Raw genomic sequence first — 132,723 nt, 5'->3', positions numbered from 1 at the left:
TTTTTATATTTTTTTAGTCTTCCTAATACAGGTATATTTCGATTTTATTTTTTCATTAGCTGTTTCATCAAAATGCTATAAATTAAGAAACATGTTGTTAGTAATTTGTCTACCATAGCTTTGCCTTTATATATTTTATTGTTACCATAACTTAAAATATAATTAACATAGTATAAATATGTGTAAATTTTAATACTTTTATCTGTAATCTGCCTACACGGTGATAGTCTATTTATTTTAAAATGATTTTAGTCTTAATATACTTTATTTTTGTCCAGATCTTAAAATGGGTTTAGTAGTTCTTCTGTTTATAGTATATTTAACCAACATATAACAAATATATTTAGCTGCTTAATAAGTTTAATGGTTTTAAAGTAAGCTTAAATTTCATATATAGTAAATACTTGGTTGAAATTATGTTTTAAACTTCATTAAATAAGTACATTGAATTAGTATATATTATAACATTTAAATGTTTTAGATTTAAATTTGGTCAATTTTGTAGATTTTAGAGATTTTATGTTTTATTAGTAAAATTAGACATATTATTTTATGTTTTACATTAATTATGTTGTAGCTCTGTGTTTTCATATATCTTTAGTTCTTATTTTCACAAAAGTAGTTTATCTGGTTGACATTTATGATAACAAATTCTATGGCTTAGAACTTTTTGTGTTTGACATAACAAATATATTAATGTTAGCACATTGTAACATTATTTTGAATTTAGATTTATTAGATTAACGAAATATATATTACATTTTACTTTATTTTTATACCTATATTTTCCTAGTATGTATGTTTTAGGTTCGTTTTCTAACTGTGCATTAGATTTTATTTTTATACATATATTCCTTAGTATGGATATTTTAGGTTCGTTTTCTAACTGTGCATTAGATTTAGTATAAATTTTAATCAAACACAACGCTAATATTATATTATATATATGTCGTATTGGAATCTCTTGATTTTAAATCCTTAACCGAGAGCGATTTAAAAAATTTTTAAGTTCGATTTAACCGGAAATGTATTCTAGCATGGGTAGAGTACCCAAACTGTAAATTTCAAACAATTTTGCCATGAACTTTAGAACCACTTCTAATTTATATTAATTTTTATATGGATTTTACATATAAATTAAAAAATACCAAAATGTCCATCGCTGAAATTTGCTGAAATTTATAGGGTAAATACTCTGCACATTCTGGAATACAATTCCTGTGAAATCAGATGTTTAAAATCCAAAAATCGCCCTTAGTAAATGATTTAAAATTGAGAGATTCCGAATCCCCACGAATTCCGAAACCCCATACGACATATATATTATTTTATATATATATATTTTACGTATTTTATAACGCTTAATTTTTATTTCCCTTTTCTCTCACTCGCTAATATTTTTAGAACTCCCTCCCAAATAGATTTTTATTTTACTTATTCTGTCTATTTATTAATTTTATTTATGTTTTCTTGTAATTTCAAACGACTATTAAAATTTTAATCTAAATACTCATATTTTTAACTTCTAGGCGCCACTGTTATATTAATTCTTTTGTTTTCTCTCAAAATAAAAGTTTTTCTAATATTAGGCGTCATCGATCTCTCTTTTCTTAACATTTAAATTTTTCTCTTTCTTGCTTTTTGGAAAAAGGTTATACAACTTGTTATTAATATTTGTATAATTTATTTAGAGATAGTAAAATTCATAATTTTCGTTATTGTAAAGTGATTAGGTTATCCCACCCTGAATTTTTCCCCCTTATTATTGTTTTACTTATTTATTTATTAATCATTTCCTTTTCCATAGTCTTCTGTTATACAAAAATTTTGTAAAGTTTTACTTTTATTTTTTATATGCTAAGTTGAATTTTATTTCCCTTCAAATTTTAAATCTTCTTCTATTATAATGTCTATGTCAACTCGATTTCCAAATGTGCACAGAGATATGGAGGTATATTTTTCTTTATACAGTCTTAAATGTAATTTCGTTTTTCTTTATTAAAGATTTTTATTTTTTCTCTCCCATCTTAGGGTAGTCTTGCTTGTTTCGATGTTGTCGTTATTTCTCATTTTATTTTTTATACTTTAGCAAATGCATTCTTCAAACTTTTAATTTTAAATAGTTGTTAGCTCGAACGTTTTCACTATATAAATCTAAATTACTACGTTAACTATAGTTTTTAAAAAAATTTTTTCCTTCATGTCAATTTTTAATTTCTCGGTTTCAAACTAAAATACCGATATGGTGGTAAATCTTTTCCTATTATAGAGAGATACCTTTCAAAAATCTCTTTTGTCATCTTTTTTCATAGACATTTCTAATAGGCAGATTTTCCCTAAATGTTATTTTTCGATTTTTTTTTTTTGTTTTTTTCAATTTATTTTGATCTTTCTTTAATTGACTATACGTAGTTTCTTAATCTTTACATAAGCTATTACTGGTGTTTCGATAAATTAAAATTTAGGTAAATTAGGGGTAGAGAAAGCGAAAGAATTTAAAATTTTATCTATATCTATTTGTTTAAATAAAGTTTTTCCATGGATAAAATAAATTATTGAGAAAATGTAACTTTTGTAATAATACGAAGCCTTGCTTTAATAAATTGTATTTTACTCATTACTCTTTCAATTTTAATTTTACTTATTACTCTTTCAGCAGTACATGTGGTAGTAGGAATGATTAAATAATATTTATATAAAATTATTAGGAAAGCAGAAAAATTTAAAAATAGACGATAGGGTAAATAAACGAATAGTTTTCCAATCTGTATCTTATTTCCCTGAATTATTATTATCATCTGAAGGAAAAATTTTTAACTTTCAACTTAATACATATTAATACACTTGTATCATTACCTTTAATGGTATTAAGCGACTTACATTATCATGTCTGTATTAGTATAATCATTTTTCCTGATGGTTTATATATTTATCTATTTATATATTATACATATCATCAGATATGACTCTTTAGATCTTTCAGTTATAAGAATCTTTACGTTCCCCTAAAATAAGGTACAACTTTACCATAAGTAGTGAATTAATGTTAAATTTTATTCTTACTTACCAAAGCTGGTACCTTACTAGGTATCTAGAACTGTTTTGGTGAATCTTCATTTCCAATGGTCTGATCTTTTCATTATAGCATCACTATCCTAAATTTTACGATAGTTAATTTCTTAATGACCTAGTTTCTTATGCTTAAATACTTTGTTTAGAATAAATTTACAGGCAAGATTCAAATAGCATCTTTTAACATTAATGGATTGATGAATAAACTGGCAGTTCTTTTAAGGATGTTAGTGGCGGAGAAAATTGACATTTTGGGCATCCAGGAAACCCACTACCCTGGAGATATTACGGCTAATTTTAATGACTATAAAATGTTTTGCTCGGGTACTACCTCCAATAGTTGGTCAGGGATCGCTTTCCTCATTAATAAAAGAATGCAGAAATATGTCATGAAATTTGTACCCATCTCGGAAAGGTGTGGGCTCCTATAATACGAATTTCAAGCCTACAATAATCGTAAATTTCTATGTCCCACCTAAAAGGAATGAGCGATCAGCCTTTATAGATATAATGATTAACATAATACACTCCTTACCAGAGAGATATAACATCATAATATTAGGAGATCTAAATATGGATATAGGCAGAGAAGTGGAATATATGAATAGAAATGTCACTGGGCACGCTACCTTAATACAGAGTAATAGCGAATACAGTAAGAAATTACTTGACTTCTGTTGTAATAAAGGTTTTAAAATTGAAAACACTTTTTTTAGTCATAGTGATAGGAGTACGTATACCTTTGTAAGAGCTCACCAGCAATCACAAATTGACTTCTTCATCTCGAATATTCATCGTTGGTTCGTGGATGTTAAAGCGATAACTAATATGAACTTGTCAGATCATAGACTGCTTAGAGCAATTATTATAGATAAAAATTTATGGGGGTATCATAATGGAAACAGACAATCTTCTACTAGATCTAGCGCTACTCCCTTGTGTAATGGAATAACTCGTAAACTGAGTAAAATAAGAACATTAGATGATGCAAGATATTTTGATCAGATATTAAGTGGGAAAGAAGCCAGCTACTTGAATACAATTAGGCTTGCAAGTGTTGAGAAAAGTTGGAATCTTTTTAAAGTTGTTCTTGTTGATACATATAAAGTACTGCCAGATGTAAGTCTTATCCATAGGAAGGAGTGGATGGTGAATGATACCCTGGAGAAAATAAACCAGTTAAGAACAGCGAATAGCTCTAATAAGGATCTTTGGAAGATGATACAGAGATTACTGCGGAGAGATAGACTGGTTTATAGTGCGAAGAAAGCGTTTGATATTGATAAAGATGTAAGAGAAAATAGACTATATGATGCATATAAGAAATTAAAATATTTTTGTAAACCTTACAGTTTTCAGAAGTTACCCTCTATAGTATTAAATAATGGTAAAGTAATAATTGATCAAGATGAACAGATGGCGCTGTGGCTCGATTATTATATTACGGTTTTTGATGGACGTAAAGTAACTAGATCAACTAGTGTAAATATAAATATTGCTTCACCCCAGTCTGGGTTCCCTGTAATGGAAATTATGAATGTAATAAAGAAATTACGTAACAATAAAGCTCCAGGGCTTGACAACATTACGGCGGAACATCTGAAGATAGCACCTAGAACGACATCTTCTTTCCTACTAGCGCTATTCAATAAAATATGGGAAAGCGGAAGTACCCCTACAGAATGGAACAAGTCCCTTTTATGCAATTTTCCCAAAACTGCAAATCCTCAAAAATTTACTGATTATCGTGCGTGTGCTCTAACATCTTGCGTGTCAAAGATATTTATGGTACTTATAAAGAATAAGATTGTTCATTCGACGCCTAATCTTTTTTCTAAATATATTTGTGCTTACAGGCCAAATAAAAATATACTAGAACCTATATTATCTCTGAAGATAATAATGCAAAAGTGTTATAAATATAGGATTCCGTCATTTTACACATTTATTGATTTCAGTAGAGCATTCGATAATGTTAATTATGAAGCGTTGTGGGAAACGCTTGTAGAATGTGGTATTGAAACCCAGATAATTCGTATCTTAAAAAATCACTATTCGAATTTATTTGCTTGTTTCAAAATAAATAATAAAATCTCTCCCTTTTTCAGGATTAAAAAAGGGGTAAAACAAGGCTGTACCCTCTCACCTCTCCTGTTTAACATAATCATCAATAAAATAATAAGAAGTACTGGGAGCTGCAGATCTAGTAGACATAGGATCTAATGAGAAGATTTTTTTTATTAATAGGATAACATCCTATGCAGATGATATTGTAGTGATTTCGAAAAGTATTGAAGAGACCAAAAATCTACTTTATCTAATTGAGACAGTAAGCTATAAAGTTGGACTTAGGATCAACTTTAACAAAACGGTTATTCTTCCCTCCCCAAACGCGCCTTCAATTCAAAATTTTACAGTTGGAGTGAATACAGTGAAAATAGTAGAGAATGTAAAATACTTAGGGGTAATCTTAGATAACAAAGGAAGTTGTAAAGATGAGATGAAGATGAGAATACAGAAAGCTAGAGGTGCGTTCTACAGATATATGAAAATATGGAAAGCTAGTGAAATTTCAGTGTTTACTAGATTGAGGATATTCAACTCGTTGATTGTTCCAATTGCATTATATGGTGGAGATATCTGGGAGGCAAATAAAACAGAGATTAGGCGTCTTCAATCTTTTATAAATAATTGTCTTCGCACGATACACGGGATTTTCTATCCAAGAGTTATCTCTAACTCAAATCTTTGGAGGAAGTCTACTCACACACCAGTAAATATTACTCTTAAGGAAAGACGGATTCAGTTCTTAGGCCACGTAATAAGAAACTCAGATAATAATTTAGTCCACGATGCCATAACATGGCTGTACTCATATAATGGTAAACAATACACAAAATACAAAACATTATGGTATTATAAAACTATAAAAGATATAATGGACCTAAACGTGAACATGAAACAATTCATTAAACTGAATAACAATAAAAGATCCATTAAAAATCTGTTTCGCATCAAGAAAAGTTACCTCTAATAAGTATAAAAATACATCTCAGAATGTATGTTTCACTATCATTACCCATTAATACCTATCTCATATTTCCCATCGTAATAAATTTCAAAAATTTAAACTCATCATTATCAAACATTTCCAATACCATCAAACATTCAAATCCTCTTATAAATTTTTGTATTTCCTTATTGAAAATTGTTTTAATATAGTAAAGATTTTTAATGTTAAATTGTCCTCAACCCACCATAACGTAATTAACTTTCACTGTAGTTATTGGGTATAGGCTCTTTTTTTGTCCCATTCTCTTTTGAATAAGCCTATAGAGGTTTAAGTAATATTTTTCGAAATGTTGCGCCTACAAGTACGTGCGGCTTGCCCACAAACGTGTGGAGGGCTCCTCATATTTTAACTTTTATACCCAAATTAAATTGTTCCAATAAGATGGAAACGAGGAAAACCTAGCGTAGCTCTGTTGCATTTCAACACTAGAGGGCATAAGCGTTATATATCACGTATCACGTTTGTTGGAGATTTGGAGTTTATATATTGGATTAATTGGAGAAGATGTCAGCTGGGAAGAACTAAGAATGGAGAAGATTCAACTATTTTTATAAATATGAAATCTTCTGATAAATATAATTATGAATAAATATGGATCTTCGTTAATGGTCAATGGTATTTATTTAATATTATTAGAAAGAATTATTTTGAATTGTTAAGTTATATAATTGAGAGTAAAAGGCATTTTTATTATATCTAATTTAACTTATAAAACCGAGTGCATGGACATCGACAGTGGTCGATTCTTACGGAATTTAAAACAAATTCTTTCTTTTCTTTTTTTATGTTATTTTCAGTATCTACTGAAATTTTATCAAAACAATATTACCCACAGATATCCTTAATTTCGTAGAACTGGTCCCTTCCGTTTTTGCAACCCCCCCCCCCCCCATCTTTTTACGATTATTTACTTGCAATTCTGACATTATATGTCACTGCCTTAATATTCCCTTATTTCTTTCATTCTTTTTCCAAATCACTTTTAAATTTAATATCAATTTTATTTGCCCTTAAATTCGATACTGAATAGGTATTTCATTTTAATGTTAGAAATATTTTCTGACATCTTTATAATTCCCTCTATTTTATATCTATCTAATTTCGTCATCGAAATTTTAGGCCGGGACTCGTCATCTCTTTTCTACTTTTTTGAAATTTTTTTAGTAACTTTACTATCTTTATGGTAGACATTATTACCCTTTTCTAGAATTTCAATCCATTGGCCATCAATTTTATTTTTATGAAATAAATTTCCATAAAAATAGTTCTTTCAATAAATTAAATTTCCACTGGAATTTACTTAACATTATTCCAATTCCCCCTTGGAATCTTTAATATTTATATTATCAATCAAATTAAATTTATTATTAATTATTGGTCCTACCTCTATATGATCATTTCTAAGATCATGTAGTCAAAATTTATGACAATTTGAGGCAATATACCCTAACTCTAGACACCGAAAACGCTTACATTTCGCATCGGCATTAACTACCATTTCTACACCCTCCTTTGTTGCACTAGGTAAATTAATGTGCCTCCGAACTGCTGGAGGAATTTATTTTCAAAGTGGAAACCCCAGGCAAAAATTTCTTCATGAACGAAACAATTTCTTTCAATACTCCATCTATAAGAACAATGGTTACAAATAATAGTGTCAAATTTATTCTTTGAGTCAACCCTCTTTATAATTTTTTCTTGTATCCTCTTTAATTCTCTTATTCCACTTAATATGAGCCTAGTACTTTTATCTTCAATGGCTTCACACCTTTGAATTTCGTCTAAAATCACCTTTAAACAACTATCCAAATCCTTGAATATATATGGCCTTATCTGTATTTACAGAATCTTTTTCCAACATATTTTTATCCTCACAATTTATTAGTAATTTTTCAATATTTTTTTTATGATTCAATTCCTTTAAAATTAAGTTTACATCATTCCTTATATTAAAAAGTTTATTTGTATCTGTGTTCACCTGGGATCTATCTGGTACAATTTATACTTGGTCCATCCTAATGGACTATCTTCCAACTAAATTTATGATCTGTAATTCCACTTAAAATCAGGTTCAATTTATTTTCTATTTCCTTTGAAAAATCAGGACATCTTCTCATGCAAATTATTTTCCTTGTTGGTAGGCCTAACCGAAATTCTACTATTTATTCTCTTCTTTTATTTCTTTGAATTAGACACTTGATAAATGTTAATGAAATATATAAAATAAAAAAATATACAGCTACCATGATTACCAGTTACATTAAATCAACATTCTTTTTACTAAAAATTTTTTAAAAAAATCTCTTATATTATGCCCAATATTATAATTCCTACTGAATACCATTTCATAATTTATAATTAACAATTTTATTTCGACAAATCAATCCTTTATTTTACTAGTTTACACTGAGTTGTGAAAGTTTAAAAATAAGATTTTTTATCCTTAAAGACCAAATTGGAATATATCGTTTATATCGAATTGGGAACTTAAATGTCCCAGAATTTTAGACGATCACAAAATATAGAATATTCCAAAAAATCCTTGGTCATGGTCAATAAAACGCTCAATGTTTTATTGATTCCTTTGTTAGGGGAGACTGGGGCTAGTTGAACCGATTTTTGCAAGATCGTCGATATCTCCTGTGTTTTATTAGATATAATAAAGAACAATATATGAATCGTTACCTATAACTATGTTCTATAAAGGTGACTTAAAAAATTTAAGAATATAATTATATTTTTGAAATTTTATTTTTTGAAAAGTGGAAATTTTGACTAACAAGTCCCAATAGCGGGATAGAGCAAACCACTTCAAGGGGCTGCCTAAACCCTTGGTTTTTTAGGCTATAATGAATTGAAATGCATTTTTATTTATTAATAAAGATACGCATAGAATAAATTTATTGTAGCGATGTGTGGATTTCTAATTTGTAATACAATAATTCATGTAATAGAAAGGGATTAACTCCCACCGCATTATTTTTGATTTATTAAAACCGAAAGGAAATATTGATTGAGCTTCGGATCATAAATTCAAAGGAATTAACATTGGTAATCGCCCAAATAGTGTGGGTGCAAATATTATATAATAAGTATAAATGGGAAAAGGTAACGTATTGGACAACATAGGTACGAAGTTCCGCTTAAAAATGAAAACGCTTGAAGTGATCCGTCATCAAATTGTTTTATGGGAATTCAACCTTATACAATGATAGTGTAATCCTGTTTAAGATATATCAAAACCAAAGAGGGGAAAAATTAATATTTATAAATTATATATATATGTTGTAAACACAAAAGAAAACATTATTGAAATCAAGTTTTAAAACTACATCTGGGAAAGCTATATGCAATAGTTATACGACAGATAAACGGAAATTTCTGCGCCTCCAGGAACACCATATACTAATTGTAGTGGCTACAGGAATGAGGAAAAGATTTGCTTGATATGTGAAGCAATGAATTTTGAATGGGCTATTCGAAAGAAAGAACTAACGCTTTTTCTTTTGGGATGGTTTAAACCCAATTTATTAATTTGAAAATTTTTCAGAATCATAAAACATAAATTAATTATTTCTGGATGATATTTATAAGTGGGGTAATCATGATTGGCCATAGAATAGTTGGTCCTATTAATTATTGCATATTTTTTTTTTATTTTGATTAAAACAAATGGAAATAATTTTTAATGAATTTTATCAATCTAAAATATTATTTTTAATATAATATACTTAAATAATATTTTATATTAATTTTTTTCTATGAAAATTCAAATATATCATAAAATATCTAAATTCTAGTGCTGTAAACGTTACCACAAAAAAGGCACGCGTTACCGTTACTCGTTACCTTTTCAAAAAAGGAACGCGCGTCCGAATTTTTAAAAAAGTAACGGACTACTCGTTACTTAAAAAAATTAAATATATTCAATCTGACAATATATATAATAAAATAAAATTATACAAAAAGAATATATAAGATCGTTTTATAAAAAAAATATTTATATTATTTAATTAAAATATAAATAAAATTATACAAAAGATAACATCTTTATGTAACAATATTTTATTTATTTTTAGCAACAATTGATTTCAAAATTTTGATCAGAAAGATATAAAAAACTCAATATAATACTTTGAACCAAAACCATATTTTGTTAATCTTGGGTTTTTAATGTTGGCTCCCAGCCCAATACTGTAGTATAATTTAATTGCTTATATTTAAGGCTGCGCCAATCCACATATTTTTCACCGATCCGATCCGATATTGCTTCAAACCCGATCCGATATTTATATTGATTTTTCACCACCCCCCTTTGAACCAAATGTAATTATGAAATAAATATTTTTTTATGCAAAAAATCATTATGCATTTAATTTAATTTTTTTATTTCTACAATTAAGACTATAATTTAAAAAACATATATTTGATCATATATCCATTATAAGTTAGTATGAATTATAAAATTGTATTTAATATATAAAATTATAATATATTAGATTTTTTTTAATAAATACGAGAGCCTCTAGATTTTCTGGTAATAAGTTTCTACGATATGGAGTATCTATAGCCCCTGACGTACTGAAGGTAAACTCACATAATTCCGCAATAACGCATTTTGCAAAATTATCTTTGTCTTTTGTAAAATATTTCCATAATTCAGATACCATATTTTAAAATATTCTTTTATTTAAAGTAAAAATAATAAAATTGACGTTATTATTTAAAAAGATTTAAAATAATTAAAACTTTGGGTGTTCCTTTCTATTTTAATAAAAAAAACTTTTAATATACTATAAATCTAATTTAAAAAAGAATAAAATTTAGAAGGTGTTGTGCATTTGCATTATTTAAAAAAAAATTATTTAGAAAATATTATAATAATGTAAAATAAATATACATAACATAAAATAAAATAACAAAAAAAGAAAAGTAAAAAGATCGGATCGGGGTTTTACAGGTATCGGCCCTTTTTGGAAAACGCTAAATATCGGTGTTGATCCGACCAGATATTTAATATCGATACAGCCCTACTTATATTTTAATTCCATGATTAAGCTTTCCAAAATATTATGAAAGAATATTTTTCTATTATTAAAGTAATGTTTAAAATAATGATATATTAATTTATCTTTTTACCTAAAATGCTTTTTTAAGTTGCTGGACATTGAGGTTGAAATATTTGTGTTGGAATATAATTTACATTTACAAAGTGTAGACTTGATTAGGGCCAGGGAAGGGTTAAATCATCTTCATCTGAAGAAATAAGTACTATGAACATAATATTCTTAAAATAAATTATAAGAATAATAATATCATTATTAATATTTACTTTGAATTTTGATTGAATATTAATTTCGACAGAAAATTTAACAACGAGAATTTAAAATAAAAATGGGGGAAGTGGTTGATGTGAATTGATATGAATTAAAACTCGGCCTAAATTATTTATAATAAGAATTAAAAAATAAAATAATACAATAAAATATGTTTTTCTTTTTGTTAATATTTTTTAAGAAAAAATATAAAGTAATGAGTAACATTTTGCGTTACCGTTACTCAAAAAAAGAAACGCGTTATCGTAAGAGGTAACGAATAGGGATGTAAATTTCCCGGGAAACTATATTTCGGGGAAATTTCCCGGGAAATATGGGGAAAAAACGGGAAACTATCTTTTTTATAATACTTTACAGGTCAATATTGATTTTTTTTATGTTTTATTGAAAATATATAGATTATAAACATTATAATTAAACAAATATAAATTATTTTCAACTAATTTGCAATTACTTTACATGTTTTATTTGAAATATTATATATAGACTAAATAATATTTAAACAATTAATTTTGAATAGTTAATTATCTTCGTTTGAAGATGAAAATGATTCCAGATCAGAGCTTGAAATTCTGGAATCCAGCAATTTGTCATTTTCAGAAATTTCCTTTCCCATAAAATGTAGATTGGCTCTTATATAAACTAATTTTTTTATTCTATTTCTAGATTTAGAATGAATATTTCCAAAGGAGGACCATATTCTTTCGGATGCTGCCTAGGGTCGATATGTATTGATTGCAACATAGACCTAATAAAATATTGAATAACACAATTTTAAGATTAGAAAAAGAGTTAAGTTATTGTTTACAGAAATATAAAAGTATTTAACCTTTCCACCAACTCACTGGATCTGTAAATGATGCGCCTTGCCAAAGACTTGCTAAATTAAAAAAATCTTCCCTTGGACGATATTTGGATAGGTTTCCTATTACTCTTGCAATATAAAATCTAGATATCCAGAAAATCGGTTAATAATATCCAACCCCTTTGCAACTTCATTGTCTCTTAAATTAAATCCGCAAAACCTTGGGTCAAATATATGAGCAGCATAATGAATATCCCGACAACAAAAATTTTTTCGGCTTTCGATAAACTGCTCTATTTCTAAAATCTAGCTCTGCCATATATTTGATATTGTTTTATAAGCGTTAAATGTCTCCCTGATATGAATAAACGCTTGAGGGACATCAGATAATTAACATAACTTAAAATTTCATATATTATTTATAAATTTCATTGGTATTTATTTATAATATAAATATACTTTTCAGACTAGCTATTTAATTTTAACAAGTATCTTCTAAAATTTTGCAAATGTAAATAGGGAAATTGACATAATTCAAAAACAAAACACAATTATAATTTATGATATGAACCACGAGGAAAAAATGATTTTATAAAATCTAATAAAAATCGTATTTATTTTATCATAAGATCATTTTCAAAATTGGGAAACTGTTAATATTATAAAAATCATGTTGATTTAGGCAAAAAACCCTATTATAAAAATTGGGGAAACTATAAAATTCCCGAGAAATATGGGAAATTTCCTCTGTCTTACATCCCTAGTAACGAATGGCGTTCCTTTTCTTCAAAAAAAGTAACGGCGTTAGTAACGACGTTACTTTTGACGTTACTTCACAGCACTACTAAATTCTATTTAATTTACTTAATTATTGCGCTTTATGATATTATCAATAATGAATATATATATAAAGCCTTTAGTATTATATGAATATCAAAAATAAAGTTCATATAATATCTCACAAAACATTATTCATTACAAAATCAATAATAATCAATATATCAATAATATTATTTATACGATCACTAATCAAAAAACAAAATGAACATGTTAACACTATTAAATCAACAAAATAATTATTATATAAAAAAAAACTCTTTATGATATTTATCGCAATTAAATAAGCATATAAAATTTAATGACATTTATGTTTGTTGAACAAAGGCTCTTAATTTATATAACTACACTTTCTAACATGGGATATTTATGTATAGCTAAAAGGATTGCGGCATTTCTAAGACACAGAATTGGTTGATAATAAGGACTAACACACCTAATCGATAAAAAAAACCTATAAAAAGATTTTGTTTGTGGATAAGGATTTTTTTTACCTCCCCTTATTTTATGACAAACTTAATTATTTAAATGATTATTCTTTTGTATTAACTTTATTTTTGTATAGTAACGTGCTATACTATAACTTACATTTGAAAATGAAGTAAAGATTCTCTACTGATATGAGTCGTATGCTGTGTGTTTAAATTCTCTACCACAACAGTCCTAAGGCTCATCTATCCCCGGATCACTCTAAAATAAAAGATAGATTCCATATTGACATATGTCGCCTCGTTTATTTTTAGGTGCTGCATTACTTAATGATTACTCCATCCATTGAAAATGGTAAAAATTACCTTCTAATCCTAACCTAGAGCTAGCCGGTGCACCTTATGACTTACCTCGCCCCCTCTATGTCCCATACGCTAATTAATGATATGACCTTAAATGTGACACTTTCAATATTAAAAAACGATAACACATTATCCCTTTGTTCTGTTACAAATATCCTGAATATACATCACGCAAATCACAGCTATTCAAATCAAACTTTTTTCAAATATAATAATAATATAATCAAATCTCAAGAGTGCATACAATAAGGAGACCACTTAGGACCCGCCTTTATTTGCTTTGGTATCCACAAAATAATTGAGGAAATTTAATCTACTTCTAACCTTACCTTAAATTCCTGTGTTGAGGGCATCTTTGCTGGCAACCTTTCCACAATCTTTTCTATCCCATCCATAATCGAGAAATTTTACATATTGCAGGTCTTTCACTCAATCCCCTTAAGTGTAAGTTTCCTAAATCCTACATCCATTTCATTAGACATATATACCACGTCATCAACAAGGATGAGATGAAACATTTCTAAGCACCTATCGGGTGAGTAAAAGCCATGGCATGTTTTAACATAGCCCTCAGAAATTTGTCTTATGTCAATCCTTTATTTTAAATTAAAAACTATTATCTTCCAGCCTCTAGCATTAAAAAAAACTAGGGTGCTTCTTTGATTGCTCGTTCTGACGAATATCTTATTTCGAACAGCCGCTTCGAGGAAACCCTACTTAACATAATACTACATGCAGACTTATATAAATGGGTGGAACCTATCCGCAGTTCTAATCACGGCCTTCTTATGACTCTTGAATACTACGCTTATCCATAGATTATTCTATTACAGATAATAATGTTGAAATAAAAGTATCATAATATTATGTTTTCTTTTCCTAATTATTTTGAATATAACAATAAAAAAATCGAAACCACAACTATTCATTTATATTACTTCATTATTAAATATATCCAAATAATTTAATTTTAATGATACTCATTTATTTTTATGAGATAAGAAAGAGTTAAATAAATAAAGTATATAAATAATTTATACAGTTTATCTAAAAATTTGCAGTTTAGTCAAATTGAAAAGAATTTAGGGAAAATATTTTACATAAAATATAATTACCTGATATTTATTTGCCCTTAAATCAAAGAGGTTTAGGAGAAAATATTGCAGTTTAGGGCAAAATGTTAGAAAGATTATGGTTCGTTTACGGGTTATAAAATATTACAAAGTTCAGTCTAGGTTTTATGAGAAAACATTTAAAACCTAAAATGAACCTAAAATATAATAAAAAAATGATCTTATTAAAAATATTAAGAGTATGAATTTCCAAGAAATTGATAATAAATCAAAAGATATCTTAAAAGAAAACGATTTAAAACTAGTTCAATAAATTATAAAAATTTCCTATTTTTGCGTACCCCTATCTAATTTGCGGGAGATAGCCTGCCCTTTCCGCCAATTTTTGGTGTAACTAATTACTTTTGATATGTAACTAGTATTTATAACTAGATACTTTTTAATGATCTAACTGTTCGCAATTCAAAAGCAATATTAATATGATTAAATTTTGAATATTTAATGGCTAATATGTTATTACGATATAAAAATAAAGTGAGCCCATACCACCTAAGTCTACCATTAACTTTATCTTAATGGGCACTACCTTTAAACTACTTAGTATTCTTGTACTGCGCACTTTGTCCTTTCTTGTTACCCCAGCAATCATCCTCAGCATTCTCATCTCCATAGTTTGTAGACTTCTCTCGTTTGATTCCTTGGTTGGCCATGTTTCCGAACTATATAGAATAGTCGGTTGTACTATGGAACTGTAAATTTTTCCCTTTAATTTGTGTGGGATCTTTTTGTCAAATAGCACTCCAGATAAAGATCTCCACTTTAACCAACCTTGATTTATTTTACTCTTTATCTCTTTTTCTATTGTGCCGTTTGTTTATATAGTGGAGCCCAAATATTTGCAGCTTTCAATTGCTGATATCTGCCATTCATTTATATCAATACTCTCTGTTTAATTTCCTCCTATCACCATATACTCCGTCTTTTCTCTATTTACTTTTAGTCCGTGCTTTTCTAGGATATTTATCCAACTCACCAATCTTACTTTCATTTCATCCTTGGATTCGGCAAGTATCACAATATCATCTGCAAATATCATATTCCACGAGACTGTTTGAGGTATAGACTAATACATCTATTACTGTAATGAAGAGAAGTAAGCTGAGAGCCGACCCTTTATGAACTCCTTCGGCTATGAAGCCAGCTGAAGTACCTGTTGTGCTACGGACCATTGTTGTATGGCCCATATACATATCCTGTATTATTCTTATATATTTTTCGGGAACCTTTTTTGGGGGTAGCGCCTACCAGATAAGTTTTTTGGGGATTCTATCGAAGGCCTTTTCTAGATCGAGAAAGACCATGTATAGTGTTCTTTTCCCTGTATTTTTCACTCATTTGCCTAATTGCGTGGATAGCATCAGTTGTTGATCTTCCAGGCATAAAGCCAAACTGAGTCTCTCCTATTTCGATTATGTCTCTTAATCTCTTTTCTATTATTTTTTCGTATAGTTTTAGACAGTGTGACATTTTATGCCCCTGTAATTTTGACAATTGTGTGGATCCCCTTTATTTTTGAAGATAGGAACTAGATAGCTCTGCCTCCATTTTTGAGGGATCTTTTCATTTCCCAGTATTTTATTGTACAGATTTGTGAGGAGGTGTATTCCCTCATCTCCTAGTGCTTTAGGGTTTTCTATTGGAATATCGTTTGTTGTTTTTCATATGCTTGAGGCATGTGATTATTTCTTGTTCTGGTAAAGGTTGTACAAGGTTTTGACATGGGGAGTGTTCGTCTAGATGTAGTATGTGGGAATTAAAGTTGAGAAGCTCCTGAAAATATTTTTCCATCTATTCATTATTTCTTTTTCCTTTATTATCAATTTCCCATCTTTATTTTTGATTACATTCGGAGCTCCGTTTATATCCCTAGAACTCTTTTCTCGCTGTTTGGCTAATCTGTATATTTTATTTTGCCCTTCTTTGGTATGTAGTTCTTCATACATGTCATTGTATGCCATAGATTTGGCCATAGCCGCCGCCTTTTGTGGCTAATCTCTTGAATTTTTTGTATCTTGTCTTGTCATCTTGGTTTTTGGATTTGTACTAGAGATCTGCAAAGTAAGACCCGGCCCGAACGGGCTTCGGGCCGGGCTCTGGCCTAATTCTATTTAAAATAATTGAATTCGGTCCGGGCCGGGCCTAATATTTTTAAAAAAGAATCGGGCCGGGTCTGGTCGGACATTAAATTTTTTTTAAATATATCTAAATTTATCAAGTTTATATTAAATTTTTTATATAAATAAAAATATTTGATTTTATTTATTGAAACTAAACGACATATAACATATGTCTTTTATTTTGAGTAATTATAAAAATTAATCTCTATATTTAAATAAATTCGGGCCGGGTCGGGCCGGGCCGGCAAAACTTTTTTAAAAAAAATTTCGAGCCGGGCCGGACTTGAAAAATTAGGCCCGATGCAGATCACTAATTTGTACCTATTTTATAAAGGGCTTTTTTCTCCTGTATAATTATTGTACCTCTTCATTCCACCACCATAGTTCTTTGTATGATTTGTTACCTCCCCTTGTCAAGCCTAGTGTCGATTTGGCAGTGTCTATTAATCTGGATGAAAGGTCTGTCCACATTTTTTCACTGACTTGTGAGGAATCTATTGTTTCAATGTTTGCATTGATTGCAGAGGCATCTGTCATTGTTTTTAATTTACCCCATTTGATGCATGGTTCCAGTTTTATCTTATTTTGAATGGATTTATTTGAGATGTGTAAATCCATGACTAGTAGTTTGTGTTGCCCAGCAATATCTTCTCCTGGGATGACTTTGCAGTCTATTACATCTTTTAATCTTCTGCGAGAGATTAGCATGTAATCTATCTGTGTTTTCCTTGTAACACTTTCATATTTTATTAGATGACTGTCTCTTTTCCTATAGTAGGTGTTGGTTAAGGCAAGGTCGAAGGCTTGCGGAAATTTCAGTACATGCTCTCCTTCATCATTTCTTTCTCCTTATACAAAACCACCATGATGCCTTTTGTAGCTATCTCTTGCTTTCCCTACATGCGCATTTAGTCACCACCTATTATGACTAAGTCATCTTTAGGGATTTCCATTACAGCTTCATCAAGGATAGCTCTAAAGTCATCTTTCTCTTCTCCTTGCAACCCGTTTGAGGAGAATATACTGAAAGGATGTGTAGTATTGATTGACCAATGCAGAGTTTTATCTTCATTAGTCTATCAGAGATCCTGTTGACTTCTCTACTGAGGAGTTTAGATCTTGACTGAGAATAATGCCGACACCATTCCTATTGTTAACAATTCCATTTTAGTACAATTTATACCCATTTCCAATTATCAAAGTCTTCTGTCCTTTCCATTTTGTCTCTTGTATGCACGCTATATCAACTTTTCTCTTGTTCAACATTGATGCCAATTCTCTAGTCTTACCTTTAAGTGTATCAATATTCAAACTTGCTAATCTTGTCTTCTATGCTTTGACCTTTATTTTACTTTTCACAGGATGGAGGCTACACCCTGCGCGTTGCTCCCTAGCTTTCATATTCATATTTTCATTTGCTGGACAAGTATCTTTAGCACCCGGCTGTCCAGGCCTGGCGGTGACCGGGGTGACATTTCTAAGCTCCGAAATTCATCTTATCATATGTCTTTACACATCAGTCATCGAAGAAAAACCTGAAAGTTTTTTATGCTCCTTACCAGGATTGAACCTGCGTCTTATGCGTCCTTCCAATCCAATCATACATCTAACCCATTAGGCCACCCCGGCGATATAGCCAGACTCAATAAAGAATAAAAATTTTGGTGGCATTTAACACATCATCGATAAGGTCAGAGTGGCTACAATTTCCAAAGAGATCAGAGATAGGTGCTCCATGACCTTAAAAGGCATATATAATTTAGGTCTAGAGTTAGATATTAGGGAGCCAAATGATATTAAAGGCATGGTGAAAATATACATTCGGATGAATCATCTGGAATACAAGAGGAGATAAATACATGGGCAGAACTAAAAATAGCCATGAAACCGTGAAACCCAAACAGGACTCTAATGCACATCGTAAATCTATTGTAAAATATGATGCTTTCACCAAGCAACCTCAGCTCCTATACGACAACTGCCGCGACAAACGTTTTGATAAACGTTACGATATACGCTACGACAACTGCTGCGACAAATGTTTCAATGAAAGCTACGATATTCGTCACGACAACAGTTTCGATCAAAGCTACGATAATCGTCGTGACAACCTAAACTGTTTTGACAGCCACGACGATCGATACGACAATCTCAGGTACAACTACTATGACAACCGCCTTGTGACCATAGTCAAAGTCATGATCAACGTGATGATTAATATAGAGGCGACAATCAAAACAATTACCCACGTAGAGGTTATCATAGACATAACCCTCAAAACAGCAATGGTTTTCCTAAATATTCGACTAAGCTCAACCATTACGACAATGATAACTATACCAATAGTAGATCCTATGATCATAAAAATCGTGACTTTCAATCGAACACCAACTATACTATGAACATCGAAGAAATCGATGATGAAGATGTCACAAACACCGGAGTGAAAGAGTACAATCTTCAGAATCTGGAGATAAACAATCTGGGTCAATGACACCAGAGATAATGCGTACAACATCACGGTATACATTAACGATATACCCTCGTTGATGCAAGTGGACACCGGCACCAGGTACACGATATTAACGTGGCATACAGCTAAAACTGTAGGTACAACCATGACGCAAGACCAATATTAGGCTAACAAGGTACGACGGCAGCGCTATCAAAATCATAGGCTTAGCTAATGTTAACGTGAAGTTTGATGGAAACACAAACGCTGGAGTCCAGTGGCGTATCCAGGATTTTCTTATAGGGGGGGGTGGGAAATTTTTTGGGGGCTTCGCCCCCAAACCTTTTTTAGGCCGGGTCTTATTTAGCTATTCTATAAAATTATTGATAATTTAATAATAATTATATTTCTATTTTTAACTATTATTTACTAATTCGTGCTTATGGATAGGATATTACAAGCCTCTTTTTTATTATTTCAAGTTAGGTATATTATATTTAATAAAGTTTTTTTAAATGTAAAGTTGAAATAAAGTGTAATGTCATTTTTTTTATAAAATTTGCTTTAAAAACTAGCCTCAGCTTAAATTCTCATACAATATGAGTAGAATATAATTTTTTTATTGAAAATACTAATAGTAGTTTGTTTAAAATATTGACTAGAAAATAATTAAATTAACAAGTTTTTTTAACTTTTTATCAAATACAAGATTTTTAATTATTTCGTTTGTCGTTGGAACCAAATCTCTGTGTATATTTAACAGAGCTAATCCATTTAGCCGCGATTCACTCAAGTTGGAAATCCTTTCATTCGTACATGTTGTAATAGGCAAACATGCAAGAATATAAAACAACTTCGAAATATTAGGAAATTGAGCTAAGGTTTCTTTACACCGATTGAGCGCATCAATAGCAAAAATAGCTAAACGTATAAATATTTATACCACAATTCGAATTCACTGATTAAATTTATTTCAGTATCAATCTCATAGGAATAAAATTTTCTAAATATTTAATTATACCAATAGTGCCATTAGAAAATGAAGAAGGATCTTTGGGTAATAAAACTTGAAGATTGCTAAAGACTTATTTTTTATCTAAAACCCGTACTTTTGTTTGCGATGAAAAAGTATCTAAGAATGGGATGAAAATGAATATTTTATAATATTCTTCAGTTGAGCCAATATTTATTTACATCTCAATAATGGCCTAGGTGCTAGACGAGGTTTAATTAGAGTTATATCATAAAATTTAGCCTTCGATTCAACGTCTAGATAAATATTATGAAAATATTTATCTACATTCATTCTTATTGTATCTACCTGTTCATGTATATTTTCCGCCAAATCAATAACCTGAACCAAATCTAAATTTGGTTTTTGTAAATTTCTACAAAGTAGTGAGCTAAAATAATTTATTGATGCAACTAGCAGCAATGATAAACTCTGATTGATCAATTGAATTCAATAATGATATCGCTGCTGACGACACATTACTTTTTTTCATGCTCAGCCTTATTTATAAATTATCGTTTGATTTCAATCTCTTTGACTAAATATTTTTCCATTTTATTAATATTTTTGAATAATATGTTGGAAAATTGATATTCAAATATTTGTAAAATTTTGATTGGTAGGAAAGGGGGGGGGGGGTGGGGGTATTAGCTTAAAATGATATTTATGAAAATAGTCAAATTTGCAATGGGGGGGGGGAAATTTCCCCCTTTCCCCCCATTGGTTACGCGCCTGCATCATAGCAATTTTTAGCCAATAATAATTTCCATGCCATGTGATTTATAATATGGCGATATTCACATGGATAACTATCATCATTTGATGCTATATGGAAAACTTTAAAATACATCCAGTTCCAACTAGAGAACATTCTGAGAATGTATTAAATTTAGATTTTAATATATTTTTAAATTTCACAAGAATACTTTGAGAAATATGGATTCCCAAACTGCCTTGGCTCATTATAAAATTAAAAAGCTTTTTTACAATTATAGATACAATTGTTTGGTTTAGCTTATATAAGATGTGAAAATAAAGTAATGATGGCACTGATAAATAATTTTGGTATAGGCGACTCTACATCCAAAAAGACTAATTCAATTCAAACCAAATTAATTAATAATGTAAATGACAATATTTCTCAGAAATTGGCTAAAGTTATTGTTGATTTTATAATTTATTCAGTTCAGCCAATGTCCTTAGTTGATAATCCATCATTTACCATGATAATTAAAACTCTATCCCCTGGTACAACAATTTTATGCCGCCAGATACTAATGAATAAAATAGCAGATAACTTTAAAATGATGAAAGATGCTCTAATAGTAGAGTTATCAGAGATATCATATATATGTACCACGGGAGATAGTTGAACACATAACAGAAGGTAAAAACTTATTTATATTTATAAATTGATCTGATTAAATATTTTTGAGCTTATTTGGGAATCACAGGCCATTGGCTACACCCTAGAACTTTAAAAAGAAGATCTGTGGCATTAGCCCTCAAAATGATAATAAGATGCCAGACATACGATGTACTTGCAAATAAAATTATTAATAATCTAACTTATATTAAAAATATGTATATAAGATTAAATACGCCCTTACCCTCAAGTGCTGGTGTCGAGAGATTATTTAAAAAGGCAAAACTTATACTTTCTGATCGTCGCATAGACTTGTGGATGATAATATTGAAAAGATTTTATTATTAAAATGCAACAAATTACCATAAATATTTATTTTTATTACATAAATTTTTTTATAATCATAACTAACTATATTTTAATATTTATAAATGTTGATTTTTATATATTTACTATACAATAACATTATAAGCAAAAAATAAAAAATTTGTTTGTAAATTTTTTTTATAAAAAGTAGCTAAAGCTACTTTTAGAAAATAGTAGCTAATAGCGAGCTACTTTTTTGACAAATAGCGATAGCGGTAACGCGCTACTTTTTTTAACAAATAGCGATAGCGGTAGCGCGCTACTTTTAAAAGTAACGTTTAACAACTCTGTTCATAACCAATAATTAAGAAGATAAGCAAGTATATTCAAATATTTAAATATTCTTACCCTAACCTATTTATAATCTCCAATCCTAAAAATATCTCTTTATTTTTTTTACCTCCCTTAATGAATTTATTTATCACTAAATTTTATTATCTCATTCTTTTCTTTCTATCTTATCTATTAACCACTATTTCTCAAAATCTTATCAATTCCTTTAATTTAATTTTTATTATTTTTATAATATAATAATTTATACCTTCTTTCCCCCCCCCCTTTTTTTAATCTTATTTTTTAATTACCTTACAATTAATTAACCTTAATCTTAATAACATTACATTCATCATATTATTTTTTAACTTTTAGAATATCATAAAAGGCTTGATAAGTCCCCCAAAAAATTTTTCTGATGATAGCCAAACCTTATCAATTCCTTTAATTTAATTTTTATTATTTTTATAATATAATAATTTATACCTTCTTTTTTCCCCTCTTTTTTAATCCTATTTTTTAATTACCTTACAATTAATTAACCTTAATCTTAATAACATTACATTCATCATGTTATTTTTTAACTTTTAGAATATCATAATAGGCTTGATAAGTCCCCCAAAATTTTTTTTTGATGATAGCCCTCCAACTACTAGAAATATGCATCTAATATTGACCCATCTACCGGTTTTACATTATTTTAATGTTTGTTTAATTTCAACAATAGTTTATTTATATTTTTGCCTGATTTCTTTATTTGTCTAGGCTAACCCTAATCCCTCACATTGCTACAAAACATGATGAATCTATTATAAAAATAAGCAAAGAAAATAATGACGATTAAACAAACGCCTTACCCGTTCTAGAGTTACTGGTAGACAAAATAATAAAGAACTACGCTTGAAATGAAATCATCTAGAGGTTTATTTTGTTTTTTTTATCTTATGTTTTATATCTATGTTTATTTTATTTTCACCCAGTTCTCCAAATGATATTTCTATCACCACTACCACAATCACTATGCCTCCGCCTATTTTTTAACAAATATAAACATTTAATTCTGTACTATCATTCACTTCACTAGGAGTTAAAAATATTACTTTATCCGATTCTCTGAGAAACTTTCATGAATATTTAGAGGAATGTTCAAACTTGAATGTACAGTACGGCCAATTTTATCAACTTTATTAATGGAAAAATATGCAGTAATTCTGTCGTGGCCTTTAAAACAATACTTACGACCGTTTTATGATTGAGTTAACATTGTCGTTCATGATTCTATTTTAGAAGGGGATACCAATGCTGCATTGACAGAAATATCGTTTTGCGTGTTCAAACTTGAATGTACAGTACGCCCAATTTCATCAACTTTATTAATGGAAAAATATGCAGTAGTTCTGTCGTGGCCTTTATAACAATACTTACGACCGTTTTATGGTTTAGTTAACATTGTCGTTCATGATTCTATTTTAGAGGGGGATACCAATGCTGACATTGACATAAATATCGTTTGCGTTCATAGGCATATCATCTTTATCAGTACGTATTGTGTTTTGTACACTGCTTTGGTAATCCGTCATTACTTTCATCTACAACCCTAAATGATATAAAATTATACATTAATTATTTCCTCTCCAGACAACCGCCAAGATTTATTTTGTCACTTTTTCCATCAAAAATTAAAATGTCAATAAGGATTTGCTCTTAATTTTATCAAATACATAATAAATATTCCTCATTATTTTTTAAAAAAATTATCCTAAATTAACATGTTAATAAAAAAAAATATCTTAAAAAATATATAAATAATTTGCATATAAGTTTCATTAGTGTTTAATGGCATTTTTGTAATTTAAATAGACAGCATTTTTTTTTACTTAACATAAAAAAATAAATATCCCTTATCAAATTCTTTGACAAATAATTTCAGAAATGCAAGACATACATTAAATTTATCTGAAAAAACAACAATAACCTTATATAATAAACAACATTTTTTTAGATATAATTTTAATTGATCATATTACAAAAAAGTATAAGAGTCGGTTATTTTTATTTTATTTGTCATGATTCTCTAATAAGTGGTTTCCCAGGCCTTCCCAGTTTCCCTTAATATCGGAATTTTAATGTTTTTTTTTCCATATTTGACTAATTGGTAAATCAGATATTTCCCGTTCATGTAAAATTTAACTATCTCCAAGGCGGGAAAAAATTTTCAAAATTATTATGGGTAGGACTAGGCTTGGAACCTCAAAATTAATATTAGCTTGCACGTGACTTGCGAATATCTTTTACAAATTATTAAGGGTTGAGCTGGGCTTGATAAACTTTTTTAAAATTATAAAATCTTAGATGCTTCCTAATATTGTGAGCTTGAACCTGGCATGACATCTATCGTAAAAAATGAATAAAAATCTCATTCTCCCTCATTTTTGACTGGCTTTCTACTAGTTATAATAGATAAAGGATTGTAAAAAAGAAACGTGGAGCACAAAATATTTATGAAGCTCATTATCCATCTATTCAAATCTCACGTATATTTCAATTCAGGGGCGTCGCTAGCCTTTACAATCTAAGGGGACTCAACTAAAAAAATTTCTATGAGGCTTCGCCCCCATATTCCTAAATTTGCGTCCACTTTTGCCCGGCCTTCGGCCGGGTTTTATATTAATATATTATATTTTTTTAAATTTGCTAACTCTGAACAATTATTCTGAATTTCATATTTTGTCATTTATTATATAATGTATATAAAATAAACTCTCATATAAATAACTAAACAATATAAGACATTTCTAAAAATAATATTTTTTAATACAAAATCTATTTATTACAGTATAAAATATTTTCGATTGCTCATATCAAAAAAATTTGCGTCTAAAGAATTACAAGTGATAAAAAAGTTTAATTAATTCATACATATGCCTCAATTGGTAAAGGAAAAACCACATAATATAATATAATTATTAGCAACTTACATTGACAAAAGGTCATGGAACTAATATAACTCCTATTTTAGACAATTATTTATAGAATGGACTAATAAGGATAAGGAAATATTCATAGGCCTAACCAAATCATAAAACTATATTTTGGTTAGAGCTTCCACTTAGATGACATGTTGGAAGCTAGACAAGTAATGAGAAAATTTTTGTGAGATATTAAATTTCCCTAAGATTATCATTATCTTCCATTTTTAATGATATAAACGATTAAACAGTTGACCATTATTGCTTATCTAAAATATGCAATCATATGCTCTCAGCAGCTGTAGAAATAACCTTAACGTACATAGCCACACAAATAATAGATTCTGGTTAATTTGCAGCAATGATATATATAACTATAGATTGACGATCATGCATAAAAAAACGTCCACCTATTGAAATCAGCTGTAGCGCCATTTTGTAGCTTGTACGTTGATCAAATGCCTCAATAATGATAATAATTTTTAAAAATTTAACAATTTTACTAATAATTTTTAATGTAATTATGTAAAATAATCAAATGAATCCTAACCTCAACTGATCTTCAATTAAATTACATGGGTATTCTCTAAAATAAAAAAACTCAACATTTAATCCAATAGTAGTACATAATATCATTAAATTACTTTCACCCAGAAATTATTCAGAAACATAGATTGCTACAACATCACTGAAACAAAAATCACCAAAATTATACCCATACAAAATATTCCATACTTATATCTAATACACCCTCAAATATTCAACCAAATAAGGTCCACTGCCTATATATAATTGCCAAAAAAACTTATCACACAGATTCCTTTGACTCAGTCAAGAAAATACATCTTTCAATCATAGTTTTAAGTTAATTTATCTATTTGATTAATATTATTATAAAAATAAATTTATTTTTAAACATTCCTCAATTATTTAACCCCCAATCATTTATTAGAATATCTAATTTATTTTATACATATTAATTGCAAATATCAAAATCATTTATATTTTTATATATATTTGTTAATTTTTTTAATAAAATTAGTTTTTATAATTTTATCAAATTCACTTGATGTTTCATTAAAAATCTTATTATCCACTTATTGTTCATTTATGGAATCCTTATTATTAAATATAATAATATTTTATGATTCATATCTTATTAATAAATAAAAATGATGTACTTATTATTATTGTAGTTGCTGGTACTTTTAATTTTAGGTAAGTAATTTATACCTTAAAATAATAATCAAAATTTATACAAAAAAAGAGATCTGTATAGATATAATTAAATAAAATCTACAATACTCTAAAAGTAGATGAGGATTAATTAATTATGTTAAGAAAATAAGATTTTATAAAAAAATATCCTGTCAATTAAAAATTATTTTGGATTATGTGTTCTAGATGAAATAAGTTAAACTATCTTAAAAGATGGGTTGAGAGCTCATCTTACTTAATTTTTATTGTAATAATCATTTATAATTTTTTTTGTTTTAATTATTTCATCTTAATTATAAATGACAAATGAAAACATCTTTTATTTTTTTTTCAATAAAAACATAGTGTAATAATAACATTTTTTGCATGAGTTTAAATTATTATATAAATCATTTAAATAAGGTTTATACAATAAATATATAAAAATATAGAGTACACTTTAATAAACAAAATGTATTTTTAACAATGTGATGATTCACATTCATATTATCTTTGATTATAAACATTCATCCTTTTTGATTCTATCATCACCTATAAAAAATAAAATATATTTACATTAGCATAGATTATATATAATATCATAATTTTTATAATATGTCTTATATAAGGCCTGTTCTTTATACAATATAATTTTTAAAAAATAAAAGAAGATATAAATATTAATTTACATGACTTATTGATTATTAAATTGTATTGCTTTTGTAAGATTTTGCCTCATACCAGTTCTCAATTCCTGGTTTCTCAAGTCAGCAAAATGAAAAAATCTAATATTTAAATATCTTTAAAAAAATAGTATAAAACTAATAAATGATTACCTTTGAACAATTAATTTTACAAGAATTTGAAAATGGCTGTAACCAATCTCATGTTCATTAATATGTTCAGTAAGATCAATAAAAATATTTGTACCAATTATTGTGGAAAAAACCAACACTTCCATTTTTTTAATAATATTTTTACGTTTAATATCATTTTGATAAGTTCTAAATGAACTTTCACAAATTCGGCATAATATAGACATACTAGATGAAGGAATCACTAACCCCCCATTATTTTTAAAATTTATGAGCATATTATTATCAATATATGAATCACTGACCATTGCATTAATGCAAACATCACATCGTACCTTTTTTTCTTTAATAAGTTGTTGTACTATATATCCCGAAATATAAGTTGTTACATTATCTAAATATAATGATAATTTTGGGATATGAGGATTTGTTTGGCTAAAATAATAAGATAATGCCTGGGGTATTATTGGATTTGAAATAGTTTTGATAGAATTAAAATCATCGTCATGATTATTTTGAAAATTTGAACATATTAATTGAGTATTATCTAAGGAAATGCAATTTCCTGTAATTGTAGCATCCAATTTTGCCATTAAGGAAATGCGAACAGCAGATCGAACCTGATATGCTGATGGATTATCATTAAATCCACCTCTGCTACGAATACTACAAAAATATAATTCTAGGTGGTCTTGAGAGGTTTTATATGTTAAAAAGAACCTTAAAAAATTGTTATATTATAGCTTTATGAATAACTCTTGTTATAAATTAAATATAATACTTCATTTTTGGGGTTTCCCCAGTTAATAATTCCTTCCCCATTTCCAGGATGCTTTTCATAGAAAGAATTAACCCTTCTACACATGTTTTCTTATTAGACTTATAGACATAAGTTCCATTTGTTAACTTGAGTGATTTTAAAGTTTTAATGCACTTGTCAAAATGATTTTCATAATCTGCAATTGTATTATTATATAAAGGGGCTTTATATCCTTTACCAAGACAATTTCTTGTATTAAGATAATCAAACATTCTATAAGTTATTCATAAATTTATATCATAATTTTTATTTTACTGATCTATCATCAATATAAAATTAATTGTACCATCATAATTTTCAAATCCAGGAATCTCCTGATGCTGGGCAAAAAGAAGGCTATTTGCAACAGATGCACTAAAAACTTGAACAGCAAGTTTTACCTTAAAAAATATTTAATAATTATATATTTATTATCAAACTTTCATTTTTTGTTTTTGGAAAGCAATATGTGCTTTGCACAATTTATTTGCAGCACGTAAACCTTCGCACTCCTGCAATTTGTGTAAATTTTGTATATGCTTCCAATCTATTAACTATAAATACAAAATAAATATTTAACCAAATTTAGCTAGCTACCTCTCCATTTGATTCATTTATTAAAATTTCCTCCTCCGCTAATAGATTTCTAAGTAATTTGAGCATATGACAAACATCTAGTAACATGTATATTTTTTCTGATTCATAAAATTCCAGCTCAATATATGGAATGATATTATCAGGATCCATACTAACACCAAGCAGTTTGCTCATTTTTTTATTAACAGCACAACCATCACATACTATGGCCTTACAGATAACTCCTGTTTCATTTATATTGAACAATGCAACTCTCACTAAATTAGCTAGGATATCTGAATTCATTTGTGAAACTAGAAAATAGGCTATTGGCATTTTCCAGCTGCTATTAAGACATGTAGCCATAAGAAACAGTGCCTTTGTTGCTTCTGGACAAGATTTATCTTCCTTTGTTGATTTTGTCCCATCACCTAAATCAACATAACCATGATATTCTGCTTTGTGGGGGTCATAATCTATTTGTGTTTTAATATGCATTTCATCAAGGCTAAGTACACAATATAACTGCTTTTCTGATTTTTTTTGGTAGCTTTTAATTTGGGTAAATGAAATAGAAAGGAAACCTTTATTTAATTTAATTTATTTTTTTTTAAATTATTATAATAAACCTGGCATGATTTCAATCTTGCTACTCCATGCCCTTAATGTGGATTCCGAAGGCATACAAAAGTGTGATTTGAGATATCTGTAAGCCTTAGGTGAATAAAAATGCATAGTCAATGCAAATTGACGGAATTCACTTGTATATATTTTTTTTTGTGGGTTTGAGATGCCTCCACTGTGTATATGTGTTTTAAGGAATATAGCAGATGTCCCTGTAAAGTGCCTGTCTATAATATTTTCGACATCATCTGATAACAAATTTTCATCTTTTAGTGAAGTGATTATTGTTTGTAAATTGATTATTTTATTTTTTCCTCTTTTTGAGCTCCTATAATAAGCATGTGCTCTTTTTTTTAAGCGTTTAATTATAGTCTCTTGGTAAATAATTTTTCTTTTTAATGTTTCATATGTCGCGGAATAATTATGATCATTTGTTATATGTATAATTGGATCTTTTTCATATAATATATCACTTTTTAATGGTGTTTGTATATTTGAATAAACATTCGTTATCTAAAAAGTATATATTTTAAAATATTGTTTTAACTATGTAATGATATTGTTAACATACATCATGAAGTGGCTTAGATATACTAAATATCGATGGAATAGAATCTTCCTTCAATAAAATCTTTCCAGATATAGTTTGAATGAAACAAGTATTTTTAAAATGCCTTCCACAAATAATACTATATTTATTAGGCATAAAATTTTTTCTATTTATAGCATGTAACCATTTTTCCAATAATTCTTTGGATTTTAATGGAAATCTATATTTAAAAATAGGTGAATAATAATGAGTAAAATATAAGATATATTTATGACATTGATACAAAGATAGATAGTATATAACAATCAATATTAATATCAGATCAGTTATTAGTAATATAGTATTGAATCAGTGAAAATTTGTTGATTGGCAGAGCCTCTATTAATATATATATGGTTTACATTTCTTACAAATATTTAAAAATGAAACTGTATCATAGTAAATATGTATTTTAAAAATGGCTAACTTAATATTTTATCCAGAAAAATATTTAGGCAAAGTTCAAAATAGAAATCTTATCAACTCAAGAGGAAGAAGCATTATTTGTCCTAGCAGTAAAAATGAGAAAACTTTATATTTTTACTAAATAAGGATTTTTTTTCAATATTTGTAGCTTATTAATGCTTTATGTAATAAATATGTTGCATATAAAAAATAATATATATACTTATGATAGAAATATGTGTATTAGATTCCATTTTATTTGTTTTATTACAATTATGAACACAGCACACTCCCATTATCTAAATAAAATAATAAATGATAGTGATATTAAAAGATCTGTTTTGCATGTATCCTAAAATGCATTAACATAAGATTTATAAATCCGTGCAGAATTAAGTTAAACTATATTTTAAAAAATTAAAAGGTGGGTTAGTCTTAGATTCATTTTTTAAATATAATCACCTAGTCCACATTCATAAAAAAAGTCTTATGAAAATTTAAGAATAAAAGATACTATAAAATATTATATCATAAATCGAAACCTTTAAAACTAAATTATCGTAGTAGACTTGTTTTCTATATATTAATATTTCTTGCTGACAAATAATGGATAACCAAACTACAAAATGGCGCTACAGCTGATTACAATGTGTGGACACTTTTATAATGCATTGAATGAATGAATCGTCAATCTATAGTTATATATATCATTGATTTGCAGTCATAGCTATGACACTCACGATGTTAACTCATATCAGAATTTATTATGTTAAATACATTAAAAATTAAAACACTAAAAATCTTTAGAAGAAATTATGCAAATAATATGAAGCCTTAAGTTATTTACACAGCAATTATGCCATATTATAGATGAAACATTTTGTAACTATAAAATAAGAACCAGAATGATATGATAAAACAATTAAGATTTTATATATTGTAGCACCACCTTGGTTAATGATGCTTGGTACCTTAAGGTACCATCTATCAAATTTGAATTTTGTTCATTTTTCATTTGGATAGGCACTACCGAATATATTTATAATATATATTTGAAAAATCGTGATTTTTGGAAAGCCTCTATGGCCTAGTAGGCAAGAGCTTGGTTTACTTATCCCATGCTCCCGGGTTCGAATCCCAGGAATGATCATGTTTTTTTTCTTATTCTAACTTGGTGGTTCCATCCTTGGGGGGATAATATATAGGAGGCCGGACTCGACCACGTGATTCCGTATTAATATATTAAATAATAGGGATCTTATTACATTTTAATAAATTTTGGTCGGTATTTAGCAAATTAGGTTGGTATTTAGAATATTTCCATGCATTCACTTGGTAGTAAGCATCATAAACCCACCACCTTGGTATATTATATCTTAAAATAATAGTTATCAAAAATATACTTGTATTAAAAATTTAACTCAAAACTGTTTTTTGAAAAAGTAAAAATAGCTTTCCTAAAAACACGTAAAAAAAGAGAAGAAAAGATATCAAATTTATTACATCTATTGCAGGATGAATTATAAAATGTTTAATTTTTAAAATTATTTATAACTAAATAGATGGCGTTAAATAATTGAATGCAAATTGATTATATTTATTATCAACAAAACCATTTATTAGTAAAATTTATTATAATATTAACTGTAATATATCATATAACTGTCAAATACTTCTATAAAGTGACATATTATTTAATATTTTATAAACAACTGTATATAGTAGAGAATTAAAGAAATCTCTTATACTTATTTGGACATTGTAAATATTTTTAGAAATAGGTGTAATAATAAAATTTAAAAATAAATATAGTTGATTAGTCATTTTGAACTCGGCTAATTACAATATTAAATTTGTTAATTTTCAAACAATATATGATTGCTTTTATTTAATTAAGGTTATATAATAATTTAGATAATAAAAGTCAATTAAACTTCAACTGTTAAAGCTAAATTAATATTTAATGAGTTATTGATATTATATTTTTAATACAGAATTTGATTGCAAACTAACATAGTGAACATATAATTTATATGTATTAATCTAATCTAATAATTAAAATAGTATTCATTAAATAAAAATTTAAACAGTTTTATTAATTTCGAAATAATAAAATTAAATCTATATATTACTTAATGGATTTATAAAAGAAATCATTCAGGGGGCAATTAAAAAAATATTTTTTTAGTTCAAAAGGATATTAAGGAGCCATTAAAAAAAATTTTTTACTTCAGGGGGCTATTCAAATTTTTCAGGGTGCTCAAGCCCCTGCGCGCCTCCTCCCCCCTAGTGACCCCACTGTTTTAATTAGGATATTTATAAGATATTTTTGCAAATTAAATATAAATAATTTGTTCGGCATTGTCTATTAATAAAATCAGTATATTTTGAATGTCAGGTTGTACCTTAACCAAGAATGGGTCTTAGGCACCAAATGGGGTGTTTAATCTATATTATGATAAGATTAGTTCTATGAAGACTCTTGAGACTAATAATAATATTAGTTGAATAACATGAATTTTAAAATATGAATTATTCAATAATAATATTAGATAAATAAATTGTTATAAATAAATTAATAATTTATATAATATTTTTCTTCATAAAATTTCCTCTTAGGAAAATTTAATTAGATGAGAGAAATAATTCCAAATCCATTATTTAAAAAATTGTGAAATTGTCGATGGACTCTTCAATTAAGATAGTCCGTATGTTGGCATAGGGCATTGCCCATTGCCCTTATTCTGATTGCCTTTCCCTTTTAATCATTAGTGTATTTCTGAACCTACGAATATTTGACTAATAGTATTATCCATATAATTAATTGATTCTATATTTTATATTCTAATTATTTTCATATTGGTTCAGCTTTGGTACTTAATAAGTTAAGTTAATAATTACTAAAATTTATTTAACATATATTTTGTCTAGAAATTATTTTTGTTTGACAATGACACTCATATATTTATATATTATCTTTTTTAGAATTTCTAAGAACCTATTTTATCCATTTATATCATAAAACGATCTAGTTTACTTTTTAAAGGTTTAATAATATATAGAAATTTTTAATCTGGGATATTTTTTTGTTTTACCATTTCTTATAAGACTTAATAATATCAGTATCATTTTATTCACCTAAGTTTAACTATTTATTATTATGAATATTTTCTTCTATTGGGGTTGGACTCCCTTGGTAGAGTCAACAACATATGGCTTGCCAAATAAATTTATTTTACTTATATATTATGATGCTCAACCGACATTGAATTCAATCCAGATCAATAGGGTAAGTTAGCTAGCATTTTTCTAAACTCATGGGATTTTTATCGCACTAAATAATAAATAATCACAAATATATTACATATGACTATTTTAAATTTAATATAAATAAGGAACAGATGATGTTTTCTCCAACTAATTATACATAGTGTGGTTTATATATGCACCTCTCTGGTTATTTAGTAGTAATGCAAGTAAGATTTAATAATGTGATTATAAAAGATAAAGAGAAATATAAAATACTAAAACAAAGTATTTTATAGAAGCCATGTTAAATTAAATAAGGTTAATATAAGAGTTGAATAGAAATGACTGTCTCATGATGATATAATATTAAATCATTCCATTTGAATAGGAGATACTAGTTAACAAAAACAGTATCAATCTAAATTTCCCAATTTTTTAAATTTAAATTTCCCGGAGAAATTTGAAATGCAATAAATTTATTATTAATGTTCATATAAATTTTATAACATTGTTTGGTATATAGTATAAATTTATAATTTTAACAATATAGATATTTTTTGTGATGTATAATATTTTAACAAATATGCAATAATAATTTGTGGGTTTAATAATATATAATAATAATAAAATAACTAATATATATTTATTCTTATGTCAACATTTGAAAGATGCATTTTGATTTAAAAAACAATATAATATAGCAAAAGTGCGAGAAAGACACTATCTAGGTAAAATGTTACAAAATTTTATTTTTCAAGTAAATTACCCTTTTCAAATAAAATAATATTACAAACAGTTTTATAAACAATGTTAATTTTTGGATTTCTCATAAAGTTATAAGGAATTTTTTTTGATGATATCTAATATTTAAAAAAAAATTAACAATAATCAATTTAATTCTTTCACGATTCACCCCCTGAGGACATTTATATATATATATTTATAACAAGTAAATATAATTTGCCTTGATCAATTTTAACTCTGTTGCAATCATATATTTAGGTCTAAGTGGTTGTAGAATCTTTTCACTTGCTTCAGCCATGCTAGAGGTTCATCTATCAAAATGTGCAAAAAAAATAAATCTTATTTGTAATATATTGTGAAGGCTGTATAAGAATTGCCTAATAGTATATCGAAATATCCCAGAAAAAAAAACTTGACATATTAACCCGTGAAAAATATCCCTACCTAAAAAATCGAAAGGAAAAAGAAGCTGCGGAAAAAAAAATTAGAAGTAAAATATAATAAAAATCCTCCGAACACAATAATTAATTTCTTATTTTTAATTAAGCATGTATTTTCGGTGTTCATATATTTCGACAAGATGTTGACCTAATATATTTATTTTTAGAAATAACGATAGTAATTAACTGATTTAATGGAGATTGCATAACAAATTATATGAAAAATTATTTTTTGGATCAAATGATTTTATTATAATTTATTTTATTGACTCTAAAAATAAAAATTTATATTTAAAATATTATAAAAAAAATCGAAGTTGAACAATATAATTTAATCTTTATAATTAAATTTAAATATATAAATTATTAAGATAATTGTTGAGTGTATCTATTCTCTTATGGTATGCTAAAATAGTTCTGATGGGTGTATTCGTCCATAAATTTTTTAGGAGAGTCATTACTTTTCTACGCGACTTGCAGTTTTGTCCTTTTTCTACTACATTCTTAGAAGAAATGCTAGTCTATCAAAAACTCAAACAAATTGCTAAACTGTTTACTATGTTCAAATTCTTGTTCCAATACGTCTTACGATGAGTAGATTAATTCAAATGATAAACTCATTACTGCCTCCTGGATGCACACATGTGGATTTAGATAAAGACAATTTTTTAAAAATATTTAAAATTGAGGCATATTCTTGTGAGATCTATTTTCAAATAGGGCTCCTTAATTGCTTTACCAATAAGATCAAATAAACCTTTTTGTAGGCAGGTTGTAGTTTTGGAGTAGACTGTAAGCTGCAGTTACAGTAAAAAAAAGGGTGATAAAATATTTTAATTTACAAGCTCACTTATATTCATAGACTTTTATTAATATAGACTGCTCAACGATTTTAAAAAACCGTCTTTAAAATAATCGCCATTTGCAAAGAACAACCTTTATAAATCTATGTTTATATGATTTTAAGGTTAAATATTTCATATACTAAGGAAATTATTTTATATTTAATTTATGTCGCATATAAATATAAATTGCAAGACATAAAATTTTCAAAAAGATACAATATAAAAATAATTAACTATTGTTTAAATTCATATATAAATGCAAAAAATTAATTATATATATAAAACAATTTTCATAATAATAATATATAATAAGAAAATAAAGTAACAAGAAAATTTCCGCAAGAGGGAGAATTTTTAAAAAATTTAATTTGTATATTTTTTATATTACAAAAATAGCGATTTAATTTACAGCAGAATATGAATATATATTTTATAATATAAAAATATAAATTTAAAATTTATGTAAAATTTTCTAAATTTTTTGGAAAAATAAATAGATATAAATTAATAAATTACAAAATGAGAGGAAAAAAAATAACCCCATATAATTCATGAAAACAAAAAATAAAAAAAAGGAAATTAAGTTTTATAAAATAATAAAAAAATGTTATTGGTCTAAAATTATTAAATTTTTAATTAATTTGTTTATCATATTTATTTTATGAAATAAAATATTTATAGTTTAATTAATATTTACAAATAATTAAGGGATCCTAATTCCTGACTTAGCCTTTGGGTTTAAAAATCTTTTTTATCTGCATGGGTCCACTTAATTTTTATTTTTAATTTGGAAACCTAGATAATTTTTAAAAAATTGATGATTCAAAGCCACATCCTATTTTATATAATAATAAAGTGATTAGGAATAAAAATAATCAAAGTCGTAGGAGATATTAATATTATATCTGTTAATTAAAAAATTTGTATGTAAAAAATAATAATATTAATTAAAATTATATTTTCACCATGATGATATCATAAAAATCATTTAGATCTTTTATTTTATTTACAATTCAAATTAAAAATTAAAGAAATTTATATATACATTTTAGCAGCAATGTATTTTTTTCGACAATGTGTTATTTTTTAACTTTATATCATTTTAAGAGCGCGTTTTTTTGAATTTAAATATTTGATTTTATTGGAAATGTATTTCATAATGTTTGAAATACTTACCCCATGAATTCCAGATAATATGCCATGAACATTTGAGCTTAATATAATTTATATTTGGTTTTCTATGTATTTTTTACATAAATTATAAATGACTCAAAGATTAACGACGAAATTGTTTGGAATTAAGAAGATAGGTATTCTAAGCATGCTGGAAAGCCATCTGGTTTAAGGCCATCATCTAATGATAAATTAGCAGGCTCCAGGATGTTTGATATTCGGGCCCTGGTAACAGAACGACTAATAACTGAATTAATTGCTGCGTGTCTTGCATGTCTGCCTTGACTATATACAATTAAGACCATGTCTCTCTTTGGAATCAACTAATATTTTACATTTTATGCATGTATGTGGTTGAATTATGTTGCAATAAATTTGATGGCCTATGGCAACTCTTAATTGTTCATCTGATAAGAGGTTACTTAGGTTTAGTGTTGTTAATTTGCTTGGTCGTAAAATTTACGACCCTTTTATGTGCTCAGGCCGACCCGGGTCAAACCCGGGGTTCAGACGCACCTAATAATTACACATGGGGCTCGGATGAATGTAAAGTAAAAAATATCTCATTTTCTAATCTTAAATTAAATCTTTAATTAAGCTTTTAATCTCATTTTCATAACATTTAAATATTTTTTTAAATTTGGGGACTTTCTTTTGATCAAAATGTTTTCGGATAAAATAAAAATATCAGTAAATATTCAAATAATAAAGTAACCCATGACCGGAAAAAAATAAATAAAAAAATTGTAATTAAATATAAACAAAAAATAAAAATTAAACGTCATTCATGCATGTATAAATAATAAAAAGAAATGTGTGATGAAATGGCCAAGTCTCATGATGCGTTTTTTTAATATTTTTGAAGTTGTTTATTAATTATTATTTTTTAGTTATTTACTATACAAAATTAAAATTATATTTATTTTTATATTTAATAATTTTTTTTTCATCATAGAAAGCTTTAAAAAAATTAAATACAAATACAAACAATATAAAATTATAATACATATTGTAATCGCAGTCATATAAAAAACAGTAAAGTAGCGCGCTACTTAGCGCGCTATCTTTTTTGGTAGCTATAGTTAATAGCCGCTACTTTTTTTAAAATTATTTAATTTTTTAGGGCGCTACTTTTTTTAAAAGTAGCTAAGTAGCGCGCTACTTCGCTACTTTTAAAAAATATAATGAATGTAAGTATAAACATGAAAATTTAAATATAATATCATAATTAATTATGATTTTTATAATTTATTATTTAATTTTGAAATTTAAATATATTTTCAATTTTTAATTTATATTTTCAATCTGTGTTAATAATCTAAAATGGCATCGCCCATGGATATCCAAATCCTTGAAAGTGATTCAGACATGGAAGATTCAATTAAAGAAAATGTACTTAATAGCTCTAATAACGATTTCCCATTCCCTAGATTTGAAAAATTTTTTAAAATAAATATTAAAATAAAATCTGGATTCAAATTCCTGTGCTTAAAATGTAAAAAAAATATATCATCAAATCAATCGAGTAGCTATAACCTGAAGAAACACCTAAAGGTAAATTGTTATTTTTACATTATAATATTATTTATTTTATTAGACTGTTCACGCCAATTGCTATAAGGAAATAGAGAAACATATAAAAAATTTTGGTATAGGAGAATCTTCATTCAAAAAGACAAATACTATCCAAACCAAATTAACTGATAATAAACATGCCAATATTTCACAAAAATTGGCTGATAAAGTAATTGTTGATTTTATTATTGACACAGTTCAGCCATTGTCCTTGGTTGATAATCCATCATTTACTATGATGATTAAAACTTTATCCCCTGGCACAACAGTTTTATGTCACCAGACACTTATGAATAAAATAGCCGACAACTTCAAAGTGATGAAAGATGCTCTAATAGTAGAGTTATCAGATATATCTTATGTATGTATCACGGCAGATAGTTGGACACATAACAGAAGGTAAAAATTTATTTATATTTATAAATTGATCTGATTAAATATTTTTAGAGCTTATTTGGGAATCACAGGCCATTGGTTAGACCCTAGGACTTTAAAAAGAAGATCTGTAGCCTTAGCCCTTAAAAGGATTATAGGATGCCAGACATATGACGTACTTGCAAATAAAATTATTGACATCCACAAGTCTTTTAGGATTCATAATAAAGTTTGCAAGATGGTTACTGATAATGGGTCTAACTACCTGAAGACATTTAGGTTATATCACAAATTTATAATATTTATTTTAAGTTATGATTTTTTGGGCAGTAAATTAATCAGAATGGAATGGTTATTATTTAATCTATAAAATATTTAGTATTTTAATATTTCACATTATTTATAGAATTTTTATTAACTAAATACACACATATTTTAGTAATATTATGATTATCATAATTTATATCAAATTATAAATAAAATTAGTGAAATTAACTAATAAAATATAAAACAGAGGTGGATTATTTCATTAATTTTTATTGTACAGTGTCATTGAGCTAATCTAACATTTAATAAGATATGGTTATTGAATATTTTATGGATGATTAGATTTTTACTATATTTATTTCTTATTGATTAATTGCCATCAATTTATATACAGTACAGGGAATTCATTCAATGTATTCATTTGATAAAATATTTTTGCTTAGTTACATTATAATTCCTGAGGTTCAAAATTTAGAATACTAAGAAATGATTTTTCCATTCCATTTTTGATAAATATTAGTAGACATTTCCATTAAAACTGGATGAATAATTTAATTTGTTCTATTAAATATGAATATAGAATATTTGGTGAGGATAATGCTGAAGATGAGATACAGAATGATAGTCAACATGTATTGGAAGAGGAGAAAATAGGTGTTGATGCCAATGATATTAATGAGATCTTAGAAGAAGGTTTAAATTATTTTATAATACATGTTAATCTAATCAATATTCTATAGGATCTTCAACTAACTCCACAATGTTACCCAGCCATCAGAGATGCTCCTGTCATAATTTAAATTTGATAGCAACAGTAGATGCTGAAGGAGCTTTAAATGATGAAGATTTTAAAAGGGTATCAAGATCGACATTTTATAAATGTCAAACTTTATGGAATAAGCAGAAAATCTCCTATAAGTTCTGACATGTTTAAAAAAAAATTAGGGAGGTATTTATTAACTCCTAATCGTACAAGATGGAATTCTATATACCAAGCAATAAAACTAATCGTCTTTTTTTCTGGAGGAAGGAAGATTAGAGATTAATTATCTCTGTGATCTTGTTGAAATTGAATATATTAACGATAAAGAGCATACTTTTATAAAAGAGTATACAGAAGTAATTCTAATTAATAATGATTCATTTCCATATCATTTTAATTTTTTAGGTTATGCAATATGTTGCTGTTTCCCTTGAAATTTTGGAAGGTGAGGATAATATGGAGATGGGGTATTATGTTCCCACTTTAAGTATTCTAAATACCAAATTAAAGAGATTGAATAATCTAATCTTATGCCAGCCCCTAGTAGACTCTCTGTTAAAAAGCATTGAGAGAAGTTAAATAAAATTTATATTGTTTTGATTTTGACTGAAGATTTATTCTAACTTAATGTTTAAGGCTAAAAAATTTATAAAATTTTATGATTAAGATATATTTAAAATACTCTATTTTTGTAACTTTTAGATTCCCAAACTTATACAATGATGACAATGTCTTAGCGGCAATGGTTCATCCAATTAAACTAAACTAGCCATATATAAATTCCGATGATGTCAAACATCAACGCGATAGGCTAATGGCGAAGCTGAATAATCTTACTCCAACAAACATAGATTGCCGAGTATCTACCACGAAGACATCCTCAAATAATTTTTTTGAAATTAAAGATGATTTAATAGAAAATCCAATTGATCTTTTTTTTCAATCAAAAAATATTGAAATGAATATTTTTGATAATTTTTCATATATTAAAAATTTATATATAAAATTAAATACCCCCTTGCCCTCAAGTGCTAGTGTCGATAGATTATTTAGTAAAGCAAAGCTTATACTTTCTGATCGTCGCTCTAGACTTGGGGATGATAATATTGAAATGATATTATTATTAAAATGCAACAAATTAAAATATTTATTTATATTGCTTATTTTTTTATAATCTAAACTAACTATATTTTTATATTTATAAATGTTGATTTTTATATATTATTTATTATACATTTACATTATAAGCAAAAAAAAATAAAAAAAATTTGTTTCATTTGTTTCTAAATTTTTTTTTATAAAAAGTAGCTTAAAGGTAGCTAAAGCTACTTTTTTTGACAAATAGCTATAGCGGTAGCGCGCTACTTTAAAAAAATAGCGTAACAACTCTGATAAAAAATAAATCTAAAACAAACTATTAATATAAAATATGGAATTTTAAAATACTTTTAATTTTATATTATAGCTTAGAATTTTATTAAAATAATTATTTATTAAAATATTAAAAATATTTAATTAAAAATAGTACCATACATAAGATTAAATATAATTTATATTACACATGTATGCATTTTTGTTTATTTTTTTTATATTTAAAATTTTTTTAAAAAAAATGTTATATAGATATTAGAATTTTTTTTCTTCTTTTTTTTAAATTTATAAATTTAAATATAATAAATCTTATATTTTTTGAGTTTTAAAATAATTTCCGGTATTAAAAAAAGAGGATTCAAAACAACAGACCGGTCATGAAACCTTCTTTAAATGTGTCAGTATGTCTAGATTTAATAGTATTATTATCCCCCACATAGTTCAGAATTAATTACGAACTATCTGGCCGGATTTGTTTAATTTCATCGTTATTTTTTAAACAGTATATTTATTTTTTTCTTCTAATTTTATATATGTATCTTGGACAAGTACATTTAATATTTTTAAAATATTTTAATAGTTATTAACCATTAATGACTAAATAAAATAATTACCTAAAAGAGGGACTATAAAACTAAATATATATTAAATACAGATGAGGAGGAGTGCTAAAGAAGATTCACCCGTCATCTCATAGTTTTGATTATTATCACACGTCTGTCTTTCTTATATAAAATCAAAATATGGTTGAGATATAATTTCAAAATATTCAGATACCTGAAAAATATTTTATTATTTGAGAATATTATTTAATCAAAAAAATGTAAATAAGAATTTTTTTTGAGTATTCAATCAAAAAATGTTAATAAGAATTTATTTGATCAAATAAAATGAGGAATAAGATAATGAAGTAAATAATTGGTATTCACGAATCAAGTTGGAAGTCTTAAGTAATAAAATGTAAATAACAGAACAAATATCTTAAATAATAATAATAAATTTAAAATATTCGTCCTCTTGTCGACTCAAGTTCATGACTCGAGTCAACTTGAGTTCATGACCCAGTTTATAACTCAAGTCAGTTTTGGTCAATTTTTTGACCCAAAACTTGGCTCAGTTTTCAACTCAGTCGACTCGACTCAGTCGATTAACAATATATGTAAAGAATAAAATAACGTTAAAACATTTTAAAATTGCTTTGTCCATTATTTACAGTACTTCAATTTTTTATGGACAAACTTTCCCCGGTCTCCCCTATTATATATTTATAGTTAATGACCAAGAATATTAATATTGGGGTGAAGTAAGAGTACAAATATATATTTTTTTTTTGAAAAGCTTTATTTTCTTCCGAAATCTAAAAAAATGGAAATTAATTTTCATCAAATTTATAATTATAACTGTTTCCAACGAGAATGTTGGCGGAAATTTTTTTAAATATATCTAAATTAATCAATTTTATTTGAATTTTTTATGTAAAATAAAAATATTTGATTATATTTATAGAAACTAGAGACACCAAGCCATGCGTTAATATCACATCTATATTTTAGATTTTAAAATCATGTATAAATATATAATCTAATTTTTTTATCACATAAGAAAATAGGGGGATTTTATTAAAAAAATTAGCTACAGATACTTAATTTTATTATAAAAAAAACCGAAAATAAAAATTATATTTTAATTAAATATATTATTAAATATTCATCCTCTAGTTGATGAAATTAAATAAATCCAGTCAGAAAATTCATATCTAATTCTGAACTAAGATCAAGATGGTATTAGAAATAAGCTCTCAGCTAACCTATATAATAATTCATTTTATTTATTTCCAAGCCCTAAGTAAGTGGTCCCGATTAAAATATTTTTAACCATAAGCTAAGTTGCTTGCAAGATTTTACTATTTAAGTTCGATATTATTGATAAATATTTTTTATTTAAAATATTTGAAACAACATTATTTATTTGGACCCCGGATCTGTGCTTGGGGTTCGAGTTAAATCTGGCTTATTTCTTATATAAATATTGCTAATGCAGATAGCAGTTATTTTATTAAACCCAAACCCCGGGTGTGGGTTTTACACAACCAACCAATTAACAATATACCCATATCGATATTTTGTATTGATAAAAATATTCCTGACTCCCCAAGACCTAGACCCGCCCTCTATGAGTGATTATTATTATTACAATAAAAAATTATTTTCCTTTTATTTGAAACCCATATCAAAAAATATAATTTTTTACACCCCCCCCCCCCCCCCCCCATCCACCCGCCCCCAAAACCAAGTCATACCCATCATAACAAAATTGAATACTTTTAATCGAAATATATTTAAATTAGATTTTATTTGATACCTCGATATATTGTGTTGATAAAAATATTCCTGACCCCCCAAGACCTAAACCCGCCCTCTATGAGTGATTATTATTATTATTACAATAAAAAAATATTTTCCTTTTATTTGAAACCCATATCAAAAAATATTATTTTTTACACCCCCCCCCCCCCCCCCCCCCCCCCCCATCCACCCGCCTCCCAAACCAAGTCATACCCATCATAACAAAAATGAATACTTTTAATCGAAATATATTTAAAATTAGATTTTATTTGATACCCATATCGATATTTTGTGTTGATAAAAATATTCCTGACCCCCCAAGACCTTCGCCTCGCCTTCTATCAGTGTTATTACAATAAAAAAATTTTTATTTATCAACATGTTTATTAAATCGTCACAACACAACAACACGACCCGGGTCTGAACCCCGGGTCTATACTCGGGGTTAGTTCTCAGAGCTGGTTTGGTCGATTTTTTAGACCCAAACCCCGGGTCTGGATTTTCACAACCAACCAATTAACAACACTAGGTTATGCTAATGCTTTCAGCCATTCAGAACCACTTGTACAGTCAGCATTTTGTAATAGTTGAATATTCTCTAAATGGGGGTTTGATGAGAGTTTAAAAAAATTTTAATTAATGGTTTGAATATTGATTGATGTGCTAAAACTGTGAGTACAGTTTCAGGTAGAGCTAAAGATATCCAAGCTGTCAAGGCCAAATTTAAAAGATTATCTTTAGGAGTGATAAAAGAAGATATCATGGCGTTGTTCATCAACCGCGATCCAAAAATGAAGAGAGATATGTAAGATTTAATGGATATAAATCTAAACCACCCATTTTCGAGGGTAATTGTAAAAAGCCCCAGTTAAAATCTTCCAATTTGATATTTATATATTTTCTAATATAATTCTAAAAATTTCATAAAAACGATTAATAATTTCATTATTTAAAAAAAAGGAAGAATATCTAAAAATATGTAAAATATTTGATAAAAATATATATTTTTTAAAAGAAAAAAACTTTGGTGTGAAAGGTATTTCTTTTAAAATATTTTCAAGTTCTAATAAGCCTTTGAAAATTTTCCATGAACACCTCACAGTTGGAAAAGTTCTTAAAGGTGAACCAAGAAGATTAAATTCACTTTCTTTAAGGATTTTAAACCCCTGGACTTCGAGAGTATTTGAATTTAAAAAGCATATTTCAGATTTAGCTTTATTTAGAGTAAGGTCTATGTTTAGAGAATTATGCTCTATAAAATCTATCGCTGCTAAAAAAAATTTAGAAGGTCCGCAGATGGTGCCATCATCCAGATACCAAATGTTTATGTCTAGGATAAAAAAATGTTTTTAAGGAATAAATTAGGTTATGTATGCTTAAACTAAATATGAGAGGGCCCAAAGGGTCTCCTTGTTTACTCTCATCAGATGGAATTGTATATTCCCCGAATTTGAGACTGCTCAATAAATCTTGCATAAACTGGAAATTTTTCCCAAATAATGTTCAAAAATACTTTTCTGGATAACGAATTAAAAGCATTTTTATAATCCAGCTCAGACTACGGCGTCTGGAAGAGGATCTTCGATTTCGAAGAGAGTGGGCGGCTATTTCGCATCCCCCTTTAGTACCAAAGCCAAGTTGATATGTTTGGAACATTTATGAAGCCTCAGGTTTGATGTCTCAACGATTATAGCTATTAGTCTCCTAAAATAAGACCCTAATGAAATCAGCCGAACCCCACCATCTAGATAGTGCAATTAATCTTGCACCAAAAAGAATTTGGTGAACTTGACTAGGTAAATCATTGTTCAGTATATTTTCGCTAAGTATTACCAATGAATTTACAAATGAATCCTGAGTAGGATTTTTAGGGTTAATTAAAAATTGTAAATAAGAGGGGCGAAAACCGTCAATTCCCCCTGATGAGTTTTTATAAAGATAAAACTGTTTTAGTAAGTTCTTTCTTGCCTATTTTGATTGAATTAGATTTTACAGGAGTGAAAAGACCCTCAGTAAAAGCATAGGATACAATTTTTTTAATAGAGTGAAAGTATGTTTATCAAACGGGGTCAATTTTTCATTGAAGCTAATTTGAGAGCTCCACATATGTCCCCTTGGTCTATTTTTTTGAGATTATTACAATTGTGAGTAAAATCAGAACAGGTACATAATTTTCCATTTCTAGGTCATAAAAATGGTCTATACTATTTTTAATAAAATCATGTAAAGCAGTTTTTATATTTTTATCTGTAGGTTTAATTAAGACTTTAAATAGAAAGGGTAAAAGATTTCCCCATGCTTTTAGGGAATATAAATTTTTCCATAATAAGTGTTAAAAAATTAGAAATTAAACACCTTGATTTAAAAGGTGGGTACCTAAGGTTGTGGCTTTTCCTACTCTAAAATAATCATAAAAATCAGGATAAAAATTTTGAGTAACAATGGGAGCTGTTTCAATTTTGATTGGATTAAGAGAAACCTATTTCTTCTATTGAAATTGACACATAAAGGCCATTTAGATTAAGTTTGTAAATATTTTGTTAATGAAAATTTTTTTATAACTGGTAAACATATATTTATTTAATTGATAAATTAAAATTACCAGGATTCCGATAAATTGTAGATTAGATAAATAGATTCATTTGAAAAATGTGCAATGCAGGTATGAGTATTTGTTTGGTTTAAAAAATTATCTTTTAACTTCATGGGTCCACTACTTAAAAGGCTTAATTGTTAATTGGAAACATAAATATTAAAAAAAAGATAATCATGTTTATTCAAGTCACCTCCTATTCTAAATAACAGAGTTGTTAAAGGATCTAGATATAAAAATGTGGTATCTGTATCTAGATAGATTTTTGATTAAAATATCGGTATCTAGATATTATTTTAGACGATGTATCTGTATCTAGATCCATTTAAAAAGTATCTTTTAACAACTCTGCTAAATAATAATAAAGTTAGGAATAAAAATAATAGAAAAAAAAGTCAGAGATATATTAACATTATGTCTGTTAATTAAAAATTAGTAAATAATAATATTAATCAAAATTATATTTTCATGATATTATATATATAATTCAGATTTAACTTATTTTTCGTCATATAAAGATTGTTAAAGGTTTAAAAAAATTTAAGAATATTATTAGTAAAAACAAAAAATATATAAATAACATTCTTATTTCTGCTGAATAAAAAAAAACTTTTACATGAATTATATATTTATGTCATATATTAAAAAATATACATTCATATTCTGCTGTAAATAAAACCGCTATTTTTGTTATATTAAAAAATATACAAATCCGATTTTTAAAAATTGCGGATATTTTTTTGTTACTTTATTATCTCATTATATATTATTATTATAAAAATTGCTTAATATATATTTAATTTTCTACATTCATTAAAATATTTTATCAAAAAAATAATTAATATGTTTTGATATTATTATAGAAAATTCTGTAATAAATACCTAAAACAAATATATATTATATTTATATATTATTTTATTGTTTTATCATAGCTTAATTTTGTTCTACTTCTATTAGATATCATTACTATAATAGGATATATGATCTTCAAAACTTTAAAAACAATAATTTTTATATTCAAATTGTTGATGGAAGGAAGGAAGATCACGTTTTCAATAAAAACAAAAATAAATAATAATAAAAATCTTAATTTTACCGTAAAGTAACGTATTACTTTACGGACCAATTTTATTATTGTCTTTCTTCTTACATTATTATAATACACATTAACTTAATAGTTTTAATTAACACTAAATTAAAATGATTAACATTTTAAAGTGATTGTTTTTTATTTTAGATGATATATAAAGGACGATAAATTGGAGATAAAAAGAAAAAGAAATGTAATTCATATTTTAAATTACGATGATCATTGTATAGATGCTAAATATATAATGTAATTATTATATATATCAAATTGTGATGCTATATATTATGATAATAAAATTAATGATGAATTCAATGAAGGACATCTATATATACAACTTATTCTCAATAATTCATTAAGGAGGTCAAGCTATGTGAGCTACTTTCGCTCCTTCGCGTAATTATTATTTCAAAATTTTATCTTGATTTCGTACTTTACATTCATTCTCTATAACGCTTTTATCTGATATAATTCTTTATCTATGGATGCCTAGAACAACTCCACCTATATGACTGAATTCTTCAAGCTGGATTTCCCTAAATTTGGTAGCGACGACAGCGCTTATATAGGGAAATTCCAAAATTTTTTAGACACTAGCAAGATCTCTAACGGGGAAAAGGCCGCTTTGTTTCTTCGAAGTCTACCGGGTGGCGAATTTAACAACATTGGAGCAATCTGCACCGAGGTAGACCTTCAGGACACGATAGCTCTTCTCTGCAAATTCAAAATCCAACATCCCCCGAAGACCGAGAATGCCAACTCTCCATATTTTATGCTGCCACCCAAAGCAAAGAGGAGACGTTCACAGCATGGGTTATACGCGTACCCAGACTCAACAAAAATCTATGACGATAGAAGATATTTACAATCTAGGTCTAGAAGAAGATATTAGAGAGCCAAAGTGACATCAAGGGCATGATGAAAGTAGAAGCCATTTATTTTGATGAATCACCTGGAGTACAATAGATTAATTACATGGGCAGTGCGAGAAATAGCCACGTAGCCATAAAACCCATTAAGAACTCTAATGCACTTGGTAAATCTTTTGTAAAATATGCCACTTTCATCAAGCAACCCCAGCTCATGAATGACAACTGCCACGGACAACATTTCGATGAACGTTACGAGGTACGCTGTGACAACTGCCGTGACAAACGCTTCGATGAACGTTACGATATACGCTACGACAACTGCCGAGACATACGACGGTGAATGTTACGAGATACGCTACGACATCTGCCGGCGAACGATTAGACGGACGCCCACGACAACTACCGCGACAATCGTTTTGATTAACTCTACGATAATTGTCACGATATAACCGTTTGGACAGTCATTACGACAATCACTACGACGATCGATACAGCAATGTGGGTACAACTTCTGACAACTGCCACGACTATCGTTGTGATCATCGTCAAAGCCTTGATCAACGCGATGATTTTCAAATCTTTGATCACGCGATGATTGCCATAGAGGCGATAACCGAACCAACTGTCCACGTCGCGGTCAGCCTAGACATAACCCTTAACATAGTAATGGTTTCCCCAAATATTCGCCGAGGCCCAACCATTACAGTAATGACAATTATACCAATAACAGATCTTATGAATATAAAGATCGTGATTGTCAATCAAACCTAACTATACTATGAACATTGAAGAAATCGATGATGAGGACGTCACAAACACAGACATTAAAGAGTGCAATCTTCAGAATCTGGAGGTGTACAATCTTGGGGTGAATGACACCAGATGTGATGCGTACAACATCACGGTTGAGCATCAACAACATACCCACGTTGATGCAGGTAGACACCGGTACCAGGTACTCGATAATATCGAAGCATAAAGCTAAGACTGTAGGCATAGCCACGACATGTGAGACGGATATGAGGCTGAAAGGGTATAACGGCAGTGCTATCAAGATCATAGGTCTAGCCAGTGTTAATGTTAAAAGGAAACACCAAACGCTGAAGGCCATAGTCATGGATAGTGATAAGTGCAACCTGCTAGGATGTATGTACTCCACGCTTTCAATAGCATACTAAAAACATTCCTTGTGGGTAACGTAGATGATGATCTCGAGAAGGTGATTTCGACTATGAAAAAAGACCTCGATTCAACATGCTCCTACAAACCCAAGTTGATAAGACAAGTGAAAATTCACTCAAAGCTCGATGCCCTGTCTAAGATCATACCCCCTAGGAGAGTTCCATATGCCAGGATTGACGCAATGACTTAGAAGTTGGAGGCTGGCTTAAAGACAAAATCATAGAGGCTGTATCTCAAGTCAGATGGGCAATTTCATTAACACCTGTTTTAAAGGAGACGCCACTATGAGGTTGTGTGCAGACTTTAAAGACATCATAAACCTAGCATCTAGAGGACTTCAAATACCCGATATCCTCCATTAAAGATCTAATTGTGAAGTTGGTCAAGGGTAGGAAATTTACCAAAATAGATTTTAAGCAAGTTTTTCTGCAGATTCCTATACACGAAGACTCCAGGGATTTATTCACAATCTCTGCACACAAGGGCTACTTTCGCTTCACCAGCTACAATTCGGGTTGAAAACAGATTCAGCCATTTTCCAACAAATTATGGACCATATATTCGGCGACCTTAAAAATGTCATTTTTTATATCGACGACTTTAAAATCACCGGTAGTAATGACGAAAACATATTGAAAAAATAAAGAAGGTGTTTGAAAGAATCCATTCGGAAGATTGGATTGACACCTAACTTTTCTAAAAGCAAATTCATGAAAGACAGGATCAGATTCTTAGGCCATGATATCGAGGCAGAAGGCATACATCAGATAAATGACAAAATCGAAGCCATCACTGGCATGCCCGAACTAAAATCTAAAGAGGAGCTTGCCATGTTTTTGAGAATGGCCAGATACTACCTAAATTTCTAAAAAACTTCGCCAACCTAGCTGATCCATTTAATAAAATAGTGAATAAAGAGAAATGGATTTGGGACGAAAGTCACAAAAAAATCTTGGCGAATTGAAATTGCTCATTTCTCAACCACCAACGTTAAACTTTTTTAGCATCAATCTACCTATTGGCATCATGGCAGATGCATCTAAACGAGGACTGGGAGCAGTGATATTTCACATAGAAAGGAATGGCCTATAGCTTTTGCCCCGAGGTCGTTGTTGAAGGCTGAGATCAACTATACAAACATAGAGGGAGAAACATTATCAATAATCTTCACTATATATAGATTCCTAGAATATCCAATTGGCATGAGGTTCACAATAATGACAGACCACAAACCGCTGATTTACATCTTCACTAAAGGTCTGAAAGACAACACCGCCATGTCGATGGGACTCCAAAAATGGAACATTGCGATGGGAGCTCATGATTACAAGTTAGTCCACAGATTCGGCTAGTTCAACGTGGTACCCGACTGTCTATTCAGATTTTCTTTGGCTGCGGATAATAAAAAGGTGCACGTGATGGAAGATGACGAGCCATACAAGGAGCTTTGGGACATACCGATTAAGTTCGAGAAAGTAGTTTTGGAGACACAAAACGATAAAGAGATTATGGACGTCATTAGTGATATAAGAAGAGGCGAAGTCATATGCAACAAAACTTACAGGTTTATGGAAAATAAATTGAGCATAGTTGATGATTGCCTTTACAATGAATCAAAAGTGATCATACCATCCAACAGAGAAAACCGATGTAGCAGGAATTGCATTGAGGACATTTGGGGGCTCATAAGACAAAACTATTGGCCAGAGACTTCATCTGGTGGCCTGACATCAACACCGATATAGATAATGACGTAAGGAATTGTGATTAATGCGATGTTTGGGTCAGAGACCTTCGTGTGCCTTAATTTTTTGACCAAGCCGGGCCCAGGCTCGCAGTAAATAATTTTTTTAGACATAAACCTGGCCCGGCCCATATCTAATTTTTTTAAAAATTCCCAAGCCCATGTTAAGTTTCAAAAAAATTTCCCAAGCGCATTAAAATATTTTATGAATACTTATGCTGAAGTAATACTAATGGAAATATAATATTTTATTTAGATATATATAATATTAATAAATGATATAAACAAAATTTTAATTTATATATTCAAATTATCATTTAAAAATAATATATTATCAACAATTTCATTATTTTGCTTTATCATTTTTAATTGGATAAAAAGAAGATAATTTAATTTTAGGATTTGTTTACATTTATGCCTTGATAAATGGGATGATCCTACTTTTTGTGAATATGAAAGTATGTGTTGGCATGTTTTACATTGGACATATCCAAATTTATTAATATGATTGTCTATTATTATACTAAAAGAATCCCAGACTTTGCTTTTCAATGAGTTGTTTTCAAATAATTTATATTCTTGAGAATGTAATTTTTTAACTATTTCATTTTTATTCATTATATCTAAAAAAAAATTGAAAATACTACAATTTATTACAGAGGAGAAAGTCATAAATAAAGTTGTAGTGAATAATAAAAGAAGCCAGAACTATCAAAAAAATTGCACAAAATGCAGATTTATTTGGTGCAAATTTATTGGCCAGAAAAATTTCATAATGAATTTTAGCAATATGATGATGATAAAAAATCAAATTTGTATATTCTAAATATAAGTTGTTCTATTATATTAAAGGTCAAATCTGTTATTCATTCAAAATAAATCTATTCATTCATTATCATTACATAATACCCATATATAAAAGAAAACACACAAAAAATCAATTAGTTCAGAAAAAAGAGTGTTATGTTACATATGAACAGCTTTCTTAGCCTTCAATCTCATTAGTGTAATACACAAAGGAAATACATAGAGCCAACTGAATTTATAAATGATATAAAATCATTATTTCAATTATTGTAAAGATTATTACCTTAATCATTTTAAGTATCATCTTTATAGCCATATATTTAATTTCATTAATATTGGATTTGTCACACTAAAGAAGTAACAGTGTGATCCAGTTTTATAAGAATGAAAAAAAGTGATTTTTAAATAAAAATATCATGGTATTTTATATAACTAAGTGTAGGAATTACCTTTAATAGTCTTACACTTTAAATTAGTTACGTCAAGAATAAGTATACCAATTTCCGATTTTAAAGAAAAAACAAAATTAAAACTCTCCCAAGGTGTCTAGGAAATGGAATAAATGATTAGTTATATTTGTCCAAATAAATATCCTTAAAATATTCTAAATTTGAAAAAAAAAATTTAGGCCCTAGCCCGGCCCAAGTAAAAAATTTCCAAAAAATCCAGGCCCGACCTAGGCCCGCTAGTAAATAAATAATTAGGTCCATACCTGGCCCATGGGCCGGGTATGGGCCTGCGCGCCGCGGGCCGGCCCGGCTCATGAAGGTATCTGGTTTGGGTAGACAAACCAAAAAAATACAACACGCTGCCGCTAATAAACCTTTTGAAAGAATGCATATGGATTATGCAAAGCCGTTTCTGCAAAAATATTGGTTGATAATGGTGGATACATACAGCAAGTTCCCCATCATTAAATCGATGAACTCCATAACGGCTAGGCAGACTGTCATCAAACTGATGAGAACTATACGCTTGTTTGGGATACCTGATCAAATCGTTACAGATAATGGCACTAACTTCACCAGTAGGTTATTCGAAAAGTTTTTCAAAGATCACGGGATAAAACAAACACGGACGTTGGCATATTAACAGCAGTCCATTGGGCGGCTGGTGGAGAGGAGGGTTAGGACCTTCAAAACACACATGAAAAGAAGTCTGGAAAAAAACAAAGTCGATGAGAAGATCCTCCTAGAAATATTTTTGTTCTACTATTGGGGAACCAATGGGCATTCCGCCTAACAAAAGATTATTCCCGCACACGACAACTACCTGGGTTTGCTTAAATTTATAAAAACGAGCGACAACTCATTAGAGAAAGTCATATCGCCTGCAAGAGCAATAGATATTGGTGACAAAGTGTGGTTCAAAACGTTTAGAGACAACAAAAAGGATGAAGGCATGGTCACTGACAAAGAAGGCAATTTGACTTTCAGAATAGACATATCTGGATCAGATTAAAAAAATATCCTCGAATGATGTCCCTGTAGCTATGATTAATCACAAGAGCTCACCAATACCATCTCCAATAGATAGTCGAAATGGTGGATGTCCTGCTGAGTCTATCTACATAAGAGAAAAAGGCAAATTAAAGAACCAACAAGTCCAGTTTTAAGGAATGCTCGACCAATCAGAATCAAACAAATACCTAAACATGAAGATTTTATCATGAACGTCAATGGCGTTTTCCACTCAACATATCCAAGGAAAAAATAAACCTGGATTTCTTAAAGGGCGGAATGTTGATGTATCACGTTTTTAATAAAAACAAAAATAAATAATATTATTTAAAAAAATCTTAATTTTACCGCGTTTTCAATAAAAACAAAAATAAATAATAATATAAAAAAAAATCTTAATTTTACCGTAAAGTAACGGACAAATTTTATTATTTTTTCTTTCTTCTTACATTATTAAAATATACATTAACTTAATAGTTTTGTTTTATTAACACTATATTAAAATGATTAACATTGTAAAGTGATTGTTTTTTATTTTAGATGATTATAAAGGACGATGAATTGGAGATAAAAAGAAAAAGAAATGTAATTCATTTTTTTTACACGGATTATTATATACATATTAAAATGTGATGCTAAATATTGAGATGCTAAATATGATTATGATGAATTCAATGAAGCACATCTATATACACAACTTCTTCTCACTAATTCATTACAAATTAAACTAAAAATTATTAAGTAATTTATGAACGATGTTTTTAAAACATTATAAAATTGGGCTTTGAGTAGTAAATGTTAATAAATGTCTATGCTTGTATTGGCAGATGCTGGATTAAAAGATTGAGATTTGTATTTACATATAATTCATTTTGCAGATTAGTCGAATGATATATATTTCTAATTAGACGGTTCAGATTTTAAAATTTTCATAGATTACATTATGGAAGAATTCCATATTGCATTTTGGTACCATTTTTTATCATAGCCGTATTCTTTTGGCAAATGAATATATTTATTTACCAGTGAATAATACTCCGAGTTCGTAATATATAGAAAAGCTTTTTTTGGTAATATAAAAAATACACCTATATATATATATGTCGTATTTTTTAATTTTAACATGTAGACGGTACTCATAATCATAACCCCCTTTCTCCAATCCTCAAATTAGTTAATTGTTCTTGTTATTTATAAAAATAAAATTTAATCGACCTATTAATAAAAATAGAGATATATGCTAGTGCCCAAAGCTACTGATACATAACTTATATGTCCTCTAAAAAAATTGTCCATAACCCCCCCCCCCCCTGCCTTTCCCCAAATAGTTTTTTGTTACACAAAAATCTAAAAATTTATATTTCTTTTTATATCTTTAAATTGAATTTTCGATGCTTTTTTCTATGTTGTTTTCAAAATTTGTTAGAATAATTTTTTCCTACGTTTTTTTCCTATTACCATCGAATTATACTATATAAATTAGTTGTACTTGTGCTGATAAGTTAAAAAGTAACGTCGTTACTAACTTCGTTACCTTTTTTGAAGAAAAGGAATGCCATTCGTTACCCCTTCTTCTAGAAGTATCGATTAAAGGTAACGCGTTTCTTTTTGTGAGTAACCATAAAGCAAAAGGTTACTCGCTACTTTAAATTTTTTCTTAAAAATATTAAAAAGGAAAACTATTTTATTACAATATAATTACTTTTATTTTTTTTAATATAAATAATTTAAGCCGAGTTTTTAATTCATATCAACCCCATTCCTTCATTTTTATTTAAAATTCTCTTTGTTAAATTTTCAGTCGAATGTTAATCTAATTAAATTTCAGTCGAATGTTAATCTAATTAATATTCAATCAAATCAAAATAAATGTTAATAATAATGTTATTATTCTATTTTATAATTTATTTTAAGAATATTATATCCGTAGTACTTACTCGGATGAAGATGATTTAACCCTTCCCTATCCCCAATTTGAAACATATTTTACACCAATAAAGAAAATTATAGGTACAAAGTCTAAACTTTGTAAATGTAAGTCCCAACGCACAGCTTCAATGTCCAGCACAAACTTAAAAAGCATATGAAAGTAAAAAGATGAATTAATATATTTTTATTTTAAACATTACTTTAATAATAGAATATTAAATAATGGGTATAATAAAATAACCATTAAAATAAGTATTCTTTCATATTTTGAATAGTTTATATCATGAAATTAAAATATAAGCAATTAAATTATTATACTATAGTATAGAACTGAGAACCAATATTAAAAATCCAAGATTAATAAAATATTGGTATCGGTTCAAAATATTATATTGGGTTTAAACAATATCTTATATTGCCTGTTCTTTTATCTATTGGTTTAACTTCAAATTGTTAATAAATTTATAGAATAAAATAGTGATTTTAAAAACTTTGTTTAAATATGTATTTAAATAAATATATATGGAATAAAATTATGAAGCAATTTATAGAACTTAACCTAAATATTTTCCCTGATTCCTTTTTAAATGATAAATCTGAAAATGATAAGAAATTGAAAAATTATCAATCTGAAAATGATAAGAAATTGAAAAATTATCAATCATAATTAATATTTTTTAATGTTTTCCTTGACAATAAGCCTAGTGAGGGAATTAAAAAATGTAATTAAATTTTTAAAAGATTTATCTTCAATTATTAAAAAAGCTAAGTTATTTTTAATAAAAATTTCAGAAATTAATATTTTAATTAAAAAACCTAAGTTATTTTTAATAAAAAATTCAGAAATTAATATTTTAATTAAAAAATTATCGACTGTACATTTCACAAAAATGAAAGAGATTAATGAACATTTGAATAGTAATAAAATAAAATTGGAGCCAATTAACTCACAACTCATTGAGATGCAGAATCCATCTAGATCAAAGATAAAAATAGCACAATCAGCTGTTGATAAATTAGTTTTTAATTTTGTAATTGAGGAATTGCAACCATTTTCAATTGTAGAAAATACTACATTTATTATTATCAAAAAATTGCAGCCAACTAAAAATATGATGTCTAGGCCTACCCTTGTATTAAAAATTAACAAAGCATATGACACCATGGCAAAGAAATTAGTGGATTTATTATGTATCCCAAAATTTGTCTGTACAACTGTGGATTCTTATCAGCTAGTTATAATATATTTATTAAAAATTTATTAGAATATATAAATAAGGAAAAGAATCGGATGATGAAATAGTGCCTTTGCCATTATTTATATATTTGCAAATCAAAAATACGAATGATAGTATTGTATACTTACCTAAGCATCATTCCTGTTCAGCACACACTTTAAATCTCATTGCAAGTGTTGTCATTGAAAAGGCAGGTAACGATGTCCATTTTAAAACCTTCTCAAAAATTACATTTTCAAACTATTGTCGAATAAACATGGGCAATCTTCAAACTGTGCAACCATTTTTAAGGAAAACATGTGAAGATATACTATTAAACCGGTTATAACAAGTTGGAACTCTTATTATAACTACGTGAAATTAATAGATAGTTTTGTTAAGGAGAATTGCCAAAAATATGACGAACCATATGATAAATCTGAATTACAGAGATTTTCAGATAATGACAAGTCGTTCATGGATAAATATTGTGGTTAGTTAATTAAGAAATATGATTATATCTACCGGCCATAAATGATTGCCCACCCTGCATTTTCTTAACATTTTTCTTAAAATAAGACAAATAACACATAATATAAGGTTTATCAAATTTATTTATAAGTTTACATATTATTGCAAAAAAATTACAAAAAATAAAAGACATAGCAATTAATTAAGATCAAATTTTGGTCTCATCAATATGACCACCTTTATTCTTAATAATTGCTTCACAAATTTTTGGGAATCTTTCGATGAGATTTTTTAAATATTCGGAAGTGATATTGTTCCATTCTCTCTGTAATACTTCCCAAAAATGCGAATGAGAGGTTAGTTTTCGCGCTTGTCGATCAAGGTTATCCCATAAAAGTTCGATTGGATTGAGATCGGGATACTGGGATGGCCAAGTCATCAACTCGAGAATACCGTGTTGTTGTAGATTTTGTAAATAATCTTTGCATAGCCTGGATGTATGCTTTGGGTCATTATCTTGTTGAAATAAAAAGTTATTCCTGATCAAACGCTTTCCTGATGAAATCACATGGTCCTAAATGATTTGCCGGTATCCCTCCTTGTTAAGGATTCATTTAATTTTGACAATGTCACCTGTTGCCTTAGCACCAAAGCACCCTTACACCATAACAGACCCTCCCCCGAATTTGACTATAGGAATTATGCAGTGATCTTTCATTCGCTCTCCAGCTGAGCGGCGAATATATTGCCTTCAACTAAAGATTTCGAATTTTGACTCATCACTCCATAAGACCTGGTACCATTTGGTGTCCAAAATTGATGTTTTCGTGTTCAGTCTAATCGCTTGAGTTTATTTTTTTGCTCAAGAGTGGTTTTTGACCGCTACCCTACCATAAAGTTCAAAGCTCCTAAGGCCCCTTTTCACAGTTGTAACACTTATCGGGTTTTCCCGAGTCAGATTAATCTCTGCAGCTATCTCTGAGGCGACAAGGCTCGATTGCATTTACTGATCATTTCTATATATCTATCATCGCTTTAAGTCGTTTTGCGGGGTCTTCCAGGCCTCTTTGGATTAGATATTGTATTATTGTTGTGTAATCTTTTAAGTATACAATAGACTGCTCGTCGAGCTAGGGTTAATTCTCTGGCAATTAGGCGATTGCTTTTACCACTTATGTGTAAATTTATTATTTTGCATTAAGTTGGAATAGAAATTTCTTTTCTTTTAATTATTTTGGTCGAATGTTCGTTAAAATTTATAAAGACTAAAAGTTTATTTAAACAATGATTTAAAACAAAAAAAAATCATAATTAAAAATGGGTATTAATAAGCAGATTAGAATGTGATTAATGACTTTCTTCTAAAAAACAATGACTTAAAATTGTTGCTAAAAAAAACTAATGAACCTTATTTTACCAAATTGGTGTGTTTTGACATGTTGTTTTTAAAGGCTAAAATTTCATAGAAAAATTTATAGAAATTCCGAGTTTTTTATTTCTAAGTATGTCTAGACATCTTAAATTAATTAATCAATTCGCTTTTACCCAAATAAGTTAAAAAGTTTTAATTTTTTTATGTAAAAATGTAGGGTGGGCAGTCATTTATGGCTGGTAGTGTATATGATTTTATACCGATTACGGCTCTTTCAATTTTAGAGAGCGAAGAAAAGAAGCATTTGGGATATCTCACTCCCAAGATAACTATTATAATAATAAAACTTAAAAAAATGGCTTTAAATAATTTCAAGTTTTGTAAGCCTCTTATTAATTCACTGGATGGCATAGATAAAAAAGGTATACAGTTCAAATATTGCTTACAATTTATATTTTGATTACCTTTTATTTTCAATAGATTCAAACATATCTATAAAGTTGATTATATACTATCCGCAATAATTCACCCGTATTTAAATTGAATTGACCCTGGATAAAATTAGAGGTCAACAAAAGAAGAATGGTAGTATTGATTTCCAGTTTGAGAAAAGATCTTGATAAAGAAAGAGCAGACTTAATTCCTTTAAACACACATACCAGAATATGATAAAGATATATTTTGTTTTGATGAGTAAGATACTTGTGAAGATGATCTATTAAGCTTTTTCAAAATAAAGATAATTCTTTAAATATTTTTAATATTCCCCGAAAGAAAATTTTTATTTATTAAATATAAAACAACTCTTCCATCCAATTGAACGTGTTTAGCCCGGCGAAAGGTGCGTTGAGCACTAAACGCTCCTGTTTGTTTGATCAAAATTTTGAAAATCAGTTGTTGCTAAAAATAAATAAAAAATTATTACAGAAAGATGTTAACGTTCAGAACAAAGAAGCAGTCGGTAGGTTATATTGAATGTTACTATCTTGGTAAACCATGAAGAAAACCACATACATAATTGATTGTAAAAGAATTAATACACACTTGAAAGAAGTTTACATGAATTGGTAAATAGAGGGGGGATATGTAAGCATTAAAAAAATATAAACCACAGATGTTCAATAAAAGTTTGAAAAGTGATATTTTAGATCGCGGGCCATTCATATCAATCGATTAAGCTTTAAACATAAAATAAATATTTTCAGGACATGTTAAAGATTAGAAATAGAAATTAAGTAAAGGTTGATAACATTGCAATTAGAGCAAGGCATAGAGAGAATAAAAGAAAAGTATCAAAGTATGGAAAGGAATTTTGTAACGCATAGTTAAGTGATTCCACGATAGATCCTGAGCTCTTGGCCATTAGGATTCCCGTGGAAGATCACCAGTACTGTGGATATTTTGAATTAATTTATAAGAAAAAGGATATTGACTTATATCATGGCGAATAGATATGCATAGAAGAAGTTTTGTGAGATGATATTGGTGTTAAAATTTAAAGGTTATTCATTCGTGTTAAAGAAGATATTCGTTTATCTGCATGCATGAGTCCAAACTCAAACCCTTTCTAAAAATTTAGGGTTCATGGTTCAATAATTTTTTTTATAAAAATATTAAACTTTTATTTATTTTAAAAAATATATTAAAAATAATATTTATAAAAAGATATTAAAATTAAATATAAAAAACATGTAAATTATTTAAAACATATTTTTTTTTATTTTATATATGCACTGCACTATTGAATTAAATTTTTTTTTTTTTCTCTTTAGCTTTCACCTTTTCTGGTGGTAAGCTCCTTCAACATCTCTCTCCACTTTATGTTATTAATACAATCTCTTTTATCTAATTTATACTTCTTTATATTGGCTCTAACTTTATGGCCCCATTGAAGTTTTGGCCTTCCTCTTTTACGTTTGCCCATTACTTCCAAACTCTTAACTTTATTTCCTATGTAGTTCATAGGCCTTCTCATTGTGTGCCCATACCACCTAAGTTCTGCAAATATCATATTCCACGGGACTGTTTGAGGTATAGACTGTGCTAATACATCTATTACTGTAATGAAGAGAAGTGGGCTGAGAGCCGACCCTTGATGAACTCCTTCGGCTATTGTGAAGCCTGCTGAAGTACCTGTTGTGCTACGGACCATTGTTGTATGGCCCATATACATATCCTGTTTTGTTAAAATCATATTATATTTTTTATGTAAAAATTTTAATACCAGCATAATTTGTAATTTTTTTATATTAAATAATATACAGAGTATGATAATATATAAAGGAATATTTATTGTTGTTTGTTGGATTATTAAATTTAAAGTAAGATCAAAGAAAAGAACAAAGATAAAATAGCTTTTAAAATCATGCCATATTCGATTATAATTAAAAATTATTTTTATGGTCAAGGTAAATATAGTAAAATAAATAAAATTTGTTTTATATGTTTTTATTTTTCTAGACTACAAATTCTGAACCTGGTTAATAGATATTTCACTAAACTAAAATCCTAACAGGGTTTACAGCCCTGATTTAAACTAATGGTGATATTAGACAAATGAATGGGGTATCTCTTAAAAAGAGAAAAGGCGGAGAAGTGATTGGTGATAGAATTGATTCTAGTGTTAGAAGAAATAGGAAAAAGAGTTTGTGGGGTGGAAAGAAATTATAAATATATCACCATAATGGAGGATTAAAAGGTCTAGAATAGATAAACGTTGTGTGGATGAGATATAATCTTAAAAGAGTGAATCTCACCATTGGCAATGATCAGTATTGAGGAAAATGAGTACACGTATAATTGATCTAAATAAGCTTAAAAAGGATCATTTAACGAACGATAAATAAAAATTCTGGTCAAGCGCCCTATGCAGAAATTAAGTTTATTATAATCTAAGTGAAAATATTAATAAACAGAGTTCAAAGGCAATGTTTATCAGTAATTTTTTATCAGTAATTTTTTATCAATTTTTTAGAAAATATATGTATATATTTTTTTTAATGCTTAATAATTTATTTAAATTATGAGCAAATAGATTATTAAAAAATTGTATATAATTTGTTTTTAAACTCGAAAAACTTTATTCTAGTGTTAATAGTTATAACATTATTATTTTTTTTAAATTAATGCTTAAATGTATAATTAGTTAAATAAAGGTGTTTATTTTGAGTGGAAAATTGAACAACAAAGTGATTTTAAAATTTTGAAGAAAAAAATTGGCGAGGAGCTGATTTTAGTGTGTTTTAATAATGATTTAGAAATTAACTTGGCTGTAGATGCATCTTATAAAGGTGTTGGAGGTGCATTATTGCATTTAATTGATGGGTTAGAGAGATTTTTTTTGAGATTTTCCATGAGGTAGAAACTCGATATTCTGTTATTGAACAGGAAGCCTTGGCACTTATTTTTGGTTTAACCAAGTGTCGTGAATATTTAATTGGCAAAAAAATACTGATCATAAACCATTGATTCATTTGTTTAAAAAAGATAACAAAGAATTAATGATGTCCCCGAGATTACAACGTTGTTTGTTGCTCGTAGAAAGTTTCAATGTGGAAATTAAATATAGGCGAGGTAAAGAAATTCACTTACCGAATATTTTATCCAGATTAGGATCGGGCAGCGTCTCGAGGTAATTGATAATAAAATTATAGATAATGAAGATGCTTAAATTCGTACACATTATCATAGTTAAAGAGAAATCCTACCACTTAAGAGGATATTATTAAATACATTGAAGTACAGATTTAAGTGGTGTAAAAAATTGTAAAAACAAACATTATTTGTATAAAAAAATACAAAAAGAATTTTCTATTGTGGACGATTGTATAATGCGATTGAAATTAAGCGATAAGATTTTATGTTTATTGCATGACGGTTATCAGGGCCGGGATAAAATAAAATCGTGGGCGCGGGAATATATTTAGAAGCCTGGTATGAATTGAGAAAATTAAAAATAAATATTTTTACCTGTGCCTCTATACCCGTAATGAGATGGGGAAGTGTGTGGTCAAGGTCAAGTCATGCGTGGGAACGGGTCCACGTTAATTTTTCCGATTTGAATAAAAAAACATATTTTTTAATTGTGGATTTATATTCTAGTGAATTGAATATGAAGAAGTTTATTGGTTAACGAGTAAAAATTGTGGGCTAAATTTGGAACTCCAAAAACAATTATATCTGATAGAGGTCCGGCGTTTATCAGTAAAAATTTAGACATTTTTGTACTTCTTTACAAAACATATGTTGGCACCACCATATCCTCCTAGCTCTAATGGCCAAACTGAGAGAATGGTAGTCATAGTAAAAAATTGTATAAAAAAGCCAAATAAGAAAAAAAATGAGATTTGGATAGCCCAGTTATATTATAATAACTCCAAAAATCGGGAAGATGTTACTCCTGTTGAATTGTTTTTGGGTCAAAGGACCAGAGTGCCCTTAGATTTTTTTAAAACCAAAAGACAGTGCTATTATATTACCATGTGAAAGAATATATATAAAGTTTCCGGTGGGACAAATTATATTGGCTCGTTTATTTGATAATAAAAAGAAAAAATGGGAAAGGAGTTATATACTGGAAAATATGGGTTATAAATTGAATCGCATAGATGGAACAATTGCAATTCGTCATGATGATCATATTAAAAGACGAGATTAATGATAAACATGTAAATATTAGTATGTATAAATAAATGGATATGTATATTCGAAATTTATGCTAGATGTACTTTGTATAAAAAAATTTGGGATTAAATTAATTGATTTTACAATAATTCTGAGATTAATTTGTAGTCTTGATAAGAAATCTTTTCAATTGTAGTGAAAATGAAAAGTGGATGGCAGGCATCATAAAAAAAAATTTTAGATTCTTTTTTTTATATTTTGTACACACATCATTATAATTAAAGGAAAAATAAATTGATTTATTTTTTTTATACACCATTATAATAAAACGGAGAATAAGTTGAAAGTATATTATAAATTATAGAAGATTATAAAGAATTTTGCTGTTTTAAATAAATCTATTTTTTTCTATGATCTACAATGTACCTTTTGTTTGAATAATGGTAAATGGCTGTCCAATAAAAGGAAAAATTTTGATTTGTTTCAAGTCTGGATGCTTCGCATTTTTAATTGTTAATTATTAAATAAATAATTTATAGGTGTTTTTTTACGCAAGGATTAACAGCATAAAAAAATTAATAAAATAAAAAATATTTTTTTTTGATTAAATTTGATATTTTATAAATTTTTGTAAAATAAAGTGTAAGTAAATAAATTTTGTCTTGTATATCATGCTACCATGCAAACCCCATCCCAGTTGATTGATTTTAATAAATACTATGTGGCCCTGATCCCAAAGATTGTCAACATGGAAATTCAACAATTCCAGAAATAAACCGTTAATAGTAAAAAAAAAGTGTTACAATTGTCAGTCTGAGGGACGTATGATGGGGCAATATGACCATCCTCTAAAGCTGTGAATAAATAACCAAATCGATAATTAAGTGTCCATGTCAATGAATACCCCAATTTCGAATAACCGTTTACCCAGACTGTTTGGGAACAACACACTATGATCATTGACCCTTCCATCTGACTTTATTGATGATAGCACGACAAATATTTCATTGACACCGAAGGACGATACCGTAGCAATTACTCTCATAATATCAATGCTACTCAGGGAACATAGATATGATATGGAAAAACCCTCTCAGTTAAATTATTTAAAATATTTTGTAATAGTTGATTGGTCGGATGTATTGTTAGAAATTATGAAATTTATAATAAAATGAATTTAAAAATTTAATTTTTGGTATTTTAAAATTTAATAAAAAGTTAATAAGAATTGTTAAAAGTTAAAAATAAGAAGTTAAAAATTGTTAAAAAATTGAGGATTAAGGTAAAAAGGTTAAAAACATAGCACCGGTGAAAACCGTTTGAAAGGATTAACACTATTAAATATTTATAAGTAGATTATTCTAGATAATTAGCCAAATCTCAAAGAAAAATAGATCTCTTTTTATAAATTCAAATCATAAAATTACAATATGATTATAATATGTGTAATTCAAAAGATTTTTATATGCAAAACTTAATTATAATAACAGTCATAATATTTATATATTTTTTATATTATATACTATTATTAATAAAAGCATTGCATTTGATAAGTGTTATATATAATTTGATAATATAATCATTTGTATTAATTATAATTGTTAAATTATATTTTATTAAATACCGTTATGTGCAACAAAAATTACTTATATTTTATTTTATTGTAATTATATTTTTATTGGCGTCTACTTACGTCAACGCATACATAGGAATTCAGATTATAAAGTCTAATTTCACTTGTTTCATGGGTTCATTCCCCGAGAAGCCAGATATATCTAGATCTTCTTCCTCTTCCCTTAATTAGTTAGAATCCTTTTTTTTCTTTCTCATATAACCATTTGTATTAGTTATAATTGTTAAATTATATATTTTTTTTGAATTCCGTTATTTGCAACAAAAATTACTTATATTTTATTGTAATTTTACATATTTATTTTTAAATACAGTATATTTTTTTAATATATGTATATTTACGCGAAATTAAATTAATTATATGGTCAATAAAAATATAGTCATTTACAATAAATTTTTATTATAATAATCTTATAAATTATATAAATTGAGAAATTTATTTTATTGTATATTATCTTAAAATAAATACATAGTTAAATAAAGGGATGTTATTTATACTAAAGTATTTTAATAATAAATAAAATCTATAATGAAATTCTCTGTAAAATTTTGTTATATGCAAAAATTTAATTAAAATAATTATTTTCAACATAGAATAAGATACATTGAGGTATCATAAAATATGAGAGGTTTGGGGGAAGCGGAGAGGGGGATTTTTTTTCCTGCACCAAATGGATAGAATTAATTTACAATTGAACACTAAACATTGATAAAATTTTCAATTTTGTTATTAATATTTTTTAATTTATGCTGGATACTTAAGTGGCTAAACACTAATAAAGCACAAAATACTGGAAAATTTCAGAATTAGTATTTCCAATTGTACAGCAACAAAGATGATATAAGGATAACTACTGAAAAATTAATATTAAATAATAATTTTTAAGGACCTGGCCTAAGGCCGGAAGAATAGGAGTTTGGGGGCGAAGCCACCAAAAAAAATTTCAACCCCCCCCCCTTTTATGGATAAATTTGGCCTACGCCACTGATAGGTACTCTATATATTCTGAAATACATTTCCGGTATATTCGATTTATTAAATTTAACGTTCTCGAAAATGATTAAAAATTGAGATATTCCAAATTCTCACGTATTCTAAATGAACTTTACACATAAATATACATTTAAAAATTATTACCTTGCTCGTTGGCTCGGTAGTTATGACATTTAACTATTTGTTTATTTTATTTTGATCTATATAAGTCTTTCCATCTTGATCAATGATAATTTTCGGCAATATTTTAGGTGACTAATTTAATAAAAGTTATGTAATTAAACTAGATTAGAAATGAACCTCAGCATATTAAAAAATAATACAAAAATTTACAATAAAACAAGTCATAGTGTTGTTAAATGGCTCGTTATGTGTCAATTTTTAAAAACGACTAACTCAATATTTTCCCCAAAATGTCTTGCCAAAGCCTCCAGGTTTCGCTTTTAAATATTTAGATTTTTGTACCTTATATGAGCAAAATCTTATGGTCTGAGTAATTTTTCTGAATAAAATATTGAGTTAACCGTTTTTAAAAATCAGCTCAAAAGTAACCGTTTATAACATTTAACATAAATTTAGATCCTTTTTCCATGTTCAATTTCAGCCAGTGCTCCAAAAATATTTTTGATATTTGAAATTAAACCTGATTTTCTCCCCTTATTTTTTTGTTAATATTTTAATCATTTTATTTGTCAGTTAGAATTGATATTGAGAGCTTTGTTAATTGTATTATATCCTCTCAAGTTCCTATTTTATATACTTTATATTCTGATGTAATCAAAGATCCTTTTTTAACTTTTTTATGTATGCTAAAATTTATAATAATACATATCAATTTGGTTTTTCAAAAAATTGGTTTATTAAAAGCAGCAGCTCTCTAACATTTTATTAAATATACACAGTAAATCAGGTAGTAGTATAATGGAAAACTAGAGCTTGATATAAGTAATAATCTATCATATCGATACAACTCTGAATTTTGTAAATGTTTTTATATTATTTAATTGAGATAATAACACACTTGAGATAATCAATATATGTATTGCGTTAGGTGGTATAAACGAAAAAAATTAAAATACTAACTTAAATTTTTAAGACTTATGGGTATTATTTCCATGAGATAATAATTTTCCCAAGTATATGTTTAAAAGATAATAATTACTTTATCGTGTTGGTTAGATATTGATGCTGACAATATATCATTGTTATGGTTTATACCTCCAGATTCGGGTCGCTCTAATGATAGACTTTCCCTTTCATAGGATCCATCTTTGTCACCATTTCTGTAATTATCAGAGCAAGTCTTGATCATCGAAAAGCTTTCAGAAAAATTTTCGTTTTTTAAAGGTGATTTTTGATTATTTTTGCTAGTCTTCGATTGTTCATCATTAGTATAAATATTTATATTATTTGCAGAAATCGGACAAACATTTTCTGTTTTGAGCGGCCCTTCATCAAAACTTGATAATTTGTTGTTGGAACCGCTTCTAACAGATCTAGGCTGAGGGCTCTTTAGAATGGAGGAGATGGTGTGGTCTGTCTTATCGAAAAAAATTGTGTTTTCATAACTCTTGGATAGCATGTAGTTTCCTTTTAATCATTAAATATGTGAAAACCTGTAAAGTTTCCTCTCTTTCAATTATCATTTCATTTGAATTTATCAAAAAATCTCATTACCACTCAAATTTTTTATTAAACACACTTGCAAGAGATGAGAGTATTAACTTAAAGCGTCCATTTTTTTTATTAATTATAGAAGTTATGCAAATTATGGTAATCTTTATACATACAAGATCACAAAAGCGGGTATATATTCATCAGAGATCTGCAAAGTTCAAGATATGACCAGTGTTCAGAAAATTATAATTTAAATTAATTTATGACCGCTGTCTCGGGTTTATTAATAAATTATTTTAAGCCCAGAGGGGATTTAAAATCTTTTTATCCAATTCTGAGCTTGGTTCTGGGCCTTAAGTAATTATAAAAAACACCTTTAAGAGTTTTGATTATGAAGGTATCACTTGAAGTATACTTAACATTATTTTAATAGCGAATTTAGTCATATTAAAATAAATCAACTATATATTTGATTTTATGGTGCCCTTTTTTGGGTCTATTCACTAATGGAGGCAGGCCACACATATTTTTATTATGGAAAAAATAAAATTTAAAAAATTAATATTTTAAATTGGGTAAAATGACATTTGTATATAAAAAAAATAAATATTACTTTTCATTCTTGCCACGCGGTTGTTTTTGATTTTTTTGAAGGTCTACATATTAATAAATAAAATTTCGCAATTTTGTAAGAAATAATAAAAATTTTGTTGGGATTTAAAATCACATCACCCATAACAATTCCATATAATATATTTCAACTATGCTAATCGATGAATATTTTAATAAAATCGTAAATAGTACTATATTTTTTCTTATTTCCTATTTTCATCCATCCCAAAAATGGTAGATTTAATTTTTACAGAGACTTAGTTAACAATGAATCTACCCTAATAGTTCTAAAATAATCCCAGGTATATTTTAAAAATGAGATTAAATTACGTTCACTTATAAGGGATACCTGAATTGAACGGAAGGATAAAATAATGGTCGGTAATAAATTCCCAATTAGTTTTAAAGGGGCAGATTTGAAAAACGATGTTTGGCATTAATTTTTAAAAGATGGGGTTTGTACTTTATAAATTAACTAATAATCTAAATTATACAAAATTCATAAGTAAAATTTACAAGGCCATAAATGTTGACGTTTCTATCATAAATACTGTGATAAATTAATTTAAAGTGTTGTATTTCTAAATTTTGCGGCGAGTAAAATAAATAGTAGGGGGAACGCTAAAGTGAGTAAAAAATAGAGGAAAATTTATGTTTTTCTAAGAGTTTGAGGCAAAAAATTAAATATTTTTTTTAATAGTTATGGAAGTATTTCATATACAATACATTGTATCAATATTATATAAAATAGCTATTAGTAGGTTATTAATTCAAATATATTGCAAAAAATATATTTCGCATAAAATATGAGGTAATTTTATAGAATGCATCTCATAATTATATTAAAATATGATGCATAAAACGGAATAGATAAAAAAAAGTGAAAAACTACTATATTCGCCACATCAAATCTTTTCAATATTTTAATAATATTAACCGCTTATTTCCTTGATTGTTTATGGTTTGCAGTCCTTGTGACTTGTCAGCTACTTAAAATTCCACTGACTGGGAGGAGGCCCGATTATCAATAAATTGGAAATATGTTTTATCATAAGATTTGCATGTAAATCCGTCATATTGACGTTCATAAGATGAAAGCCACGCCTATCAATAGTACTACATGGAATTGTGTTATTGCAATTTTGAAACTCATTCAAATCACAATGTCTACGGCAGTAATGAATTTGATAACAGAGTACCTTCTGTTTTTTTTCAATATTACTAATCAAAATTGACTTATTTCATTATCTTTTTGAAATATTATAATATGTTCTCCTTTGAAATATTAAATAAACATTCATTTAGAAATTATAAAAGAGATTTAGGTCACCAGGTACACGATTTCAGAAGACGATTAGTTTGCTGAGTGTTCTTGTTTGAAGGATTGAATAATTCAAATAGAACATCAAACATCTGATAAGAATTCCCCATTTTCTTATCAGATGGACAACCCATTAAATTTTGCACTTTAGCTAGGATTTGGTGAATTTTTGAAATACATATTCCTGGCCTCATAGTTTGTCTAAACTAACCTTAATATACGAAGACTGCTAGATGCCCTTGTGCAACAAATATCCTCCCAATCTTCAACTGAATGCCTAATTTGATTGCTATTTGATCCAACGCCTTTTTATTTTATGAGACAGGCTATATAAACTATATACTGGTTAATATATGCTTCTAAGTGATTAACACCTATTTCACATTTAATTGCACTGGACGCCGCTAATTCTAAAAGGTGATTTAAACAATGCCAGGTTGAGATACTAGATTTCTTTCCAGACATGACACTACCATCGCTCCAATTTTTTTGCAAATTTTTGAAAAAACAACGGATTTATAGATCCAGTAGGATATGAACAATACCCTCTATATCTTTTGATTCCAGTTTAATCAGATAAATATAAAAATAGATTCATCAAAATGGATCTCAATATCGACTTTATATAAATCACCAAAGATGGTTTATTTGACAATGTTGTAGATGCATCTGATCTTGGATTGTAAATTAATATTTATAATTTCCATATTTTCTTTGGAAATGCTCACAATTATTAACAAGGCAGAATACCTAGAAAACAAAATATGTTCGATGTCTATCGAAACCATGGTGCTTTTGCATATATATTAACGATTCAAAATCTACAAATGGTAGATTTAATTTTGCAGGATAATATGCAGTATTAGATATTATCTTAATTTATCTATCAATGTCATCAACCTTTGTAATGCAATCTCTAGCACTATTGTTTTTGTTTGTTTGCATAGGTCCCAACATATTCAAAAATTTAACTTCGTAGTTTATAAGTTCTGTCTTACAAATGGCTGCTACCAATTGTATAATTTCACCATTCACTTGATATAAGCAGTCCTTGTGAGGAAGCAGGGTTTCAGCAAGTAAACGGCTAGTCAAAACGATTGATCCTCTTATTTTAATTGGATATTCATTTTTTAAGAACCAATTAAAATAGGAAAGGATGAGTTTTTGAATTAAAATGTATAATTACATTAATATATTACCATTTTCTTTATAAAATATTTTATTTTTATTTCATGATATCTAAAACCCTCACCTAGCAAGATTAAATTTTTAGAATATCCGTTTAAAAATTTAAATCTCTGACAAATTTTAGAAAAGATCCAGTATTATGGTAAATAACTATTTTCTCGAGTCTTTATTTTGTAGATTATTGATGAGGGTATCATATTATTCTGTGCCTGAATTAATTTTTTATATTAAAAGAACAAAGAACCCGCTGCTTAGCTCTCCCATCCCCCACATTCTCACCATAATCTATTTAATCCTTGTTTACTCACTATTACAATATCGGAAAGGGTTCCACTCATTTTTGTTAAATTACAACTGGGTACAAGGTATATTGGTATCCGTGAGGAAAAAAATCGGCATAAATTTATGAAGGGTAGGCCTTAAAATTCACGTTCGCTCATTTTGGGCAGGTCTATGACCAACATATTAGATAAGATATTTGATCAAACCAATCTTCTACCATATTTCAATCAATTAGAAATGGGGTTATATTAAGTGGAAATAATACCGACCACATTTGTTAATTCATTAAAACGGTTTTAGGGAAGGGTGTGAGTAGGAATGAATAGTTGATAATTTATTGATCAAAAAATAAATAAAGAGGATATTCGAAAAGCGACAAATTTTGACATAAAATTGAGAGAAAATGTTATGGCTCAGCTCAAAGCTTTTAGATTACGAAGAAATCTAATTTGAAGTAAATTTTTCTTATTATATTATGATAGTACAATGAAAAATCAAAAATCGTTTTTAAAATAAAATAAAATGCAAAAATAAAAAATTAATTAGATAATCGATATTTGATTATTCAATTTTAAAAAAAATATCAATAGATTATTATATCCAAAATATATCATTTTAAAAAATCTCCTTTTTTAAAAAGAAATTTCCAAATTATATTTTAAAATAAACAAAATACATTTAAAAGAATTTTTTTTAATCACAAATTATAAAAGTTAGTGCGGCAATCAGTTTCACCAATTACATTTGAAACACCAAGTGAATATGATATGATTTTTATTTTAATTTATATTTTTTTACGAAAATGATTGAAGTAAAGACTATATAAGTTTTTAAAAACATTAAAAAATATATAAATCCAATTAAAATTTTTATGTTATGATAGGGTAATCATGTATTAGCGCTGACGTTGATTTTATAATATATATTATCACAAAAATCGTTGACAAACCGAGTTAGTGAGTACAGATATCAAACCTACCCTTTAGATCTAGGTTCGAATCCAGGATGGTATGGGTGTCTTTTTGAAGCTACCCTACGGGGTAGTAAAAACTCCACAAAGCTGACTCCAAAATGGCTTAACCAAGTTCATAGCCGAAAAAATCGGCTCAACCTTGAAGCGCGATCCTTCAACTTAAAATTATCAATGTTTGGAGATGTCAATGGGAACACTTTTTTTTTTAATGATGATTGCTTTTATCATTTTAAAATTTATAAAAATTTCAAATCAGTTAATATGATATGTAAGTTAATATTTTGACTTTTTATTATTAAAACATAACAAATGTTAGAACAAGAAATCAAATAGATGGTTATTGAAAATTTTGATTTTGAAATTATATGCAATTAATTCTTAAAAAAAATTACATAAAAAGTATGTTTATAGTAGGTATTTTCCATAAAAATTTAAACAAAACAGAAAAATGAACAAATTTATAAAACGCAAAATTATGTTTATAGGGTGGGAATTTTTAGAAATTTAAAATAAAAGTATTTTTCAAGAGTCAAATATAAAAGTATAATTATTATTTATTAAGTTCCAATTTTGAGCGATAATACACAGATTTCGAGTTCAAGGGTAAGCAATTTTTTTCAACTAGTGCTCGAAGGTTGAGCCTATTTTTAAGGATCGTATATTTAATCCCATAAAATTTATAAATAAGGCTATGCCTCGAGATATGGTTAATAGGCAGTAGATTAATCAAATGGGCACATTTTTATTATAAAAAAAATTTAAAATTTAATCAAAAATTTAAAATTTAATCAAAAATTGTCCAACCAATTCTTATTAGAAAGTTATCAGGTGTAAAAGGAATCTGATCTATCTCATCTAATCATAAATCAAAAGAATTTTCAATATAAATATTTATTGAGAATGCCTAGGCAAACTGTAAAATTCTGCAGGTATAAATTATTACTTAGCTGGCATTCGGCTAACTTTTCCCTGGCCTTCGGCCGGGTCATATCTTTGAGCTATTTAAAATTATTCACAATTCAATATTAATTGTATTAATATTTTTAGCTTTTATCGCACTATGGATATTTAAAGAAGAAATAAAGGTTATACCCCAATTTTTTATTATTTTAAAAGTTAGGTATATTATATTTAATAAAATTTTTTTTAAATATAAAATTGAAATAAAGTTTAGTGCCAATTTTTTTTATAAAATTGGCTTTAGAAACTAGCCTCAGCTTAAATTCTCAAATATAAATTGAATAAATTTTTTTTTGAAACTAATTGTAGTGTGTATAAAATATTGACTAGAAAATAATTTAAAAAGCAAGTTTTTATCACTTCTTATCAAATACAATATTATACAAAAAATTTATTAAATACTATAATTATAATGTGATTTGCCAATTCATCAAGAATTAGGAAAATCCTGTATATGCTACTGACTCACAAGGAAGGGAAATTTCAATAAAATTTATTTCATAAAATAAGTTTTATGTTGGAAAATTGAAATTCAAATTTGCAAAATTTTGATTAAGAGGTTGGTGAGGAGAGAGTGGGGGTAAATTTTTTATTAGCTTAAAATGATATTTATGAAAACAGTCAAATTTGGGATGGAGGGTGGGGGGGATCCCCTCCCCCTTATTTACGCGCCTGATAAAGTCATGATCATATAAATTAATAATTATACTTCATTAAATATATGGTTTAAATATTCTAATATCATTATGTTCAAAATAATTAGAAATGGAATAAGTAATATTATAATATTTAATCCGCTAGGTGGCATTTATTATTTATATTATATATAAAATAATATAATTTTTAAATTGGGATTACTCATGAAAATCATTAAAGGTTTATTATAATCAGCTGAATTGGAAATGACTAAACAATCACTATTCATTATAAAATTATATTTACTTACCCATATCTAACAACTAATCTAACTTCAGGCATAACGTCGTTCAAAAAATAATTTAAAAATTCAATTTAAAAAAATAAAATATGCCACCTTGTGAAATAAACATTATAGATTTGTTATTCTAATTATTTTGAATATAATAACATTAAAAGATTTCATATTATTAAATTAAATATTAATTTTTATTTCATAATTAAATATGTCCGTTAAAAACAATTTAATTTTAATGACTTTTTATATTGTAAAAAAATGAATCAGAACTTAATTAATATATTTTATAAATAATCTTTTACCTGTAGCATTTGCTATTTATCTAGATATTTCTAGTTCAAACCGTTTTAATATTTTAAATTAAAAAAATTAACAACCAAAAAATTAGAAAATTTTCAAAAATCAATAAAAAACGTGAAATTAGATCAGCATACCCAATCATCTATTCCTTTATCTCTTAATGGCGTAAGTTTATTTTAACAAACATATTGCGAAATCGACTTTAAAAATTGGATCTGATAGAGGGATTAATATTTTAGATGGCCAGATCTACTTCTGATTTCCAATTAAAACTTTATGGATATCATGAAAAGAAATTTAAAATCCCCTCTATTACAAGGATGAAACCAAAAAAAAAACTATAGGAAATATATAAAATTCTATTATATGAGAATCATAGAGGGATCTTATAAATTCAATGTCTAATAGACAGGGGCGTCACTAACCTTTACAATTTCAGGGAGCCCAAAAAATTTTTTATATTAAAATTAAATCTTTTTTTTTTTAGCTAACTGACCTTTTTTTAGTGGTATAAAAAAATTCCAAATTTTGAGGGGGCTTATCAAATTTTTCGGAGGGCTCGAGCTCCCGCTACTACTGCTAATAGAATAAATGCCGTTATGAAAGTGAAACAAATATTTAAAGTCAAGGACGATTATTTATGAATGATAAATTAAAATGAATGTAATTTATGAAGCGCTTTTATATTTTACTAATATAAATTAATAAATTTTATATCTCTTACAATATATTAACTATAATATAAAAATATTTAGTCTAAATAGTGTATTATTATTTTTATCGAAAATTTTAATATGCATAAAATAAAAAATGATGGACAAATAATATGAAGTTGGGCAGTATATACATTCAGGCTTAAGAATATTTTTTTGGCCAAAATCTCGATATAACCATCCATTTTCCAAAGGGACAGACCCAGATTTTAGAATTTTTAAATTTCCTTATTATTTTGAATAATTTTAGTTTTATTGTGTAAATGAGATTTTAATTAATATTAGAATCAAAGCATTTAGAGGATTGCGTTAGGAATGTAAACAATACATAATATAGAGCAGTAAATAAATATTAAGAGTTTCATTATATGATTTTTTGATATTTTAACGGAACGGTCAACGTTAAAGAGTGCATAGCTTTTCAAATATATACTTTACAACACTATTTTATCATAAATGTTTTTATTAAAAAAATAATTAGGCAAAGTGGTCAACGTTAAAGAGTGCATAGCTTTTCAAATATATACTTTACAACACTATTTTATCATAAATGTTTTTATTAATACATTTATTAGAGTCCTTTTCATCAAAAAAATGTGTACTTCTATCCCTTAAAGTAAAATCAGCTTTGAAAAAAAGTATATTTAATGTATAAGATCCTTCGGAATCTTCGTAATTTTCTAAAATTTAATCTATCTGACCAGCGAGGATCTGTTTTTAAGAAACAGATAGACCACCTTGCTCATAAATATAAAATCAGTTGTCTGATAGAGACTCATATACATAGGAGTAGCCAAAGGAGGTGGGGGGAGGAGAAATCCTTTTTTCAGAAAGTTATGTTTTCGTTAGTATCACCTTAAGCTATTATGAATCTTCCCTCTACATTCCGCGACTCTCCCAAAATATAAACAATATTTATCACTATAAAAGATAATTTGAAAGAAAAATCAGCATAAGTTAAATAATGACTATTTATCAAAATTTTTAGAAAAAAAAGGATTTTTATAAAAAAAAGTGAATCAAAACTAATATTTTAAAAATGTAACATAGCCAAAGGCCTGCAATAGGTGATTTTAAAGATCTCAAATTTATGGGTAAGAAACTAACCTCCCTCTTAGCAAGATCCTTGCTATGCTCATGCTCATAAATAAAAAATTAGCCTAGCTATGACAAACAAAATTATAGTCTTAACAGAAGTCTCTGCCTAATTTTATAGATTTTAATATAAAATTTATTTGCTAGTCAAAGTATGCAAGAATTATTTACATAATTAACTTGGTTGGTCATGGATTCAAATGTGTCTAGTTGGGGGTCTTGAGGGTTTGAGGATGTTTCAACACTCTCCGATAATGAGTCGGATTCTTGCTATAAAATCGTTTTTATTTTTTTTTAAAATTATAATAACTGGATCAAAATATTGCCAAATACTTGGCTTATTATAGTAGTTTTGGCGTCAAAAAAACATAGGAAATGTGAAAATCTTCGGATTAAAAAGTTTTTATCACTGTAATATTGATCCAAATTATAAAAAAGTCGAATGCAAATTGAAATGCAGATTATTATTAATCCCAGAGTATTCACATCCTTAATCCTTGCCTATTAGTATTATATTATCAATAACGTTAATTTTTTAGATATATTTAAAAAATATGTATCATACTTTGAATTTAACTCTGAGATGATTGTTTGCTCCGTAATTTGATGCTAGATTGCTCGAATCGTTTTCTTTACTTGTAAAGAAGAGTTTTTAAAAAATAAATTAATAGTATACTTGTTTAGATAAAAAATATATTATAATATTCGGAAAATTTTCTTACGCTAGATCAATCAGGGGTTTATAAATTTATATTGTTAGTTACATTATATGGATAAAAATCACTTTGATAGTAACATTTATTTTAAATGTATTTTTATTAATAATCAGAATTTAAATCATAAATAATGTTATATGACATCAAACAAAATGTTTAAGCAAATAGATTGAAATAAGGGGGGGGGGGTTGTGGGTATCTATGAGTTTATTTATTTTATATACCAACTAAGAATATAAAGAATTAATTAATCTCATAGCCTTAGATCTTCATTTTAAAGTGAATAACATTAAGAACCTCATCGTCATTCCCAGAGATATTTTATAGAAACTTAAGCTCATAATTATGATAATCATATCTAATTCTAAAATTTAGAGCCAATTTATTGGCATAATTTTATTATATGTTATTTTAAAGATTCAATAATTTCTCAGCAAATTCTATCTTTTTAAAAATGATTAGTCAGATTGATTATTAGGATAGACTTTAATTTACTATATCTTTTAGCTGATTTACATATATATACATTGTTAGAATCTTTAGCTTTATATTTTTTTACTTTATAGATAGATAAAGTTTTGTAAGAAGTCAATTTTCCTTTCAATATTCACCATTAATTAGTCATTTTTTGAATATATTAGACAATTTATTGACCAATTTACTAAAGATTAATTAAATATTAATTAATTCTTGTAAATCAAAGTTTAGATAGTAAAGGATATATATATATTATAATTACAATCTATCGAATTATTCATGTATCTTCATATAAAAATTCTGAGCCTGGCTTGTCCCTACCATCAGTTTACCTATCTAGCACCGAAACCAATAACATTAATTGCCTGAACTAATATCAAAGGGTAGATTATGGTTATTGTAATTCAGAAAATACTATTCGGCCAATTGATTTATATTTAACTGGTCAAATATGCTCATATTCATTTAAATGTTTTTATAGTATTCACTTTAATAGTTATATGGGTAACATTTTGATTTATTCTTGAAATACTGTTTCATTTTCACTTACTATAACAGAGTCGTTTCCTGGTTCAATAGAATAATCATTCTCTTTGATAAACGCTAGTTAATTTTCCTTTAGTCAAAGTTTTCAATCTATTTCGGTTCTTAGTATGAATTTTACTTCAGACGGACCAATTTCTCTGAAAAAGAAGTTCAACTTGGAAGGGTTAATAAGATATTTGACTTCCCTTAAAGGGCAAATAGCGAGAAAATAATACACTTGGTATATGATTTTTTAAAAAATTTAACAATTTTTTTAATAATACATATATATAAATTAAATAACTCTTTTTAAAGATACCAAAAAAATAATTGCAAATGTGTGAGTGGCATCCATAAAATTGAATAGGGCTAAAGGCCAATTGGGATTTTAAAATTCTCCAAGTAGCCTTTATATTAGACCCTTATCCGTAACTTAGGAATACACTTTTGTAGGATTTAATTTTCAATTATATTATTAAATTGTTGGGAAATATAATCTTATGGCTATTTTCCTGGGTAAAAACTTATAAATATGGAAACCGGCCTCATTACCATAAAACTTATAATGCTTTTATTTTGGATACTGTGCCACCTATCTGAAACAATAGATAAATGTGATATATTATGTATAGTATCCACAACCTTCACTTCTATATTTACAAAGGCTTTATCTAAGAGAGATGAACTACTTTCGAATGGGTAAAGGGCATATTTTTTTAAAAGACTCTTTTATATATAAATTTTTGGTAATATAAAACAGTAAATTGCTTACAAATTCCGCCTTTGCAAAAATTTTATCAAGTTTTAATTTTTCTTTGGTATATTAACCTTTTATACTAGATTTTACATATAATATTTGATAATAAGTCAGAGTTTAGTTATGGACTCAAAATCAAATTTCTGGGATACTTAGTAAAATAATGGCATCCAAGTCGATTAGAAAGTTGTCATTTTGATTTAATTCTTCATCAGATTTACTATCACTACTATAAATATTATTATTTTTTGCTAATATCGTTTGTTTAAAATTAAGGGTTTCCCAAGATTCTTTAACTAAGGTTAAATTGATAAACAAGTTCAAATACATAATAATTATATGATACATTTAATCAAAAATATCAAAATAACATTTTAGATTATATGACTATAATTGACTACTTTCGGTCAATTGACGGTATTATCGACTTGCCAGCCCTGTTTTAATATGAAAGCCAAATACTTTTTGTTGTATCTTTCTTTTTTATATAACATGTAATTAAATAAATGATTTATCATGTGATATAAGTTAATTTTTTCAAAACTTAAATTTTTATTGAATAACTTTATATGATTATTTTTATGAGTTGTCATTATCGAATATATTTAAGATATTCGAATTGAATATCTAATTTTATTGGCACCAATATGAGGTAAATTACTATATGGTGTAATTAATTATTATACAATTTTTACATTATCGTTGTTGTCTTATGTGAAAGATTATACTATGAAGAAGACGGACGTGGCCATTAATTTAAAACAATTTGAATGATAAATTTAACAGTGTTATAATGTTCAAAGAACGTCATGTATCTAAGAAATGATTTTTAGGTTTTCAGATTTGCGTTAAGTTTACCAAAAATAATATTTTTTAACAGTACATAAATTATTCTATTGTTTTGTCGGTCATGGTATATATTATAACTTTATTAAAAAATATATTCTCTTTTTATATTTAATTAATTCTTAAAAAATCAATGTCCTAATTCAATTGTCGTTTTTTGCATACAAATTTTTATTGTGTTTGTAAGTTCCTTTTTTGGAACTCTATCTTTCAATATTTTTTTAAAAAAATATTATAAAATGATTATAATCATCTATAAAAAAAATTAGAAATTGTTTTTAAATAATGTTAATTTGAAAGTTTAATTTTATGATAATTTATTGTTATTTGTATATGTATTATAATATAGGGAGAGATAGAAGTTTAATTTTAAGCATTCGTTCTTTCTTTATAAACTAGAATTTACTGATTTGAAATTACTTTATCAATATAAAAAATTGAAAGACCTTAAAACCATTAATTGTTTTAAAGTCAACAAAACTATTGCTATTCATCAAAAGTTTTAAATTTACTCGTAGAAAAAAAAACTGAGGAACAATTCCATCTCGGTTATAAAATGTTTGTGGATATCTTCGCTGCAAAGACCATGGCATACGGGACATTTGGCTGGACTTTTGAGTTTTAGATCAGATTGATCGGTTTTAAATGAGAGTTTCAGCGGAGATTGATGATCGTAAAAATAGTTATTGCCTTTTAAAACAAAATTAATATTCTATCAATTATATATTTTGCAATAGATTTAGAAGTTAATAATTGAATAAGGATAATAAAAATTCAAAATATTAAAGTAGCAAAACAGTTGCTTTTATTTTATTGTTCCTGAACCTCAGCTAAAAATTATCATCATGATCGGAAATAAAGATGTCTGATAATTTAAGAGGCTGAAGTTCAGGAACAAAGTTTCTTATTATCTTAGCATTTTGCTTTTATATTTTTCATTTATGGCTTTCGAAGGCTCATGTAGAAGCATCTACGTCAGGAATCCATACCATTAATGGGATCCCTATTCAAATTAGAAGTATTCGGTTTAATAATAAGATTCAATTTTTCAAAGGACATTTACTATATTGCCCATTAGTTTAAACATGTTACATGCATTAGTCCAAGGTTTCATTAGTTGGTTTGGTTGTTTATTAACTTTTATGCAATATTTTTATTTTGAATCATCCTACCCGCAAGATATTTAAACCCACCCACCAATCTGCCCATTAAAAACATTATACTAAATTGTGAAATCAAAAATTATTTATTTATTTAAATCCTCGCATACGTTAATCATTTAAATTCTAATAAAAGAATCAATTTATAATTTGCATCCACTAATGCATTATTACATTATAAAAAATATTGAATAGCAATCATAAATTTAAAGGTAAAAAAATTTTCCATTTTTTATATTAATTCAAATAAAATATACTTCGTATCCTTTATGCGCTTCGATCAACTCCCATTTTTATATTCCCCATTCCTCTTGAAGTTAATAAAAATGGATTAAATTCCTAATCGAAAATATTCTAAACCTTAAATTCGATGAAATTGCATGGAAACAAGCCTCTTTACCCACCAAGATGGGAGGACTTGGTATCAGATCTCCGTCCGATCTCGCCTTAACAGCCATCATATCCGGTTGTCTTTAAAAAGAATATATTAAATTCTCATTTGATAAAACCCGAATTTTACTATAATGATGCTATCATTGAATGGAAAGCACGAATTATTGTTGATCACTCTTCCTGAAACGAATAAGCAGAGGGATAGACCTATTATTGCAATCTGCGTTGTTTCCAGAATGCAATTATCTGACCGTCCTTTATTCTCCTCACTGCTATATGGTTCAGGCCATGAGTTCCTTGAAGCTATTTCCTCAGTTAATTTGCAATTACAATTGAACCAAAACGAGCTCACTCACGTGATTGGTATTCGTTTAAACTGCCTAATAACCCAACCCCACATATGTTCAGGATGTAGTTCAGCCGTTTTGAGTAATGGAAGACATAGGCTCTACTGTCGGTAAAGGTCGTATCATTAGTAATAATCTATGCAATTCAATCATCCTTAGAACCTTGAGATCTGCTCAAATTCCCTCTATTCTTGAACCTTCCGGTCTTTTCAGATCTGATGGGAAACGGCCTGACGAGATTTCTCAAATTCCTTGGAAGCGTGGTTCTTGGTCTGGAATTACTCGTGTATTGATCTACTTGCACCATCCAATCAAACCCTTAACATTCTTGAGAAAAAGGAGTCACTTAAAATAGCTATATATTCCTAAATTTCTCAAGAATATTCATTTCCATCATTTCCACAACTTTTGGAAAATGTGCTTTATCTTTTTTCAAGGAACTCGGCTATATGCAAACTTACGGATGAACCTCGCGAAGGCTTCTTCTTACGACTAAGACTCGCCATAGTGTTACACAAGACTAATTACATTAGCTTCACAGGCAGCCTCATTCCACAAGATGATTAGTTTTAACTTCAATACATTTTGTGCCCTCCCCCCTCCCCTCTTTTTTTCCCTCTTTGTTATTTTCTTCTTATTATTAATATATGTATATTGTTCATTGTATATTATATGTAATAAATATTTGTTTTTATGAGAAAATAATTAACTATGTTTAAAAATTAATTTAAAATAAAATCTATACTAATAAAAATAATTTAAAGAAATAAAAAAAAATATATATAATGTAAATAATATTATTTTATATTCTAGTATAGTTGTATCATTTTATTCAGTTTAAACGTCAAAACATTTAAAGGATATGGAATTCATAGTCGGATGCTCGATTTTAAATGATTTACTATTTTTAAATTTGAAAAATAGTATTTAACCGGTTATGTATTACAGTATGTATTCCAAACTTTGAGATGATTTTTTAAATATCTGTTAATTTATAATTTTTATGTATAGATTTTATAAAAATTAGAGAATATACAAAAGTTAAGTGTCTGATATTCAGAGGATAGGCACTCTTCACATGCTAGAACAAATCTATCAAATTAGAAATTTTTCAAATTTAAAATTGCCCCAAAAATTGATAGAATTCGATTCTCAATGATTCTATAACCCAAAACAATATATATAGTTAATAAAATTTACAAACTAAAAAAATATATAACTTGTTAAAAAGGTATAATAAAATATATACTATGTAAAAAAAATATCATCCAATGGACATGCACTTATATATAAAAATAACGTTTGACCATATCATACTTCTAATTCGCTTTTTTACCGAGTTATGGAAGCTCTATGCAGCTACTCTATTAAAAATTTTCTACAGACTATTATTAAAAAATTTAGAAAGTCACCTCGAGAGTTTTCCATAGTAATACTAATTAACTGGTTAAAATTATGATTTGTAAGAGAAGAGAATACTACTATTATATTAATTTCTACGATTTAGCTATTACTCTTGTTATTTATTATTCGATGTCACGAATATATCTTTACACGAATAGTTTAAAGCAAGGGGTCGACCCAATGGCCAAGAGAGGATAGATATAGTGTTGTGATGATTTAATGAAACATATTGACGATTAAATTAAAACTCATTCATATAAAATTATTTTCTTCTGCAAAAATAAATAAAATAACAAAAGGAGTAATAAAAGAATTTTCAATAATGCTTTGTCTATATTTTAATTATATTTGCAAAGAAAATAAAATAACAAAAGGAGTAATAAAAGAATTTTCAATAATGCTTTGTCTATATTTTAATTATTTTTGCAAAGAAAATAATTTTGTATGGATGGGTATCGTCAATATGTTTCATTAAATCATCACAACACTGTATTTAATTTGGGCGTTTAATATCACCTAAGTTCATCCCTGTGCAAAAAACATAAATAGTTTTATATTAGAAAAATAATTATTGAATAGCAATATACATGTAAAGAAAAGAAAATTTATTGATTCCAATGCGTCGATAACAAATTATTTATCCTTTTTAAGAAAATAAAGAATTCGTTGAAATGAAAATTCAGACAGAAAAAAAACCAGAAATTCTAGAATTAATAAAGAAAAAAAAGTAAATAAAATGATAAAAAATTATAAGTTCGATATACAATAATAAGCTCTTCCCTGGAAATTTTATATCTACCTTAAAGATCTGCAAAAGTAGGCCCGGCCTGTACCCGGCCTAGTTCGAACTGGCTTCGGGACGGGCCTATTTTATAAAAAAAAGATATTGGATTCTGGCTGGGTTGGGTTAGGCCTTGGAATTTTTTTTTAATATATCTAAATTTATCAATTTTATGTTGAATTTTTAATTTAAAATAAAAATATTTGACTTTATTTATAGAAACTAGATGCCATAAAAAAAACATTTCTCTATTTTGAGTGATTATAAAAATTAATTTCTATATTTAAATAAATTTGGGCCGGGCTGATAAACTTTTAAAAACCCGCGCCGGGCTGAGCTTGAAAAATTGGGCCCGATACAGATCACTAATCACTTTCTCTGTTTAATTTTTACCGCTTTTTTTAGGCCCGATGCAGATCACTAACCACCTTCTCTGTTTAATTTTTACCGCTTTTTTTAGTAATCTACACTTTCTCAAACAAGTTTTTTAAAGGAATTTTAAAAAATTTTTCTTCACATTTATAATTTAATAATTATTTTTTAAATATGATAGGGGAGACTGGGGTTGGGTAACCGGGGTTTGGCAAACAAAATAATCTTATTTTAAAATTAAATAGACCAGAAAGTTTAAATTTTATCCTAATGTAGTTTTTATTAGTATGCATTTATCGTCAAAAAATCTTTTGAAATAATAAATTAATATAAATTTAATTTAAGAAATAAAATTTTGATATTAAATTCAAATGATTTTTAAATGACAGAATTTTAATTTTTATTAATAAATTATCATTTATATATAAATTGAATTTTATAACAAAGTTTAATTTAAGAAAGTTTTGAATATTTATCAGAGACCTGCAGAGGTAACATTTACACGGCCCGGCCCGGATTTTTTTTCCAAAAATTTTTTACGGCCCGCCCCGAGTTTAAATATTTTAGGCCCGACCCGGCCCGGATATTTAAAAAAAAATTTTTTTAGGCCCGGCTCGGAATTTTTTAAAATTATATTCCACCTGGTATATACAAAAAATTCACCTATTCTGTATTTTATCATATTTTTCTGCGAATATTATCATTTAATAAGCAAGCATAATAGATAATGTTGTTAAACGGCTCGTTTTCAGCCGATTTTTTAAAACGGTTAACTCAATATTTTCGCCAAAAATATTGACTAAGCTTCGAAATTTCGATACTATATGTCTAGACCTTTGCTCCTTCTATAAAGAAAATTTTCAGGCTTGCTTAATATTTTTCTGGATAAAATACTGGCCGTTTAACAACACTATACATATTTTATTTTTTTTATTCTAAACAGATATTTAGTATATTACAAATTGATACTATAAAAAATTTGTGTAAATAATATTTTGAGAATATACTATATTAATTGTATTTAAAAAAATAAAACTGATATTTTAATTATTTTTTTATTTAGTAAAAATTGTCATCTATCCGTGAAACGAAAATATTAATTTTTTAATTTACTTTTAATTATTTTTATCTTTCATAAAATTAATCCAATTACTTTCCGACCAACATTGCCTAGATGTGCAGGATCAAAATTACAAACAATACCTCTCATAGTTTTCTTGCACATCACACATCTCAAACTTGTAACAAGCAATTTTGTAACATTAATTTAAATATTCATATTCTATATACATAGTTTTGCTAAGAAATTTTAATTTTTATAATAAAAATATTCTTATATTAAAAAATAAAATAAAACAATGTCAACAATGTAACATTTGTGCTAAACTAATTAAAGTGACAAAGGGCAATATTTTATACAAACATAGTTACAAAGGGTCAACATGTCCTTAAATTATAACGATACCCAAAATCAAATATTATTGAGCTTCATCCTCCCCCTATTAACACAGATTTTCTTGAAAGATTTTTTGAATGTAAAAAAGGACCCACTTTAACACATCTACCAAATAAATCTAGAAGCCTAATTTCAAATTTTGTTATTAAACTTATCACAAAAGTTAATGATAACTTAAATTGTTTAAAATCATGGGAAGACTTATTAACCTTCTCTCACAAATGTCTTATACGTCCCGCTAACAAAGAGACCCATTACATGAACAAATAAAATCAAACATTGATAATTTTGACACTATTCAAATGATTAACTACAATCATAATGTTAAAAAGCAAGTAGATGATATAACACACAAATGCAAAATAATATCAAATAAAATAGATCAAGGTCTCAGATAACCATCTTTCTCCTATCAATGAAGAAACATTACAACTATTGAAACAACTACATCCTGAAGCTTCTACAGATAATCTACCCATCTCTCCAATCCACCAGACTGTAATTTTCACCAGTGATGAAATTGTCAATGCTATCAATTCTTTCAATAAAGACTCAGCAGGTGGTCTTAATTCTTCCCATAGTTCTGTCATCAAGGTTTTAACAACTTTTTGTAATAACATAATAAATAATGATATTCCAATACAAACTCACCAAATCCTTTTTGGTGCACGTCTAACTGCTTTATCCAAGCCAGATGGTGGTACCCGTCCCATTGCAGTAGGCTCTTTTTTCAGAAGATTAATAGCCAAAATCATAATCGAACACATCAAACATGATGCTGTCAACATTTTAAATTCTCATCAACTAGGTTTTGGGATCACGGGTGGCTGTGAAATAGCGGCTCATACCTTAAGTAATTAGAAAACCCACCACCTGATTCTGTAATATGTAAACTAGATTTCAAAAATGCCTTCAATAGCCTACATCGTACCTCATTTTTAAAATTCTTCTATGAAACTCTTTACTGTTATTCTAAATTTATTTAAATCATTATATGGTTTTCAGACGCCTTTGACATATGGATCTTATCAGATTTTATCCCAAGAGGGCATCCAGCAAGGGGATCCATTAGGACCTCTTCTTTTTTGTTTTATAATCCATCATCTCATCTACCAATTAAACAAAATACCTAGATCTTAATCTATGATATTTAGACGATGGGACCATCTGTGGCCCTTCAGCTAATGTACTAAGCGCCTTAAAACACCTGGAAATCAATCCCCAAGCTATCGGCCTGGTACTCAACATAAATAAAACAGAATTATGTTTCTTAAACAATAAGCTACAAAAGTTGGAAGGCTATAAAATCATTGCTCCTGACAGCTTAACCTTACTTGGGTCCCCATTAGCTAATGCGACCAAGTCGGAAGATTTTCTCCATAAGATTTTTAGAAGCTTTTACAGTATGGAGCACATTCTAAGTCTCCTACCAGCGCATTAATCTTTATTTTTAATTTGCAAATGCCTGTACATTTCTAAATTTATGCACATTTTCCGATCATCATCTTTTTTCAAAAACAATGAATTCAATTCTAAAATTCAGGATAAATTTAAAATATTTCTGGAAATAATTTTAAACATAAATTTAAACTCATTCAATTGGTCACTTGCTCAGCTACCTTCTAAACTAGGCGGTTTAGATTTTTTTCCGCTCAATCTTTTATCCATATCATCATTCGTATCATCTAGATTATTTAACAATTCTATGATTTCTGGCTTCATATGCCCTACCGATAGTTTATTAGACGACGCTATTGACAAATGGAATGCAAACACACCAATTAACACCGTATTACCATCAATCATCACACGCAAAAAAATTTTCACACCTTTAATCTCGAAATACCAAACAGATATATCAGTCAATCCACCTTTAGATTGCATTCAACTCCTTCAATTATCTGACAGACTTGGTGGTCATGAATGTTTAGAATCATTCCCTAGTCTCAACCTTGGTAATCTCTTATCAGATGAACAACTGAGAGTAACCATTGGTTTACGTCTAGGTTGCGATATAGTACAGCCTCATGCCTGCATCAAATGCAAATATCCCGTTGATTCAAAGGGTAGACATACCTTAAATTGTATTTTTAGTCAAGGGCGACATCAACGCCACTCAGCTGTAAACCATATAATAAATAGAAGCTTAACAGCTGCACACATTCCAAACAATCTTGAACAATCAAATTTATCTCAAGTAGATGGTTTAAGACCTGATGGTATGACAACCATACCTATGGGACTACACTTGTGTCTCATCCTTCCCTTCAAACATAAATTTCAATTTAGTAACACAGGCAGAAATTAAAAAGACAAACAAATACAAAAATTTTAAAAACTTCATATTCACTCCAGTAGTGACTTCTACTAACGGGCATTTTTCGCCTTCAACATTTATGTTTTTAAAAAATCTGGGTAATAAAATACGACTTTTCACAAATGAACCCAGAGAATTTCTTTTTATTCGACAAAAAATTCAAATAGAAATTTTTAGACACAATTATGGTTCCTTTTTAGGGACTCAATTATAGAATTTTATTTTTAATTATATAATTATAAATTTATAAATTATAATTTTTTTAATTAGGTTTTATGTAAATTTAAAAATATAAATAAATAGATATTATCTTTTTAAAAAAAAATAAAAAAATATAATATATATTATATAATAATGTATTTCTATTATCCTTTGTGTATTTATTCTATGGCAGGAAAACTATAATTATATTATGTAATAGATACTATGAGTGTTAGCTAGTGATAACTTTCACCCAACATTATATTAATCATAACTATATATAATCATTATAACCATATATAGACGAATATAATAATTCATGTTGCATAAATTTTTTTAAAAAATTTTACGGCCCGGGTATTTTAGAAAATTTCAGGCCCGGCCCGGGTATATTTTATGAGTGTTAGCTAATGATAGCTTTCACCCAACATTATATTAATCATAATTATATATAATCATTATAAACATATCTAATTGACGAATATAATAATTCATGTTGTATAAATTTTTTTTAAAAATTTTACGGCGCAGCCCGGGGAGCCGGGACTGCAGGTCTCTGATATTTATTAACACAAGATATTATTTAAATCACGATTAGTCAATTTAGAGTTAGCGAGGCTTGTTAACCATACAAGTCAATTATAGCAGTTAAAATAGAAAAAAATATTTCAAAATCTTGGAAAGAAAAGCTCATGGCTGTGTATGTCTTGTATTTAGGATTTAAGCTAAGTAATCATAAGCTCTCCTTAACATCCTTATTTTTATATGTCCAAAATGTTTATTTTAATTAACTAAAATTTTCTAATTTTATAATAGCTTCAATTTAAAAGTATTATGATATGTTGAACAATAAAACAATAAATTTATTCCATACGTATCCTTATTAATAAAAAAAATGCATTTAATTCATTTTATACTAAAAAAACCAAAGGTTTAGGAAGTCCTTTGAAGTGGCTTGCCTAACCCCGCTATTGGGGCTTTTTGGACAAAATTTATATTTTTGCAAAAAATAAAATTTAAGTAATATGATTATATTCTTAAATTTCTTTATAAGGACCTTGATAGAGTATAGTTTAAGGTATCGATTCATATATTGTTTTTTATAATATCTAATGAAACAGGATATCCGAATTTGCAAAAATCGTTTCGATTAGCCTCAGTCTCCCCTAATGATAAGGTTCATTATAAATGTTCTAAATTCAAACAAATAGTTTTGGTTATTGAATTTATAATAAACAATCATGGCTTCACAACAAAAAATTCTACCTTAGATAGATTAAGAATATAGTAGGGATATATAATATATACACTCACATAAACTCGTGTGTTAGTCAAGTAGAGTTAGGACAAAATAGATTTTTGTTACATATACTCATAATTCTTCATATTCACATTTATAGAACGAGAAAAAACATAATATATTTTTTAACATTATAAAAACAAAACTTGTAATCTATATATCGTTAAAACTGATTGAATAAAATTTTTAAAAATTAATTCTTCAGATTATATATATTTAAATAATATGTAAATAAAAAAGAATAATATAGCATATTGAAAATAAAAATATATTACAAATGAAACACTTTTTTTAATCGGGTTAACTTGTATTTTGTCAAAAAATTAAAGTCTAAAAATTTTAATTATAAATTTTAATTTTTTAGAGATATATGGTTATCGTACTATCATAGTGAATCAGTAGGGATAATAAATATATTCCAACTACAACTTAGCTGCCCCCAATACACAAATAAATTAGAAACAAGGATTTTTTAGAGATATATGGTTATCGTACTATCATAGTGAATCAGTAGGGATAATAAATATATTCCAACTACAACTTAGCTGCCCCCAATACACAAATAAATTAGAAACAAGGTGGAAGATTAGCATTGGTACATTCCAAAAATTATCAGAAAAATAATTTAAAATAAGTTAATGATCGGTTATGTAGATGATTGGCTCTAATTTTAACTATTATATTAATAATTTTTAAGAAATAAGTTAAACCTAATTTAACATTAACTAAATTCTTTTATCTTGATATAAAAAAAAAGGAGTTTCATCATAAAGGTTTGGAAAATATATAAAAATTGTGAGAAAAAATTAATAAATCCCTTTTTAATAAATAAAGTTTTTTTTTGTTAAAATTCATTAATAAATACCAAATAATTTTTGGTTTATTAATAAATATGGAGGAAACCGGAGCCAAATGGAACGATTTTGACTAAAATGATTGATTAATATCTCTAATGGTAGTCTAGGATCTTATCTTTGCATAATGCAAATGATGATTTCTTTTATTATTTTCAATTATTTTAATAATTGAATTTTAGTGTCACCAAAATGTGGAGTACGTAGAAATAAGCTAAGATTAGAAGCCTCTTTAGAATGCCATTTTTTTCATTTTCGTTATTTTACATAAATATTATAGATTTAATAAAAAAAAAATATATTAAATTTAAAACATAAAATTAATAGTTTTACAATTTTATTGATAACAAATATACCGAATTTAGGAGCAAATAATTTAACCCAAATTTATGATTTGTTGATAATAAATTTCAATGTAATAAAATTTTCTATAGTAAATTATAAAAAAAATCAATTTATAAAGCTTGACAGTAGGACTGGTTTACAATACTGGTGGTATTGATTTTAAACTATTGTATTGAGCAATATTTTTCCTATATTGTATAGTTATTGGTTTATAATGTAATTTGGTTTAACTATTCCATACAACCTAGAAAAAAAAATTAATTATTTTTTATCTATAGAAAAATTCTTACTAAAGTAATAATTATTGTACCAATAATTAATTACAAAGATAAATGATATGGTAAATTCAAAACAAAAATATATCACTTGGTAAATTAGTCATAAAAGGAAACAATTTTAGTGTTATCGACTAGATAAAGACAGAAGTTTATTGAATAAATCTAGAAATAAAAGATATTTGTATTTATCAATTTTTGAATAATATTAGCATTATTGGTCTAAACCAATAAATCAGTAATTCTAGATTAATTTATCAGCTATGTCAGGCACTAAATATTAGTAGGGGAGACCGGGGTAAAGCGATTGACGGGGTAACAATGTTAACGCGAATAACATTTTAACCATTGAGTATAAAGACCTTAAATTTGGTGTGAAGATGTATTTTTATATCTAATTTCTTACCTATGTTCATCTTTTAAAAAACTTACCTGGTTTTATATATTTTGTCAAAAAACTGTTTTTTACCCAAAAAATATAAAAATCATTCTCTAGTATATTTTGCTTTTAGTAAAATTTACATATCCTCAGGATTCAAAATTTGGCACACATGTTCCTTAATGTATTAGCTATAAAATAAAATTTATCTGACATCTTTAGCTATATTAGAAGTCACGCAATAACGATATTTATAATATATGTCACCTAGGGGTAAAGCTGTTATGGGTAAAACGGTTAAAATATAAAATTATTCACATTAATTTTTCATTAATTCATTTATTATAATTTTTATTGTATCAATCAAATAATGAGAAATTATAAAAGAAAAACCATATACAGAGATGTAAATATAATAAATGAAGCCATAAAATATAAAATAACAAATAATACTTCATTAAATTTGTCTGCTAAAAAATTTAACATACCTTATACAACGTTGAGAAGGAGATGTAAAATTGGTATTAAAAGTTCAGATCATCATAAACAAATATTTACAAATGAAGAAGAATCTAGATTGTGTGACTACATATTAGAAGCAAGTAGGTCATTTATGGGATTAACGCCTAAACAAGTAATTAAATTATATTGTTTGTATTATATTGTATTTCATAATTTTAATAACTCAATTTAAATTTAAATATCAATATTAATTTGGTAACTTTAATAAAAATGCTCAATTGAAATTATATTGTATTTCATAATTTTAATAATGCTCAATCTAAATATCAATATTAATTTGGTAACTTTAATAAAAATGCTCAATTGAAATCATATTGTATTTCATAATTTTAATAATGCTCAATCTAAATATTATTAATTTGGTAACTTTAATAAAAATGCTCAATTGAAATTATATTGTATTTCATAATTTTAATAATGCTCAATCTAAATATTATTAATTTGGTAACTTTAATAAAAATGCTCAATTGAAATTATATTGTATTTCATAATTTTAATAATGCTCAATCTAAAAATCATGTGGGGCAACAATTTCAGATTTATGATATTCCAGGAGTGTTAAAAAATGAAATACCAAGGGCAGTGACATCAAATATATTAAATGGATTCTTAGCATGTGGCATATTTCCTTTAAACCCAAGTATATTTACAGAACAAGATTATATCTGCTGCAATAATTCAAATGCTAACTCAAATATTGAATTTGAAAATAATGATGAAAATATTACAGTGACTCAAAATCTTACAGTGACTCAAAATAATGATAGTGATTTATCTATATTATTGAACGAAAATGTTCCAGATGATATTGATGAACCTTATCATGATATGTTACCACCATGCTCAAAAAATTATAATAAAGTATTCAATCCTTCATCTATAATACCTATCCCAAAATTATTCAATATTTCATCGGATAAAATATCTAAAAAAAAGAATTCAGAAATATTAACATCTACACCTTATAAAAAAAATTATTAATTCAGAGAAAAAAAAAGATATCAAATAATAATTGTTTATGTGTTATTTGTAATAAAAACTATAAAAATAGTCGCGAGGGCGATGAATGGCTAAAATGTACAATGTGCCTTGAATGGGCACATTCTAAATGTGCTAATTATGATAATTATTTTACATGTCCTTATTGTATCGATTAGTTTTTAAATAAAAATCATAAATAAATCTTAAATTTGTAATATTTGTTAAATAAAACAATAAATATGTGTCAAATATTAGTTTAACCACTTTACCCTAGTGCTTATCCATTTTACCCTGTACCCAGGGTAAAATGGCGAAAATGAGTAGTTTTACATAACTAATCATAGCTCCTAAAATATTATAGGTAGAGGGCTACACTTTTTTTTATCTTGTAGAAGAGAATTGGGGCTACACATTGATCTATAATTTGTTGTGTTTGACTCTTGTTTAAAATTTTTATGGTAAATATGCAAAATGCCTATCGTTTTACCCCGGTCTCCCCTATACGCTAGATATGCAGTTTTCCTATATTTTCCATTCAGCATAATACAAATTTTGGCAATTTCCTCCTATATTTTTTTTCTTTATATTCGCAACCGAATGAATCAATATACAATTAAGCACTAAACACTTATAAAATTTTCAGAATAAATATTTTCAGTAGCTTTTAATACTTAAATTCTTAAACTAATATGGTAAAAAATATTGACATAATTTAGAATTAGTATAATCCCAATTATTTAGCCAACTATAATGGGGATGATAAAGAAGACCACAAAATCAATATTATGAGAGACCTGGAAAGTGAAGCCCTCCAAAAATCCCTCCCTCCTATGGATAAATCCTGGCTACGCCACTCTTCTTGAGCCTTGATACAATTCAATGTTATTATATAATAAAATTAAAAAATGATACAAGACAATAACTTAATTTACATCTCAACTAAATCAGGCAAACTTTTGCTAATTTAATTTGATTCTTAGCAAATCTTATATTTTTAGACATGATTTGCAATTTTATAAATGTTAAGTTTGTTATCAATAATATTTTTTTCAAACATAAAGTGTTAATATAAAAATAAAAATTTCGTTTCTAAAAACTTTAACACCAGCCATTTTAGTTGTGGTAAGAATTTCAGAATCTTTTAAATTAGTCAAGATTACCCTCAAGGCACTACAAAGTAGAAAATTGTTTTAAATGGCTTTATATGATGATAGCCAGTTCTAATACATAAAATAAACATTTTAAATCTAAACACATAAGATGATATTAGCGTGGTGTGTGTATCTTGTTTCACATAAATCATTCGATTTTGTCGCTACTTTACCCTGACATCTTTTGAGCATTATCTTTAATCTCATTGAAATTAACGTGCATCTCTCTAAGATCTCTAAGACATTTCTTAGTTCCCTTACAGTTCGATACAATTGAACAATTATTAAATTTAATCGAATACACCTTAGGAATCTCAGCTCTAATCAAAACCTGAGCTCCGTTTATCCATTATTTTGATGCACCCTCATAGCTCTGACTAAATAAAAATTCTAGGGTTAGATTTATTGAATTAAATTTGTAAATAATACATTTTTTGATATCAACACCAGTTGTGTTACTAGTACAATATATATCAATGAGTCTTTTAACTGGCTTTGGTTTTTCACTATTTTCTATAATTCTTACGATGCAATTACTTTTGATTTAGAAATTTCATAAACATCATCTCTTTTTCATAGTTATAAGGAGTATATTAATATTATTATATGATAAATTATTAGAATAGCTTAGATTTTAATCCCTTTTGTTTTCCTTTCGCTTTTTTCTTTCTCACTTTCTATATATAATTTGCGAACTGGTTTAGGATCTGCATTAAGTTTTATTGGATCTATTAATAATTGAATCTTATTTGTAAAGATTTAATATTTTTAATTATCATCAAAAACTTGCAGAGGTACGTACCATTTAAACAGCTCAGCCCGGCCCAGATTTTTTTAAAAAAAATAATTTGGTCCTAGCCGCCCTGAATTTTTTTAAAATAAATTTTAAAGGTAATAATGGCTATTTAAAATATTTGGTTTTAAAATATACGGCCCTGCCCGTGCATTTTTTTAAAAAAAATTTAGGCCCGGTCCTGGTTTGAGAAAGCTAAATGAAAAAATGTAAGTTAAAATTTAGAGTAAAAAATACATCTACTATAATAAAATCATAAGTAGGGGAGACCGGGGCAAAGCGATCGACGTGGTAATAATGTTAATGCGAATAACTATTTAACCCTTGAACAAAAAACCTTAAATTTAATGTGAAGATGTATATTTTTGTATCTAATTTTTTACCTATGTTCACTTTTGAAAAACTTTCCTGGTTGGACATATTTTGCCAAAAATCGTTTTTTACCCAAAAATTATAGAATTTATCTTCTAACTCATTTTGGTTTTAGCCAAATATATTAAGGCTTATAATTTTTAAATTTTCATAGATGTTCGTTAAAATCATAGATGTTTCTTAAAATCAAAGCTATAAATGAAAATTTATCGGAAGTTTATAGCTTAATTAGAATTCATAATAACGATTTGTATAAAATTGTTATGGGTAAAACAATTAAAATGTTTCATTTGATTAAAGCTGTAAAGGATAATTTTTAAATATTCAACACTATATAAAAAGATATTTACGAGCAAATAATGTGTTATTGCAATATAATTTTAAAAATTGTCACAAATAGGAAGAATAATTGAAATATACGATGTGCCTAAAATGGACAAACTCTAAATTTGATATTTTTGATAAAAATTTTACATTCCCGTATTATATAAATTGTTTATACCTAAAAGTGATGATTTGATGTCAAAATTGCAATATTTTGTTCAATAAAACAATAAAATTAGTTCAATCTAATTTTAACCACTTAAACCTAATGATTAGCCATTTACCCTGGGTATGGGATAAATTAGCGAAAAGGGCACACTTCACATAATTATGATCACAACTCCTGAAGTACTATAGGTAGAGAGCTATAATTTTTTTATTTTGTAGTTGAGGAATCTGGCTACATATACATCTATTTTTTTTTGTTTTGTTTTTGTTTCAAAATTTTATGGTAAAAATGCAAAATACCAATCGTGTTACCTCGGTCTCCCCTATCTGATAAATGAAATATTTTTGTCACACATTTATATCATAACTTTATATATTGTGAATATATTTCACTCTCTAATAATGTGTTTCAAATTCTGAAGTACCTCCTATTTTGTTTGACCCTATCTCCCTACTAAGAATATTGTAAGTTCAAAGATTATAAAAATCTGTTATGATCATGCGGTTTGTCTGATTTAATACTGGAAATCTACCGAATCTATGCCATATTTTATGTAGCCCAAAGTCATTAATGCTAACACCACCTTTTTATTTTAGTCTTTAACATATTCAGATTTTAATTTTAAAAAATCGAAATATTGATGATATAAATATATTAAAAGGAAGTCTATTAAATATTCTAGTATACTAAAAAATTCATAGTTAGTGGAAACTTCTTTTAAAATTTAGTTGTGTCATCCTTAGATTAAATTACCGATATTCTTTGAGGCATAGAACTAATTATGTTTAAAATTGATCTAAAGTTAGAAAATTCCAAGTATTTTCACTCTTGAGAGATTTTTGATTCGTGAACTTTGCTATATTAGCTCTTTTTTAATCATACCCGATATTTTTACAATTTAGGTAAGAAATTGTCGTTGGCTATTCCATTGTTGTAAAATAACCATTTTTTGCTCAATTTAAATGAGTAATATGAAACTCCTCCCTGTTCCTGTGGAATAAAAAATTTCATAAGGGATTGAAATTTAACCCCATTGATATTTCATGATATTTAAGATGCCATTTGCAACATGTTTTCCTGGACTTATTCCTTTTATACAACCCTACACAATCACATTATCTGCCCCTAGACAAATTAAAATGAATATTCGCTTAGATTCCCTCACCGGATAATATAGGGTAAAAATAATGAAAATGTAAAATTAAATTATTTTTTGATTTTGGACTTCCAGAATTTTCTTTTATTTTACTATGATGTGTCAAACATTAAATTTAAAGTGGTAGATTTTCTTCCAGCTATTCATTTCAAATTATGTTGAACAAAAAAATGTTAAATTTCTATAAATATTGCTTTACTGGAGGCCATTTGTAGTAAAAAAAAAATTTAAAAAAATGTAAAAAGTATAGTTATATATAAATTGCTGAAATAAAAAGATATACGAGAATATAATTTACTAAAGTATAAAAATGAAAGATGACTAAAAATTTTTGACGCGCGATGGGTTGGTGAATTGGAAATATTTGAGGAGCTCATTTTTATGTCAACTGATTCCTTAGAGATCAAAATTTATTAAATTCTCTATTGGTCTAAAACTAAGAATGTTATATAGTAGGTTTTGAAAAATTAAAGAAATACGTACGATTATAAATAAAAATAAAAATATTTTTTTGATATTTGAAAATTTAAGTATGCAAGAAAATAAGGATGACCAAGCATTATTGACATTGGGATGGCGATTCCAATTTATTGATTCTAATAATGATATAAGTGATTAAAGGAATTTTAAAAAGTCCTTTAGTATAAGTCATAAGTTACAAGCAGGATATTGCGAGAAAGCAGGGGCGAAGCTCATGCGGGTTTAAAGACCCATAAATATGGGTAATAAGAGGGAAGCTTAACATAAACTTTGAAGAAAAAACAACTCTCAACCCTGGAAAAGGAATAGTTAATAAGTAGGGGAGGGAGGGGTGAGATTAGGCAGTTGATTTGTAAAATAATAACATTTTAAAATAGTGTCTTAACTAAAGAAAACCTCATGGGGTGAGTTAAATATATATAGGTCTTCTTAAATGGGCGTGTTAGTTAAAGATAAATTTTAACGGGCTTAAAAAATCCCAAAAATGTCCCCCTCTAATCTCTTTACCCACTTTCAAGAAGTCAAAATTTTATAAACTATTAATAAAAATGAAGTATTAAAAATTTTGTAACTTATTTTTTAGTATTTTTATATTTATTAAAAAACATTTTATTATTTTTATTATAAAAACAAAAAATAACTTAATAATATCTAAGAAAAATATGATTCGAGATTGCTCAGAATGACCCAGCCGGGAGTTAATAATAATCTAAATATTTTTTTTTAAATAAAGAAATGAAATTTAAAAAAAAACATCCCATATTTATCTATATGGTATTATATCAATAAATTTCCTTGTGCGTTGTGCCTGCATTAATTTAAATAAAAATTACTATTCATATTCTTTTTAATTTTCTTTTTTTTGCTATAATTATAAATCATTAAATTTTATTTTATTTTGTTTTTTTTATTTTAAATTATTTTTTGTGTATCCAAAGGTTATATTCAATTAGATTTATAATATATTTTATATGAAGAGGGTTATAAATTGTGCGCAATAATAAAAAATTTGTTTGTTGTCAAAAGAAACAGTATAAAATATGAGTTGAGTTAAGTTATCTAGTTTAGATCATTTACGAAAGCTCGTTATGTAAGAGAAAAAAAATGAAATTCCATAGAAGAAATGAGCACCTTAAAGGCGTAATTAAGATGGTAAAAGGCAGATTAGGCATTAAAAGAACATTAAACCATTCTCTTCAAACCAAAGCGCTGACGTTTTGTAGTTAATAGCTTATTTTTCACTTTTTTAAATATTAAAATTGCACATTATCTTACTTTTTTTTAAAAGAAAAAGGTTAAGTATATAATAATTATTTGTAGGTGGCATAAATTAAAAGTATATGTTAGTTTATTTTATTATAAATAAATATAATATTAAAATTTTTTTTATAATATTTAGAAAATTTTTAATACCTAAAATCCCTCTAAATTTTACACTATCCCTCTTCTAATTTTAACTCATTTCTAAATTATACCTCCTAACCCCATATTACTAAATCAAAATTAGCAAAATAAACTGCTGGTTTCCTTTAGATAATTTATTCAATAATTCGTCCAAAATAATACTAGATTTAATCGCTAAATATTATATAATATAATATCATGTATAGTTTTTATTATGGAATAATTTTAAATTTAAATTAATATATTTTTGATTGTATGTGTTATACGCAAATAATCTTAATTTTTATATATTTTTGGTTAAATGTGAATGAATCATTCTTTAGCTAAGCTTATAAAGCCATTTTTTATGACTTGAGGTCAATTTATCTTGATTTGATCTATTTCGAAAATTATTTTCTTTTCTCAAGTATAAAAAATTTTTTATGTACAAATCGCTTTTAATTATTGATAGACCCAGAAAATTTATAATATAAATATTTTTTAAACACTTTCTAAACACTTGATAAAGTTCGGATTTTAAATTAAAATCCCTCTAAATTTTACCCTTTATCCCCTTTTCCACATCTAAATTATACCTCCTACCCCCCTCATACTTAATTAAAATTACCAAAAAATAAAATTAAAATTACCAAAAAATTCAAATCAAAGCTCCCACCTACTCCACTCCAATATCATTAATGATCTTGTGCCAACCCCCCTCTCCTCTTACGCGGTAAATGTCCCTGCTCTTTAATAAATAAATAAAATATTAAATATAAAACTTAGTTTAATTTGAAAGTTGGAGACGCTAAAAACTTCTAATGAAACATGATAGTTGTTTGAATTATAAAATATGCAAGGTTATACCGCTAAATAATTGTATTGAATGGAAAATACTGTTTATTCGAAAATGAATAATGAATGTAAATATCCAACAGCTAAGGCCGAAACCAGCATTAACAAATCTAATAAAGGGTTTTATTGGATTGAAAGTTAAATGATCAGTTAAATAAAATTCAAACAAGTTAATTAAAATCATTTATTTTTGAGAGTCTCATTTTCATATGACGTTTAACTTCGAAAATCTTAAAGATTGGTTTCATACTCTTAATTTAAAAATTTTTAAAAAATATTTACTGTTTGAATATCGTGACAAAGATAAATGGTAAGTCATAATTCTGATATTTTTAAATTGAAATTATTAGCAATCTCTAAAACTTTAAGATCTTTATGCAAATTAAACGGTCTCATCATATCCATGTCGATGACACATATAAACTTGTCTATCTAATTCTAATTGTTGAAACAACTGTCAGGAATAGCTTTCATTCATTTAGAATAGCTAAACTCAAGCAAAAACTAGTGAAGATTTTAAATTATTGTAAATGTTTTTTTTATTTAACAATGGGCATAAACATGATTGACTATAAAAATTGAAATATACGGTCAATAGAATCTATAAAGCAAAATATTATCCATTTTTGTTCAAATAAATTATATTTTTAAAAAATAAAAAACTGCCACCAATAATCAAGTAAACATTTAAACTTGCCTTTACTTTGCAAAAAATTTACAATAATTTATCATATATATGGTTTTATTCATCTGTGCTTATTTTGACTTTGGTTTAAGTTAATTCTAAGAGCAAAATGACATCTTATCAAAAATCATAATATAAAGGATTTTTTGCATTTATTAATTCTTCAACAAAACCCTTGCAATTATATATTTTGTTCAAATTATTTGTTCGATAAATGTCTCTTCTGTCATTTAAAATATCTAGATAAAAATGAAAAAAGAATACTATTTATTTCACAATACAAAAATTAGTTATATTGAATCTTAACCTGTAAATTAATATAAACTAATATATTTCAAGTCAGGTGATTGACCCACGGCTCAAAAAATTACTATAAAGCTAATCCTTTAACCAGGCTTACACAATATTATTTTAGTTATAATCTTAATCGGGCCGTTAAAAAATCGACTCGAATCGGACTTTTTAACAACACTAGTAGGCTATTAAGGTAAATGAAGATTGTAAATCAACAAGGATTACTAGGAAACTAACAGGTAAATTTATCTTTAGTATCTGTCTTATTTTTAAGATATAATCACAATAATTTAATGTAATTTTTAAACAATATAATCAAATTTTAGAAATATTTATTAATAGAGATTATGTACATAAAAATCTAAATGGTAATTAAAGACTAAAGAGAAAAAATATTGTTTATATATATTTTTAAATGTATTTTAAACTTTATGCTCTTGTATTTTAACATAATTATGATGAAGTATAATATTATTGTATTAGTATTTAAGTTATAATTAATATTATCTAATATTTTATTGGCATTTTTATTTTAGCTAATTAGATCAAACTTTATGAGATATTACAAGAGAAAGTTAAATAGCAAGAAAAAAAAATTATTCACAAAGATATTAGTCTTTGTAGTAAGCTGAATTATATAAAATGTCATAACATCGAAGAGTGGTCCCAATGCAGAATGTGCCAAGGATGACATGGTACATGTTCAAACTTAGATAAATTTTTTATATGTTCAAAATATTTATTAAATTAACCAAAATGAACTTCCAATTTATAAGTATTATAATATGTTGAACAATAAAACAATAAATTTATTCCATACGTACTTATTAATAAATAAAAATGCATTTAATTCATTTTAGCCTAAAATAACCAAGGGTTTAGGAAGTCTCTTGAAGTAGCTTGCCTAAACCCGCTATTGGGGCTTGTTGGGCAAAATTTTCACAAATTTTTTTTAAAAAATATGTATATTCTTAACTTTTTTATAAGGCACCTTTTTAGAGTATAGTTTGAGGTATCTACTCATATATTGTTTTTTATAATATCTAAAAAAACACAGGAGCTATAACCGATTTTGCAAAAAATGGTTCGACTAACCCCCTTATTAGTGAAAATAAAAACATTAAAAAATATTTATAAATATAGGGAGCCACTAAAATTCTCTCTCATTTGATCACTTGCAGAATATTTGGAAATTTCTTGAACCATCAAAAAATAGATCATGGGTGTATAAGCGTTGATGCGAATTAAATATTCAATTGTGTCATCGTAATGATTGGCCAAATTAGATTAGTGATACAAGGGTCAAAATGGATATGTCTATTTTTTTTAATGTTATGTTTTATTAAGATATAACATTATATAAGTCTCGCTTTTTGGGGTTTCAACTTCATTATTTTATATGATGATTAATTATAATTACTGGTGAAAGGTCATTTTTAAGAAAGTAAATTTATATTTATTATTTGTCTTATAAATTAAAGAATATGATTTTATTTAATTGGAAATTGAAATTCAAAATTGTATTAGCTGGTATCTGCAATATGTCCAAACTGTATGTATACATTAAATATTTATCTTTTATTATTGAATTTCAAATAAAAATTGGGATCTGATTATGGAATTTTTTGACTCGATATTCAATAAGAAAGATTGGTAATTGAAATTCAGGGAATCTTGGACAAAAGTTATTGTTCTTCCATGAAAGAATATTCGTTATTTCCTGAAGATTAATACAAATTCTATAATTATGGAAAGGCCGAAATTTCACAAAGTAGATGAAACTGGGGTAAAACAATTGGTATTTTGCATTTTTACCAAAAAAAAACTAAGACAAAGACAAAACAGAACAAAACTTATAGTAGCTTAATCCCTCACAAAAAAGTGTCGCCCTCACTTTAATATCTATAATCAATTAAATGAAGTGAATAATTTTCGCCATTTAACCCTGCAAAAAAGAGTTAGAATGGCTAAGCACAAGAGAAAAGTGGTTAAAATAATGAACACAACTTCATTATTTCATTCAATTATTAGCTGGTTATAAACTATTTATACAATAAGGGAATATATAGGAATTATCTAAAATAGCACATTTTGAGAGTGCCCATTTTAAGCATATCATATATTTTAAATTATACTTCACCTTAACGATTATTTTAAAATTATTCGATATAACATACAAACTATTGATTAATGTATTTTTAGACGTTAATATTTTAGATTATATTTTTGCAGCTTCAATCAAATGGTACATTTTCACACCAAAAATCTCTCAAACGATTGCAAACACCAACATCAAATGCATATTTTTAACATTTAAAATGGATAGTATATTACTGTCTAACCAATTAACTTTAACTGAATAGAAAAAAAATTGCACACACCTTTGATATATTCTACATGACTTCTATTAATTTCATTCAAATACCTTTATTATTTTATTTTTTTTTAAAAAAAAGTTTTTGGGCCACGATATATTTTCAGGTTGTGTTGTATATAAAATTTCTGCTCCCGCCTTTATCTTTGTGAGAAAACAAGGTTCATATTATTTATAAAAAATAGAGACCTTGTAAAAAGTTTTAGAGGGATATATATAAACAAGTTGTTTCGAGATATTGAATCTTCTGGAATTTGGAATCTCTTAATTTCTAAACAATTACTGAAGGCAATTTTTAAAAAAATTTGATTTGACCGGAATTGTATTCTAGCATGTTTAATTAACATATGGATTTCAGGAAATTTTTGCCATGAAATTTTGTGTTTTGCATAAAATTTATGTTAAGAATTTATATCTATTTAATATAAATTGAGAGTAGTTCAAAAGTCTATGGCAAAATTATCGGAAGTTTACAGTGGGCTATCTGTATGCAAGAACAAATTTCCAGTCAAATAATATTTTAAAATATAAAATGGCTGTTTTGCATAAAATTTATGTTAAGAATCTATATCTATTTAATACAAATTGAGAGTAGTTCAAAAGTCTACGGCAAAATTATCGGAAGTTTACAGTGGGGCAATCTGTACATGAAAGAACAAATTTCCGGTCAAATAATATTTTTATTTAAAAAAAAGATATAATGAATCCTTATGGATTTCATATTCAGTTTAACATATCCATAAAGAAAAATTTGAGAAAATTTGTATTTAAATAAAGTATTCTAGAAAATTTATATATTTTAATAACTTTCCTCTATATATTAAAACTTAAATGAACATTTAAATCAAATATTTTTCATTATCTTCTTAAACATTTATTTAATTTATAAATCATTAAAGTGTTATATCTTCTTTAAAATTTTTATATAAATTATAATATAATATAATTTTCAGAAACTATTATCGTGAGCCTCTAGTCTGAAATTTGAAATTTACAGGGTTGGTGCTCTATAATGCTGGAATAAAATTCCGGTAATATTAAGTCTTTACCAACTAAAAAAACCGTACTTTAAATGAGTCAAGTTTTAAAAATCTGCTAAAGACCTAGGCCAATTAAATATATACAATAAAATTTGTTAAACTCTTACCACATCATATATATATTTATACACTTAAATTTATAAGATTGCTGAAAAAGAATTAATACGCTAATGTTCATATATAATATATTTTCAAATTTTTAACCTCGTTTATCAGGAGGCTCCTCAAAAGCGTAAACATTATCCGCGGGACTGATAGTAGGCGTTCGACTTCTTTCTCTTTTTTTACTCCTTTGGATGTTACTTTTCCGCCCTATACCTATTACTGTTCCAGAAGTATTTCCCTTTTCAGTATCGTTGAAATCTTCGTTACTTTCGTGTTTATTTTTTGCGTTATTATTACGATAGTTAAGTTTTTGGTCAGTACCAATCGTATAGGAATTTATACAAGGGCGAGAACGAATGAGTGGCAGAGAGTAAAAAGAATGACCCCCAACTCCTACATCATCCTCATTGTGCTCTTCATCAAAGTTAGTTATGTCAGAAGATGACATGGGTATCATTTGTGAATAATTATGCATTTGTTGTTGTGATTGGATGAATAAAAATGGGGATGGAGAGGATGTCTTAGGTGTGGGAGTTATGGACATAGTATGGTTATCGTTAATGGTCAAGCCTACAGAAGGATATCGTCTTTGCAAGAGGTTGTATATATAATGATGGTAGTAGAAGTAGGGGTGAGGAGGCAAGACATCAAGACCCACACCCGATGGCCTCCCTCCCATACTTTCATTATTTTGACGAATAGGATGAGGGGTTACTGGATTGTTATTGCAATTACTGTTACTATTATTATAACTGTTAATGCTCATGTTGTCACTAAAGTTGTTGCAATTGGAATGGAACGATTTAAAATTATCAAGAGGCTTGGGTATCAAGCTATGATCTTGTCGAGAAGGGATAAGATATCTTTGGTAAGTATTCATGACAAACTTTTGGACATCGTCCATTTCAGACTACCTTTTTTTCTATAATTTGACCTCTAGGAAGAAGCATCGACTGAATGTATTATTATCCTTTATTAAATAAAAAATTTCATACACCAAGTAGAATAAAATACTAAATTTTTTCGGCTCGTCTACTAACTTTTTCCAAATAAAGGTGCCTTTTAGATTTTGTTCTGTTGCAACCTAATTTTTTTTAATCTAAAGTCTATAAGCTTGTTTAGATGGGTTACAAAATTTGGAGATATAAAACTTTGTATAAATGATTTTATCAATAAGGAAAATCGCGAGTGAGATTAGAGGAATCTTGTTGAACCTTTGGATTTTTGAAGTGTTTAGTTACGATTTCTAATTATCATCATTATTGTGTTTAAAATAGTTTTTCTGATAATAAAGGATCTATCAATTTAACTCTGATAAACTAGTGGATGGTCAGATTCACATGATTTAACATATTTCTTTTTTTTTAGAAAAATCGAATATTGTTTAGTTGTTTTTTAGAATATTTGATTAGAAGAAGGAGAATGAATTTATTAATTTCTAATTTATTAACAACTAAATGATATTGGTTTAGTTTCAAACAAATATTTATATATAATTTAATAATTATAATATTTTAAACAATAAGGTTTTTCGAAAATGAAAAATAAATATTAAAAAAAAACATTTTTAAAATATAAAAAATTATTTCTATTTTTTTAAAAAAAAGGCAAAATTTTTTGAATGAATAAAATAAAATTGGAAATCACTTTCCTTTAATATTTTAAAATTAAAATACAATTCAATTTATTTTACCTGCAAAAAATTGTGAAATTCAGACAAGAATTAATTATAAATATATTATTATATCACAATTTCATTTACACCAAATAATTTTACGGACTCAATATGATATAATATCCTATATTATTTATTATATATACACCAACCTATATTTTTTGATAAAAATATATATGAAAAAAAAATTTAATTTCGAAAAAAATATATAATACATTTATACATATATACTTCACAATTGACACTATATGAATATTATTTAAAAATTGTTTTTTTTAAATAGCTGTTTAATTTTTATTATATATTTTATTATCTAATTTTTGTTTTTGTATATTTTATATTATGATGTCATCACATTCGTCTTTTTCGCTGCTTTAATTTATTTTAATATTATTGATATGTCGTCGCTGATGATATTATATACTACATATATATTTTAACAATATTAATTTGTAAATATTTTTTTTTATCTTTCGTCGTATCACAATTTTTACTTTTTCGGGGGAAGGGGAGAGGGTGGTGGATGATAAAAAAACTTTTTTTAAAATATATATTTTGTAATATACACACTTTTCTAACTACCTTTTTTTTTCATGCAGAATTTTTACTTTAGAACAGGAAATTGAAACGTGTGTCTGTGCACTGCAATGTTTTCCTTCTGTCTTTTTTTGAACACAATGTAACAGTCAGATTAGAAATATAAAATATAATATATATTTAAATTTCGAAAAGAATGGAAAAATTTTCTTAAAAATCATCAAAGATATAGTAGAAATTTGTACAAGACAGGAGAAATTACTATGAGATTTATTAGGGGTTCCAATTAAATATGACTTATTTGTAACATCTTTTTATAAAATGTCTTTCAGATAGTATGAATTATTATTTTTTTCAAGAGAAATATGGATCATTATTAAAAATCAAACAATCAAAGCTTAGTTGAATTATAAATGTATTTTTTTATTTTAGTAATTTTTTTAAACAATAATTATTAAGATTATTTATCAATCTTACAATTTTCGTAAGGAGGGGGGCTTATAGGGAGTTTTTCCAACATAAATTTTATTTGATATTTTTCGGTTCCCTCGTTGAAGAAATTTGACCAGATTACATTTTTATAAATATAATTTTGATTTTTCATTTTTTTAAGAAGAAAAAAACCTTTGTTCTCATAAATTAATTATTATTTTACAAAATTATTAACTTCTACTAATTTTTTAAAAAAATATGGTTTATAATAATTAGTATTCAATTAGAGAGAATATTTCTTGCAATTTTAATATATCAATATTCTATAAATTTGAGTGATATAATATTTAAATTTAACAAACCCGGCCTGGCCCAATTTTTAAAAATATATTAGGCCTGACCCAGCCCGAATCCAAAATTATTGTTCTTTAAATATGCCGGCCCAGTCTGAAGCCTTTATGGGCATTGGCAGAACTCTATCTCCCATCGCAGATTTGTCTGTTTTCATAAATATCATTTTAGCTCATAAAATTTTTCCCCTACACCCCCCCCCCACTCCTCCCCCCAAAATTTATAGAATTATCATTAAGAAAAATCTGAAAGAAGAGTTAATAAAGGTCAATAAATTTTTAAAATAACGACTATTATTCAAATTTTTAGATAAAAAAAGCATTTTTATAAAAAAAAATATAAACCTCAAATTATTTTTATTAAAATTGAATATAGCCAAAGGTCTATAATAAATGAATTAACCTAAAGACCCCCAATAAAATTTATGGCGGAAAACCCCATATAATAGCGCCATCCCCCCTTTTAGCAGAATCCTAGATACGCTTATGCAGCAAGGGTTAGAATGTATATAATATGCCACTATAAACCATAATTTAAAAAAATAAATGTAATATTAAAAATTAAAAAAAACTTCAGAGAAATAATTTTTTGGTATAAAATAAGTGTAAAATAAATTTTTTTTAAAAAAATGAAACACGGGCCATAGTTTCCAATATTAAGTTAAGCCTAAAGTCCTATAATAAATTGACGATGCCTAAGTGCTCTCCCTTAGCAAATCCTAAGCCTATGAATCATGGCCCGCTAGATCCCCCTAAGACATGAAGATGAGATGGTTCGCAATGACAAAAATGTTTTATAAAATGGATATTAGTAACAATGTGGATGTCCCCTCCCTCTTGATTCCCCTTCTCCATTATCACTATATTCTTATCATGGGACAAGTAATCCATAGAGTATTAAAAGAGATACTTGAGCTCACAATATTTTTACCAAAGTTTTATTTCCATTTAAGATATTTTTTTCAAATTAAATATTATATGTGATTATTATCTATTCCTCCCCCCACCCCACCCAACCTCTCGAACCTTGTAGATACATTACTGCAAATTATCAAGAAAACATATAAGTCAATGGATTTATATTTCTGTTAAAAAAATACATATTTTTCCAATTCAAGTATGACAATTATCAAATGAAGAAAGTTGATTTTTTAATTTTTATAGTTTTATTATCTTACATTTTTTATGAGACAACAAAATTATAACCAATCCCTTTACTTTGATTGACATTATTCATATATTTCTGTTTTATTTTTAAATTAAAATATCAACATTTACTTTGTACGATGATATAATGAAATGAATATACCTTTTTTTATTTTTAAAAAATAGAAATCAATTTACACAAATAAGTTTCCCAAGCAAATGAACAAAATCCAAGCCAGATTTTTTCTTTAGAGATCTCGATAAAACTAAGGTCATTAAGTTAAGACCAGCTTTGGAAGTTACCTCCTTATCCTAATAATGCAGGGCAGCCTTTAGAGGTCATCTTCTTATATTTTAATCCACATAAAATACCCAATAAATATTATTTAATATTTTAAAAATATAGCAAAAATTAAAAAATTTGACGTGTTAAAAGATATATTTTATATTATACTATAAAGAGTTTTATTATTGATTAGGAAAATTATTTAATAAAATGTTGTTAAATATGTACGGGGGCCAAAATTAAACTATTATACAGGTTTTCAAATTTTGTAAGAGAATTGTAATTTTGAAAAAGGTATAAATATTATGCTAACTAATTCAACCATTATAAATTGTTTATATTTTACTCGTGTGATCGCATGCAATTTGAATATATTTTATATTTTTAATAAATTTTTTTTAATGAATATTATAAATCATCCTTGCTAGTGGTAATAGGCCAGGCGCGTAAGCAGCGTAGTGGGGTAGGGGCGTAGGCAGACAAATCTACCATCCCTTTGAGCGAAAAAATCCAAATGTCGGCTAAAATATTTTTTAAAAATATTACTGATTCCTACATCCTATCGTATATATATATTCCAATGTACATTTATTTATCACATTCACAGCAGAAATAATTATGCTGCTAATTTATTTTATGAATTAATAACGGCAAATTTTATTTGGCGTTTTATTTATCTACCATTTAAAAAAAAATTTTCATATCATTGAAAGCCGATGAGAATAGCAGTAAGTATTATATTGAAGGAAGTTATACGAATTTAATTATATGCCATTTTTGAGTCAAAAGATAGGAATAAATTTAATATTAGTCTACCTCGATTCTAGGCAAGGCAGGCCTATTGTTACAATATTAATATAGGGTCAGTCGGAAAATACTATAAAATAAATCTCTTGATCCCTCTCTTGGATACTTTTATAACTAAAATAAATGAAAGGTTCTTGATTAATCAGAGAGTACTTACAAATTTGCCTATATTAACACCGCTAAATCCTTCCGAATCTATTTCAAATCTTGTTAGAGAAAATATATATTTGACAGATTTTTGCGAGATGTTAAAGTATTCCATGATGCATTATTAACTGAATGCAAACTATGTAACAGAGGGGTTAAATTGGGCGATAATATTTCTTAAAATGCTCTAGTTGCATCGCGTAATTCCAAACATATTTTAGACTATTTTCTTAATGTATAGAAATGATTAAATATTTTTCTACCAATGAAAGAACTTTATTTTCTTTAACTATAATAAAAAATAAAAACATGCTTGAGAACTAGTGTTATTAAATGACCTGATTTGAGCCGATTTTTAAAGACCAGAAAAATAGAACCTAAGCCTCAAAATTTGGCTAATAAAAACCTTTATGTCATATGAGCAAAATCTTCAGACTTGCATAATATTTTTCTAGATACATTGAGGTAGCCATTTTTAAATATCGGCTCAAATCGAGCCGTTTAACAACATAAGAAGAAATACTACCTCTGAAAATAGACTAAATGGGTGTTAACCCTTCTTAATATATATCTGAGAACTGGAGAGGTACCATTATAGTTAATAATGACGATTTAAAATATATGGTTTTAAAATGTTCGGCACAACCCGGCCTGGATTTTTCGGCCTGATCCGGCCCGGACATTTTATTAAAAAATTTCTATAGGCCCGGCCCAGGTATTTAAAAAAAAATTGAAACCTGGCCCACGGGCAGGGCTTAAGGCTGGGCCTGCATGTCTGTGATATATATATGGAGTTGACACCAAGCACTGATAAAATCATTGAAAAATTATCTCAATCCTAAAGAATATTGAATTTTAAGTTATAAATTTATAATATGCTTCATAATTATATTATTTCCGTTTGATAGACTATATTTTTTTCATAAATATTTTGTAAATTTATTATGTGCAATAATTCATAAGAACTTATTTTGTGCATTAATCTATATTTCCAACATTTTTTTAAAAATATAATTTAAATTTATATATCAAATTTTAAATGCTTAAAAAAATTTATACCTTTTTTTACAAATTTTCTATTAGTGATAAATATTTTATAATACGCCTATTATATACATTTAATATTTTATAATTAATTTATATTTGAATTTGTGTATTAGAAATTGTCAATATTTTATACTCACTATTCTTAATAAATATATGAAACTTAAGATATTTAAATTATTTTTCATAAAAATTTAATTATCTCCCCTACAACGAATTCCTGAGTATGTGCCTTATCAAGGTAAGAGGCTAGGTTAATAAAGAGCATTTAAGTGGTTTTGTTCTCAACGATACCAATTTTTCTTGACCAATTTTTTTCAAAAATAGATATTTCCATGCTTATTGAGCAGATATGGGGTACGGCGTGATTTAGGCTAGATGCTATGAGACATTACAAAAGTGTTTTAATAAAATTTAATCGGTGTTAAAAATTCAAACCACAACATAAAATTAAATTTATCATCACTTATTTACAAATCTATTTTGATATATAATATGTTCAAAGATATTAATTTAAGAATTCGACGTATTTATTTATACTAAATATTATAGGTGTAAAAAGTTTGGCCCGACTTAGTTCGGCCAGTTTCGGTCCCTAAGAATTTTTACGTCTATTAATTTTTTTGCCAAACCCGGCCCATAATAATTTTTTAAAAAATTTGCTTAACCAGGGTCGTAAAATTTTACAAACAGTCAGGCGCGGACCGACCAGTTAAAGATTTAAGAAATGTCAGCTCCGATCTATTAAACTTATTTGTTTAAAAATTCAGCCCATCACACTTTTAATCAAGATCTAATTTTTTCACCAATATCAATCAAGGTCACTCCTCTGTGGCTATCTATTTCTACATCAACCATTTTATGAATCAATTGTGTATGATATCTGAATTAGAGATCTGCAAAAGTAGGCGGGCTGGGGCCTATTTTTTAAAAAGAATTGGGTTTGGGCTGAGTCTCGGGTCGGATTGGATATTGAAATTTTTTTTAAATATATTTAAATTTATCAATTTTTTGTTAAAAATTTTAATTAAAATAAAAATATTTGATTTTATTTATAAAAACTAGACGCCATATAACATATATCTTTTATTTTAAGTTATTATAAAAATAAATTTTTTTTAAAAAAATATCGGGTTCGGGCCAGTATCTTTAAAAAAATTTTGGGTTCGGGCCAGGCTGGCAAAACTTTTTTTAAAAAATTTCGGGCCGGGCTGGGCTTGAAAAATTAGGTCCGATGCAGATCACTCAGTATGGTGCATTTATTATTGAATCATATCGTAAATATATTGTTAAGATTTTTATGAATAATATATCATTTTATAGATTTAGTTTTTTAATTAGACAGCGTCAGATAGTATTAATCAAAATTAAAATATTCTGCCTGATAATTTGTGTATAAATTGTCCGGCCAGGTCCGAAATTTTTTTATGCAAGAATTTTACGGCCCTGCCCGCTAAATATTTTGCCCGGCCCGTTAAATTTTTCACTTGGCTTGTTATAATTTAAAAAAAAATTTTTTATCCGGGTAGTAAAAATTTTTTACAAATATTTCCTGTCCCGGTCAGTTATAATTTTTTTTAAAAATTCTCCCGCCCAACTCATGGGCTAAGCTTTTGGACTAGTAGGACTGGGCTCTGCATATCTCTACTATATAAATTTCGTGACGCTGACCATATCTTTAATAACCAAGTATTTTATAAATATTTAGTTTAAGATAATTTTTATGATATTTTCTTTCTTCTCTATCTTCTTAATTTTTTTTCTATATATTTAATGCTAAATTCTTCCGAGTCTACCAATTTTATAATTGCTATCATACTTTACCTTCTCTATTTTGTTGTTAATAAATACCCAAAATATAAGCTAAGTCTTGCATTAATTTATAAGAATTGTTTATCCACTTTAATCAAATTAATTTATGAATTATCCATATTTTTGAATTCGTTTGAAAATAAAATTATTTAACTTGTAAATATTAATATAAATAACAATTTTTTACTAGTCAAATAATTTTATTTTCAAATAAGTTAATAAATATGGAGATGTTTTGATTTAAATTTCCACAACACTGTATATATATTAAAAATAACATGTAAACTTTTATAAAATTAATATATATATATTTAATATTTCAAAAAAAATTTCATACCAATTCTGGTTTTTAATTATATATTTTAAAGATTATATATATTAATTTTAGTTATAAAAAATATTATAGCATATCTAGCCTAAAGTATAGCACTAAAAATTAAAGCCCAGCACATTATATAAGTAAATCATTAAAATGGAGAGTGGTTACTAAGCAAAATGTGTGTAGGATGGGCCAATTCACCCCAAGTGCTGATGATTATTTATTTGTTTTTATTGTAAAAAAATCTTTATAGATAATAATTTGATAACTTTTTTATTAGTTTTTATTTATGCATAATAGGAGAGACCGGGATTGTAGCAAATCCTAAAAGGCAAATCTTAATAAAATTAAAAGTACTCTATCATTTTTAACGAAAATATCTCATTTTGTTCAACATTAGTTTTATGGTAGGTTTAAATTTCAAAAATACATATATAATACTTTTTAAAAAATTTTATTTTTTGGAATTTTTTTTGGGAACGAGTCCTACCCGGGGACGAAGGAGACTTTGCTAGGGGCTATTTACGCTCTGCTTAATCTTCCACATGAAAATTATATATTTTTTTTATTAAAACATATTTAATGATTTAAAGCAATATAAAATCATTTATAAACAAAAAAATAGGAACATTATTCACAATTGCAAATAAAAAAAGGATTAAAATTGCAACATCTTCCATGTGACCAATAACTACATTTGCGACATTGAAAACAGTCTTGATTTGATGATTTGTGAAAATGTATATATTAATCTTTATTTTTGAAAAATAGTAAAAGTTTAAAAAGTTACTTTTGCAGGTATAAATCATATAACGCATTATAAAAATTCATCAAGTTATCCGATAGAAATAAAAATTATGGTCGCATATGCATCATATAATAATATAGTTTTGGTAAAAAAATTATCCCTTAGAGTTTAATACTAGAAAATAAAGCCACGTCTCGCTATAACCCTGGGTTCATTATATTCCCGGCCTCCGCTATTATTTTAAACTTGTATACAGATATTTTTTGTTATAAATATAACACCTTTCGATATTCTTTGGTGTTTATACAGCATTCGGTTGTCCGTATACCATGTATATTGGTTTTATATACCCCGGTAGGTGGTTAAATTTTCCATAGTTTTTTTATACGAATTGAAATTAATTAAAATGCATCATTATTTTTTTGCTATTATTTAGTAATTTTATGTATGAAATCCGGTTCGCTGTGCCCTGGTCTCACTACATTTACTTTAAAAAAAATTAAGGTATCCTTGTTTAAAATTTACTTACACATGATTCCACAACTTTAATGTAGAGTTCTAATTTTTTTCTTTTTAACTGATTCAAAAATGCTTTGAATTTAACTGTTATAGATTATCAAAAGCAAAAATGTTAATAATTTTGTTGAAATGGTGTATATAATTAATATATGAAGTCATAAATTAAAGCAAGATTTGTTTGTTAATTCCTCATTTTTAGAGCCCACCCATTTAGAAAGTTTTGCCAAAATTTGCTGATCAGTTAATAAAGAATCTTCAATTCATTACATCGTAACTTAGAATAAAAATCTCTCTGTTTTCAATTTATTTTATTGAAATAATAGTTTATTAAATTGGCTGGACAATTATTTTCCGTAATTGATTTATTTATATGCGAATGTAACCCTTTTCTTTATCTAATTATGCACATATAAAAGGAAGCTATCTTTTTTCACTACAAGTAGTTATATTATTTCAAATTTAAAAGATTTTTCAAATTTATAAATTTACACGTCTTGAAAATCATATTTCTAACAAAATTTAATTTAATTTTTCTTTTTTATCACATCCATACCATTTTAATTATTTTTAATAAAGTTTTGAAGAATTTATTATTAGTTTCCTTTTCAATTTGATAAGGATTGAATTTTTTTCACGGAAAAATTATTTTTTAAATAGGAATTTTTCTATATTTTTAGGTCTAAAATAAGATAGTTTCGTTAAATTAAGAATTTTATTTTATATTTCCATTATATAAATCCGGAGAAATTTAAAGACTAAATATACACGTTATTTATATAATTTTTGTCATAAAATTTTATTTTATGTCTTTTTCAATATTAACTAGATACTGATAGGACATTTTGTGTATTGAAAAAATTACTATATGTTAGTTAGAAAAAGGAACATCATTTACTAAAAAAAATCTCTCATATGTGTATTTTTTCAACTTTAAATCATTTTTAAGCCACTTTTTAGATTTAAAAATTTGATTTTACAAATGTATTACATCATGTCATAACCTATGAATTTCAGACAATTTTGCTATGAACTTAGATTTTTTATATAACCTATAAATCACTCAAAATTTAACGGCAAAATTGTCTTAAATTCATAGGTATTATAAATATGTTTGAATACATTTCCGGTAAAATAGATTTTCAAATTTAAAAAAAACGGGTTCAAAAAATTTGAGGTTGAAAAAATAATACATTGCAGGAAAAAAACAAATTGCCGCTTAATATATTAAAAATTTTAAAATATATTTTCAATAATTGAGCATAAAATTTCAAAACTCTTCTTCGAATAATCCTTTTTAGAATTATTTTATCGTTTTTATCTTAATTAGATTAGATTAGTGTATATAAAATATTATATTTATTTTTATAAACTTTATCTTTATTAGCACACCTCTTTTTGATTCCTCGATTTATTATTTAAAACTTAAATATGTATAATGATTTTAAATGAGAATTATCATATAAAAACAATGATTGATGGTATTATGAACTTCCTACCAAAATTAACTTTTCAAAACTTTATAATTTTTCAAAATTAAAATTAATAAATGTTTGTATCATCTCATCACCCCAAAACTATCTTATTATATGTAAAAGAAATATACATAAGCTCTCATTTTATAGAAGATGAATTTACTCGAACAAAAGCAGTATTAAAAATACTTTAAAATATGATTTTTAATAATAGTGCGAATTTGGGATTATTTTATGAGGTTAAGAGAGCTATTATAGCCACATACCAATTTTGAAATTCATAATATGACAAAAATAATGGTTAAAAATTTTATCATATTATTTTTAAATAAATAAGTAATTTAATGCATATTAATTTTATTACGGTGTATGTTTGTGCCTCAATGACCCCAAAACTAAAATGGTAATCTTGGGTTTTTTGTAAATATATTCTACACACTTTAGGAAAATATAATCTAGCAAAATTTCTTTGGAAATTTTTCTTATCACAAGCATCTTAAATTAAATCTACCAATATTTTATTGTAAATTTTTCATTTAGAAATCATTTTATAAATCACTCATTTTGTTATGGTGCTTAGGAACAACAACTTTTTAAAACTTTATTTGTAAGTATTCTTATAAATTTAATATTGGAAGGCTGGCTCATCTGTTTCCAACAAAAATTTTTAGAAAAAATAAAATGTAAAATAGGAATATAAGATATTTAAAAAAATATCCTGTTATATAAGAAAGAAGAATAAACGTGCTATAGTCAAAATATATTATGAAAAATAAATTTAAGTTGATAAGAAAATTTATTCACAAGTATAAATATTGTTATATCAATATAATTCCAAAGCAATATTTTTCAAAAAGGTTTCCAATATTTTTAATTTTTTCCTTGGAGGAGGAAACAGGTAAAATTTTAAAAACTGAAAGTTTTTACTTTTCTAAATCTTTCTTATATAAATGTTTATTTAATTTTTGTAATTATTCATACCTTAAGATCTTGGAGAATAATCGAATCGCTTCTATTTCAAATAGATTAATTCCTTTATCATAATGTTAAGAATTATTTGAGTTTTATTTAATTAATTCTCTACCAGAAAATAATAATGACTGAATGCTTTCCATATTAAATTATCTAGTTCGAGAGTAGTTTTAATTACTAATGCAAATAATTCTATATAAACTATATTTTTGATATTTATAAACTAGGGAGGGGGTAGAAGTTTAACACTTTACGTAATAAATTTTAAAAAATATTATATTTCAAATCGAAATCGTTTTTTTAAAATAAAGTAACCTACCCAATTGACTTTTATACTTTATAAAAAATTTTTTATGAACTATTATAAAGTTATGTAACCATTTTTAAGAATATAATTAAATTAATTAGAGTAAAGACTGATTTGATGATGAATTAAAATGGAAAAATACTATTTTAATAATTCTCATATAAAATTATATTATACTCTGAAATTATATTATTTATTAAAATGTTTTCTTTCAGGACGTGATAGCACTCAAATACAACAAGTTAGACATGTCATTAGAGTGAAAAAAATGAGGACAAATATTATGTCCTATTTTAAATATAAATTTTATATCAGAAATTTATTTTTGGTCAAAATATATTTTATTTTTATTACATTTGGAAAGAAATAGTTTAATGACGACCGTTTTTCTTTATCATTGGCATCATGAAAAAATTTACGCGTATATAGGCTGACCGCTATTTAATCAATAGTTCCATAGTGCGGTCACTTTACAGAGGTTACATAAATTTTGAGTAAAAAACTATACAAATTATGTTTCGAATTATTATTCATAATTTACCTATTTATACATCTTTATTTTATCGATTCATTTGCATATATACTAATTTATTTTTTTTAAAAATTCTTATTAAATTAATATTAAATATAAATGTCAAAATATTTTGCATATTATCTTCTTCACCTCCGAGCCATTTATATTTTTTAGAGGTTATGCGAAAAAAAAGGAATAAATAAATACAGAAAGGAAGAGGTTGGAAGTAACAGCTATATTCAGAGAGAAACTATATTCAGAGAGAATAATAAAGGAAAAAATAATAATATATAGCATTAATCACATTTTTATTTCAAACATATAGCTTTTTCAATTATGTTATGAGGACTCTTATCATTATATTTAAAAAAAGACCATCTTTTTAAAAAGAGCACTATGTGACTAAAAAGATATGTATTTGATTTAAGCATTTAAAAAAAATTCACTGCAAAAAACTTGTCATTAAGCAAAAATTTTTTTGAAGTCCACTAGATTGTATTTCTATTTTTTTAAAAGTTTTTTTTCAAATTCAAGAATTCTAAACCACCAATTTTTCAATGTTATCGCTTTCAACGTGTGAATTTTATTTTATCTTTCTTTTTATCCTTTTTTTAAAATTATACAATTTCTTTCCAGACTCTTTATGCACATGAATTTTTCTATTCCACACCACAAAACCACACCTATTATTTTAGAAAAAAAGGTTGTTTATAGGCGAGGTCCTAAACATGTCCTTGAGGGGTCGTTTTATTTTAGACTGCATTTTATTATTATAAATGTATTATTGTTATATATGTGTAGTTTTTTTATTTTCTTAAAAATTTATTTTGACATTTTAGGTCGTCATAATAAGAAGTAAATATTATATATATTTTTTTTTGTAAGAGACAAGTATATATTTTACAATTTTGACAATTTTACATATTTTTAAAAATATATTATAAATGGACGCTGATGTGAAAATTTTTTTTTATTTCGTAAATTAATTTATTCAAATTTTTTATTTATATATATTTCATAATTTTGAGGTCTCTCTAATCAAAAATTATTTTGGTTTATATAATCTTATATTTGTTTCTTTCTTTTCTTTATATTTTTTTCCCCTCTTTTATTTTGTCTATTTCTTTCCATATGTAAATGTCGTGAGTTCTTTACGAAGTATGGAATCTAGTTTTGTTAAACGGCTCAATTTTTAAAAACGGCTAGCCCAATATTTTAGCCAAAAAATATTACACAATTCTCAAGATTTCTTTAATAGATGTCCAAACCTTTCTACCTTCATTATACAAAATCGCTAGGCTTGGATGATTGTTTTGGCTAAGATATTTGGTTAGGTCGTTTTTAAAAATCGAGCTCTTTAACAACACTAATGGAATCCGGAAAGATGCGGGATTTCTCAAAACCAATCACTGAGTGCGACATTTAAAAATCTGATATAACTGTAAATGTATTTCAGCACAACACCCTAACTGTAAATTATTTTTGGAAACTCAAGATTCCATATCCCGTTGCGATAAATAGGAATTTTTTAATCATTATTTATTTGATAAGAAAAAAATGAATGAAAGAAAGAAAGAAAAGATGTATTGAACGAGCGCTGCATTAAGTATATGCCCTTAATTAAATTTTGTTTTTCCTCTTATTTTATTATGTTATATATATAATATTCATATATATATAACTATTTTTGAGAATTTTATATTTAACATTTTAACACCACAAGATAATTCATATAAATAACTATGAATAAGTTGAAATGTTTGTCTTATTGTATATATAATATCATATCACGATCAATTTATAGTATATTACATTTACAATGTATTAAATACTGTATTATATCCTGCTGGTCTATATTATTATAATTTAATTTAATATAATTTTTCGTTTGATCACCCCTTTTAATTTTTTATATTTTTTTATATGAAGTTAAGAGGTTAAGATTTAAGTGGATTAAAAACAAAAAATAAATTGAAATATAATTTTTCAATACCTTGTGGATTAATTTAATATCCACAGTCACTTAAACCTCCACAAATACATATAGGTTTAATCGATTTGTTTTATTAGTTAAATTATTAATTAATCAAAAAAAAATTCTCTTTCTATTTTGAACACCCATTCCGACGTTAATCTTCTTGAAATAAATAATAATCATAAAATTTATAATGTTATTTAAATAATATTTAAAGTAGTAATATAGAAATATATAATAAATTTTTAATGTACCCCCTAACCTAACGTATACAACGTATTTGATATGTGAATAAATGAAATAAAGGTGTAAAAGAGATTAATAGTTAAGCCATGAATTATTTTTTTGAGTTTTTTTCTTCATATCTTAAATTAAGATATATATAATTTCAAATATAATATGATTAATGGAAATTGATTGATTAGCGTTCTCACCACTCAAATAGGAGTATTCCATAGCTAGATACTTAACTAAAGTAGTTAAATTATTAACCCAATAAAGATAACTTTTACAAATGTTGAAATCTTTCAAAAATGTAAAATAATTAGAGGTTTTAATTATCTAATAACTTTCTTATATAAAAGATTAAAATCTATTCTTATATAAAATTATATTTCATTTGAACAAGAAATATAAATTTAGACCATAAAAATTGAATTTTAGGGATACTGAGGATATAGGACCAGTTTTTTTTATGTTGATACGTGCAATTAAAGAGCTATTTAATGACTATTAACTGTTAACTTGAATTTTTTTAAATATTATTTTTTTAAAATTATATATTCTTGTGCAAAAATTATGGCCCCATACATAAGAACAATTCCCTGGTATGACTCATTTTTTCCCGGAATAAATTTTATGTTTATTAATGTGGTTAAAGTATTATATATTTTAAACAATTTTTTTTATATGATGTAAAAGTAAGTGAGAAGAACAAAATAAGATATTATTTATTAAGAATTATTAAATAGTTTTTATTTTATTGTAGTTTGCCTTTTAGGGCTCATTATATCCCCGACCTCTCCTAATACTTTTTTACTTTAAATGGCTACTATGCTGTTAATCATTCGTGGGTCCTGAAAACGATCGAAATATTATTATAGATTTTATTAATTAGTGCTTCCAATTGTTTAGCCAACTATAATAAAGATAAAATGAAGATTTTGCAAATTTTGAAAAGGGAAAATAACAAAAATGGAAAAACCAAAAATACCGAATCCGAATTTTCCGGAGGTTCGGAGGTGATGCCCCATTAACATTTTTTGTAACTCTTAGGGCATTGCTTAGAGTTCTCACAATGAACATATTTAAAACATATATATTTGAATGCAAATTTTATTCATTGGTAGATCAATGATAGTTATCTTTCATTCTTTCAAAAAGACTGATTTTCTTTCTTTCATATCAGGGAGTAGAATCATTATATATTCTAATTCAATTCGATTCATAGATTAAAATTTTAAAACATAGTTTCATCAGGTTATATTTGAACAAATTTATATCGGTTTGTTTTGGAATAGGAATTCATATCGGTTTATTTTCCGTTCGTTCGGTATTTATTAGTTAGTTTTTTTTAAATTAATCATTATATTTTTTTTTAATTCTTCCACAATGATCCAATAAAATATTATTAAAACATTAAAAATAAAATAAAAAAAAACTTTATGAACCGGTTCGTACGTATTTATAAAGGTTCGGTTCTCTTCTTTTGAAATTTTATTCTAACGGTTAGGATTTCAGGGTTCCTTGAAAGATGCTGGTTTAACTGCTCTTTCTTTATTTCATTTTTATGCTAGTTAATTACAAAATATGATGCGTTGGATTCATACTCTACTCTGGATGTAAATAAGCTCAAATTCGAAGACTTCGAAGTAATTATTCATTTCAATTTAAATTAAAAATATAAATTCTTGTTGACTAATCTGTATTTGGTGAGACTACCTCATAGAAATTTCATGATAATAAAATTATACTAAATATATATAATATTTTTTTTCGAAAAAGCAGACGATAAGAATTCTTTTTTTGATTAAAAATTATAATCTTCTCTCAATATACAATTTTATTCGCGTAAAATTCTATGTCAAGTATGTTTATATATTATATATTTTTAATATATACTAATTGAAAAATATATATAAACTTTTCATTATATATATTATATTATACCTTTATTTCTTATAAATTTATATTCATAATATTTTTTAATATTATCATTTTTATAATCTTTATTTGTAAATTGACAATCGTAATATTACAATATTATACTTTAAAGAATATAAAATTAAATAGATCTTCAATTCATCAAATATTCTATGATTTTATGTGAATTCAGAAAATCAGGTTAAATGATAATATAATATTTTCAAGTATTTATTTGAATTTTTTTTCAAGTAATTTTTACTACTATATTTTTATTAGCACCAAATATTTAAAATCAGCACGTATTTTAAGTCAAATTTTTGCGATTTTTTTTGAAAAATAATTAAAATTAATATATTTATTTCCAGATTTTTTTTTCACCAAGGGTATATAATATCTAATGAAAAGTGTTCATGAGCTTACGAAATTATTCATATATGTAAATAAGTTAAACATATTTTCAAAAGATATTTTACAAATGCTTGTTTGTGTAAAAAAAAAAATTTTTTTAAAGGTTAAAAAAATATGAATTTTGTCATGTTTACCATGTTATATATTATAATAAAATATCACAAAAATAATTTTTGCGAAAAAATATATATACATAAATAATGTTTTATAAATTATAAACAATTTTTTAAAAAAGGAGATACTATATAAATATTATTAACACTTCATATACTAATAATATGTTACTTAATTATTATTTTGTCATATTTCGACTTAATATATATTTTTTTTTAAATTTAGGTTAGTCAATGTCTAAAATATATTAGATGCATGTCAAAAAAATTTAGTTTAAAAAATAATTTTCAAATTTGAAACCTCTTCATTATTTATATAATTCCATTTGATACATAATATAAACTGTTATTTGCAAAATAAATGGGTAAAAAAACTGGATTGTTATAATATACTTTAAAAAATATTACTCATAGGCCTGTCATAAATCCTTCGATTCGGAATTTAAGAATGACGAATAAGAATAAAGATAAAAAATTTTTTGTCATATTAATTTAAATTAATTGTAGGAGGAGACCGGGGATCATGTGAGCCCTAAAACACAAACTCCAATAAATTCAAAACTACTTGATTACTTAATAAATAATATCGCATCCAATTTTGATCCCCAAACTTACTTTTACATCATTCAAAAAAATTTATATAATATTTTTATCAAAATACTAATTTTAAAACTAACCCCAGACCCTTATTATCTCTAAAATGTAATTTTATAGATGTTGGATTTTTGTTCAAATGAAAGTATATTTTTGTATAGAATAGGATTAAATATTTTATATAAGATAATTACTAGATAATTAAATGATTGCCATAAACCTCATATCTCTAAAATAAGAAGCCAAAACGTTGTTGGAAGAATGGTATATTTTTTAAAATAGTTATTTATATTAACTATCAGTTTAATAACCAGGATTTATTTAGTGGAGGGGGGGGGGCAGTAAGAAATATTTTTAGAGAGTTTTCAAACCCTTATTTGCTAGGCCTTCGGCTGGTTCCAGCTTATAAAAAATTCTAATAACCATGAATTTTTGATTTTGCGATAGTTATTTTTATTTTTTTATGTATGTAATAGTTTTATATCATCTCGGTTAAAGTTAGGAGCAATTGGAAGTGAGATAGTAAGGCGAAACTGGCATCATACCAGAATCGAAAGTATAGAAGAACTCTTTGTCCTAATTAGAGTGCCTGACTAATACTTATTAATTTTTCAATCAGTTTTGCCAACCACAAAAAAGAAACCGAGTTATAAACAAAATGAAAGCTATGATTTGACGTTTTAGTAAAGTGAGCAAACTTTTGGAAATTCTTTGAAAATGATAAAAAGTATGCTTAATTAGTGCATTTTATTCTTTAATCTGAATGGTAGATGACTTAAAGGGAGAAAAATATATTGGTAAAATAAGAAATGAATTGCCAAAATTAATATCATGCCAGAACCAAGATTAATGAAGTCCTAAATATCTGGTTGGCATTAATATCTATCTCCTTATTTATTAATTCTTCTATAAATTTCTCCGAGCAAAAATAAGTGACAGAATTGCAAGTCACTTAATAACTATGATATCCCGCCTTAAGCATGAAGTAAGTCAAACTTAATTCTGAAACTTAAATCGATGATTAGTGCGTATTTAATATATTTTAGGGCTCCATACTGGTTACTAGATAAATGAAAGAAAAAAGCATTATTGGCAAAATAAAAAAAAGGCCAAAATTGGCTTCATGCTAAATGAAAATTATATACTGTATCATTATATAAATCTACATCTTATTGTGTTAAAAGTATGAAACTTGATTTTCTGGCTGGAGCTTAGATGATTTTATAATTTAAAGGATGAAAGGATGCCATGTGGTTGTAGGATATGATAAACATTTTAAAATAAAAATAAATCCAATAATAAATTTTAAAAAATCATATTTTTCTTTTAGAAAATTTATCTAAAAGGTGAAGGCAATAAAACCCTTACTAACCATCTCTCATTCACTCCTTTTCCTTATAAGATAAATATTTTTATGAATTTTCTTATCATTTATGTTAAAAAATATGTTTTAAAGACATGCAATTCATGAACAAGTTAGTATAGTACAATTACTACAATCTGTCAATGTTAAATGAGAGAAAAATAATTTTAAACAATATCCAGATTTACTCCCTAATGGCAAATACACCCTTCTAGGAGCCTACCCACCTGAAAGATGGAATTGGAGTATATAATATCTATAGGGGAGATCGGGGATAGTGTTATCCTGGAGCAAGTAATTTCTTCTAAATTAACTTTTGAATTAATAAAATTTGATATTTGAAATTAAACAACAAATTTATTTTAATAATAAATTGTTCTAAAAAAATTTACAAAAATATGCACATGAAAAGTTTTAAATGATAATTTATTAACACGTCAAAAATAACTTTTTAATTTATTATATTTTTACTAATAAATTTTATATAAATACTTAGACTAAATTCTAAATGATTAAGTAATCTCAATTTTCATGTATAAAAATATTGACAATATTTATGGTAATTTATGGTAATTTAATATCTTGAAATTAAATTTTAATTAAATGTGAAGATCTGGTCTGGTCAGGTTTGTTCGGGGTGCGTGTAAGCCATTTTTAAGGGGAGATTTATTTTTAATTTAAAAAGTCCAACTATATTTATAAGAACACCCACTAGTTTGTCTAAAGTCATGAATGACAATACGAAAGATGATTGACTTATTCTTTGTAAATTATGTCAGTTTAAGTGACAACGAGTTCATCCGGGTGATATATATTATGGAGGAACCTTGTATATTTAACATGTCTGACAAAGTATTTTAATTTATTTACTTAGGATTAATATTCTTATATAAAATGTTTTTAAAAAACTAAAAAATAAAATGCAACACTCACCATCGAAAGGTTAAAAGGTACAACAGAGTGTTTTGATTTTTCTTAAATTATCATATTTAAAAAGTTTATATTAATAAAAAACTAAAAGATTTTCTTCTAAAATATTAATTTCATGGTAGAGATATATGTAAAGAATAAAACTACGTTTAAATATTTTGGAAATTTTGTTCTTCTATTTTATATAGCATTTCAATTTTTTATGGACAATATAAAATGGTTTCCCCTACATATAATTTATATTAAATTTAAAGTATATATAGAGTTTTGGTCAAACCAATCTTTCTAGAACTTTACAACTGTGAGACTAATTTCAGACGAAAAATTATTATAGTTGGACAATGGTTTCATTTTTAGCCGATTCTAAAAGCATCTAAATCTAGCTTTAGCCAATAACTATCACTTCATATTCTGATTTTTTTTAAAAAGAGTTTTTATTTTATAAGATAGCTCAACCTAGAGAAATCGGTAAAATATTAACTCGTATACCTCAATGCTTTTCTAATTTTTTATGACACGCGTCTGTTGATAGAGCCTCTTTAGCCGATTATCCAACTATAACTAGGGGGGATGTTGCTCTAAACGGTCATAGATATAGACTGGAAAGGATACCTAATTCTTTAAGTCTTTTGGACAAATTTCTCATGAAGTTGATAACAAGCATATCTATATCTTATCCAAGTTCCAGGGTGATTGCGTCACTAGCCTTAACAATCTCAGGGGGATCAAATCCCCCTCCCTCGACTGTAGGCTTCAGTTAAGTTCATTTATTCAATTATGAAATCCATTAAAAATATATTGGGGAAAAAAATGTTTATAACTCCTCTTTATGCATTCATTTATTTATATTTAAAATTATAAATTTTTTATTATATTTCAGATTTGAATATTATAAATTTATTATTTATAAAAAAAATTATTTATATTTTATAAAAATATTATCCTTAGGCTTCAAACATTATTTTCATGATTTTTTTAGAATACAAGTCTTATTTAGCATAGATTGATAGGTAAAATATTGTCTGGTCAGATTATGAGTGGCTTAAAAATATTTAGATTAGTATAGTTAAATTTATATTGGAATGAGAATCTTTGACATACTTATAATTATGATCCTAATTTATAAAATGTTATCATTAAATAGATGAGTCTGATGATAAATTGATGGTTGTTAAACTATCAGGCCTATCATTTGGTTTCAAAATACTTAGGATGTTCATAGTAATGAGAATTCGGCTTATTTTTATAATAGCATCTGTTTTGGCATATCATGATATCATGACCTATGTGCCATTGTCACTTTATTCGATCAACGAGATTACATCCAAGGCGTCGACCAATTTACACTCTTAATATTTTGTTTGCCAGGAGTATAGCATTCGACATTTAAAATTAAAAGTTTATTTCTATGTAGTATATTTCGTTAGGAAAAATTCTCATGGGATGGGAGGAATAGATTTTTCCAATTACTTAGAACTCTTTCAATAGTTCATCCTAAGGATACGATAGAAAATCATTAAAATCAGTTCTAAAGATGAGATAAAAATTAAATTTGGCATATAGACTTAACCTATAAAATAGGGGAAAACTCATGAAAGCCCCTTAAATCTGAAAAGTTGTAAGTTTAAGAAAATATTTGAATTTAAAAGTAGTTTAATTTCCTCAGATGTTTTAACGAAGAGGCTTAATAAATTAGAGGTTAATTATTTTAAAACCGGTCATATGAGATTGATGAGTTATATATTTAAGAAGAAAATCAAAAATTAAAAATTTTTTATAAATGATAATTAAATTTAATTTACACTATAATAAATTATTATTTTTTTTAAAAAACATTACATTATTATAATATATTTTAATTAATGTTCTTCTAAAAGATAATAATATCTTACATAATAATAATAAATGTGAAACTAATAAAAAATATTTTTTTAATTTTTTATATATATATTTTTTTTAAAGTGTAAAATAAAATAGAAAAGAGAAAAACAGAGTATAAAGTTCATATTATGGCAAAAATAAAGAAATTGAACACTTCTTACTTTTTAAATGCAATCGTGACTAGAATTAATTATTTAATTAGTGCCTTGTGTTTATTATTCATTAATTTTATTGTAAAACAAAACATTTTTTTTTCTTTATAAAAATTATGGTGAGAAAGGAGGGGGTATATTGTCTAGAACGAAGGGAAGAATGGATAAATGGAGTATAAAGATTTAATAAATCGAAACGAAAAAGTTTACATTCTTGTTTATCCCAAATACGAGGAAAATAATGAAAAGCATTTTTTTATTAAATGACTGAACAGAGATTCAATCGGAAAATTAAATGAGAAAAATTTGTATTATATTTCTCAGATCTTAATTATTATTTTTTTTAAAATACGCAAATAACTTGGGCGTTTTACAATTTTCATTTTTTTTGTTGTCCTTTTTATTTTATAAATTTATTTAATAAAGATTTATTCCTTTTTTTATAATTTTTGTAAGTCAAAATTAAAAAAAACAACCTTAAATTGAATGGAGAGGGAGTGCGTCTTCTAACAATCTTCTTATGATATTAGGATGGGCTTATTTTAATTTTATTATAAAGTATAGGCTAGTTTTGTGGCAGAGGTGCTAAAATAGTATTAGATAAATAAAATCTTTAAATAATTTTTAATATAATTTCAATTTTAGGAAGAAACGGGAAATATTCAAAAAAAAATTTATTTAGAACAAGAAAATTTTTTAATTAAAGAAATAATCATAAGGGGAATAATTTATTAAATTTTTGTTTTTTATATTTTTTTCAAAGACAATTAAAATTATTCCGGAATGAAAATGAAAAAAAATATTTCACGTTTATAAATGAACTCTTTATGATCGACGTGTGTCAATTATTTTTAATCATAAATAAAATATTCTTTTATGATAAAAATAAGAAGTTGTTTTTGTTGTCTCTCCTAATTCAAAATACCAAGCTTTATTGAAATAAGGCTAGAATCGACTTATAAAAATGATATTAAAAGAGGTTAAACTGGCACTCTTTGTTGTTTGATAAGTGCTAATAAATGTTTTGTGTTTCAAACTTTAAATTCATGTAAATTTTATAAGAAAATTTGTGATAATACACAAAATTAAATTTTTAAGGGAGTGCCTTGGACTTTTTTGACCCTCAGTTTTTGATCGATAAAAAAATTGATCACTAAAACGTTAAAATATAATTTGAGCAGTAGAAAAAAAAGTTTAGTGAAAAAAATAAAATTTGAAGTAAAAAATCTTTACTTCTACTAATGAAGAACAACAATGGCGCAATCCAAATTTCTTAAAAACACAAAGCTTAACATTTTTTTTCCTGACTATTTATCGCTTTACATTATATTAGTACACGAAGATGATCGACAGATGTCTAATACCCTTATTTTCATAAGGCTAAATTTTGAATTAAGCCATGAGCCAAATTCCTAATGTATTCAAAATTTTACAATAGAGATTATGTTGATTAAAAATTTATAAACATTTATAGTGTTCGGATAAAGCTAATTTATTTTGGATTAGGATATATGCAGATTATAGCCCACAGGCAAAAAAGTGGCAATTTTTCCTACAGCATTAAAACATACAATTTATTAAGTGACACTTTTTATTTCAATAAAAGATATGTAGATTTGTGTGCCACCTCCTCCCCCCCCCCTCCATAAATTTTTTGATACCAGTTTCTTTTAGCTGGATTATATTAAAAAAAATCCGATAAATTTCTACATAATTTTTTTTTAGATGTTATTGTTTGTAATGAGTGATTATAATTATTTTTTGGAAATAGAGCGCGAAGGAGTTGGAGGGGGTAATTAATAATAGTTCAAAATCATATTTATAAAAATTTTTAATTTGTCTGGGGAAGGGAATTCCTCTCTCTCTATTGGTTAAGCTCCGCCCATTAGCAATACAATCAATTAACTAGTAACAATCGTCAAATCCTCTAGAATGTTAACATATATAAAGTTAAATGATAAAAAAAAGTTTCTATAAAATCGCAAGACCATATAAATAATAAAAACAAAAACTTAATTCAGTATTAAAGGACCTAACATTTATAACCACTTGAACTTGGAACTTTTAACAATTTATGATACCAAAACATAAATATGTAGTCATAAGAATCATCAAAATATCAATTTGCATCTATTGCAAAAAAAAGTTTCAGGCTAAACCGTTTCCAGAAATATCAATTTTATTATGCAAAAGGGAAGAGAGTGCATGCGCCACTGCTGGCCAGCTTTGATTTTAGTAATAAAAGTTCGAGTTTTATTTAATATTTAATATCAGATATTATATAGTAGTTTCTCTTGAGTGGGCGGATCGTCACCTGACTTCATATGGGACTATATTTAGTAAAATTATTTCAGCATATATACATCAAGGATTGTAAAAATTATATATTAGCAAAAGAATAACGAAATTAACCGATATTCTTAAAAAATATATAACTTTAATAATAAAAGTCTCAAAATAAGCTATATTAATATTAATATCAGAGACCCGCAGGCCAGGCCCGGGTTTAATTTTTTTAACTGAAATTTTTTTTAAAAAATATCCGGGCTGGGCCGTATATTTAAAAACCAAATATTTGAAATCGCCATTATTAGCTGCAAAAATTAAAAATAAATATAAAAATTTTTAAAAAAACCCAGGGCCGCTGGGCTGGAAAAAATTTTTGGAAAAAAAATCCGGGCCGGGCCGTACAAATGGTACCTCTGCATGACTCAGATTAATATTAAAAACAAAAACATCTTCATTTATCTAGGTTAAGCCAGAGGTTGGCCGAAAATAATTTCTTTCTTCAATTATAATTTTTAGAAAATATATTTTTTTATTTAAAAGATAATTTAAATTCAATATCAAATCAAACACCAATATATATACTACCATAATATAATACACTCTTTAAACACATTAAATATTATAAAATATTACACGCATCGCATATAGTATGCGTTAATATTATTTACCAAAGCATTTAAATTAAATTAAGAATTAATTGAGTTTAATTAAGAATTTTATAATCCCTTTCAGTCACACATATAAAAAATATAATATTTTGAAAAAGAGAGAAAATTAGGAGGGCACGTGTGTGCGCTAACTACTAATAAGACATTCATTTACAAACGCTGTTTTTTAAAAAAAAATTATTGTAATATAAACTATTTTATTATCATAATAAAATTGAGGAAGGGTAATATGAGTAGAGAGGGAGAGGTGAATTATCTGGATAACAAAGTAATTTTTAATAGAAATTAGCTCACTTTTATTGGCTTTAGAAAAAAAACCCGTATGATAAGATATAAATAAACTAATATTATCATTTATAATAATTTAATTTAATTTACAAGCATCATAAAGAAACTGCGTATGAATATTAATTTTATTAAATTTTAATATTTATTTTTTCATTTTTAGAATTGTAGAACTGGAATGTTGTTGTGGTGTATGGTATGATTAAATATAGTTTCGTAGGGCAATATTTATTATATATTTTAATTGACTTTTGCTAGCCAGAGGCATGGTTAGACTTCTGAAACTAGACTAATTAGTTTTATTTTCTAAATAAAGTATATTCATAATAGCCAGTGGCGTAGCCAGTTATCCATGGGGGGGGGGGGTTAAAATATTTTTGGAGGGCGAAGTCCCCAAACTCTACTTTTAAATATTGGCAATATTATGTGCTTTATTAGTGTCTAATCACTATAGTAACAAGCATGAATAAAAAAAATATTAGTAACAATTTTGGCTAAATTTATGATTAATAAGCGACTGAACACTGAAAACATTATTCTAAAAATTTAATCTATGTTTATTCAATTGTAAATCCATATAGTTTAGAAAGAAAAAATTTGCTCCCCAGACCTTACATTTTTTAATATCACTAAATATACCTGATTGAGTGTTAAAAATAATTCTTTTTTAAATTTTAGATATAGATTTTATTTATTATTAAAATACTTTAGTATAAATAAAATCTCTTTATTTAACTATGCATTTATTTTAATGATAATATACAATAAAATAAATTTCAAAATGTAGAAATTTTTATGTAGATTATTATATTAAAAATTTATTGTAAATATCTATATTTAAAAAATATATAATTCAATAAAATATAAGTAATTCTTGTAAGGTATTTTAAAAAATATAATTTAACAATTATAATTAATACAAAATAATCTATAAATATTTATTATTGCAAAAGCAATACTTTTATTAAAAATACATAAATATTATGACTAAGAATTCATTATAATTAAGTTTTGCATATAAAAATTTTATGACTAAGAAAATATGATAATCATATATTTGAATTTATAAAGAGAGGTCTACTTTTCTCTGAGATTTGGCTAATTCATCTAGAATCAAATTTTTATCTAGAATAATCTCCTTATAAATATTTAAAAGGGCTAATCCATTTAAACGGTTTTCACCGGTGCTATTTCTTAAATAGGTTTTTAACCTTTTCAAAGTTGAAAAAGACCTTTCATTGGTGCAGGTATACTAATCGGTAAAGTAGCTAAAATAAAAAGTAATGTTTTGATATTTGGCAGGGAATCTAAAGTGCAATTACACATGGAAAGAGCTTGCAAAGCATTTTTAGGTCTCAAAGAGTACTCTATTCTGTCGAGATTTTTATACCAAAATTCGACATCACAAAGTAACTTATCATACGATCCTGATAAATCATCAGAATAAAACTCTGAGATTTTCTTAATATCCTCTCGCGTTTCATGTGTAATCAACAATTCAGACTCAACCGACAGAAGAAAATAAAATTATGGCTAATAAATCTTTCTTTTAATTGAAATAAAAATGTGTCAATAAGGGGAATAAAAATATTTATTTTATAAAAATCCTCAATCGAAGAGGCATCAATATTTAAGCGATTTGACTGTCTAGAAACTACTCTAGGTTTAAAAATTTCAATCCCAAACAAATTAGCGATCTCCTTTACTTTCTTGTAAATATCATGAAATTTTTCATCCACATTTTCTCTGATATTTGTTAATATTTCAACAATATCCTTTGCCCTATTCATAACCTCTCTTAAATCCAAATTAATTTTTTGAAGTATTTTGCTAAAAAATATACACATTGAATTGATTTTAAAAATTGTGGCTTCGTAATCGCCTGTAAAAAATTTTCAGCATCTGAGGAATGCTTTTCTTTGCTGGATACGTAGGATTCGAGTGCTGCAAAAATAACTTCATATAATTCTATGAAGAGTCTCACTGATTGTTGTCTTTCGATAAACCTAGTTGGGCAAAATCGTTTTAGTTATTTTTTTGGATTATTTGAATCAATATCATCAAATGTTCGGATAAATAACTGTCTCTTTTTGGGTGGTGTGAAAAAGTCACAAACCGACGATATTGTTTCTAAATTTTGAAAAATATATTAAATTATAAAAATATATCTATAATACATAATAAAATCTAATAAATTCCAAATAAATTTAAAATACGTAAACTGTTCCGGATGTCTCGAATTTCACATGCCTCGGATATCATCAAATTTAGGAAATATGAGCTGCAATGAACATATAAAGCGGTGCTATAAAGCTCAATTCTTGACTGCACTCCCTTAACATGACCACTCATTGAGGGAGCTTCATCATATCCCTGGCCTCTCATTAGATTTAAATTTAAATCTAGATCTTGAAGGGATGCTAAAATTTCTTTGGTATCGTCTCTGATTTAGTGTCATGTAAATCAATAAATTGAACAAAGAGTTTCTTCATTTTATAATGACCTGATTCCATATCAATAAACCTTATTGCTATGGATAATTGCTCTATGTTACCAACATCCGATGTCTCATCCGCCAGAACACTAAAAAATGGTGATGCTTTCACTTTTGTAGAAATTTCTTTCAATATAAACTTATTGCATATGTATATAATTTCATTATGCATGGACTAAGGTAGGTGGCATTTTTAGCCGAGCTTTCAAAAAGTTTTATATAATTATCATTATTGTTGCATAAAAGTTTCAGCAATTCCTTAAAATTCCCTTCATTATGAGAAGATGAAAGTGTTAAGGGGCCAGCTGATACTCTATGAGATCTTAATGCTAAGCCCTGCCTCCCTAGCCAAATGATTGCATCAATTATTATAATTATTCTGGCTCTGTTGGTTGTAACAATATCAAATTTTTTTTTATTCAATACATTAGATATTGATATCTTTTGATTCATAGAGATGGCTTTTAAAGCATCAGATATCTCACAAGAATTGAGATGTTATTTATTTTGTTGATGATAATTAAAATTTTCAAGAGCATCTTTCCATCTGACTTACCAATGTTTTGAGTTTTTGTAAACCGGGTCCAGCTCCAGCATATCTTGGTGAAAAAATGACGCACATTTTACAAAAAGCTCCCTTTTCATTAACTGCCACGATGTTTGAAATGTTAAATTTCTTTTATCCAAAGACAATGGAAATTTATAGCATTTGTCAGGTGCCCAAATATTTCCCACAGCCAACAATTTTTCATTTTTTAAACTGAAATTTTTAGTATAATGAAATATCTTTTTGAGGACATTGATTTTCTATATTTTTTTTTAAATTTTAAAATATATATTTCAATGTGAATTGTAGAGTTCAGACCTGAGCAGCACAACAAGAAAAGAATATAGTTTATTAAAAATATATCTTAAATAAAGATTCAAGTTATCTATTACAAATTTAAAAGACAGGGTAAGACATAGAAGGAAATTATTTATTTTTATCTAAGATACAAGTTTTCACAATAAAGCCCA

General features: G+C 26.7%; 3 protein-coding genes and 1 long non-coding RNA gene across 9 annotated transcripts; 2 read left to right on the top strand and 2 right to left on the bottom strand.

Moving 5' to 3' along the window:
- The first annotated feature begins 1,906 nt into the window (after window positions 1–1,906).
- On the top strand, window positions 1,907–9,592 carry LOC135924565 (uncharacterized). Its single transcript, XM_065459635.1, has 4 exons — window positions 1,907–1,951; window positions 3,219–3,487; window positions 3,555–4,860; window positions 9,446–9,592. Exons 1-4 carry the CDS (start codon window positions 1,907–1,909, stop codon window positions 9,590–9,592), a joined length of 1,767 nt encoding a protein of 588 aa, XP_065315707.1.
- A 17,599-nt stretch (window positions 9,593–27,191) lies between these two features.
- Window positions 27,192–27,892, bottom strand: LOC135931033 (uncharacterized). The gene is made up of 3 exons (XR_010572911.1): window positions 27,636–27,892; window positions 27,489–27,599; window positions 27,192–27,351 (listed from the first exon to the last, which is right to left on the bottom strand). It is a non-coding gene; the product is annotated as an uncharacterized LOC135931033 (long non-coding RNA).
- Window positions 27,893–34,534: 6,642 nt separating this feature from the next.
- Window positions 34,535–104,702, bottom strand: LOC135931032 (putative uncharacterized protein DDB_G0287457). Of its 6 annotated transcripts, XM_065467891.1 has the most exons (9): window positions 104,337–104,699; window positions 103,422–104,292; window positions 79,567–79,744; window positions 76,299–76,368; window positions 75,905–76,003; window positions 67,969–68,011; window positions 66,901–67,328; window positions 65,883–65,993; window positions 34,540–34,911 (listed from the first exon to the last, which is right to left on the bottom strand). In XM_065467891.1, exons 2-8 carry the CDS (start codon window positions 104,224–104,226, stop codon window positions 65,916–65,918), a joined length of 1,701 nt encoding a protein of 566 aa, XP_065323963.1. In that variant the 5' UTR covers window positions 104,227–104,292; window positions 104,337–104,699; the 3' UTR covers window positions 34,540–34,911; window positions 65,883–65,915. The 6 variants fall into 6 exon arrangements, with proteins under 6 accessions (XP_065323964.1, XP_065323966.1, XP_065323963.1 ...); XM_065467892.1 differs by having other exon boundaries at window positions 34,535–34,911; window positions 75,914–76,003; window positions 103,422–104,702; XM_065467890.1 differs by having other exon boundaries at window positions 103,422–104,699.
- LOC135922325 (uncharacterized) lies at window positions 38,671–40,200 on the top strand. Its single transcript, XM_065456710.1, has 4 exons — window positions 38,671–39,032; window positions 39,081–39,287; window positions 39,856–39,968; window positions 40,016–40,200. The coding sequence occupies exons 1-4, from the start codon at window positions 38,869–38,871 to the stop codon at window positions 40,198–40,200; spliced, it is 669 nt and encodes a 222-aa protein (XP_065312782.1). The 5' UTR covers window positions 38,671–38,868.
- Window positions 104,703–132,723: the final 28,021 nt, after the last annotated feature.

Source organism: Gordionus sp. m RMFG-2023, chromosome 1 (genome assembly GCF_954871325.1).
Source record: "Gordionus sp. m RMFG-2023 chromosome 1, tfGorSpeb1-WG-v2, whole genome shotgun sequence".
NCBI classification, from domain to species: domain Eukaryota; kingdom Metazoa; phylum Nematomorpha; class Gordioida; order Chordodea; family Parachordodidae; genus Gordionus; species Gordionus sp. m RMFG-2023.
The sequence above is the reverse complement of the archived record's forward strand: the minus strand, read 5'-3'. Positions and strand labels throughout refer to the sequence as shown.

Excerpts from the sequence above, each read along its gene's own strand:
- LOC135924565 (XM_065459635.1), top strand. The coding sequence starts at position 1,907 with ATGTCTATGTCAACTCGATTTCCAAATGTGCACAGAGATATGGAG. Across the intron at positions 1,952-3,218 it reads ATGTGCACAGAGATATGGAG|AATAAATTTACAGGCAAGAT; the intron begins GTATATTTTTCT and ends TACTTTGTTTAG. Across the intron at positions 3,488-3,554 it reads TTTGTACCCATCTCGGAAAG|GAATGAGCGATCAGCCTTTA; the intron begins GTGTGGGCTCCT and ends CCCACCTAAAAG.
- LOC135922325 (XM_065456710.1), top strand. The coding sequence starts at position 38,869 with ATGATGATTAAAACTTTATCCCCTGGCACAACAGTTTTATGTCACCAG. Across the intron at positions 39,033-39,080 it reads AGTTGGACACATAACAGAAG|AGCTTATTTGGGAATCACAG; the intron begins GTAAAAATTTAT and ends AAATATTTTTAG. Across the intron at positions 39,288-39,855 it reads AACTACCTGAAGACATTTAG|AATATTTGGTGAGGATAATG; the intron begins GTTATATCACAA and ends ATATGAATATAG.
- LOC135931032 (XM_065467890.1), bottom strand. The coding sequence starts at position 104,226 with ATGGACGATGTCCAAAAGTTTGTCATGAATACTTACCAAAGATATCTT. Across the intron at positions 68,012-75,904 it reads TGACCAACCAAGTTAATTAT|ACCTTCAAAAAAATCAAAAA; the intron begins GTAAATAATTCT and ends ATTAATATGTAG. Across the intron at positions 65,994-66,900 it reads TATCTAACCAACACGATAAA|TCACCTAAAATATTGCCGAA; the intron begins GTAATTATTATC and ends TTATTAAATTAG.